This window comes from Musa acuminata, chromosome BXJ1-5, assembly GCF_036884655.1.
Source record: "Musa acuminata AAA Group cultivar baxijiao chromosome BXJ1-5, Cavendish_Baxijiao_AAA, whole genome shotgun sequence".
Taxonomy (NCBI): domain Eukaryota; kingdom Viridiplantae; phylum Streptophyta; class Magnoliopsida; order Zingiberales; family Musaceae; genus Musa; species Musa acuminata.
This window is the reverse complement of record NC_088331.1, coordinates 29,528,115-29,672,293: the sequence shown is the minus strand read 5'-3', so window position 1 is coordinate 29,672,293 and position 144,179 is coordinate 29,528,115. Positions and strand designations below refer to the sequence as shown.

Here is a 144,179-nt window from a genome sequence, read left to right as displayed (position 1 = left end):
CCATCGTCCGCATACAAGCCCATGCATGAGTATCGAATTCTTTGAGTTAGCAATTCCCCTCACCTCTGTGAGCTTTGCACAACTCTTTCGGTCGCTGAGCAACTTATTCCACCTTGTATGGTCTCATCCTTTACCAAGCGCCTCGCTTGCCTTGAGCACCATCAAGTATCGTTGTCAACGTTGAGCCGTAGCTCAAACTCAACCATCCCACCCTTTGTACGCTTCACATTATTCCAAGCTTTCCTGTTCTTATGGTGCCTCTTACGCAAAGGGTTGGCCATTCCTCTGAATACTAATCTCAGATGCCCACTCCTCCGAGCGACTCTTTTCCCTACATCTCTATGCCCGTTTTCCCCTAAACGATCGTGCGTGTGCTGACTGCCCTCAACGCAGCCTCGCTAGGTCCACCACGTTTGCATGCTAAGTGTTTCTATGAGAGCTTGTCCCGCTTTGATACCATCTATCACGGATTTAGCTAGTTTTGCCTAAGTCGTGCGGCACCCTTGCGTGTCCGTCCGTAAAGATCAGCCACCCCGAAGCCTCCCATGGTCCCTTAGGATCCACAAAAGAGAGAATGGGATAGAGAAAACGCCTCACTCGGGATCCACAAGCAAACATCTCCATAAACACTTCATAGATAATGCAAATTACAAACAGACTTTACAAGCTCTGAACAGTTGCACAAAAAAGGGTCAAAATGATCCATTACAGATCGAAAATCTCTCACATGTGTCCACATGATACAACCTTTATTTACAAGCCTAAAGTGACCACCAACCTAACTAAAATGAGACTATTAAGCCTTCCATCGTCCCTCTACATGCTATACAAAGCATGAACATACCAAAAGACACGAACATACATAAGCATTACATCAAACATCCTGTTTAAAAGTTTGTCTGTGATAGGAAGCTCGTTGGAAGAGCAATTGACGTATTGGAACAAGAAGTATTATGATTATATCTTAATTATCGTAGTTATATTATAAATTAAGTTAGGATTGTGATATAATCCCACTAACTTAATTATGGGCCAGTTGGGCCCTTAATAGGGCTGAATTTGGTCGAATTGAGCATCCCATTTAGCATCTGAATTCTTGGTTGGTGGCACCCCTTGGGAAACAGTGTCCCAGGATATCTGGGTGGTGGTACCACCGGAAGTGAATGCTGCCAGCGGTGGTACTGCCCCTGTCAGGCGATGGTACCACCCCGTGTCAAACCAATGGCGACAGAACCGCCCAGTAATGACGGTGGTACCGCTAGTACCCTGAAATCCGAGTATGTGACACCTTTTGGCTCCAATTTTGAAGCCATTGGGGCCTATAAAAACCCCACCATTTTTTACATAAAAGGGCACAAAAGTGTTAAACATATTCTTGAATCTTTGGGGTGTTAAGTATTGTAAAAGTTAGAAAGAATCCTCCCCTCCCTCTCTTAGCTTTGTAAACATCCAAGAAAGAGGAGTGAGGCTTGTAAGGGTTATCTCCTAAACTCGGGAAATAGAGAAAGCGCTGTAAAGAGGTGTTTGGTCTTCATCTATTGAAGGAATGCCTTTAGTGGATACCGGTGATCTTGTCAGAGGAGGAATTCGAAAGTGGATGTAGGTCACATTAATCGAACCACTTTAAATTATGGTTGCATTTCATTTGTGTAACTTACACTACTATAAATCTTCTTAATCTTCTCTTGCACTTTTACGAAAGCTTTCAAGTTCAATTTCTCTCCGAAATGTATTGAATCGAAACCATTTTCGTCGGAATCAGTTTTAATCGAAACAAAGACTTTTGAAATCGGGAAAGTTTTCCGTTGCACTAATTCACCCCCCATCTTAGTGCTGCTCTTGATCCTAACAATTGGTATCAAAGCAAGGTTCACTCTCATTTGGTTTTAAACCCAAGAGAGATGACATTTGCCGGCAACCAAGAGGGTCATTCAATTACACGTCCGCCTATATTCAATGGGACGGATTACACATATTGGAATACTAGAATGAGGATCTTCCTAATTTCAATGGATTTTGAATTATAGAATATTATAGAAAATATGTTTCAAAAGTCTTCTCTTCTAATGAACGATTGGAATGAATTGGAGAAGAAGACTTTCGCTTTAAATGCCAAGGCTGTGAATGTCTTATTTTGTGCTTTAGATAAAAACGAGTTTAATCATATATCTATTTATGAAATTAGTTTTAGCATTTGGCACACACTCGAAGTGACTCATGAAGGTACTAGTAGAGTGAATGAATCGAAAATTAATCTTTTAATGCACACTTATGAGTTGTTTCGGATGAAATCGAGTGAGACCATTGGAGACATGTACACCCGATTTACGAATGTTGTCAATGGTCTAAAATGACTTGGTAAAAGTTTTTCGGATTTTGAACTTGTTAATAAAATTTTAAGATCCCTTCCAAAGAGTTGGGACCCTAAATTCATAGCCATTCAAGAGGCCAAATATTTAAATAACTTTTCTCTCGAAGAACTAATCGGATCACTAATGACCTATGAGATGACTTATAATACTCATGAAGAGCTAGAGAATAACTTTCCAAAGAATAGAAAGGATATGACTCTAAGAACTTAAGAAGACCACTTGAAAGAAAATTCAAGTGATGAGGACTTTGATGAAGACTTGGCACTCTTAATTAAATGGTTCAAAAAATTTATAAAAAGAAATAAATTTAAAAATGATGCTAAAAATAAAATTGAACCTAAGAAAGAACAAGTGATATGCTATGAATGCAAGAAACTGGGATATTACAAGAGCAAATGTCCCCAAGCAAAGAAGAGACAACAAAATAAGAAGAAGGCTTTTAAAGCAACATGAGACGACTCAAGTTCATCCGAAGAAGAGGAGCCAACCAATACTGAGCAAGTTGCTCACTATGAACTAATGGCTATTGGAGATGAGGTAACAAGTTTATTAGACGCAAATTTATCTTTCGATGAGTTTTTAAGTGCATTTCATGAATTATTTGATAAATGTAGAGCCTTGAGTAAAAAGTATAACTCTTTAAAAAAGGAACATGCTTCTCTTATTAACGATTTTGATAGACTAAAAATTGAGCATGATGATAGTTTAGCTCCCTGTATAAAATGCCATGAAGTAGAAATACTTAGAAAGGAAAACTTGCTACTCAAAAAATCCTTTAAAAAAGTTTAAGATTGGTAGCAAGTCCTTGAATATGATCATTGTCAATAAGGGTCACGTTCATAGAAACGGTAGAATCAGATTTATGAGTAGCTCTTACCAAAATTTAATCACCTTTGTTAAAGGCCTTACTTTATATGTTTCACCCTAAAACAAATGTAATTTTTATTATAAATTTGGCCATATAGCTTAGCATTGTCTATTTAAAAAATATAGTCCACACAAATTGATTTGGGTCCCTAAAAGAACCTCAAATGACTCAATGCAATATAATAAGCTATGTAGATCGATTTTTGTGGCACCCAAGGTCAAATGGGTACATAAAAATCATCCTTTTTTGTAGAAATATTTACCATCACAAGCTAGGAGCAAGAGATGGTACCTTGATAGTGGATACTCAAGGCATATGACCGGAGATTCATCTCAATTCTTTAAGCTCACTAGCATAGATGAAGGATATATCACATTCGGAGACAACAACAAGGGTAAAATCATTGGCAAAGGAATCATAGGTAACAAATCCACCTTTTCTATTAAAGATATATTGTTAGTTGATGGCTTAAAGCATAACTTTTTGAGCATTAGTCAATTGTGTGATAAAGGATACATCATTAGATTTGAATCCAATGCTTACATTATTGACAAAACCATACAAAAATACATCTATGATTGCTTAAAATAAAATAATGTATACACTATTAACATTAATGATCTTTGTAATGAAATATGTTTTTCAGTTTTGAATGACGATGCTTAGCTTTGGTATAGGAGGTTAGGTCATGCAAGCATGAAACTAATCTATCAAATTTCATCTCAAGAACTTGTAAGAGGAATTCCTCACATTAAGTTCATTAAAGACAATGTGTGTGATGCATGTCAACTAGGAAAGCAAATAAAAAGTAGTTTCAAACCAAAGAACCAAATAAGAACTTCTAGGCCATTACAATTAATCCATATTGACTTATTCGAACCAATTGCTACATCAAGCCTAGGAGGAAGCAAATACACATTTGTTATCATGAATGATTATAGTAGATACACATAGACTTATTTTTTGGCACACAAAAGTGATTACTTTAGATATTTTTCTAAGTTTTGTAAACTTGTTCAAAATGAAAAAGGATTTTATGATTTCATTAATTCGGAGTGATCACGGTGGTGAATTTCAAAACCATGATTTTCAAGAATTTTGTGAATCTAATTGATATAACTATAATTTCTCTACTTTAAGAAATCCTCAACAAAAGGGAGTAGTAGAAAGAAAAAATAAAAACTTACAAGAAATGGCTGGAACCATGTTAAACGAACATAGCCTACCCAAATATTTTTGGGCTGAAGCCGTAAATATGACATGCTATATTATGAATAGAGTTCTAGTAAGACCATTACTCGCTAAAACTCCTTATGAGTTGTGGAATAACAAAAAACTCAATGTTTCATATTTTAAAGTTTTTATGTGTAAGTGTTTTATCTTGAATGAAAAAGATGCCTTAGGAAAATTTGATGTAAAATCAAATGAAGAATTTTTTCTTAGCTATTCTTCTATTTCTAAAACATTTCGTATCTTTAACAAAAGAACTTTAATTATAGAAGAGTCTATTTATGTTGTTTTCAATAAAGTTTTCGAAGTCAAGAAAAATGATTTTGATGATGATGTTAATTTTGATGCTTTGAATTTAAATAAAACCCCTTCTCCATCTATCAACTTAGATGCATCTTCTTCCGAAACATCCTTACCCAAGGAATGTAAGCATATAGATACTCATCCTAAGGAGCTAATAATAGGAGACACATCAAAAGGGGTTCAAACTCGTTCTTCTCTTAAGAATTTTTGTGCGAACATCGCTTTTCTCTCCCAAACCAAAATGTATTGATGAGGCCTTGAAAGATGATTCATGGGTTATCACAATGCAAGAAGAGTTGAATTAATTTGAGAGAAATGAGGTGTGGAAGCTTGTTCCTAGGCCAAATTACCATGTAGTTATTGGTACTAAATGAGTCTTTAGAAATAAGCAAGATGAATTTGATATTGTGGTTCAAAACAAGGCTAGATTAGTGGCTAAGGGTTTCAACCAAGAAGAAGGTATCAATTATGAAGAAACTTTCGCTCATATGACACGATTAGAAGCCATAAGGATACTCCTTGCCTGTACTAGTAGTAATAATTTTAAGTTATTTCAAATGGATGTTAAAAGTGCTTTTCTTAATGACTTTATTTTTGAAGAAGTTTATGTTGAACAACCTCCCGAATTTGAGAATGATAATCTCCCTAATCATGTGTTTAAATTGACTAAAGCTCTTTATGGATTGAAACAAGCCCCAAGGGCTTGGTATAAGAGATTTAGCTCATTTCTTATCAAAAATAATTTCTCTATAGGCAAGGTCGACACTATATTATTTATAAAAAAAATTAAAAATAATTTTCTTATTGTTTAAATTTATGTTGATGATATTATTTTTAGTTCTACGAATGAATCTCTTTGTGAATCATTTGCTAAAAGTATGAGTCTTGAATTTGAAATATGTTTGATAAGAGAATTAACTTTCTTTTTAGTTATTTTGTCGATGATAAAGGGGGAGAAGTGGACGAAATCCCTCTCTTTTATTATGCTTACTTTGATATTGTAATCTTATGTTGTTTACTCTGATGTTGTAATGATGCTTACTTTGATGATAAAACGTTGTGCTTACTTCGATGTTATAACTCTTACTTTGATGTTAAAACTCTAAAAATTTTATGATGTTGTGATCTCTTTATCGTACAAATGATGCATTATCAGATTCTTAATATTGTGAACTTTTGAATGCTACAATGAGAAATGGGTTTGATGTAATGCTCTTCTTGTTGAATCTCGGATTTTGATGATGAAGTCAATTGTCATTTGTTATCTAATCTATGTGTTGAGATAAGTGTGCAGGATTAACTACGATGAGAGTAAGACAAGCAGCAGGAGTTGCGCCGGAGTCAAGATCATGATCACGTTGGGAGTTCGAGAGTTCGACGGAAGTTCGGACGGTCGTCGGAGGTTCAGAGAGAACAGATCCGAGAAGTCCAGAAGCTTGCCAAGCGAAGCTCGTCGGAACTCGCCAAGTGGATCGTCGCAAAGTCCAGGAGTATGCCGGATGTCCGCAGAAGGATCACCGAGGGTTATCGGTTGATCGACGGAAGTTGGCAGGAAACTCGCCGGAAGAAGCGATTGACGCATCGGAGCAAGCTGCAGAAGTTGTCTTAGAGATAATCGTAGTTAGCACGATGATTAAGCATGAAAATGGGAGGTGATCCCATTAGCTTAATCTTGGGGCAATTGGGCCCCTGAAAAGATTCAAAGTGGGTCGAATGGAGTGAACCATTCGGACCCTGATTGCACCAGGAGGTGCAACCGCCCCAGCCAGGAGGTGCAACCGCCTGGGCTGTGGGGTTGAGAGGTGCAACCGCCCCAGCCAGGAGGTGCAACCGCCTGGGCTGTGGGGCTGGGAGGTGCAACCGCCCCAGCCAGGAGGTGCAACCGCCAGGGGTGCACGGCTGGGAGGTGCAACCGCCCCAGCCAAGAGGTTGCACCGCCAGAGCTCAAGTTCCGAGCTCTGCCAGGCGATGCAACCACCAAGCTCAGTCTTCGAGCTTTGGCAGAGAGGTGCATCAGCCTGAGCTCAGTCTCGAGCTCTGCCAGGTGATGCATTCACCAAGCTCAGTCTTCGAGCTCTGGCAGAGAGGTGGATCAGCCTGAGCTCAGCTTGGAGCTCTGCCAGGTGATGCAACCACCGAGCTCTGTTTCGAGCTCTGCCAGGTGATGCAATCACCAAGCTCAGTCTTCGAGCTCTGCCAGGTGATGCAACCATCGAGCTCAGTCTTCGAGCTCTGGCAGAGAGGAGCAATCGGCAGAGCTCAGTCTTCGAGCTCTGCCAGGCGGTGCCACCTCTCCAGTCGAGAGGTGCAACCGCCTGATCCCAGAATTCTGGGATTTGATCGATTTGATCGTTTTGAGCTCGAATTTTGAATTGGGTTGGGGCCTATAAATACCCCACCCATTCAGCACTGAAAAGACACAGACCCATACCGAAATTGTGATCTTTTCTGTGATTCTAAAGAGCTCAAAAGTGTTGTAAAGCCTTTAAGTCTCCTCCTTCTGTTCTTCAAGTTTTCAATTGTAAAGTGAGGAGAGAAAGGTCTGTAAAGGTTGTCTCCTAAGCCTGCCAAAAGGAGAGAAATTGTAAGAGGGAAGTTTGGCCTTCGCCCATTGAAGGAAGGCACCTAGTTGACGTCGGCAACCTCATCGGTGGAGGAAGCCAAAAGTGGAGTAGGTCAAGGCTGACCGAACCACTCTAAATCTCTGGTTTGCGTTTACTTTCGAGCACTTTATCATTACTGCAAACCTCCCTCATCACTACTGCTCTCTGCGCTTTCACGAACAAGTTCTAAGTGCTGTTCTTCCAAATCTGCATTCAGACGTAAACTCGTATTTTCATACATTACAGTTTACGTTTACGTTTGATTCTGCAGAACTGTTTTCCGTGCTTTTACGAACGAGCTTCCTTGCAGTTTACGCTTACATTTTAATCCTATTGATAACTGCAATCTGTCCTCTACGATTTTACGAACGAGTTTCAACATTTAGACGTAAAACTGCATTCAGACGTAAATCGGCTTTCTTCGCTCAATTATCAGATTTCAGTTCACGTTTACGTCTTGGTTTCAACTGCATACTGCCTTCTGCGAGTATACAAACTAGTTTCAAGGTTTAGACGTAAATCTGCGTCTAACTGCGTTTAGACGTAAATCTGCGTTTAGACGTAAAACTGCGTTTAGACGTAAAACTGCGTTTAGACGTAAAACTGCGTTTAGACGTAAAACTGCGTTTAGACGTAAATCTGCGTTTAGACGTAAAACTACATTTAGACGTAAAACTGCGTTTAGACGTAAATCTGCGTTTAGACGTAAATCTGCATTTAGACGTAAATCTGAGTTTAGACGCAAAACTGCGCTTAGACGCAAAACTGCGCTTAGACGCAATCTGCGCTTAGACGCAAAACTGCGCTTAGACGCAATCTGCGCTTAGACGCAAACTGCACTTAGATACAAACTGAGAATTTGCTTTTGCATCATAATAGTTCTTAAACAAACGCAGCTTTTGGTTTTAAATCGCTGAAAGATTTCCGCTGCACTAATTCACCCCCCCCCTCTTAGTGCTCTCGATCCTAACAATTGGTATCAGAGCAAGGTTAACTCTCTAAAGGATTAAAACCCAAGAGAGATGGCATACGCCGGAAACCAAGAGGGGCATTCGATTACACGTCCACCCATGTTCAGTGGAACGGACTACACTTACTGGAAGACCCGAATGAGGATCTTTCTTATTTCTATGGATTTTGAACTGTGGAACCTTGTTGAAAATGGATTTTCAAAATCTTCTCTTCCAATGATCGATTGGAACGATTTGGAGAAGAAGGCTTTCGCTCTTAATGCAAAGGCTATGAATGCCTTATTTTGCGCTCTTGATAAAAACGAGTTTAATCGTGTTTCAACTTGCGAAACTGCTTTTGATATTTGGCACACACTTGAAGTGACCCACGAGGGCACAAGTAGAGTGAAAGAGTCAAAAATCAATCTGTTGCTGCATTCTTTTGAACTTTTCCGAATGAAACCGAGTGAAACCATTGGCGACATGTTTACCCGTTTCACGGATGTCGTCAACGGTCTAAAAGGACTCGGAAAGAGCTTTTCGGATTTTGAGCTTGTTAATAAGATACTAAGATCCCTTCCTAAGAGTTGGGATCCTAAAGTCACCGCCATTCAAGAGGCAAAAGATCTACGAAATTTCCCTCTTGAAGAACTAATCGGGTCATTAATGACCTACGAAATGACTTGCAAAGCTCATGAAGAGCAAGAAGACATCCTTCCAAAGAACAGGAAGGATATGGCACTTAAAACTTCTGAATGCCACTTGAGAGAAAACTCAAGTGATGAGGACTGTGATGATGACTTGGCACTTTTGACAAGAAAGTTTAAAAAATTCTTCAAAAGAAACAAGTTTAAAAACGATGTGAAAAATAAACTTGAACCTAAGAAGGACCAAGTGATCTGCTATGAATGTAAAAAGCCGGGACATTACAAAAGTGATTGTCCCCAAGTCAAGAAAAGAACAACAAAGAAGAAGGCGCTCCAAGCAACATGGGATGATTCGAGCGCATCCGAGGAAGAAGAATCCAACACCGAGCAAGTTGCTCATTACGCCTTTATGGCCATCGAAGAAGAGGTAACGGATTTATTAGATGCTGATTTATCTTTCGATGAATTATTAAATGCCTTCCATGATTTATTTGATGAATGCAAAGTTATAAATAGAAAATACAAGTTGCTAAAAAGGGTACATGATAATCTTACTTGTGAGTTTGATAAGTTAAAAGTCGAACATCATGATAGTTTAAACTCATGTATCAAATGTCATGATTTAGAAACTATACAAAAAGAAAACTTGCTGCTTAAGGACACCTTGAAGAAATTCGAGGTTGGTAGCAAGTCATTAAACATGATCCTTACAAACAAGGGTCATGCTCCCAAAAGAAGTGGGATTGGATTTGTGAGGAGTCCTCACCGAAATCCAACTACCTTTGTAAAAGGCCCCATCTTACACGTTCAACACCAAACCAAGTGCAACTTTTGTTGCAAATCTGGACACAAGACACATTGTTGTCCATTCAAGAAAATAAGTCCAAACAAATTAATTTGGGTTCCTAAAGGAACCATGATAAACTCTATGCAACATGATAGAAAATATAGATCTATTTATGAGGCACCCAAAAGCAAATGGATTCCTAAAGATCATCCGTTCCTATAAAAACATTGAAAGTCTAGGCCGGAGCAAGAAATAATGTTCTGCTCCTTGACTCTCAATGATCATAAAATCAAAAAGGAACTCGCAACGCTTAAGTAACAAGTGGAAGCTATGAAATCACAAATACGATACAATTAGAAACATATGATATCCAAATTCACATACCCCTGATCTTCAAAACCTGTTCATCTACGAATTAATTCTTGTAGAAACTAAACATGTCATGATCTTAAAAAGGGACACCAAACAAACATTCGTATGCACGTTAAAAGATCTATCTTACAAAGAGCTTCTTCCTTAAATAAAAACTCATACGAAATCATGTAACAAACATCAATTGCTCTGAAACTCTCCTCAAGGCAAATTCTCCCAAATCAAATCATCCTAAGTACTCACCTGCTGCAGGCGGTGGCACCTCTCTAGCTGGCGGTTGCACCTCCAGCCATCACGGGTGGCCAGAGGTTGCACCGCTCCAGCCAGAGGTGCAACCGCCAGCAGCTCTGCCCCCTTAAAATCACGCTAGGGCCGGCTAAGGAACCGACCCCAACTCACCCCCATTTCCTCCTCTACTCTTCCAAGACTCCTCCATTCCCACTTCACTCCTCTAAGCCTTCCAAATACCTCCCATTTCGGAGCAAAACATCAAGAATCCTTCCTTCTCTTGAAGATTTCACAAAGGTATTCTCTAAGAAGCTCTTAAATTCTGTTTTGTTCTTCATTTACTTTAGCTCATCATCATCCCTTTAAAACAGCAGTAGTAATGGGATCTAGAAGATCCTCAAGGGACAAGGAAAAGAGGAGAGTAGTAGAAGAGTTTGATCTCACTCTTTTTTATTCCAAAAACCATGCTGAAAAATTTCTCTCCTTCGAACTAAGAAGCATCAATAAGGGAAAATACGTAGATCTGAATGAACTAAGAGATGTAGAGACTATCCATTGGTTTGCAAACCTTAATCTACTTCCCATTTTGCAGATCAACGAACCCATTTATCCTAGACTAGTTAGATTGTTTTATAACAACATGCAAAAAGATGATGAAGAAAGGATATCAACCTATCTCTTAGGACAACACATTTCAATCACTGATAGATTCATTTGTGATATGATAGGTATTCCCATGAAAAGCATAGGACTTTACTTCAAAGGATCATGGGATGAAAAAACTATTGAAACATCCTACGTTAAAGCCTTAGGAACAATCCTTGCCAATCCTAACGTAGAATCTATTCCTAAAAGTTGTGAACATCTAATGCCCTTTAACACTAAGATACTTCATCATATCATGACTAGTATAATTCTTCCTAAGCAATACCATCATGATGAAGTGAGTCAATTGGAATTAGGAATTATGTACCTAATTATGAAAGAACGTGACATTTGTCTTGGCTATCTGATCCAACAAAACATGTTGGAATTATCTACGAAAGATATGATGCTCCCATATGGTGGAATTATTACTAGAATAATGAAAGCTTACGACATTCAAATACCACTAGAAGAAGAAGTAATGAAATCAGATAGATACAGCATAATAAACAAAAATCTACTTCACCGACTGAGATGTCACTATAGAAACGGTAACTGGGTTAGAATGCCTAGAAGAACTGATCCCCCTCAGCTTGAACCTGAACCAGAGCCGGAAACCCCAGTCTTTAGGAGTACCCACTCTCCTCCGATCTGTCCCTTTGAGGAAACACATCCGGTTGAGCAAACTCACACATCATCCATCGAAGATATCGGGATTCGGATGGACCGATTTGAGCAACGACAAGAACGGCTTGAACTTCGACAAGATCAAATCCTAACCGAGCTACAACAAATCCATCGACAATTTGACTCTTTATTTAGGCACTTTAATCTTCCACCTCATGAATAAGCTTGTATAAACATCTGATGTTTTTGATATGACATGTTGTAAACTCCTTATGTTATTCATGAAGGACTTTGTCTTTATGATTACCTGATATGCTGTACATATGTTACCCTGATATGGTTATCTTTATCTATGTAAGCATATTTGCAAACATCTCTTGTTGTTTATCTCATCTTTTTTTCTGAAACTAAAAAGGTTTAAAAGCCTATGCCTTGAAAATATGAAGCAACATACCAATGTAAGTTGATAAGTCAGCAGTATGACATTGATATGGTTGCTATTGCTAATATGATTGCTATCATGCCATGTATCAAACAAAAATTTGCATCATACGAGCTGATATCTTACCATGTGATGCAATGCTACACTTGCTGAAATAAAAATCCTGCTATGCAATATGATATAATGCTGCACTTGAAATAATTGTGTTACTACATCAAAATTATTTTTCGGATGTTATTACTATTACATGCCTTGACAACGCTTGATCAAATAACATGTTGCAAATTATGTGACAAATATTTTTAACCAAATGCATGTAAGAAGTTCATTTTTCGGGTTGTATGCTAAAAATGGGATGTTCCCGTACACTCTTATGAAAACTCTTTGGAAAATGACTTTCCTCCGTCAAGCAAAAAAGAGATATATGTGTCATAACTTCCTTTATATGCTTGATAATGCTATCTTGCTTTTTGTTGATGACAAAGGGGGAGAAAAATATGAATTGATAAACACTATGTCATAGCTGAACTGCCATAATCATATCTATGTCATAGTTGCAAATACTTGAGTGATGCTATAAAATAAACAATGTTATGCCATCCTTGCATCACCAAGAGATATGTGAACATGTGCTATAGAAAAATATGAATTGATAAACACTATGTCATAGCTAAACTGCCATAATCATATCTATGTCATAGTTGCAAATACTTGAGTGATGCTATAAACAATGTTATGCCATCCTTGCATAGCCAAGAGATATGTGAACATGTACTATAGTTTGCATCATATCTTGATTTGATATTGTAAAGAAAATGCAAACTTACTAGAAAATCTCAAATGTGAGCATCATGTAAAAAGTCCTTCGTAGCTTTATATGATTACATGATGAATGGTTACAAACACAATCATACAAACTTGATGATGTATGTCATGCCTTGACATAATTCTTGAAGAGATACATCATGATAGGCATCATGATGGGAGCATTGATAAGTTTAACTGATCTAACTTATCAATACGTCACTTGAATTCTTAGGTCTTGAATTCAAGGTTGACTTATCTCAACTATGGCATATAGATAGGGGGAGTAAGGATAACTCCTTTATCAATTGATTGTCATCATCAAAAAGGGGGAGATTGTTGAATCTCGGATTTTGATGATGAAGTCAATTGTCATTTGTTATCTAATCTATGTGTTGAGATAAGTGTGCAGGATTAACTACGATGAGAGTAAGACAAGCAGCAGGAGTTGCGCCGGAGTCAAGATCATGATCACGTTGGGAGTTCGAGAGTTCGACGGAAGTTCGGACGGTCGTCGGAGGTTCAGAGAGAACAGATCCGAGAAGTCCAGAAGCTTGCCAAGCGAAGCTCGTCGGAACTCGCCAAGTGGATCGTCGCAAAGTCCAGGAGTATGCCGGATGTCCGCAGAAGGATCACCGAGGGTTATCGGTTGATCGACGGAAGTTGGCAGGAAACTCGCCGGAAGAAGCGATTGACGCATCGGAGCAAGCTGCAGAAGTTGTCTTAGAGATAATCGTAGTTAGCACGATGATTAAGCATGAAAATGGGAGGTGATCCCATTAGCTTAATCTTGGGGCAATTGGGCCCCTGAAAAGATTCAAAGTGGGTCGAATGGAGTGAACCATTCGGACCCTGATTGCACCAGGAGGTGCAACCGCCCCAGCCAGGAGGTGCAACCGCCTGGGCTGTGGGGTTGAGAGGTGCAACCGCCCCAGCCAGGAGGTGCAACCGCCTGGGCTGTGGGGCTGGGAGGTGCAACCGCCCCAGCCAGGAGGTGCAACCGCCAGGGGTGCACGGCTGGGAGGTGCAACCGCCCCAGCCAAGAGGTTGCACCGCCAGAGCTCAAGTTCCGAGCTCTGCCAGGCGATGCAACCACCAAGCTCAGTCTTCGAGCTTTGGCAGAGAGGTGCATCAGCCTGAGCTCAGTCTCGAGCTCTGCCAGGTGATGCATTCACCAAGCTCAGTCTTCGAGCTCTGGCAGAGAGGTGGATCAGCCTGAGCTCAGCTTGGAGCTCTGCCAGGTGATGCAACCACCGAGCTCTGTTTCGAGCTCTGCCAGGTGATGCAATCACCAAGCTCAGTCTTCGAGCTCTGCCAGGTGATGCAACCATCGAGCTCAGTCTTCGAGCTCTGGCAGAGAGGAGCAATCGGCAGAGCTCAGTCTTCGAGCTCTGCCAAGCGGTGCCACCTCTCCAGTCGAGAGGTGCAACCGCCTGATCCCAGAATTCTGGGATTTGATCGATTTGATCATTTTGAGCTCGAATTTTGAATTGGGTTGGGGCCTATAAATACCCCACCCATTCAGCACTGAAAAGACACAGACCCATACCGAAATTGTGATCTTTTCTGTGATTCTAAAGAGCTCAAAAGTGTTGTAAAGCCTTTAAGTCTCCTCCTTCTGTTCTTCAAGTTTTCAATTGTAAAGTGAGGAGAGAAAGGTCTGTAAAGGTTGTCTCCTAAGCCTGCCAAAAGGAGAGAAATTGTAAGAGGGAAGTTTGGCCTTCGCCCATTGAAGGAAGGCACCTAGTTGACGTCGGCAACCTCATCGGTGGAGGAAGCCAAAAGTGGAGTAGGTCAAGGCTGACCGAACCACTCTAAATCTCTGGTTTGCGTTTACTTTCGAGCACTTTATCATTACTGCAAACCTCCCTCATCACTACTGCTCTCTGCGCTTTCACGAACAAGTTCTAAGTGCTGTTCTTCCAAATCTGCATTCAGACGTAAACTCGTATTTTCATACATTACAGTTTACGTTTACGTTTGATTCTGCAGAACTGTTTTCCGTGCTTTTACGAACGAGCTTCCTTGCAGTTTACGCTTACATTTTAATCCTATTGATAACTGCAATCTGTCCTCTACGATTTTACGAACGAGTTTCAACATTTAGACGTAAAACTGCATTCAGACGTAAATCGGCTTTCTTCGCTCAATTATCAGATTTCAGTTCACGTTTACGTCTTGGTTTCAACTGCATACTGCCTTCTGCGAGTATACAAACTAGTTTCAAGGTTTAGACGTAAATCTGCGTCTAACTGCATTTAGACGTAAATCTGCGTTTAGACGTAAAACTGCGTTTAGACGTAAAACTGCGTTTAGACGTAAAACTGCGTTTAGACGTAAAACTGCGTTTAGACGTAAATCTGCGTTTAGACATAAAACTACGTTTAGACGTAAAACTGCGTTTAGACGTAAATCTGCGTTTAGACGTAAATCTGCATTTAGACGTAAATCTGAGTTTAGACGCAAAACTGCGCTTAGACGCAAAACTGCGCTTAGACGCAATCTGCGCTTAGACGCAAAACTGCGCTTAGACGCAATCTGCGCTTAGACGCAAACTGCACTTAGATACAAACTGAGAATTTGCTTTTGCATCATAATAGTTCTTAAACAAACGCAGCTTTTGGTTTTAAATCGCTGAAAGATTTCCGCTGCACTAATTCACCCCCCCCCCCTCTTAGTGCTCTCGATCCTAACACTTCTCACTATGAAGTTTTATTCGTGAATTTCTCCTTTATGTGATACTCATTTCCTATGAATTCTTCCTTATTCTTCTCATGAAAAGTGAATGAATTCCAATGGATATCTTCATTCTTGAAAGATGAATTTTCATGTGTGATAATTATTTGCAAGATTGGGGATTTGATTTCATATGGATATCTCAATCTTTTTCATGAATATCTTCTCTTTGTCAAAATAAAAACATGTTTTAATGAAAACTTATTTATCATTTTTTACTTGATTCAAATCATTTCATAAATTTAGTTCTTAATGGATTCCCTCAACTTCTTTCCTTTTCTTCATGCAAAATTATGATGACAAAGGGGGAGAAGTTGATGGAATCTATCGCTTTAATGTTGATAACATTTAATGATGAGAACTTTTGAGTGTGAAACTTGCTTAAATTTTTTTACCACACTTGCATTGTTGAATTTTTCTCCTTTTTATTGATGACAAAGGAGGATAAATAATATCAAAATGTGATAAATTGATGACAAATGTATGCAATGTATTTCATTATATATACTTGAAATGTTTGCTTGATAAATTTCTTTTATTATGATATGATATCTAGAGCTTAACTTGCTATTTTATAATTGATATCTTATCATATAATGATAAATTACTATCTTTGTCATCTTTCATATTTGAAATATCATACTTGAAAATGGATGTCATGCCTTGATATCATTTTGATAAATACTTGACATTGTATTTTGAGAATGTTAGATCATGATAGGAATCATGATGTGCAAGTTGATAAGTTTAGTGAACTTATCTTATTAGTTTGTTTCTTGAATTCAAAGGCCTTGAATTCAAGAATGTCTTTTCTCAAGTATGACATATAGATAGGGGGACTTAAGGTTAACTCCATTATCAATTGATTGTCATCATAAAAAAAGGGGAGATTGTTGAATCTCAAATTTTGATGATAAAGTCAATTGTAAATTATTTGATCTAATCTATATGTTGAGAAAAGTGTGCAGGATTAACTATGATAGCAGTAAGATATAAAGTAGGAGTTGTGCCAGAGTCAAGATTAAGATCTCGTTGGGAGTTTAAGAGTTCGTTGGAAGTCTGAACGTTCATGGAAAGTTCTACCGGAACCAACCGAGAAGTCTAGGAGCTTCCCAAAGAAGCTCGTCGGAACTCGCCAAGAAGATCGTCGTAAAGTCCTAGAGCTTGTCGGGAGTCCGTCGGAACATTACCGAGAGTTCATCGGATGTTCGTTGGAAGTTCACCGGAAGAGCAATTGACGCATCAGAATAAGAAGTGTTATGATTATATCTTAATTATCGTAGTTAGATCATAAATTAAGTTAGGATTAAGAGGTAATTTGTTAGGACTCTAGCTAGGAGAGTCCTAATTGAGAGGGACATTTATGTAAAACCTACCTAAGCCGACCCCTATTAAAGAGGTGAAGTGGCCAGCTAGGGTTAGGAGGTTATTTCTTAGAGAAGAATAAGGAGTTGTAAAGGAATAGGAGTCTTGAGTAGGAGTCCTATTAGGAGTTGGTTAGAAGTAAGAGTCTTAAGTAGGAGTCCTATTAGGAGTTGGTTAGAAGTAAGAGTCTTAAGTAAGAGTCCTATTATGAGTTAGGGTTTAGAAGCCCTATAAATAGTCATGTATTCCACATCTTTTGATAAGCAATAGATGAATCTTTTCTGCAGCCTTTGAGCAGCAACTTGGAGGGAGGAACCCCTATAGAGTTTCAAGGAGGCCGATCCCCTAAAGAGATCAAACCCAAGTTTAGAATCTATAAGGGTTCTAACACCTGGTATCAGAGCAGCATTCTTGGTGTCTCGCTGCCCTTCCATAGCCATCCATCAACCCTCCACAACTGCCCAAAGCAATTCCCACAATTGCTTAAGAGATCGTTGCCAAATTTCGCCGTCATCACCACCACCACGGATCATCCTTTGATCTCCCCGTGAATTGCAACAAGTTCTGGTTTTCTACCTTACTACTGCTGTAATTTAGTTATCCTTATTTAAAAATCCCAAAAAAATTATTCCTATATTGCTGCATAAACTTTTCATCATAAAGTTTTCATCTCTACGACGAAAGATACATTGCAGAATTCCAATCGTATAGAACCGTTTGTTTGATCTTGCTATTGTGTTTTTTCTATCCAAATCTCTACAAAAATTTTATGACATCTCTGAAATTTCCTAATAGCAGATTTCCTTTGGTTTTTTCAAAAAATTCTCAATATAAACCACTGATCTTTTACGTCTAATCTGCTATACTTAAAAATCTGTGCTGCAAAAAGTTTCAACCGCTTATTGTTGCCTTAACCCATCTATTTGCAATCTTTTTCGAATGAAATTTCTTATACAATTCATAGATTATCTTGGATTCCATCTAAGATTGATCTATTGAGAAATTCATCTCTAAAAATGATTTTGTGTTGCTGTAAATTTTCATCGTAAACCGCTAAAATTTTTCGATGACAATTCTGCTATCGCAACTTGCACCAATTTTCTTGCTGTTATACTGCTGAAATTCTCTTGATTAAATTAGACATCCTTGCTGTCATATAAATTGTGATTTTGCTATCAATTCTCTCCTCAATTCTCTCAAGTTTTTGGTAGAAATTATATCGATAAACCATTGTTTCTTCGATGATAATTCTACTCTTATAAGATAGCACATACTTGCTGCAACTTCCACTTATTTCTATCAAACCTTTGCTGCCATCTACCACAGATCCAAAACTTTCATCAACAGCCCAAAAACTCCACTAAATCACACCCTCAAACTGCACCCAAAACAACCACAAAACAAGCCTAAATCGTAGCCTACATCCACCGATCCACCAACCCTTTCGACCATCACTTCTCTCAACCTATACATGCCTTTAACCTAATAACAAAAGAGAGATCTTAACATCATAGATTTGGAGGCACATACTATAGCATCTAAGGAGGTAATCAATGCTAAATTCGAAGCCTTGGAGGCACGAATAGAGGATAAGATTCGGACGCTCTTTACCGAACTCAGATTGGGCCGACCACTAAGCCCGAAAAAGTCATATCAAGGAGAGAGCTTTGCCCAATTGCACTAGGCCCGAAGAGATGAGTTCCAAGGGAGGGGAGGCTTTATGACTGACCCCAACTATCCATGTATGAGGGTAAATTTTCCTAGATGGGAAGAAGGAGACCCAATTGGTTGGATCTCGCGCGTGGAGCGATATTTTCAGTACCACAAAACCGCAGATGTATCTATGGTGAAAATTGCAGCTATACATCTTGAAGGGGATACTATACAGTGGTTTGACTAGTTTGAACATACTTATGGAGTCCTTTCATGGTGACAATTCAAAGAAGGACTATTGATACGCTTCAGACCAACCGATTACGAGAATATTGATGGACAACTAGCAAAGATCCAACAAACCTCCACCATTCTGGAGTACCAAACTAGATTTGAAAGGTTATCTAATCAAACTCATGATTTGTCTCAAAAACAGCTATTGAGGACCTTCATTAAGGGCTTGAAGCCGAAGATCCGAGGAGAAGTTAAAGCGCGACAATCGTACACGCTTATGGCAACTATCTCTTTCGCACGACATCAAGAGGAGCAATTGAACCATGAAGCTCAGAGGACTAGGGTCACTCCTCAACCAGCAATATTAAAGCCCTTAGCCCCCCCTACTGTCGACCGAGTCCCTACACTAAAGAGGTTAACAAGAGAAGAGCTTCGGGAGCGATATACGAAGGGGTTATGTTGGCATTGCGACAAGCCGTGGAGCGGAGCCGTGAGCATCGCTGTAGTAAAGGGAGACTTCTTATGATTGAACTAATAGAAGAAGAGGTCATTGAACATCCATAAGAGAGCCTTGAATGTGAAGAAGAAGATGCAGAAGAAGAGCCACAACCGACCGAAGTTACGGTACATGCACTAGCCGGCTACTCAAACCCGCAAACGATGAAAGTTGGAGGCCTTCTCAAACAACAATCGATCACTGTTCTCATCGACACGAGCAGTACTAATAACTTTCTAAATAGTAAGGTTGCTGTCCAGATGACTTTACCTATCAGAATTGCAGCAGGTTTGACGTTAAGGTCGCTGATGGATGGATTTTGAAGTATGATCGTAGGTGCCCACAAGTGAAACTATTGCTGATCATGAGGCCTTACCAAGAGATAATTGCATATTTCTTCCTTCTCCCTCTTGATGATCATGAGGCCATACTCATAATTAAATAATTGACGACATTAAGTGATATTTCTTAGAATTTTATGCAACTAATTATGAAATTTTACAGTAAGGAGAAACAGGTGATGCTGAACGGGAAACGTGGGGGCGACGTAACGACGATTTGCACATAACAAATGGAGAAGGTTTTGCATAAAGCTTGCAGCAGATTTTTGGTACAACTTGAGTAGCAAACTAAGGGAGAGCTAATAGAATTTGAAGATCCAAACCTACTTCCTTTGCTTGCTAAATTTTCAGATATATTTGACGAACCGCACAACCTACCTCTTACCCGTCGGCATGATCATTATATAATGATTCTTTCAGGCAAACCTCCAGCAAATACTCGGCCATATCAATATCTACATCTCCAAAAGAATGAAATAGAAAGGATTGTAAAAGAAATGCTCAAAACAGGAGTTATTCGGCCAAGTTGCAACCTCTATTCTTCATCGGTGCTACTTGTACGCAAGAAGGACGGAACATGGCAAATATGCGTTGATTACCGAGCTCTCAATGGCATAACCATCAAGGATAAATACCTTATTCCAATAGCAGATGAATTGCTAGATGAAAGGGAGCACAAATCTTTACAAAGCTGGACCTTTAATCCGGGTATCATCAAATATGAGTGTGCGAAGAAGATATACCGAAAATTACCTTTTGAACACACAACAACCACTACAAATTTTTGCTTTCTTCAATAGAAGGTGGAATATCTTAGGCATATCATATCAGAGGAAGGTGTGACAGTGGACCCCTTCAAAATTGAAGCAATGCAAAACTAGCCTACCCCGAGGAACGTAAAATTGCTACATGGCTTTCTGAGTTTAACAGGATACTACTGCAAGTTCGTGAAAAACTATGGAGAGATCAGTGCACCACTTACTTCCTTACTGAAAAAAGATGTCTTCCAATGGTCGGACAGAGCCTCCGCTGCCTTCGACAAACTTAAGGCAACCATGACGACGACGCCGGTGCTAACACTACCAGATTTCAACCGACCCTTCATTATTGAGGCTGATGCATCTAAAGTCGGAATTGGAGTCATTCTCATGTAAGATGGTCGATCACTCACATACACTAGCAAGGCATTATCTCCCTCCCATCAAAATAAGTCAACATATGATAAGGAGATGCTCGCCATTGTGCGCGCAGCAACGAGGTGGAAACCCTACTTGATTGGCCGACGATTTCAAATTAAAACCGACCATAAAAGCCTCAAGTACTTTTTGGAGCGAAAGATATCATCCCCTGAGCAGCAAAAATGGGTAACAAAACTTCATGGATTTGATTATGATATAACTTACAAAAAGGGGAAACAGAATGTTCTTGTAGATGCGCTTTCGCAACTACCCGAGCAAGTTGAAGTTTCGGCCGTTTCACTTCCGACCAGCGACTTTCTTAAGGATATTAAGATGGAATGGCAGGAAGATTCAGAGACTAGTAAGATTATAAAATAAAAAATTGGAGGAAGCACCAAGCCCCATGGCTCATTACAATTGGGACTCAAAAGAATTACACTATAAGGGACGCATTGTGCTTATGATAAATTATACTTGCATCTTCATGAGCAGATTTTGGACAAAGTTATTCCATATGCAGGGTACTAAATTGAAAAGGAGCATGGCATATCACCCACAAACCGATGGCCAAACGGAAGTTGTAAATAGGTGCTTAGAGACAGCCCAAAGCTACCCACAAAATATGACTACCCAAGGAGAACTTTAGACTCAACTAAGTGCCATTATTGATCAACGGATCGTGACTCGACGACGACGATCCACTACTGAATTGCTAATACAGTGGGAAAACCTACTAACAGAAGATGCCACTTGGGAGAACTATGATGACTTGAAGATCAAATTCCCAAAATTCATGAATCGTCAGCCTCGAGGACAAGGCTGATTTGAAGAGAGTGGGTTTGTTAGGACTCTAGCTAGGAGAGTCCTAATTGAGAGGGACATTCATGTAAAACCTACCTAAGCCGACCCCTATTAAAGAGATGAAGTGGCCGGCTAGGGTTAGGAGGTTATTTCTTAGAGAAGAATAAGGAGTTGTAAAGGAATAGAAGTCTTGAGTAGGAGTCCTATTAGGAGTTAGTTAGAAGTAGGAGTCTTGAGTAGGAGTCCTATTAGGAGTTGGTTAGAAGTAGGAGTCTTAAGTAAGAGTCCTATTAGGAGTTAGGGTTTAGAAGCCCTATAAATAGTCATGTATTCCACCTCTTTTCATAAGTAATAGATGAATCTTTTCTGCAGCCTTTGAGCAGCAACTTGGAGGGAGGAACCCCTATAGAGTTTCAAGGAGGCCGATCCCCTAAAGAGATCAACCCCAAGTTTAGAATCTACAAGGGTTCTAACATAATCTCACTAACTTAATTAGGGGCCAACTGGGCCCTTAATAGTGCTGAATTGGGCCAAATTGAGCAGCCCATTCAGCACTTGAATTCTTGGCCAGTGGTGGCACCACTTAGGAAATAGTGTCCCAGGATATCTGGGCAGTAGTATTGCCGGCAGTGAATGCTGCCAGTGGTGGTACTGCCCTTGTCAGGTGGTGGTGCCGCCCGGTGTCAAACCAACGACGGTGGTACCACCTAATAACGACGATGGTACTGGCCAATAATGACGGTGGTATTGGCCAGTAATGATGGTGGTACCACTAGTACTCCGAAATCCGAGGATGTGACACTTTTTTACCCTAATTTTGAAGCTATTGGGGCCTATAAAAACCCCACCCTTTTTTGCATGAAAGGGCATGAAAGTGTTAAACATACTCTTGAATCTTTGGGGTATTAAGTATTGTAAAAGTTAGAAAGAGTCCTCCCCTCCTTCTCTTAGCTTTGTAAACATCCAAGAAAAAGGAGTGAGGCTTGTAAGGGTTATCTCTTAAACTTGGGAAAAGGAGAAAACACTGTAAAGAGGTATTTGGTCTTCACCTATTGAAGGAAGACCTTTAGTGGACGCCAGTGGCCTCGTCAGAGGAGGAATCCGAAAGTAGATGTAGGTTACATCGACCGAACCACTCTAAATTCTGGTTTGATTTTCATTTGTGCAACTTACATTACTGCAAATCTTCTTAATCTTCTCTTTCACTTTTACAAAAGCTTGCAAGTTCAATTTCTCTCTGAAACGGATTGAATCGAAACCATTTTTATTGGAATCGATTTTAATCGAAATAAAGACTTTTGAAATCGGGAAAGTTTTCTGCTGTACTAATTCACCCCCCCCCCCCCTCTTAGTGTCGCTTTTGATCCTAGCAATAAATGCCAAAATATAATAAGCAAAACGATTGCTTGTCAAGTCACACGTGCCATTACTCATGTGATTGGCTTGTTGGACACCTATGACTAGCATGAAGTACAACACTCGAGGAGGCGGGCGAAGTCAAGTAACCATTGCCTTCTCAACTCTTAAGAGAATGGGCGAAAACGAATACCCTAATTCTCTTGTCTATCCAGAGGATCTCTGCACAGGTTTAAAGACCCTTCGAAGATAATGGAAGATAATAGTTGTCAAATTCTCACCAATGGTGATTAGTACTACTGAGAGTAGATTATCTGTTTCATTCCCAACAGAATGCCAATCGAAAGTGAAAGTGATGCGAATCTACTTGAAAGTGACAACTAAGTGAAGGAAGAGTCAACGGACAAATTTTGTGGAGGAAGGATCCAAAACTTCAAAAAGTTTGTGATGTGATTGTTGTTAAAGCTCCAACAAGCATCCACCTAGTTTAAATAACCTGAGGTATTTGAGAGACTAGCGTATAGTGAGGATGGTCGTTTCCTTTATCTGAAGGATCCGTAGGAACCAATAGGGATCAACACAACTCAACCAATTCCACACTAGAGTTAGAGTCATTGGTGAGTTAAAGCAGCATGGTAGATCAAAAGTTCTACTACTCAACAATAGTAGTGGAGAACAGTTGGGAGCCAAGAGACGCATTGTAGCTGGAGAAGAAGATTGAAAACTCAACGAAGGCGAGGAGTTATAGTGTCGACAAAGGCTTTGACGAGGATGTCGAAGGAATAAGTGGGGGAGAATGTCACGAAAAAAATTCTAAACAAGATGTTTAATATAATACTTATATATGTCCATGTCTTTTGGTTTGTTCATGCTTTGTACAGCATGTAGAGGGACAATCAAAGGCTTAACAACCCTATTTTAGTTAGGTTTGGTGGCCGTTTTAGACTTGTAAATAAAGATTATGTCATATGGATACTTGTGAGAGATATTCGGTCTATAGCGGACCATTTTGACCCTTTGTTGTGTAACCGTTCAGAGCTTATAAAGTCTATTTGTAATTTGCATTAGCTATGAAGTGTTTTATGAAATGTTTGCTTGTGGATCTCGAGTAAGGTACTTTCTCTAACCCGTTTTCTCTTTTGTAGGTCCTAAGGGACCATGAGAGATTTTGGGGAGGCTGACCTTTGCGGACAAACACGCAAGGGTGTCGCACGACTTAGGCAAAACCAGCAAAGTCCTTGACACTACGTATGACCTGCCCGCTAGTGCGATTGCTGCCCATGCCCACGCGTGGTCATTGCCTACGCAGTTGCCGTCTCTTACGCACCGCTAGCCGCGGTTCTTGCCTGTGTATGGCCGCTGCTTGGGCACAACCTACCTGCGCACTACCGTCGCTTGTGCACGGCTCATGCCCACTCACGGCCGTCGCTTGGACGCGGGTTTTGCCCATGCGCGGTCGTCACATGTATGCGCTACCGTCCGTGCGGCTACCTACGCGATCAGCTTAGCGCTTGCCCTGTGCTCACGAGTGGTTATCGCCTATGTGATGGCTGCTACGATGCACACGTTGCTCGATGCAACCGCTACCGCTAGTAGATTCGTTGGCCATACGCAGCATGGTCGACGACGACCATTGTTGCTTCGTGATCATTGGAGATTACATTTATAATAAATCTAACATTGCCAGCAAATAGAATAGATAAGAATACAGATCAATGAAATATGGATCATTCAAACATCATAAATAAAAATAATAGATCTAATATATTTGATCTTAAGAACCTAGGCTTTGATACCAATTGTAAGCATAAAATCTATAATATGCTATATTAAATGCGGAAATAATCTTTTATGCCAAGATTGAAATCAAATAATATTAGATCTGATTTTATAATGCATATCTTTTGATGCCTTTTTCAAAAAGGGATCTCTATATGATATGAAAATGTACCATCTTTAGATCCAAGATCGCTATCAATATGCAAAGAGAATTAGATCCTTTTCTTTTCCTATCATTTCACAGGACCACTTAGATTGATGGTTAGGGACTGTAATCTCTCAACTGAGTCCTCTATGAGATGCATAACATGTCTGGTTTAGTCCCTAGATGTCCTGTCTATTTATAAGCGAGAGCAGAGGATCTAGGATAAATTATTATGAGAGTTCCTCCCATCAAAAACATCCTCTAAGGAATCATATCATATTTTAAATATTTTTATTGGTCAATATTTATCAACAGAATCCAGGAATCGAACAGCCAAAGGCTGATAAATCTGCACAGTGATCTTCGCTGATAAATATTTTGATTGGGTTATCCCGATTCCCAAACCGAAAGTATAACCTAAGTGAAGAACACAAGTATAACCTAAGTGAAGAACAAATACCGTACAAATGACGTGGTCCGATAAATATTTTGATTATCATAAATCTAGAAAAGTTAAATAATTTAGAGAGGGACCCAATATATTTATAAGCCTTAACATTTCGAGTGGCCGATGTCTTCGTAAGTATTACATTCAACTGACATGTATGACACAAACATCAGGATGTAATTGCCCTCCATTTAATGACTAACTCTTTACATGTTTTCTTTCTCCTCTCCAAACTTTTTTTTATTTTCTTGCATTCCTCTCCCTTGAAATCTTAGTTTTACATCAAACAACGAAGAGCCAAAGATTGTGACCGTGTAAAGTTGTCATTGATTCGTTGTTTACAAACGTAGAAAGTTTTACACAGGTGAGGACAAATAATTGGATGGATGGATGGATGTTTTTCCAATACTATCCCACTTAACTATGACCCAATCACTTTTGAGTTGGGAGAATAAGGTGGAATCTAACTAACTCAAGTGACAGTAGCTTTATTAATGCCATGTATAATTTCTTCATGACTTTGAGATTATGTTAGTTTATAAGATCAGATAATAGCCTGTGCTATTGGATTTTATTTTTCTAAAAAATATAATTTTTTTATTACATTAAATTAATTGCATGCATGGAATACGATCTGTGACGGATTCAAATCTGAGGCTAATAATGCACTGACCACCGAGATGTCTCGGCAGAGAGTTTAGGTGATTATTCTGTATTAATTCATTTCAAATTGAGCTACAGTTTCCAATTTTCTAATTCATTTCAACAAACCATTAACAATGGCGTTTCTACTCATCTGAGCAGCGCACAGAAGCATTATTGGCTACGGAGTCATGATAGAGAAATCCAGGATGAGTATTCCTTCATTTGCAGATTTAAACATGAAAAAAACAAAAAGAAAGAAAGAAAGAAAGCAAAAAAATTCATAATACTTACTTGATTGCAGCCTTTATCTGATCGTATGTAGCAGCTTTCTCAATCCTAACAGTGAGATGAGATCCACAACTGAGACATCCACAGTAGGAACACTGTGGAAATTATACATGCATTTGCACCACCAGATGAGGATCAAGGACCTTACAAAGGCAACTAGATCTTAAACCCGAAACTTGCTCTGCGTATTTGGGATATATGCGTGGAGGAGTACGTAAGAGACGAGAGAGATATAAGTGCAGAAAGGGGGTTCAATGATATGAACAATTATAATTATTAACTCCGACTAACTATATTAGAAGAAAGCCGACCAGAAAGTAAGCCACTCAGCAATAACATGATACACTCAACCTTCCGGACATTTGAATTGGAACACATGTTTCCAAGGAAGCATGATTAAACTAATTGGAGTATAGCACTCAGTCGGAGTAAATGCCACACAAGCTCAAAATTATAAAGCCCCATTAATGGGGCACGAGAAACAAACAAAGCTCTAATGCAAATAAAAAATAATAATAAAAAAGGATTAAAAGAAACACAACAGATACAATTTTGGGGAGCAAACCTTGGCAGCGCCGGTGCTGCTAGGAATAATGTTAAAGCTAGCAGCTCTATCACCCCTCCAATCCTTACTTAGGGCCCATCAACAGGTTTTTGGGTAGCCGAAAGGCAAAAAAGCAAAATTGTTGAAGCTCGATGAGTGACAGAATTCAACATTACCATAGTTGTTTTGTTGATGTTGATAGGAAGAGGGGATGGAGTTATCAAATAGAGGAAGAGTAGGACAAGCTTTTTATCTTCTTTATTTCTCTCAAGAAAAACACTTTTACAATTTCAGAAACTCTCTTACTCTCATGACCCAACATATGAGGTTTATATAGTCCCTAAAGATACATTATATTAATTGTATTCAAGATGAATCATTCTCTTTCAAGAATCAATAACCAATTTGACTTATTCTTCTATAGACTTCTAATCCATTTTTTCTTCTTGATGTAACGATTCTTCCACTTGATGCAATGAACCTTTTTATGCCTCTTGAACAAGTTTAATTCCAACATGTTTCATAAAACATTTACCGATAATTACATGTACTGTGGTCATCAAACCATACCAAATCGATGACCTGCCAAAATTCACGCGAGATAAGCTCCAGTTGCTTAGGCATCCTTGCTAGAAGCATCCTTGCTCATTTACGCCCACTAAAAACATAGGAGCATCCTCGCTAGGAGCAGAGATAATGACCTTCTTGGCACCACCCTGTGTGATCATGGGAAGCAACCTGATAAGAAAACTCATTTTTTCTATCCTGGGAACCATGAAGACAAAGGAGTACAAATTCCAAAAGAAAGTTGACCAGTGTTTCTCACATTGCTATTAATATGAAAACGCCAGACGAATGACTCCTACCACAAGTTCACATGAAGAAATTCCAGCAATTACGGTCTAATTCACGCAGGGTAAAAACGTGTTCGAGGGTACACATGTTGAATTCTGTTTGATAAGGCTACTACCACTTTAACGACCGTACAAATCATATATCATTTGATGACGAATCCATCCATCAGCCTCCGTTCGGTATCTCGATGGTAGCCCATCGTTCCTGCGGCACACATCTTTTTCTGTATCAAAGCAGGAAGAATACTAATACGACTAATAAGTACCAGTTGTTTATTGGGCAAAATGACGTAAGTCGGAGTAAAAATTCGTTAGATACACCAATCTTCCCTTCTTTTTATTCATTCTTTAGGAAGGAAGGATGACTGTCAATCAAACCTTTAGTGACATGCGTAGATCCTCACGTAACCCAATTTTATAATCATGTCAGATGCGATTAGATTCGTAGGATGCTTACTAATCGACCGATACACTTGAATGTTGATGTGAACAATTAATTGCAAGATCATAAAAGGCCGAAATCTTTCTGGAGACTAGCAGTTGCATTAATCTTCCTTCCATTTAACATTCAAGTCCGATAAGACTTATGATTCAAACTACGTTAAACGACATTTAGTACATACGAAAGATAACAAGAATAAAATAAATAAATTTAGGGGCACAAAGTCCATGGAAATTATAGTTATTCTAACTGTGAAAGTTAATGGACTTACATCGTTAGTAGAAATGCTCAGTATTACCTTTAAGTGGGCAGCAGCCTTTTATCCCTGTAAGTGAAAACTCCAGTCGACTCAACAACATAGTCGGTGCCAGTCTGACCGACCCCATGATATCCTCCTCAGGGTTGCTTAACAAAGCAATTCAATTTAGTTACCTAGAAAACAAAAGAAATAAAAAAACAAGCCTGAGAATTATATATATATATATATATATATATATATATATATATATATATATATATATATATATATATATATATATTTCGACCTACCAAAGAGAAGAAGGGTCTCGGAGTCCTTGATCAACATATAAGTCTGCAAAATAGTGGTTCTAGAAACAAAATAGTGAGTGTCCCACTAGTTACCTAAGTTCATGCAGCATACTAGGATAAATAATGGATGCAACCCTGATTTAGTCTTCCAAACTAATGAATCCTATGTTAGTTTGGCAAGTCTCATACATCGGAAAAATCAGGCTTGTTATCTCCTATTGAAATTATAAATAAGGGTTTAGGCTTTGAAGTCAGAGACACTACAAAGAAAAACCTAAGTGTTTGCTTTGGGTTTAAGTCCACACTCAATTAAATAGTTTGGGCTTATAGTTTGGATTTTTTCTTGTTTAGTATTTTCGGGTGTTTTATGGCCTAGGAACATCTCCCTAAGGCATTTGTAATAGTTTCTCTTTTATAGCAGTGATTTGCTCCTCTTTCGTCCGTGGATGTAGGTTAAGGTCAATTGACCGAACTACGTAAATATGGTGTTCTTGTCGCTTTTATTTTTTCGCTTTATTGTCTTTGTTGGGTTGCCAAAATTACCATTTGGTAAATTTTCTTGGGCTAGCTCTAACAAACTAGTATCAGAGCCTGGTTTCGGGATCTTTTGGCAACGATGACAATAACAAAGATTGTTGTCGAGAAATTCAACAGAAATGTCAACTTCGGCATATGGCAACTCAAGATGAAGGCCATTCTGGTTCAAGACGGAGTTGATTTGACACTATAGGGAGCTAAGAACATTCCAGATGGTACGTCAAAGGAAGATCTTGCGGGTATGGATAAGAAGGCCCGATCCAGCATTATTCTAAATCTCTCTAACGAGATTTTACGGGAGGTAGCTACGGAGACTACGACTAAGAGCATGTGGGACAAGCTTAAAGCCTTATATATGAAGAGAACAGTAGAGAATCGTCTCTACGTAAAGTAGAGTTTGTATATGCTTCGGATGACTGAAGGTACATCTATACTCTCACATCTTGATAAATTTGATTCATTGGTTATGGATTTGGAGAATATAGATGTAAAAATTAATGATGAGGATAAGGCCCTATAACTTTTGTGTTCTCTTCCCCAATCTTCTAAGCATTTTCGTGATACTATGATTTATGAAAAAGAAATAATTTCGTATGAGAAAATTAAATCTGCACTAAAATTTAAGGAGCAGATAGACAAGGATATCACTGGGGAAATTAGAGGGAATCAGGTTGAGGGTCTAGTTATCAGAGGTAAAATGGATAAAAGAGAATTTGACAATAGTAAATCTAAATCTAGACATAGAAATTTAGAATGCAGATATTGTCAAAAAATGGGGCACATTAAGGCTGATTGCTTTAAATTGAAAAATAAATTAAAGCAAAAGGAAAAAATTATTGAGAAAACTACTAAGTCTGCTAAAGCTAATGTAGTAGCTAATGAGAATGATGGAAATATTTTCTTTGCTACTGATGACAGGACGAGGTCTAAAAATGAATGGATTTTAGATTCGGATTGTTCTTATCACATGTGTCCTAATAGAGATTTGTTTTCCACATATGAATCTTGTAATGGTGGAATTGTTTTGATGGGCAATAATGTAGCATGCAATGTTGTTGGTAGAGGAACAATACGAATTAAAATGCATGATGATATTGTGAGGACGCTCACTAATGTTAGACTTGTTCTTGATTTAAAAAAGAATCTCATCTCTTTAGGCACCCTAGAGGCCCTTGGGTGTAAATACACAACTGAAGGTAGAGTTATGAAAGTTTCTAGAAGTACTCTTGTTGTTATGAAAGCTTATAGGTACGGTAGCTTATATATTTTGCAAGGAACTACTGTCACTGGCTCGGTTGTAGTCTCATCATCATCATTGTTTGATTCTGACATCACCAAATTATAACATATGCGTTTGGGTCATATGAGCAAAAAATGTTTGAGCATATTGAGCAAAAGGGGTCTATTTTGCGGACAGAGTACTGGGCCACTAGATTTTTATGAACATTACATTTTTGGAAAACAGAAAAGAGTCAGCTTCAATTCTCCAACAATTCACAAAACGAAAGGTACTCTTGACTATATTCATTCAGACTTTCATGGTCCAGCTCATGTTCAGTCTATGGGTAGTGCCAGGTATATATTGACTTTCATTGACGATTATTCTAGGAAAGTTTGAGTTTATTTCTGAAGCATAAAAATGATGTTTTTCTAACCTTTAAACAATAAAAGGCTTTGATTGAGAAGCAAACAGGTAAATAGATTAAGCGGCTTCGAACAAATAATGGCATGGAATTTTGTGAATGTGACTTTGATGAATTCTGCAAAAATGAAGGAATCGTTCGGCATCGCACTGTTAGAATGACGCATCAACAAAATGATGTGGCCGAACGTATGAACAGAACACTCTTGGAGAGAGCAAGGTGTATGATCTCAAATGCAGGGTTGACAAATGACTTTTGGGCAGAGACAATTAATATGGCCTGTTACGTTGTCAACCGTGCTCCTTCTACGACACTTAACTTTATAACTCCAGAGGAAGTTTGGCTAGGTACTCCTGCTGATTACTCTAATTTAAAATTTTTTGGGTGTCTAGCATACATGCATATAAATGAAGGAAAATTAGAGCCTCGAGCTAAAACATGTATTTTCCTTGGGTATGCTTCTGGGGTGAAAAGATACAGATGATGGTGTTTTGATCCCAAATCCCCAAAATTTATAATCAATAGAGATGTTACTTTTGATGAATTGTCTATGTTATCTTCTAAAGAAGAATCTACTAGTTGTATAAATGATAATGCGCAGAAGTAGGTGGAGCTTGAGATTGGTAGTTCAAATTCTTTTCAATCTGACTCTTTTACTCAAAGAATACCAGTAGATGGTCCTGAGTCTACTGACGAAGTTGATCCAAAGGGAGAACAATATTCCATAGCCAAGGATAGACCATGGAGAAATATTTGACCACCACAAAGATATGTAAATTTAGTTGCATATGCTTTGTTTGTTGCAGAAGAAACAAGTGAAGTTGGTAAGCCTACTTCCTACTTAGATGCAGTTTCTTATGATAATTCCACTAAGTGGTTAATTGTGATGAATGAAGAAATTGAATCTCTTTATCATAATAGAACTTGGGATCTTATGAAGTCGCCTTTTAGCAAGAAAATTGTTGGATGCAAATGAGATACTATTGTTGAGGGAAATGTCTTTGTTCAGAAAATTCATACGAAGAACAATCCAACTGATATGCTTATGAAGCCTCTTCCGGTTTATAAGTTCAAGCAGTGCTTGGACTTGGTTGGTGTTCATTGTTGATAATTGCTCGTTGGGGCTTTTTTGAAGAAGGTGGAGCAAGTTTTGTTGGGACGTGTAAAGGTGGAGATTTGTTAGTTTGGCAAGTCCCATAATCCTACATCGGGAAAATCAGGCTTGTTATCTCCTATTGAAACTATAAATAAGGATTTGGGCTTTGAAGTCAACGGCACCAAAAGAAAAACCTAAGTGTTTGCTTTAGGTTTAAGTCTACACTCAATTAAATAGTTTGAGTTTATAGTTTGGATTTTTTCTTGTTTAGTATTTTTGGGTGTTTTATGGCCTAGGAACATCTTCCTAAGGCATTTGTAATAGTCTCTCTTTTATAGTAGTGATTTGCTCATTTTTCGTCCGTGGATGTAGGTCAAGGTTAATTGACCGAACCACGTAAATTTGGTGTTCTTGTCGCTTTTATTTTTTCGCTTTATTGTCTTTGTTGGGTTGTGAAAATTACCCTTAGTAAATTTCCTGGGACTAGTTCTAACATCCCATATGTTTAATTAAGTTAAAAGAAATAATCCCATATGTTTAATTAAGTTAAAAGAAATAGCTTGATTGTACAGTATCTCCTTCGGATATATCATCAAATGAGCATGACATTTAACACATCATGTAGTCCGTAAGCCTTTTGATTTTGAATGTAAATCTCATAATTTCGTTCATTTATATTAAAATCCCCTGGATTCACAAGTTTAATATGTCAAAATAGTTTTGAAAAAAAAAAATCACTAATATTTAATTCTCTGCTTTTGCTCAACATCCGTTAACAGTTACACATAGCAGAAAGAAATCACACCCATCATCCATTACCGAGTTTATCTTGCATTGATCTGTGATTTTAACGAAAGATGGACAACAAACGGCTGAGGGCATCATACCATGTAATCGGTGGTGATGAAGGGATCGTAAACCGCGACGAGCTCCACGTCGCTGCTATGTAGAGCCACTCTCGCCACCAATCGCCCGACTCCTGACACATAGGATCACACATAATCCACGTCGCTAAACACGACATCGAAAATTCATCAAAATCCATCAAAAAAATGAAAAGAAAAAGATAAGCGCACCATTGATCCCGATCTTGATATTCCCTGAAAGATTCAAGACAAACAAGAAGAAGAGGAATCAGATTAGAAACCAAAGAACGAACGATTCGAGAATGCAAGAGAGGATGCTTTACCCATCGCGAGCGAAGTCGAAATGAGAGAGAGAGAGAGAGAGAGAGAGAGGGTTATAAGCTAACAAAGAACGTGAGGGGCTCTGAGCGCGCTTATATGATGAGGTAGGAAAAGATTTATGCCTTCCTAAAACGACAGCCGAGAATATTCACCGAGGCTCGTACCAAAGAGAAAATGCGGTGGGGCCCATCGACGGGTTCAGCGACGGATGGGTTTATTTTTTTCCCTCTTCATTTCTTGTCATCTCCTCGTTCCGATGTGCTCGAGGAGCGTCTCGAAGCAGGATGGTCCGCCCTCGTGGACGCTGTTCATTGGCCCATTCACCGCAACGGTGGCCGAGCGCCGTGAGTCACGTGAGCGTTGGAAATGCTTTGCCTCCGTTCTGTTTTGTATGCGGAAAAGAAGCCGTCATTAGAATCAGATGGAAGCGAGGAGGTAAAAGATACATAGCACACACAAGGAATCAATACATGATGAAAGGGAGGAAGGCAATGCAGGAGATAGCGCGCGCGCGAGAGAGAGAGAGAGAGAGAGAGAGAGAGAGTATTTACGGGTCTTTGTGTCAGCCATCTTTTTCTTCTCCGACCATAGCACCATACGGAGTGGTGAAGGTTTTCATTAGTGATAGTATGATTTTCTTAGAAAATCTATGTATTATGATGAGGGAAATCTTTCCTCTTAATCTGTATAAATAGGAGAGGGACATGTTAATGCATTCAAACTTCTTCGTTCAAACTTATTCAATAATCTTCTTAAATAATTTTTCTTATCTTATATTCTTTTCAACAATTAGTCTTCTGTTTTTTCCTAATGTTCCTTTGTACCTCCAATAGCTTCCTCGACCCCTAGAGCCCTCTGTCCTCTTTGGAGAGTTCTCTAGAACTGAAGAAATCAAGTGAAATCGAGCACCTAATAGAATCACAAGAAAGAAAATAAGGAGGATGGTAGAAGAATTTCTACATGGAAGAGAAGCTGTTCCATGATGCTGACTATCAATAGCCAAAGCCAAGAACTTGACAATGTATATTCCACATAAATATGTATTGAAATTCAAGTTAAGACATCTAATGTTGAATAAAATATGATTAATGATGCAAGTGTATGTGAAAGTCAGCACTTGAATGTATAACATTACTTTGCAGTCATCATTTGAAGTAAAATGAGATTAAATAGATTCTCGTAAATGGATAATATCTCGGTCTGCACGTTATCAATGAACTCAAATCAAGTTGGCGAACAAAATTCCTTCAAACAAGATCGTACCATGTCCTGATGGACCCTGTCATTATTTCTTCCTACAGTTCTAACTATTTTATCTGTTGAAAATTCTTCCTTACAATGTTCGATTGCCTTCTTCCCTGTATGTGTGTTTGGTAAGCTGGCCGTCACTAACAAGGATGTTACAGGTCCACTGATTTGGATAGAAAGTGATGCAAAAACTGGTGAAGTAGTTGCATTCATTTGATAACAAGGTAGGATGAGATCAATCAGCGTAGGTAAATATGATTTAGTCATGGCACTACTTATTTTTCTTCGATATGCACTACTTGTTATCAAATGTCAATTCATTTGATAACAAGGTAGGATGAGATCAATCAGCGTAGGTAAATATGATTTAGTCATGGCACTACTTATTTTTCTTCGATATGTCCAACATTTAACGTGGAACCAACGGAAGAAGAAGATTTTTATAAAATAATTGATTAGGTCAATTCTAAAAAATGAAGCTAATTAAACTTGATCAAAGGAGCCTACTTTGAAATTTTAAATCTTTCAAAATATATTGGTACTTGAGGAGTATAATATATGATTGCACATATCACATGACGATCTATAAGTACCAAGATCTAGTCAAAGACATCATGAGAAGACTATTTTCAAATAGCCTAAAGTTATCTAATTATTATTTTTTATTTTTTTTAATTATTTTACATTACTAATCAATTAATTTTCAAGGTCTAGAATTAGTATAAATAAAGATCCTCTCTAAATCTATGGGATTGTAAATAAAAATAATATATTTTAAGTATTGTAAGAAGCTTCTCTAATACAAGGACTTAATTCTTTCTTCCCTCTTTATAAGCTTAGTTTGCTAAAATCATTTCTCATAGTATTTTCTTGATTTTGTTTCCAGAGCCTTGCTCTTGGTATTAGCACAATAAATTTGTGGTAAGAAAATTAAGAAATATATTAACTTATAGTGGATCTTATATATCAAAACGTACAACTCTATAGCCCATCAAGGTGAAGTCTAATGAGAAGTGAAGCTTCTCTAACACAAGGACATGATTCTTTCTTCCCTCTTCGTAAGTTTAGTTTGCTAAAATCATTACTATGAGCTTTGCTCTTGGTATTAGGATAATAAGTTTGTGGTAAGGAAGTTAAGAAATATATTAACTTATAGTGGATCTTATATATCAAAAATTTAATTTACTACTAGGCTTCCCCACTGTTGATTTTCTACTGCTCTAATGAGTTGTGCTAAAGTTTCATCAGACATAATGAGCTCAAATTGGGATCTGAACATGCTATATGAATGCTAAATTATACAACCCAGAAAAGATTTGGTGTGTGAAGATGAATACTCTAGAATTAAATGTTAGATATATGCCTTTCAAAGTTAATGTATTTGGCAATGATCAACTAAATCATCATATGCATAAAAATCACATGTGGTCAGAAGAAAGATGAAAAGTTTGGATTCAATAAAGGAGGATAAATCTGGTTGGAAGAGAAGTGTATATAGTCTTAAAAATCTCATATAGGACTTCTTATCATAGATTTCATGAGAGGCAGAGACGAAAGGGTGAATATCACACACCATATCAGGTCTGTGAGACCAGTTTCTGTGGTGACACAGCATTTTCTATTGATGACTAACAAAGTGATCTCCACAATAACAAATAACCAAAAGAAGATCTAACCCTTCTTTAAATATTTTCTATTCCCTCATTCTGAATTCTGATAAAACTGCATATAATGATCTTGCTCAGATCCTACATTCACAGAAATTTCCTGTGATCGACCATCCTTTTATTTTTATAGAGTATGTACAGACACATCTACTTCCTTCGTAGCCATTCTGGCTTGACAAACTCCAACCTTGCTAACCTGTTGCTTACTGGATTGTGCAAAATCTTGATATCCACTATCAACAGCATGTCAACTCTTTCAAACATAGTCAGACAAATATATACAAACATATTGGATATATATGAACTTCCTCCATAAAGAGACAACATTTTTGACCTTTCACATAAACACTACAGTAGCCTAATTCTCTGAAACTTTCATTCGTGTGGGTTATCTACAGGCGTCATAGGGCAATGCCACCACAACTTAGGGGTGCATTAAACTGCTGGCTATAGAAGAAATTATCCAGTTAGGCTTGCACTGCTACCACACCATGATGTTCCTAATACTTGCTAACAATTCTCAGTTGGACTATGTTTGATATATCATAAAACCGTAGAAAAAAAAAAAAAAAGGCTCCCGTAGCTGGGTTTCTGTTACCAGATATTCATATATTGATTGATTGCTAATCACTGAGCAATTTCATGCCCTGGTACATAGCACCTGGACGAAGATCATCCAGTGTAACGACATTTTTAAAGCTGCTCAACTCCCTTAGGCCAGCCCAACCACGGTGGGAGAGGAAATCACGGAAGTCATCTTCGGTGTAGAGTGTCTTTTCTTCAGTATGAACTGCAATGCGGTCAGTGTCTTCATAGATGCAAACTTTGATACTTATCCCTGAGAAAATAAAATGAATCAATCTAAACCTTGAAAGATGTGTGTGCACTCTATTTGCAAATAGAAACAGCAGATCAATAATTAAAGAGTTCGAATGAGAAAACAGGAATGAAGAATTTTAACAAAGTGGAAGAAACTAAGAATTGAGGAAAAAAATCATAAATTGTAAGTAAACAATATTTTTCTACATTATTTAGAAAATGTTCTGTGCATTGACCTGTGCATGCACTCAACACTCATAGTCATGAACTCTGTAACATTGTACATATAGTGTATCGTATGGAAGTTATAATACATGTAGCCAGTAAGATAATTCATACTAATGAACACGAAAGATTATTTATTGGAAAATACCCTAATATAAATTTTGGTGAATAATTAGGTAGCACCAATCAGTCCCTTGTATTTTTGAAGTTTAGTGCATTACTATCATATGACCTTTCACAAATCTCATATTCATATGGTCAACCCTATATAGTTGGGATATTACAGCTTTGTTATTATTTTATTAGCATTATTATCAACACAAACAAGCACAATGGTAGTTGGAAAAGAAAACTTTTTCGATGCTGTATTAGAAATAGTACTCAATCAGAGTGTTCTGTATTTCACTCTCTTGGGCCTTGAACCATGACCTATCACAAGTTGACAACGTTGACTTCTTAAGCAGTAAGCATTAACCATTTCCACCCATAATTCAATAAAAGCCTTGAGTTTACACTATGAAGAAGTAATCATCCGTGATTTTCATTATTCATGATGAGAAGAACATCATGGTCATTAATGCAAATAAATACTGGGCTAGGTTATTTCAAAAGGTAGATGAAGAGTTTGACAGTTCTGATTTCAGATAAATAAGGTCCTGATGGTGCTAAAAGTGACAATGAAAGGATGATAAGATGATGGAAGGCAAGGGGATTACTGTTGCACTTGAGATGCAGGAGAGAGAGGATCTTATCATAAGTTAAGATACTTGTAGGCCTGCTCATCAAGGAACTTTGTACATGTAGACATGGTTTATACCATTTATAATACTAAAGAAGAAAAATGGTTTGAGGCTTGGGTTCCACCATCTCAATATATATAGCCATAAGATATAAAAAGAAGGAAAATCTCTACCATATCTTATCAGCTTCCTATATCAATGGAACACGTGCAAATCATGTCTGCTAAACCACATTCCAGAACCTTTCAACAGTTCTCAGAATACTCTGACATTCAAGACACGCACTGAACATTAGGAAGTATAGAGTGAATCATCAATTACACTACCTTATAGTGGAGTTTGAGTATGATATTTGTCTATGCAAATTTTATAGTAGGTCACAAACTAATAATCAACTTTTTCATGACTATGGGTTAGATGGCTAGGCTCTCCTGTGCAACAAGTCTAACACTCACTGCACTTTGCAATCTTGCCACATGGTCCTGACACGGTCAAAACTGGCCCTTCTGGACCATTTTTGCATTCGCCGCGCGGAAGGAGGATCTTGCGCTCTACTCGCACTCTCGGACAAGAGGTGTGTTTCAAGCACAAACTTTTGTTTATTTTTCAAAACAGGAGTAAGCTTGCGTTGTCATGCATGCTTGCAACCTGAATACAAGGCTTCCTTATATAGAGGGCTGTGGAGCTCTCAATGCATCGTTAGGTGCATCCACCAATAATGCAAGGGGCAGCATCACATGCCTCTGGCCTACCATCTTTGCGTGAGAATCCCGCAAAGGAACTAAAGTCATCGTGCGTGACGCAGCATCGCACCTAGACAAAGACATAAAGTAAAGAGACAGCACGCAGGCCGCTCCTTTACATAAAGTGAGTGGTATCCAGCTCACTTGGCATCTCATCACCCTGTCACACTAGTTAGTGCCATCTAGTGGTATGGGTCCATCACTTCCGCTTCCTGACGTCATTGCTTACGACCTTCTCCATTGATCGTCATTGCTTACGTCTAGCAGATCCAGTGCATCGTCGATTGTGTCGCCTAGTCCTGTGGTTGCTTCTTCAGGACCTTCATCACTCCTTGATTCTTCGAGGCTTCTTTCCCATAGGAGTTTTTCCTGCACAAATTCATCAATTTGGTCTTTCCAGACCCAAGTAAAACATGATTTATTTTCACAGGTGTAGAACTCTCTATTAGGATTTCTGATAGTTCTTGAAGTTCTGATTTTGGCCGGTTTTCTGCATCCACATCTGAACTCGGGTTCTTTTATGTGTGTTAACACATTGATATTGTGGTGTTGTTTATAGCCTCTGTTCATCCATGCTTCATATCTTGAGACTAGGTCATGGACCTTCTGTCTTGCGTTAGCATCTCCTCTCTTCAGGACTTCTTCTACTGCATTTACCAACACAGCTTCTGACTGGTGTTTCTCTTGATGGAATATGATTTTAACTAATCTAGACAAAGTGTCAGCCAGAACATTGTCTTTTCCATCAATATGTTCAAACTTGACTTCCAATCCTGTGCCAGTAATATAATCAGTGAATGCTAGCCATCTTACCCTTGAAGGTTTATGGTCACTGCTTTTCTTGTAGAAGCTGACTATGGCTTGGCTGTCTGTTCTAATTATCAATTCCCTTTTATCAAGATAGTATATCTTGAATTTATCCAGGCTGTTGAGTACAGCTTGTATCTCTGCATCAATTGTGCTTTTTATCGGTGAGAATTTCCCACTTGCATATGCACAAATTTTTTCTGACCATCTTGGCTGTGAACTATGGTCTTTCCATTTGCATACTCCTCCCCAACCTTCCATGCATCCATCCGTTTCTAGTATTATGATTGCCTTTTCTGGGGGAAGTTCTAGTTCTGGCAGATTATTCACAATCTCTTTGACTTGATTCACTATCTTCCAGTCTTGTGTGTTCATTCTTCTTTCACCATTGGGGCTCGTTTTTGAGTATAGTGGGCCGAGTATTTTTCCCAATTTGGGAATATAGCTTCTGGCATAGTTAAGAATTCCCAACCATTTTCTCAGACCTCTGACTTCCTTTAGCTCCTCATCTTTCATTTCTACTATCTTCTTGATGATATGAGGTTGCAACCTGATTTTTGAATCTCCAATCGTTGCACCAAGGAAATCTACTTGTCTTGTCCCAATTTTCATTTTTGTTGGGCTTAGTACTAATCCATTCCTTTCACATATAGCCATAAATTTCTTCAAATGCTCTTTGTGTTTTTGGACTGTTTCTGAAAATATCAATATATCATCAATATATACCGCTATGAATTCTTCTGTTCCTCTGAAGCAATTGTCCATTTTTCTCTGAAATATTGCTGGAGCATTTTTCAACCCAAATGGCATCACTAACCATTCATAAAGTCCATCTATTGCCCAAAATGCTGTCCATGGGATAGACTCTTGATCCATGGCTACCTGGTGGAAACCACTCTTTAGATCAAATTTGCTATAGATCTTAGCATTTCCAATTCTTTTGATTATTGTGTTGATCCCTGGTAAACTATACTGATCCTTTTCAGTATTGTCATTTAACCTCTTGTAGTTGAATACCAGTCTTTCTTTGCCTCTTTTCTCCTTTCCAGTGATTGGATCAACTTCTGTGCCTGATTCTACAATCATTGCAGTAGTTCTGTGTTTTGATTCCGATGGCCTGATTACTTTCAGTTCTAGTAGCCTCCTGATATGTTTTGCCATTGTTTCCTTCATTGCTGGTGTCACATGCTTTAATGGCCTGTCTTCTATGATCATGTCAGGATTTTTGACTTCAATTCTGCATTTTACCTGATTTTTCTCCCAGTGCTTTAGGGGTTCTTCTCCAATATATCCAAGTTTCTTCATTTTTCCTATTATCTCTTGAGATATAAATTCCTCTGCTATTTCCCCTTTTGATTCTCTTGCTGCACATATACTGTAATATTCATGCAGATCTAGCTCTAATTCTTCAATATAATTCAGATCATGAACTATAGGTGGAGCTTGTACTGTTGTGATCATCTTGTATATTGTCACTTCTCCATTTTCAATCCTCAGGCCAACTGTTCTTATGAAGTTCATCCCGATGATCATGTGAACTCCATCAGCTAGTGAGGGCATAATGAATGCCTGTGGGAGATAAAACCACTGCTTTCCAACCCAAAGTTTTCCAGCTGATATTACTTCGCTGACTTCGGTTACTCCATTAACTCCTCTGATGATAATTCTGTTTTTGGCTTGCTCTCTCATACTTGAAGGTATCATTTTTGAATCTGCTACACAGACTGTTGCTCCTGTGTCCAGTATTGCATTGAGTGTTACCTTCTTTTCCTTGACCTCTATTTCACATCTTATGTTAAGATGATTGTTCCTTGGTCTGAGGGCATTTACGGCTTCTTCCTCTAATACATTGACCTGCTCTTCATCTCTATTTCTTTGTTGCTGCTCAAGCTCTCTTATTTTCTCTTCTAATTCCATAATCTTGTTGAGGTATTGTACCTCTTCTCTTTCCTTCTGTTTTACTAGGATATTCAAGAGTTCATTTTCCTTCTCCGTATCTTCAAGTTTTTGTATTAACTCAGCTGTTTCTTCTGAGTCTTCCTCAAAGATAATTGGCTCTCTTCCTTCTAATTCCTTATTTTTTTCCTTCAATCTTTCAACTTCATCCGCCAATTGTTTTTCATTTGCAATACTTGTTTTGAGAACCTCATGTTGTCTAAGAGCAATCTCCTTCCAATCAATTACTCTTTCGATCCTTACCCTTGTCTTCTTGATCTCTTCTGTATTGATGTCTTTATAATACCAGGGCTGGCACATCAGACATACTGTCATTTCGCATTTTAAGCAGTCCACTCTGTGCTTTGGTGCTGCCTGAGATCCACAAGCTCTGCAAATTGTCATATGGGTCTCTTCAAATTTCCACTCATGTTTGCAGAAGTATTGTCTTCTAGAGACCCTCATTTTGGATCTCCATTCTGATGGTTCTCCAACTAGATATTCTTTTGGTTCATCTAGTTCTTCTGCACTCATCATATAGACTTCATAATTTTTGAAGTCATCCATATCTTCATTTGTGAATTTGTAGTTGTCGGCTTCTTCATCAAAAGAATAGATGTCTGAAACATCGTCCTCATCGAATCCCGCTGAGACCACATCTAACCCATCTTCTAAGTCCAATGAATCCAGGACTTTGACTCTGTCCACTATTTTTCTCGGGTTAGTGCATTCACTTGCAAAATGTCCTTCTTCACCACATGCATAGCACTTGCAGTTTCTTTTTCTCAAAGATAGGTGCTTCTTTTTACCTATCCTCACATGTGTCTTGTGTGGCTTTCCTTTGTACGATGTGCTCTTTCGAGCGCCATACTTCCTGTAGGATCTTTCTCTTCCATAGAGACCATGAACTGGTGTATTTCTGCAGAAATCCATTTTGCTGATGCTCTTCTGTAGAGCTGCCTTTTCACACCATTCCTTCAAGTATCTCTTTGTGAATGTGATCCTTGCTGTAACACCTACTGTGTTACTCGGATACTTTTCTTTGAAGGCTTTTTCTATTTCATCTCCTAATCCTCTTGGTAACTTGGTGAAGAATTCTTTAGATAGTTCTTCAGATGCCCAAGCTCTTCCAGTTTTTGCAGAAAGATGAAAGTAATCATTCATGTACCTGTAGATGGCGGTGTCCGTCATTTCTGTGCATACTAGACTCTTCAGTGTTTTGTATGCCGCATCTTGAGATGTTGTGGTGCCAACTTGGGGATTTTCCAGAAAGAATATCAACCTGATCTGGTTGATTATGTTCTGAGTCCCTTGGTCACCTAGTGCTTGCACTTTCATCGTTTCATATTCCGCAGTATACTTCATTCTCCACTCAATGAAGTGTTTCTTCTCATCTTCACCTAGAAGATTCTCCATGTATCTCATCTTGTCCTCAGCGTTGTCAAAAATCTTTTCAGTCATGTGTAGAAGTGTGATACTTTCCCATCTCTCAAAGACTTTGATGTCAAAATCAATGGGCATGATGAACATAGCCCCTTGTCGACTTTGTGCTGGGGGAAGTGTATAGAACTCATTGTTCGAGTCCCATCTTCTAGATCTTCCAGCTGTGAATGGGAACTGTTGGGTTCCTGCATATCCTGTTGCACTTGTAGCTGGAGCATATGCTGGTGCTACTCCACTCATTTCAGTGTCTGGTGGTCTGTATGAGCTTATGGCTGATTCAGATGTTGATAATATTCTTTCAATTTCCCTAAGCTGAGGGAACTCTTCTTCTTCCAGATTGAGGACATGTTGTGACCTCCTATCTTCATCTTCTTCTTTGCTTTTCTATGAACTTTGGTTGTTCAGAGATTCGCACAACTAATTCCTCAACTAATGTAAAGGTCTTCAGGACCTTCATCACTCCTTGATTCTTCGAGGCTTCTTTCCCATAGGAGTTTTTCCTGCACAAATTCATCAATTTGGTCTTTCCAGACCCAAGTAAAACATGATTTATTTTCACAGGTGTAGAACTCTCTATTAGGATTTCTGATAGTTCTTGAAGTTCTGATTTTGGCCGGTTTTCTGCATCCACATCTGAACTCGGGTTCTTTTATGTGTGTTAATTAGAGATTTCTATCAACATGTCCAGATCAGTATCCTTACCAAAGGATATCAAGGGTTCCAAGGAGAAGCAAACCTTCTTATCACAAGAAGTTGCAGATGTAGGCTAACCAACGTGCCAAATGTTGGATTTGCCTATAACATCCAGAAGGTCGTTGAGTATCTGAACTCAAAAGGAGTAAAAGCTATACAAGCCCAGAAGGTTTGTATCTTCGATTGTGTCGTTGAGTAGCTTGGTATCAGAGCAAGGTTAGCTTTTAATGGCTTTCATGGGGTAATTCCTTTAGGTAGGAGCCGATGGGCTCTGCTTTTCTTATTTTGGGTTAATAGCTGTACAAGTTTATGGATTGATAAGTCGAATGGAGCTATTTAGATTTATGCAAGAAAAATGATTATGTCTTGAATATAGTTGGTTATGACTGTAAGGAAAAATGATTATGCTTTGAAGCTAGCTGAGTTCCGAAAGTTGCATGCCTTCCCAGTATAAGTACCCATAGGCAGGTGGCCGTTTTGGGGAAATTGGTTCTTCGCATGCATGAGGAAGAAATATCCTAGATAGAAGCATGAACTTCGTGAAGTACTTACAATAGTCATGATAAAATCCTATATAGAGACACGAACACCGTGAAGTACTGTATGAATACTAAACTATGCTCCAGTAAGACGTAAGATCCAGAAAACCTCTGTGACTGGCTAGGTACGCCAATAAAGTTAAGTATCCCTGAGGACTACTCCTACCTTGTTTATCATAAGAAAGTCATCTACACCTTGCATACTGTTTATGGTCGAGATAACTTGGGATAAGAAATTTCAAGAATTCTTAGAATCATCTGAACTTACTCAAGCCCAACTTGAGTACCTTGACCTAGCTACTGAAGCAAAGGTCACAAACAAAGACTTAGCACATAATCTGCGGATTAACACATACCGACAAAGCCTCACGGGAAAAGTCCTTTGGGCTTCCCAAAGGAAGAATCGGGATTTGCTTTTACAGGTAGTTAAAGAGCAGGAGGCTCAAAAACAAGAACTGCTTGAACTACAAAACCTCAGTAAGATTATACGCAGCCAGCGTAGTGATCTGAAGCGGGCTCACGAGAAGCTGGACGTCTTATCCGAAGAGCTCAAAGCTCCAAGGAGTGACTATCTGAAGAGACGACCGTTAAGCAAAGAAGACGTTGAGGAATTAGTTGTGCGAATCTCTGAACAACCAAAGTTCATAGAAAAGCAAACTGAAGCCTTGACCGAAGAGCTCACTAAAGAAGTACAAAATCTGAGAAGAATTATTCATGACTTTGAGCGAAAGCTCATGGGATGAGTAATCCGGTGACAAGTTCGTCAGGATATCAGCAGGCTATCGCTGGTACAACTGGAGATTGGGAATCCCCTGGAATAGGGATATCTGATAAGGGATCTGTAAGCAACACCCAGCTCACAAGACAATTAAACACCGTCATTTTCTTGTGCATTAAGGTGCAACAAGAAGTCTTAGCCTTAAAGAACACGGTAGCAGACATACAAAACCGTGTGAAAACTATTGAAGGCAAATCGGGGACAACCTCAACCGACACCCCACAGCTTAAAAGTGAGATAGACTCTATCAACGACAAGCTTGCAAGAATTCAGCAAGTACAGAAGAGTCAACCAAAGAAGGATAGTGGTACAGCAGCCACTAGCAAAGTATTCCAAGACCCCTACAAACTACTCAGAAATCTGAAGTAATGGCGTCAAGACCAAGAGTCACAGGGACTGGTTCTAGGACTGCTACAATTGCAGAACCAGGCACACCCCTAATCGACGATCAAATTAGAGAATACAGGAATACAAGAAGAGCGGCCTATGAAGCTCAAAGGATGGCCAGGCAAGCTGGCAATATTATTGGAAGAATAGTTGGAAGGCAACCAAGGGAGCATACACTATCTATGGTTGTGAACCCTAACTCAGAGCTAAGCAGAAGTCTTGCACACAGAGCAAGAACAGTACCAGGAGAAGTACTGTATATGACTCAAAGAGACAGTCCTATAAACAGAGTATACAGAAATAGGACGGAAGAAAGGATGCTGATAACCAATGGACAACAGGATAGGTCTTTTATATATCCTGAATCTTTCGAAGAATTGGTAACAGCAGGATTTGAGTACATCCATCTAGGAGTATTACAAGTAAGACTACAAATAATGCATAGAACATATGCGGGCACGATGGCCCTGATAGTCTTCAGAGATACAAGGTGGACCCAAGAAGGAGAAGAAGATAGATCTATTATTGCAGCAATGGAGGCTGATCTATCTCAAGGACATCAGCTGATATATGTCATTCCTGACATAATGATGACAATTAGAGATTTCTATCAACATGTCCAGATCAGTATCCTTACCAAAGGATATCAAGGGTTCCAAGGAGAAGCAAACCTTCTTATCACAAGAAGTTGCAGATGTAGGCTAACCAACGTGCCAAATGTTGGATTTGCCTATAACATCCAGAAGGTCGTTGAGTATCTGAACTCAAAAGGAGTAAAAGCTATACAAGCCCAGAAGATCAGTACCAAGAGGTTCCATGGCACTGAATGGAACATAAAACCATCCAAAGTGGTTGTACCTATGCAACCAACAAGCATGATCACCAGAATAAATTATGACAGCTCAAGAAGCATTAGATTTGGTGATTATCAAGCAAGTACATCATCAGCACCACCGAAATACAATGAAGATGGAGATTCGGATGACGAGATCCAAGCACAAGTGGAGCATGTCAACATGCTCTATATTCAGGATTCATCAGAAGATGATTATCCGTCACTAGCAGCTGAAGAGGAAATATTTCCTCTTGAAAACATGGTGGGAGAAGAGGAAGACATTATTTCCAAATTTTTGGAAAATCTTTACATTAGCGATGATGAAGATGAAGATAGGAGGTCACAACATGTCCTCAATCTGGAAGAAGAAGAGTTCCCTCAGCTTAGGGAAATTGAAAGAATATTATCAACATCTGAATCAGCCATAAGCTCATACAGACCACCAGACACTGAAATGAGTGGAGTAGCACCAGCATATGCTCCAGCTACAAGTGCAACAGGATATGCAGGAACCCAACAGTTCCCATTCACAGCTGGAAGATCTAGAAGATGGGACTCGAACAATGAGTTCTATACACTTCCCCCAGCACAAAGTCGACAAGGGGCTATGTTCATCATGCCCATTGATTTTGACATCAAAGTCTTTGAGAGATGGGAAAGTATCACACTTCTACACATGACTGAAAAGATTTTTGACAACGCTGAGGACAAGATGAGATACATGGAGAATCTTCTAGGTGAAGATGAGAAGAAACACTTCATTGAGTGGAGAATGAAGTATACTGCGGAATATGAAACGATGAAAGTGCAAGCACTAGGTGACCAAGGGACTCAGAACATAATCAACCAGATCAGGTTGATATTCTTTCTGGAAAATCCCCAAGTTGGCACCACAACATCTCAAGATGCGGCATACAAAACACTGAAGAGTCTAGTATGCACAGAAATGACGGACACCGCCATCTACAGGTACATGAATGATTACTTTCATCTTTCTGCAAAAACTGGAAGAGCTTGGGCATCTGAAGAACTATCTAAAGAATTCTTCACCAAGTTACCAAGAGGATTAGGAGATGAAATAGAAAAAGCCTTCAAAGAAAAGTATCCGAGTAACACAGTAGGTGTTACAGCAAGGATCACATTCACAAAGAGATACTTGAAGGAATGGTGTGAAAAGGCAGCTCTACAGAAGAGCATCAGCAAAATGGATTTCTGCAGAAATACACCAGTTCATGGTCTCTATGGAAGAGAAAGATCCTACAGGAAGTATGGCGCTCGAAAGAGCACATCGTACAAAGGAAAGCCACACAAGACACATGTGAGGATAGGTAAAAAGAAGCACCTATCTTTGAGAAAAAGAAACTGCAAGTGCTATGCATGTGGTGAAGAAGGACATTTTGCAAGTGAATGCACTAACCCGAGAAAAATAGTGGACAGAGTCAAAGTCCTGGATTCATTGGACTTAGAAGATGGGTTAGATGTGGTCTCAGTGGGATTCGATGAGGACGATGTTTCAGACATCTATTCTATTGATGAAGAAGCCGACAACTACAAATTCACAAATGAAGATATGGATGACTTCAAAAATTATGAAGTCTATATGATGAGTGCAGAAGAACTAGATGAACCAAAAGAATATCTAGTTGGAGAACCATCAGAATGGAGATCCAAAATGAGGGTCTCTAGAAGACAATACTTCTGCAAACATGAGTGGAAATTTGAAGAGACCCATATGACAATTTGCAGAGCTTGTGGATCTCAGGCAGCACCAAAGCACAGAGTGGACTGCTTAAAATGCGAAATGACAGTATGTCTGATGTGCCAGCCCTGGTATTATAAAGACATCAATACAGAAGAGATCAAGAAGACAAGGGTAAGGATCGAAAGAGTAATTGATTGGAAGGAGATTGCTCTTAGACAACATGAGGTTCTCAAAACAAGTATTGCAAATGAAAAACAATTGGCGGATGAAGTTGAAAGATTGAAGGAAAAAAATAAGGAATTAGAAGGAAGAGAGCCAATTATCTTTGAGGAAGACTCAGAAGAAACAGCTGAGTTAATACAAAAACTTGAAGATACGGAGAAGGAAAATGAACTCTTGAATATCCTAGTAAAACAGAAGGAAAGAGAAGAGGTACAATACCTCAACAAGATTATGGAATTAGAAGAGAAAATAAGAGAGCTTGAGCAGCAACAAAGAAATAGAGATGAAGAGCAGGTCAATGTATTAGAGGAAGAAGCCGTAAATGCCCTCAGACCAAGGAACAATCATCTTAACATAAGATGTGAAATAGAGGTCAAGGAAAAGAAGGTAACACTCAATGCAATACTGGACACAGGAGCAACAGTCTGTGTAGCAGATTCAAAAATGATACCTTCAAGTATGAGAGAGCAAGCCAAAAACAGAATTATCATCAGAGGAGTTAATGGAGTAACCGAAGTCAGCGAAGTAATATCAGCTGGAAAACTTTGGGTTGGAAAGCAGTGGTTTTATCTCCCACAGGCATTCATTATGCCCTCACTAGCTGATGGAGTTCACATGATCATCGGGATGAACTTCATAAGAACAGTTGGCCTGAGGATTGAAAATGGAGAAGTGACAATATACAAGATGATCACAACAGTACAAGCTCCACCTATAGTTCATGATCTGAATTATATTGAAGAATTAGAGCTAGATCTGCATGAATATTACAGTATATGTGCAGCAAGAGAATCAAAAGGGGAAATAGCAGAGGAATTTATATCTCAAGAGATAATAGGAAAAATGAAGAAACTTGGATATATTGGAGAAGAACCCCTAAAGCACTGGGAGAAAAATCAGGTAAAATGCAGAATTGAAGTCAAAAATCCTGACATGATCATAGAAGACAGGCCATTAAAGCATGTGACACCAGCAATGAAGGAAACAATGGCAAAACATATCAGGAGGCTACTAGAACTGAAAGTAATCAGGCCATCGGAATCAAAACACAGAACTACTGCAATGATTGTAGAATCAGGCACAGAAGTTGATCCAATCACTGGAAAGGAGAAAAGAGGCAAAGAAAGACTGGTATTCAACTACAAGAGGTTAAATGACAATACTGAAAAGGATCAGTATAGTTTACCAGGGATCAACACAATAATCAAAAGAATTGGAAATGCTAAGATCTATAGCAAATTTGATCTAAAGAGTGGTTTCCACCAGGTAGCCATGGATCAAGAGTCTATCCCATGGACAGCATTTTGGGCAATAGATGGACTTTATGAATGGTTAGTGATGCCATTTGGGTTGAAAAATGCTCCAGCAATATTTCAGAGAAAAATGGACAATTGCTTCAGAGGAACAGAAGAATTCATAGCGGTATATATTGATGATATATTGATATTTTCAGAAACAGTCCAAAAACACAAAGAGCATTTGAAGAAATTTATGGCTATATGTGAAAGGAATGGATTAGTACTAAGCCCAACAAAAATGAAAATTGGGACAAGACAAGTAGATTTCCTTGGTGCAACGATTGGAGATTCAAAAATCAGGTTGCAACCTCATATCATCAAGAAGATAGTAGAAATGAAAGATGAGGAGCTAAAGGAAGTCAGAGGTCTGAGAAAATGGTTGGGAATTCTTAACTATGCCAGAAGCTATATTCCCAAATTGGGAAAAATACTCGGCCCACTATACTCAAAAACGAGCCCCAATGGTGAAAGAAGAATGAACACACAAGACTGGAAGATAGTGAATCAAGTCAAAGAGATTGTGAATAATCTGCCAGAACTAGAACTTCCCCCAGAAAAGGCAATCATGATACTAGAAACGGATGGATGCATGGAAGGTTGGGGAGGAGTATGCAAATGGAAAGACCATAGTTCACAGCCAAGATGGTCAGAAAAAATTTGTGCATATGCAAGTGGGAAATTCTCACCGATAAAAAGCACAATTGATGCAGAGATACAAGCTGTACTCAACAGCCTGGATAAATTCAAGATATACTATCTTGATAAAAGGGAATTGATAATTAGAACAGACAGCCAAGCCATAGTCAGCTTCTACAAGAAAAGCAGTGACCATAAACCTTCAAGGGTAAGATGGCTAGCATTCACTGATTATATTACTGGCACAGGATTGGAAGTCAAGTTTGAACATATTGATGGAAAAGACAATGTTCTGGCTGACACTTTGTCTAGATTAGTTAAAATCATATTCCATCAAGAGAAACACCAGTCAGAAGCTGTGTTGGTAAATGCAGTAGAAGAAGTCCTGAAGAGAGGAGATGCTAACGCAAGACAGAAGGTCCATGACCTAGTCTCAAGATATGAAGCATGGATGAACAGAGGCTATAAACAACACCACAATATCAATGTGTTAACACACATAAAAGAACCCGAGTTCAGATGTGGATGCAGAAAACCGGCCAAAATCAGAACTTCAAGAACTATCAGAAATCCTAATAGAGAGTTCTACACCTGTGAAAATAAATCATGTTTTACTTGGGTCTGGAAAGACCAAATTGATGAATTTGTGCAGGAAAAACTCCTATGGGAAAGAAGCCTCGAAGAATCAAGGAGTGATGAAGGTCCTGAAGAAGCAACCACAGGACTAGGCGACACAATCGACGATGCACTGGATCTGCTAGACGTAAGCAATGACGATCAATGGAGAAGGTCGTAAGCAATGACGTCAGGAAGCGGAAGTGATGGACCCATACCACTAGATGGCACTAACTAGTGTGACAGGGTGATGAGATGCCAAGTGAGCTGGATACCACTCACTTTATGTAAAGGAGCGGCCTGCGTGCTATCTCTTTACTTTATGTCTTTGTCTAGGTGCGATGCTGCGTCACGCACGATGACTTTAGTTCCTTTGCGGGATTCTCACGCAAAGATGGTAGGCCAGAGGCATGTGATGCTGCCCCTTGCATTATTGGTGGATGCACCTAACGATGCATTGAGAGCTCCACAGCCCTCTATATAAGGAAGCCTTGTATTCAGGTTGCAAGCATGCATGACAACGCAAGCTTACTCCTGTTTTGAAAAATAAACAAAAGGTTGTGCTTGAAACACACCTCTTGTCCGAGAGTGCGAGTAGAGCGCAAGATCCTCCTTCCGCGCGGCGAATCTGCGTTACCTTGGTATCAGAGCAGATTCGCCGCGCGGAAGGAGGATCTTGCGCTCTACTCGCACTCTCGGACAAGAGGTGTGTTTCAAGCACAAACTTTTGTTTATTTTTCAAAACAGGAGTAAGCTTGCGTTGTCATGCATGCTTGCAACCTGAATACAAGGCTTCCTTATATAGAGGGCTGTGGAGCTCTCAATGCATCGTTAGGTGCATCCACCAATAATGCAAGGGGCAGCATCACATGCCTCTGGCCTACCATCTTTGCGTGAGAATCCCGCAAAGGAACTAAAGTCATCGTGCGTGACGCAGCATCGCACCTAGACAAAGACATAAAGTAAAGAGACAGCACGCAGGCCGCTCCTTTACATAAAGTGAGTGGTATCCAGCTCACTTGGCATCTCATCACCCTGTCACACTAGTTAGTGCCATCTAGTGGTATGGGTCCATCACTTCCGCTTCCTGACGTCATTGCTTACGACCTTCTCCATTGATCGTCATTGCTTACGTCTAGCAGATCCAGTGCATCGTCGATTGTGTCGCCTAGTCCTGTGGTTGCTTCTTCAGGACCTTCATCACTCCTTGATTCTTCGAGGCTTCTTTCCCATAGGAGTTTTTCCTGCACAAATTCATCAATTTGGTCTTTCCAGACCCAAGTAAAACATGATTTATTTTCACAGGTGTAGAACTCTCTATTAGGATTTCTGATAGTTCTTGAAGTTCTGATTTTGGCCGGTTTTCTGCATCCACATCTGAACTCGGGTTCTTTTATGTGTGTTAACACATTGATATTGTGGTGTTGTTTATAGCCTCTGTTCATCCATGCTTCATATCTTGAGACTAGGTCATGGACCTTCTGTCTTGCGTTAGCATCTCCTCTCTTCAGGACTTCTTCTACTGCATTTACCAACACAGCTTCTGACTGGTGTTTCTCTTGATGGAATATGATTTTAACTAATCTAGACAAAGTGTCAGCCAGAACATTGTCTTTTCCATCAATATGTTCAAACTTGACTTCCAATCCTGTGCCAGTAATATAATCAGTGAATGCTAGCCATCTTACCCTTGAAGGTTTATGGTCACTGCTTTTCTTGTAGAAGCTGACTATGGCTTGGCTGTCTGTTCTAATTATCAATTCCCTTTTATCAAGATAGTATATCTTGAATTTATCCAGGCTGTTGAGTACAGCTTGTATCTCTGCATCAATTGTGCTTTTTATCGGTGAGAATTTCCCACTTGCATATGCACAAATTTTTTCTGACCATCTTGGCTGTGAACTATGGTCTTTCCATTTGCATACTCCTCCCCAACCTTCCATGCATCCATCCGTTTCTAGTATTATGATTGCCTTTTCTGGGGGAAGTTCTAGTTCTGGCAGATTATTCACAATCTCTTTGACTTGATTCACTATCTTCCAGTCTTGTGTGTTCATTCTTCTTTCACCATTGGGGCTCGTTTTTGAGTATAGTGGGCCGAGTATTTTTCCCAATTTGGGAATATAGCTTCTGGCATAGTTAAGAATTCCCAACCATTTTCTCAGACCTCTGACTTCCTTTAGCTCCTCATCTTTCATTTCTACTATCTTCTTGATGATATGAGGTTGCAACCTGATTTTTGAATCTCCAATCGTTGCACCAAGGAAATCTACTTGTCTTGTCCCAATTTTCATTTTTGTTGGGCTTAGTACTAATCCATTCCTTTCACATATAGCCATAAATTTCTTCAAATGCTCTTTGTGTTTTTGGACTGTTTCTGAAAATATCAATATATCATCAATATATACCGCTATGAATTCTTCTGTTCCTCTGAAGCAATTGTCCATTTTTCTCTGAAATATTGCTGGAGCATTTTTCAACCCAAATGGCATCACTAACCATTCATAAAGTCCATCTATTGCCCAAAATGCTGTCCATGGGATAGACTCTTGATCCATGGCTACCTGGTGGAAACCACTCTTTAGATCAAATTTGCTATAGATCTTAGCATTTCCAATTCTTTTGATTATTGTGTTGATCCCTGGTAAACTATACTGATCCTTTTCAGTATTGTCATTTAACCTCTTGTAGTTGAATACCAGTCTTTCTTTGCCTCTTTTCTCCTTTCCAGTGATTGGATCAACTTCTGTGCCTGATTCTACAATCATTGCAGTAGTTCTGTGTTTTGATTCCGATGGCCTGATTACTTTCAGTTCTAGTAGCCTCCTGATATGTTTTGCCATTGTTTCCTTCATTGCTGGTGTCACATGCTTTAATGGCCTGTCTTCTATGATCATGTCAGGATTTTTGACTTCAATTCTGCATTTTACCTGATTTTTCTCCCAGTGCTTTAGGGGTTCTTCTCCAATATATCCAAGTTTCTTCATTTTTCCTATTATCTCTTGAGATATAAATTCCTCTGCTATTTCCCCTTTTGATTCTCTTGCTGCACATATACTGTAATATTCATGCAGATCTAGCTCTAATTCTTCAATATAATTCAGATCATGAACTATAGGTGGAGCTTGTACTGTTGTGATCATCTTGTATATTGTCACTTCTCCATTTTCAATCCTCAGGCCAACTGTTCTTATGAAGTTCATCCCGATGATCATGTGAACTCCATCAGCTAGTGAGGGCATAATGAATGCCTGTGGGAGATAAAACCACTGCTTTCCAACCCAAAGTTTTCCAGCTGATATTACTTCGCTGACTTCGGTTACTCCATTAACTCCTCTGATGATAATTCTGTTTTTGGCTTGCTCTCTCATACTTGAAGGTATCATTTTTGAATCTGCTACACAGACTGTTGCTCCTGTGTCCAGTATTGCATTGAGTGTTACCTTCTTTTCCTTGACCTCTATTTCACATCTTATGTTAAGATGATTGTTCCTTGGTCTGAGGGCATTTACGGCTTCTTCCTCTAATACATTGACCTGCTCTTCATCTCTATTTCTTTGTTGCTGCTCAAGCTCTCTTATTTTCTCTTCTAATTCCATAATCTTGTTGAGGTATTGTACCTCTTCTCTTTCCTTCTGTTTTACTAGGATATTCAAGAGTTCATTTTCCTTCTCCGTATCTTCAAGTTTTTGTATTAACTCAGCTGTTTCTTCTGAGTCTTCCTCAAAGATAATTGGCTCTCTTCCTTCTAATTCCTTATTTTTTTCCTTCAATCTTTCAACTTCATCCGCCAATTGTTTTTCATTTGCAATACTTGTTTTGAGAACCTCATGTTGTCTAAGAGCAATCTCCTTCCAATCAATTACTCTTTCGATCCTTACCCTTGTCTTCTTGATCTCTTCTGTATTGATGTCTTTATAATACCAGGGCTGGCACATCAGACATACTGTCATTTCGCATTTTAAGCAGTCCACTCTGTGCTTTGGTGCTGCCTGAGATCCACAAGCTCTGCAAATTGTCATATGGGTCTCTTCAAATTTCCACTCATGTTTGCAGAAGTATTGTCTTCTAGAGACCCTCATTTTGGATCTCCATTCTGATGGTTCTCCAACTAGATATTCTTTTGGTTCATCTAGTTCTTCTGCACTCATCATATAGACTTCATAATTTTTGAAGTCATCCATATCTTCATTTGTGAATTTGTAGTTGTCGGCTTCTTCATCAATAGAATAGATGTCTGAAACATCGTCCTCATCGAATCCCACTGAGACCACATCTAACCCATCTTCTAAGTCCAATGAATCCAGGACTTTGACTCTGTCCACTATTTTTCTCGGGTTAGTGCATTCACTTGCAAAATGTCCTTCTTCACCACATGCATAGCACTTGCAGTTTCTTTTTCTCAAAGATAGGTGCTTCTTTTTACCTATCCTCACATGTGTCTTGTGTGGCTTTCCTTTGTACGATGTGCTCTTTCGAGCGCCATACTTCCTGTAGGATCTTTCTCTTCCATAGAGACCATGAACTGGTGTATTTCTGCAGAAATCCATTTTGCTGATGCTCTTCTGTAGAGCTGCCTTTTCACACCATTCCTTCAAGTATCTCTTTGTGAATGTGATCCTTGCTGTAACACCTACTGTGTTACTCGGATACTTTTCTTTGAAGGCTTTTTCTATTTCATCTCCTAATCCTCTTGGTAACTTGGTGAAGAATTCTTTAGATAGTTCTTCAGATGCCCAAGCTCTTCCAGTTTTTGCAGAAAGATGAAAGTAATCATTCATGTACCTGTAGATGGCGGTGTCCGTCATTTCTGTGCATACTAGACTCTTCAGTGTTTTGTATGCCGCATCTTGAGATGTTGTGGTGCCAACTTGGGGATTTTCCAGAAAGAATATCAACCTGATCTGGTTGATTATGTTCTGAGTCCCTTGGTCACCTAGTGCTTGCACTTTCATCGTTTCATATTCCGCAGTATACTTCATTCTCCACTCAATGAAGTGTTTCTTCTCATCTTCACCTAGAAGATTCTCCATGTATCTCATCTTGTCCTCAGCGTTGTCAAAAATCTTTTCAGTCATGTGTAGAAGTGTGATACTTTCCCATCTCTCAAAGACTTTGATGTCAAAATCAATGGGCATGATGAACATAGCCCCTTGTCGACTTTGTGCTGGGGGAAGTGTATAGAACTCATTGTTCGAGTCCCATCTTCTAGATCTTCCAGCTGTGAATGGGAACTGTTGGGTTCCTGCATATCCTGTTGCACTTGTAGCTGGAGCATATGCTGGTGCTACTCCACTCATTTCAGTGTCTGGTGGTCTGTATGAGCTTATGGCTGATTCAGATGTTGATAATATTCTTTCAATTTCCCTAAGCTGAGGGAACTCTTCTTCTTCCAGATTGAGGACATGTTGTGACCTCCTATCTTCATCTTCATCATCGCTAATGTAAAGATTTTCCAAAAATTTGGAAATAATGTCTTCCTCTTCTCCCACCATGTTTTCAAGAGGAAATATTTCCTCTTCAGCTGCTAGTGACGGATAATCATCTTCTGATGAATCCTGAATATAGAGCATGTTGACATGCTCCACTTGTGCTTGGATCTCGTCATCCGAATCTCCATCTTCATTGTATTTCGGTGGTGCTGATGATGTACTTGCTTGATAATCACCAAATCTAATGCTTCTTGAGCTGTCATAATTTATTCTGGTGATCATGCTTGTTGGTTGCATAGGTACAACCACTTTGGATGGTTTTATGTTCCATTCAGTGCCATGGAACCTCTTGGTACTGATCTTCTGGGCTTGTATAGCTTTTACTCCTTTTGAGTTCAGATACTCAACGACCTTCTGGATGTTATAGGCAAATCCAACATTTGGCACGTTGGTTAGCCTACATCTGCAACTTCTTGTGATAAGAAGGTTTGCTTCTCCTTGGAACCCTTGATATCCTTTGGTAAGGATACTGATCTGGACATGTTGATAGAAATCTCTAATTGTCATCATTATGTCAGGAATGACATATATCAGCTGATGTCCTTGAGATAGATCAGCCTCCATTGCTGCAATAATAGATCTATCTTCTTCTCCTTCTTGGGTCCACCTTGTATCTCTGAAGACTATCAGGGCCATCGTGCCCGCATATGTTCTATGCATTATTTGTAGTCTTACTTGTAATACTCCTAGATGGATGTACTCAAATCCTGCTGTTACCAATTCTTCGAAAGATTCAGGATATATAAAAGACCTATCCTGTTGTCCATTGGTTATCAGCATCCTTTCTTCCGTCCTATTTCTGTATACTCTGTTTATAGGACTGTCTCTTTGAGTCATATACAGTACTTCTCCTGGTACTGTTCTTGCTCTGTGTGCAAGACTTCTGCTTAGCTCTGAGTTAGGGTTCACAACCATAGATAGTGTATGCTCCCTTGGTTGCCTTCCAACTATTCTTCCAATAATATTGCCAGCTTGCCTGGCCATCCTCTGAGCTTCATAGGCCGCTCTTCTTGTATTCCTGTATTCTCTAATTTGATCGTCGATTAGGGGTGTGCCTGGTTCTGCAATTGTAGCAGTCCTAGAACCAGTCCCTGTGACTCTTGGTCTTGACGCCATTACTTCAGATTTCTGAGTAGTTTGTAGGGGTCTTGGAATACTTTGCTAGTGGCTGCTGTACCACTATCCTTCTTTGGTTGACTCTTCTGTACTTGCTGAATTCTTGCAAGCTTGTCGTTGATAGAGTCTATCTCACTTTTAAGCTGTGGGGTGTCGGTTGAGGTTGTCCCCGATTTGCCTTCAATAGTTTTCACACGGTTTTGTATGTCTGCTACCGTGTTCTTTAAGGCTAAGACTTCTTGTTGCACCTTAATGCACAAGAAAATGACGGCGTTTAATTGTCTTGTGAGCTGGGTGTTGCTTACAGATCCCTTATCAGATATCCCTATTCCAGGGGATTCCCAATCTCCAGTTGTACCAGCGATAGCCTGCTGATATCCTGACGAACTTGTCACCGGATTACTCATCCCATGAGCTTTCGCTCAAAGTCATGAATAATTCTTCTCAGATTTTGTACTTCTTTAGTGAGCTCTTCGGTCAAGGCTTCAGTTTGCTTTTCTATGAACTTTGGTTGTTCAGAGATTCGCACAACTAATTCCTCAACGTCTTCTTTGCTTAACGGTCGTCTCTTCAGATAGTCCCTCCTTAGAGCTTTGAGCTCTTCGGATAAGACGTCCAGCTTCTCGTGAGCCCGCTTCAGATTACTACGCTGGCTGCGTATAATCTTACTGAGGTTTTGTAGTTCAAGCAGTTCTTGTTTTTGAGCCTCCTGCTCTTTAACTACCTGTAAAAGCAAATACCGATTCTTCCTTTGGGAAGCCCAAAGGACTTTTCCCGTGAGGCTTTGTCGGTATGTGTTAATCCGCAGATTATGTGCTAAGTCTTTGTTTGTTACCTTGGTATCAGAGCAAGGTTAGCTTTTAATGGCTTTCATGGGGTAATTCCTTTAGGTAGGAGCCGATGGGCTCTGCTTTTCTTATTTTGGGTTAATAGCTGTACAAGTTTATGGATTGATAAGTCGAATGGAGCTATTTAGATTTATGCAAGAAAAATGATTATGTCTTGAATATAGTTGGTTATGACTGTAAGGAAAAATGATTATGCTTTGAAGCTAGCTGAGTTCCGAAAGTTGCATGCCTTCCCAGTATAAGTACCCATAGGCAGGTGGCCGTTTTGGGGAAATTGGTTCTTCGCATGCATGAGGAAGAAATATCCTAGATAGAAGCATGAACTTCGTGAAGTACTTACAATAGTCATGATAAAATCCTATATAGAGACACGAACACCGTGAAGTACTGTATGAATACTAAACTATGCTCCAGTAAGACGTAAGATCCAGAAAACCTCTGTGACTGGCTAGGTACGCCAATAAAGTTAAGTATCCCTGAGGACTACTCCTACCTTGTTTATCATAAGAAAGTCATCTACACCTTGCATACTGTTTATGGTCGAGATAACTTGGGATAAGAAATTTCAAGAATTCTTAGAATCATCTGAACTTAAATTTCAAGAATTCTTAGAATCATCTGAACTTGACCTTTGCCTCACGGGAAAAGTCCTGACTTCTTGTTGCTCTGATACCAAGTAACGCAGATTTGCCTTCAATAGTTTTCACACGGTTTTGTATGTCTGCTACCGTGTTCTTTAAGGCTAAGACTTCAAGTTCGTCAGGATATAACTTTGTTTGTATCAGATACAAATCTTCTTTGCTCAAAGTCATGAAAATTTGGAAATTTTCCAAAAATTTGGAAATAAATCTAAGAGACGACCGTTAAGCAAAGAAGACGTTGAGGAATTAGTTGTGCGAATCTCTGAACAACCAAAGTTCATAGAAAAGCAAACTGAAGCCTTGACCGAAGAGCTCACTAAAGAAGTACAAAATCTGAGAAGAATTATTCATGACTTTGAGCGAAAGCTCATGGGATGAGTAATCCGGTGACAAGTTCGTCAGGATATCAGCAGGCTATCGCTGGTACAACTGGAGATTGGGAATCCCCTGGAATAGGGATATCTGATAAGGGATCTGTAAGCAACACCCAGCTCACAAGACAATTAAACACCGTCATTTTCTTGTGCATTAAGGTGCAACAAGAAGTCTTAGCCTTAAAGAACACGGTAGCAGACATACAAAACCGTGTGAAAACTATTGAAGGCAAATCGGGGACAACCTCAACCGACACCCCACAGCTTAAAAGTGAGATAGACTCTATCAACGACAAGCTTGCAAGAATTCAGCAAGTACAGAAGAGTCAACCAAAGAAGGATAGTGGTACAGCAGCCACTAGCAAAGTATTCCAAGACCCCTACAAACTACTCAGAAATCTGAAGTAATGGCGTCAAGACCAAGAGTCACAGGGACTGGTTCTAGGACTGCTACAATTGCAGAACCAGGCACACCCCTAATCGACGATCAAATTAGAGAATACAGGAATACAAGAAGAGCGGCCTATGAAGCTCAGAGGATGGCCAGGCAAGCTGGCAATATTATTGGAAGAATAGTTGGAAGGCAACCAAGGGAGCATACACTATCTATGGTTGTGAACCCTAACTCAGAGCTAAGCAGAAGTCTTGCACACAGAGCAAGAACAGTACCAGGAGAAGTACTGTATATGACTCAAAGAGACAGTCCTATAAACAGAGTATACAGAAATAGGACGGAAGAAAGGATGCTGATAACCAATGGACAACAGGATAGGTCTTTTATATATCCTGAATCTTTCGAAGAATTGGTAACAGCAGGATTTGAGTACATCCATCTAGGAGTATTACAAGTAAGACTACAAATAATGCATAGAACATATGCGGGCACGATGGCCCTGATAGTCTTCAGAGATACAAGGTGGACCCAAGAAGGAGAAGAAGATAGATCTATTATTGCAGCAATGGAGGCTGATCTATCTCAAGGACATCAGCTGATATATGTCATTCCTGACATAATGATGACAATTAGAGATTTCTATCAACATGTCCAGATCAGTATCCTTACCAAAGGATATCAAGGGTTCCAAGGAGAAGCAAACCTTCTTATCACAAGAAGTTGCAGATGTAGGCTAACCAACGTGCCAAATGTTGGATTTGCCTATAACATCCAGAAGGTCGTTGAGTATCTGAACTCAAAAGGAGTAAAAGCTATACAAGCCCAGAAGATCAGTACCAAGAGGTTCCATGGCACTGAATGGAACATAAAACCATCCAAAGTGGTTGTACCTATGCAACCAACAAGCATGATCACCAGAATAAATTATGACAGCTCAAGAAGCATTAGATTTGGTGATTATCAAGCAAGTACATCATCAGCACCACCGAAATACAATGAAGATGGAGATTCGGATGACGAGATCCAAGCACAAGTGGAGCATGTCAACATGCTCTATATTCAGGATTCATCAGAAGATGATTATCCGTCACTAGCAGCTGAAGAGGAAATATTTCCTCTTGAAAACATGGTGGGAGAAGAGGAAGACATTATTTCCAAATTTTTGGAAAATCTTTACATTAGCGATGATGAAGATGAAGATAGGAGGTCACAACATGTCCTCAATCTGGAAGAAGAAGAGTTCCCTCAGCTTAGGGAAATTGAAAGAATATTATCAACATCTGAATCAGCCATAAGCTCATACAGACCACCAGACACTGAAATGAGTGGAGTAGCACCAGCATATGCTCCAGCTACAAGTGCAACAGGATATGCAGGAACCCAACAGTTCCCATTCACAGCTGGAAGATCTAGAAGATGGGACTCGAACAATGAGTTCTATACACTTCCCCCAGCACAAAGTCGACAAGGGGCTATGTTCATCATGCCCATTGATTTTGACATCAAAGTCTTTGAGAGATGGGAAAGTATCACACTTCTACACATGACTGAAAAGATTTTTGACAACGCTGAGGACAAGATGAGATACATGGAGAATCTTCTAGGTGAAGATGAGAAGAAACACTTCATTGAGTGGAGAATGAAGTATATTGCGGAATATGAAACGATGAAAGTGCAAGCACTAGGTGACCAAGGGACTCAGAACATAATCAACCAGATCAGGTTGATATTCTTTCTGGAAAATCCCCAAGTTGGCACCACAACATCTCAAGATGCGGCATACAAAACACTGAAGAGTCTAGTATGCACAGAAATGACGGACACCGCCATCTACAGGTACATGAATGATTACTTTCATCTTTCTGCAAAAACTGGAAGAGCTTGGGCATCTGAAGAACTATCTAAAGAATTCTTCACCAAGTTACCAAGAGGATTAGGAGATGAAATAGAAAAAGCCTTCAAAGAAAAGTATCCGAGTAACACAGTAGGTGTTACAGCAAGGATCACATTCACAAAGAGATACTTGAAGGAATGGTGTGAAAAGGCAGCTCTACAGAAGAGCATCAGCAAAATGGATTTCTGCAGAAATACACCAGTTCATGGTCTCTATGGAAGAGAAAGATCCTACAGGAAGTATGGCGCTCGAAAGAGCACATCGTACAAAGGAAAGCCACACAAGACACATGTGAGGATAGGTAAAAAGAAGCACCTATCTTTGAGAAAAAGAAACTGCAAGTGCTATGCATGTGGTGAAGAAGGACATTTTGCAAGTGAATGCACTAACCCGAGAAAAATAGTGGACAGAGTCAAAGTCCTGGATTCATTGGACTTAGAAGATGGGTTAGATGTGGTCTCAGTGGGATTCGATGAGGACGATGTTTCAGACATCTATTCTATTGATGAAGAAGCCGACAACTACAAATTCACAAATGAAGATATGGATGACTTCAAAAATTATGAAGTCTATATGATGAGTGCAGAAGAACTAGATGAACCAAAAGAATATCTAGTTGGAGAACCATCAGAATGGAGATCCAAAATGAGGGTCTCTAGAAGACAATACTTCTGCAAACATGAGTGGAAATTTGAAGAGACCCATATGACAATTTGCAGAGCTTGTGGATCAAAGGCAGCACCAAAGCACAGAGTGGACTGCTTAAAATGCGAAATGACAGTATGTCTGATGTGCCAGCCCTGGTATTATAAAGACATCAATACAGAAGAGATCAAGAAGACAAGGGTAAGGATCGAAAGAGTAATTGATTGGAAGGAGATTGCTCTTAGACAACATGAGGTTCTCAAAACAAGTATTGCAAATGAAAAACAATTGGCGGATGAAGTTGAAAGATTGAAGGAAAAAAATAAGGAATTAGAAGGAAGAGAGCCAATTATCTTTGAGGAAGACTCAGAAGAAACAGCTGAGTTAATACAAAAACTTGAAGATACGGAGAAGGAAAATGAACTCTTGAATATCCTAGTAAAACAGAAGGAAAGAGAAGAGGTACAATACCTCAACAAGATTATGGAATTAGAAGAGAAAATAAGAGAGCTTGAGCAGCAACAAAGAAATAGAGATGAAGAGCAGGTCAATGTATTAGAGGAAGAAGCCGTAAATGCCCTCAGACCAAGGAACAATCATCTTAACATAGGATGTGAAATAGAGGTCAAGGAAAAGAAGGTAACACTCAATGCAATACTGGACACAGGAGCAACAGTCTGTGTAGCAGATTCAAAAATGATACCTTCAAGTATGAGAGAGCAAGCCAAAAACAGAATTATCATCAGAGGAGTTAATGGAGTAACCGAAGTCAGCGAAGTAATATCAGCTGGAAAACTTTGGGTTGGAAAGCAGTGGTTTTATCTCCCACAGGCATTCATTATGCCCTCACTAGCTGATGGAGTTCACATGATCATCGGGATGAACTTCATAAGAACAGTTGGCCTGAGGATTGAAAATGGAGAAGTGACAATATACAAGATGATCACAACAGTACAAGCTCCACCTATAGTTCATGATCTGAATTATATTGAAGAATTAGAGCTAGATCTGCATGAATATTACAGTATATGTGCAGCAAGAGAATCAAAAGGGGAAATAGCAGAGGAATTTATATCTCCAGAGATAATAGGAAAAATGAAGAAACTTGGATATATTGGAGAAGAACCCCTAAAGCACTGGGAGAAAAATCAGGTAAAATGCAGAATTGAAGTCAAAAATCCTGACATGATCATAGAAGACAGGCCATTAAAGCATGTGACACCAGCAATGAAGGAAACAATGGCAAAACATATCAGGAAGCTACTAGAACTGAAAGTAATCAGGCCATCGGAATCAAAACACAGAACTACTGCAATGATTGTAGAATCAGGCACAGAAGTTGATCCAATCACTGGAAAGGAGAAAAGAGGCAAAGAAAGACTGGTATTCAACTACAAGAGGTTAAATGACAATACTGAAAAGGATCAGTATAGTTTACCAGGGATCAACACAATAATCAAAAGAATTGGAAATGCTAAGATCTATAGCAAATTTGATCTAAAGAGTGGTTTCCACCAGGTAGCCATGGATCAAGAGTCTATCCCATGGACAGCATTTTGGGCAATAGATGGACTTTATGAATGGTTAGTGATGCCATTTGGGTTGAAAAATGCTCCAGCAATATTTCAGAGAAAAATGGACAATTGCTTCAGAGGAACAGAAGAATTCATAGCGGTATATATTGATGATATATTGATATTTTCAGAAACAGTCCAAAAACACAAAGAGCATTTGAAGAAATTTATGGCTATATGTGAAAGGAATGGATTAGTACTAAGCCCAACAAAAATGAAAATTGGGACAAGACAAGTAGATTTCCTTGGTGCAACGATTGGAGATTCAAAAATCAGGTTGCAACCTCATATCATCAAGAAGATAGTAGAAATGAAAGATGAGGAGCTAAAGGAAGTCAGAGGTCTGAGAAAATGGTTGGGAATTCTTAACTATGCCAGAAGCTATATTCCCAAATTGGGAAAAATACTCGGCCCACTATACTCAAAAACGAGCCCCAATGGTGAAAGAAGAATGAACACACAAGACTGGAAGATAGTGAATCAAGTCAAAGAGATTGTGAATAATCTGCCAGAACTAGAACTTCCCCCAGAAAAGGCAATCATGATACTAGAAACGGATGGATGCATGGAAGGTTGGGGAGGAGTATGCAAATGGAAAGACCATAGTTCACAGCCAAGATGGTCAGAAAAAATTTGTGCATATGCAAGTGGGAAATTCTCACCGATAAAAAGCACAATTGATGCAGAGATACAAGCTGTACTCAACAGCCTGGATAAATTCAAGATATACTATCTTGATAAAAGGGAATTGATAATTAGAACAGACAGCCAAGCCATAGTCAGCTTCTACAAGAAAAGCAGTGACCATAAACCTTCAAGGGTAAGATGGCTAGCATTCACTGATTATATTACTGGCACAGGATTGGAAGTCAAGTTTGAACATATTGATGGAAAAGACAATGTTCTGGCTGACACTTTGTCTAGATTAGTTAAAATCATATTCCATCAAGAGAAACACCAGTCAGAAGCTGTGTTGGTAAATGCAGTAGAAGAAGTCCTGAAGAGAGGAGATGCTAACGCAAGACAGAAGGTCCATGACCTAGTCTCAAGATATGAAGCATGGATGAACAGAGGCTATAAACAACACCACAATATCAATGTGTTAACACACATAAAAGAACCCGAGTTCAGATGTGGATGCAGAAAACCGGCCAAAATCAGAACTTCAAGAACTATCAGAAATCCTAATAGAGAGTTCTACACCTGTGAAAATAAATCATGTTTTACTTGGGTCTGGAAAGACCAAATTGATGAATTTGTGCAGGAAAAACTCCTATGGGAAAGAAGCCTCGAAGAATCAAGGAGTGATGAAGGTCCTGAAGAAGCAACCACAGGACTAGGCGACACAATCGACGATGCACTGGATCTGCTAGACGTAAGCAATGACGATCAATGGAGAAGGTCGTAAGCAATGACGTCAGGAAGCGGAAGTGATGGACCCATACCACTAGATGGCACTAACTAGTGTGACAGGGTGATGAGATGCCAAGTGAGCTGGATACCACTCACTTTATGTAAAGGAGCGGCCTGCGTGCTGTCTCTTTACTTTATGTCTTTGTCTAGGTGCGATGCTGCGTCACGCACGATGACTTTAGTTCCTTTGCGGGATTCTCACGCAAAGATGGTAGGCCAGAGACATGTGATGCTGCCCCTTGCATTATTGGTGGATGCACCTAACGATGCATTGAGAGCTCCACAGCCCTCTATATAAGGAAGCCTTGTATTCAGGTTGCAAGCATGCATGACAACGCAAGCTTACTCCTGTTTTGAAAAATAAACAAAAGTTTGTGCTTGAAACACACCTCTTGTCCGAGAGTGCGAGTAGAGCGCAAGATCCTCCTTCCGCGCGGCGAATCTGCGTTACCTTGGTATCAGAGCACTCTCGGGCAAGACATACAAAGCCGATCTTGCTGGCTGCGTATAATCTTACTGGATATAACAAAGTTATATCCGATCTTGCGTCTCTTAGATTTATATCCTGACGAACTTGTCACCGGATTACTCATCCCATGAGCTTTCGCTCAAAGTCATGAAAATTTCCAAATTTTCATGTCTGCTACCTAAAGGAATTACCCCATGAAGGTTTGTATATGATTCGCCGCGCGGAAGGAGGATCTTGCGCTCTACTCGCACTCTCGGACAAGAGGTGTGTTTCAAGCACAAACTTTTGTTTATTTTTCAAAACAGGAGTAAGCTTGCGTTGTCATGCATGCTTGCAACCTGAATACAAGGCTTCCTTATATAGAGGGCTGTGGAGCTCTCAATGCATCGTTAGGTGCATCCACCAATAATGCAAGGGGCAGCATCACATGCCTCTGGCCTACCATCTTTGCGTGAGAATCCCGCAAAGGAACTAAAGTCATCGTGCGTGACGCAGCATCGCACCTAGACAAAGACATAAAGTAAAGAGACAGCACGCAGGCCGCTCCTTTACATAAAGTGAGTGGTATCCAGCTCACTTGGCATCTCATCACCCTGTCACACTAGTGCTTCTCGTGAGCCCGCTTCAGATCACTACGCTGGCTGCGTATAATCTTACTGAGGTTTTGTAGTTCAAGCAGTTCTTGTTTTTGAGCCTCCTGCTCTTTAACTACCTGTAAAAGCAAATCCCGATTCTTCCTTTGGGAAGCCCAAAGGACTTTTCCCGTGAGGCTTTGTCGGTATGTGTTAATCCGCAGATTATGTGCTAAGTCTTTGTTTGTGACCTTTGCTTCAGTAGCTAGGTCAAGGTACTCAAGTTGGGCTTGAGTAAGTTCAGATGATTCTAAGAATTCTTGAAATTTCTTATCCCAAGTTATCTCGACCATAAACAGTATGCAAGGTGTAGATGACTTTCTTATGATAAACAAGGTAGGAGTAGTCCTCAGGGATACTTAACTTTATTGGCGTACCTAGCCAGTCACAGAGGTTTTCTGGATCTTACGTCTTACTGGAGCATAGTTTAGTATTCATACAGTACTTCACGGTGTTCGTGTCTCTATATAGGATTTTATCATGACTATTGTAAGTACTTCACGAAGTTCATGCTTCTATCTAGGATATTTCTTCCTCATGCATGCGAAGAACCAATTTCCCCAAAACGGCCACCTGCCTATGGGTACTTATACTGGGAAGGCATGCAACTTTCGGAACTCAGCTAGCTTCAAAGCATAATCATTTTTCCTTACAGTCATAACCAACTATATTCAAGACATAATCATTTTTCTTGCATAAATCTAAATAGCTCCATTCGACTTATCAATCCATAAACTTGTACAGCTATTAACCCAAAATAAGAAAAGCAGAGCCCATCGACTCCTACCTAAAGGAATTACCCCATGAAAGCCATTAAAAGCTAACCTTGCTCTGATACCAAGGTAACGCAGATTCGCCGCGCGGAAGGAGGATCTTGCGCTCTACTCGCACTCTCGGACAAGAGGTGTGTTTCAAGCACAAACTTTTGTTTATTTTTCAAAACAGGAGTAAGCTTGCGTTGTCATGCATGCTTGCAACCTGAATACAAGGCTTCCTTATATAGAGGGCTGTGGAGCTCTCAATGCATCGTTAGGTGCATCCACCAATAATGCAAGGGGCAGCATCACATGCCTCTGGCCTACCATCTTTGCGTGAGAATCCCGCAAAGGAACTAAAGTCATCGTGCGTGACGCAGCATCGCACCTAGACAAAGACATAAAGTAAAGAGACAGCACGCAGGCCGCTCCTTTACATAAAGTGAGTGGTATCCAGCTCACTTGGCATCTCATCACCCTGTCACACTAGTTAGTGCCATCTAGTGGTATGGGTCCATCACTTCCGCTTCCTGACGTCATTGCTTACGACCTTCTCCATTGATCGTCATTGCTTACGTCTAGCAGATCCAGTGCATCGTCGATTGTGTCGCCTAGTCCTGTGGTTGCTTCTTCAGGACCTTCATCACTCCTTGATTCTTCGAGGCTTCTTTCCCATAGGAGTTTTTCCTGCACAAATTCATCAATTTGGTCTTTCCAGACCCAAGTAAAACATGATTTATTTTCACAGGTGTAGAACTCTCTATTAGGATTTCTGATAGTTCTTGAAGTTCTGATTTTGGCCGGTTTTCTGCATCCACATCTGAACTCGGGTTCTTTTATGTGTGTTAACACATTGATATTGTGGTGTTGTTTATAGCCTCTGTTCATCCATGCTTCATATCTTGAGACTAGGTCATGGACCTTCTGTCTTGCGTTAGCATCTCCTCTCTTCAGGACTTCTTCTACTGCATTTACCAACACAGCTTCTGACTGGTGTTTCTCTTGATGGAATATGATTTTAACTAATCTAGACAAAGTGTCAGCCAGAACATTGTCTTTTCCATCAATATGTTCAAACTTGACTTCCAATCCTGTGCCAGTAATATAATCAGTGAATGCTAGCCATCTTACCCTTGAAGGTTTATGGTCACTGCTTTTCTTGTAGAAGCTGACTATGGCTTGGCTGTCTGTTCTAATTATCAATTCCCTTTTATCAAGATAGTATATCTTGAATTTATCCAGGCTGTTGAGTACAGCTTGTATCTCTGCATCAATTGTGCTTTTTATCGGTGAGAATTTCCCACTTGCATATGCACAAATTTTTTCTGACCATCTTGGCTGTGAACTATGGTCTTTCCATTTGCATACTCCTCCCCAACCTTCCATGCATCCATCCGTTTCTAGTATCATGATTGCCTTTTCTGGGGGAAGTTCTAGTTCTGGCAGATTATTCACAATCTCTTTGACTTGATTCACTATCTTCCAGTCTTGTGTGTTCATTCTTCTTTCACCATTGGGGCTCGTTTTTGAGTATAGTGGGCCGAGTATTTTTCCCAATTTGGGAATATAGCTTCTGGCATAGTTAAGAATTCCCAACCATTTTCTCAGACCTCTGACTTCCTTTAGCTCCTCATCTTTCATTTCTACTATCTTCTTGATGATATGAGGTTGCAACCTGATTTTTGAATCTCCAATCGTTGCACCAAGGAAATCTACTTGTCTTGTCCCAATTTTCATTTTTGTTGGGCTTAGTACTAATCCATTCCTTTCACATATAGCCATAAATTTCTTCAAATGCTCTTTGTGTTTTTGGACTGTTTCTGAAAATATCAATATATCATCAATATATACCGCTATGAATTCTTCTGTTCCTCTGAAGCAATTGTCCATTTTTCTCTGAAATATTGCTGGAGCATTTTTCAACCCAAATGGCATCACTAACCATTCATAAAGTCCATCTATTGCCCAAAATGCTGTCCATGGGATAGACTCTTGATCCATGGCTACCTGGTGGAAACCACTCTTTAGATCAAATTTGCTATAGATCTTAGCATTTCCAATTCTTTTGATTATTGTGTTGATCCCTGGTAAACTATACTGATCCTTTTCAGTATTGTCATTTAACCTCTTGTAGTTGAATACCAGTCTTTCTTTGCCTCTTTTCTCCTTTCCAGTGATTGGATCAACTTCTGTGCCTGATTCTACAATCATTGCAGTAGTTCTGTGTTTTGATTCCGATGGCCTGATTACTTTCAGTTCTAGTAGCTTCCTGATATGTTTTGCCATTGTTTCCTTCATTGCTGGTGTCACATGCTTTAATGGCCTGTCTTCTATGATCATGTCAGGATTTTTGACTTCAATTCTGCATTTTACCTGATTTTTCTCCCAGTGCTTTAGGGGTTCTTCTCCAATATATGTCATTCCTGACATAATGATGACAATTAGATCAGCCTGACATAATGATGACAATTAGAGATTTCTATCAATATATATGTCATCCCACAGCTGATATATGTCATTCCTGACATAATGATGACAATTAGAGATTTCTATCAACATGTCCAGATCAGTATCCTTACCAAAGGATATCAAGGGTTCCAAGGAGAAGCAAACCTTCTTATCACAAGAAGTTGCAGATGTAGGCTAACTAACGTGCCAAATGTTGGATTTGCCTATAACATCCAGAAGGTCGTTGAGTATCTGAACTCAAAAGGAGTAAAAGCTATACAAGCCCAGAAGATACAAACCTTGGTATCCTTTGGTAAGGATACCATAGCTCTATGCTATGGAAACTATGAATAAGGGGACCAATCCTCAGCACCTTCGAACCCTTCGGATTGCATAGAGCTAGATAAGCCTCCATGTAGCAAATTGATTACTAGAGCCATCTGCATAACCGCAACATGGGCAAACTTGCTGGTCATGGACTGTTTTCGAACATTGTGGTGGCTATGGTATTTCAAGTGAAACATCAGCCATCTCAACATCCATGAGATCCTCGGGTTGTCACGGACAGCCATCATGCGCCAGCAACACCTTCGTCCATGGACTGTTCGTCACTTTTGTTTGCTTACACATTTGTTTGGCAATATATATTGTCTTATTTTTGTATGTTTTTACTTAAAAACTGTAAGCAGGAATAGTTTACAGAGCTACAGAGTGAACGCTCACCAAAATGGGCAAAACTGACCCAAAATGTCCCAATTTTTGCATGTCATGGCCTGCTTTCTACAGACTACAGTGCGGTGCGAAACGTCAACCATCTCAGTATCTTGGAACCACCCGAGTGGCACAGGGCTTGATGGGGGTGTGGAGAAATGTTGTCAATTGATTGGATTCACAAGTTCGCTTGTAACACCTACGAGGACTTGCGAATACACCTGACACTCGATGCATAGTCATTAGTGGACTTGCGACTGTTCGTTTGCCTTGTAAAGTCATTGTTTTCCCTTCCTCTCTATTTTCTCTTGCACACCAAGTGTTTACTGAATTGCTTGTAAAGCTGTCATCTTTGCAAAACGTCGGAACTTGTCCACCACTCATTTTCTGAACTATTCTACTTGCTCTTTTATAGGTCCTTTGGGACCTAAGCAAGATTGCATCTAGGCTGGCCTTTTACGGATGGATAATATAAAGGTGCATCATAGCTTAGGCAATACAAGTTAAGTCCATGACATTTGATATCAAAGCGAGCAAGTGATTCAAGCAATAGTGAAAGTTTACAATCTCGCCATGACAAAGCTCTAGTAAATCGAGCAAGACGGGGCAAGCTGGGCCATTGCCCCAAGCAACCGCAAGTGGATTGCAACTACAAACTTGCACTCAAGTTGTTGGAGTCGCTTAAGAGGAGCACAACAATGAGAATGGTGAGCGAGAAATTGGCTATTCTCCATGAGTGAAGGAAACACAATCTGGAGCGCCAACTGGAAAACATAAGTCACAAGGAGAGGCTTATTGCTGTAGAAACCCGATTCGATGTTCTTTAAGCAAGATTAGAGGAACTCTACCTAGAACAACGAAGGCTTCTTGGGATAGAAAACTCGTAAGAGGAGATAGAATCTCGGATCGATAAGGTTGAGTCCCGAGTCAATCGATTGATAGAAAACACCAATGAGTCCATGCAGCACCTACAAGATGTCGTGGCAGACCTCACGACAAAGATTACATTGCTCACAAGGGCTTTTCATACAGGGGAAAACAACACCTGCATTGCTCCGTTGCAAAACTTGAAGGCACCCGAGCCGTAGTGTTACGGTGGGGCCAGGGACGTGAAAGAACTCAAGAACTTTCTATTTGACATGAAGCAATAATTCCAAGCAACGAAGCCCAACTCGGAAGAAAAGAGTTTCGATAGCAACCATATATTTGAATGGGAACGCAAAACTCTTGTGGTGGACGTGATGAAGAAATCCAACAAGGCGATGTCGAGTGGACACATGGGAGGACTTGAAGGGGAGTTGAGAACTCAATTCCTACCTGAGAACACTAAGTTCGTGGCATGAAGGAAACTGAGACAACTCTGTAATAACACTTCCATCCGAGATTATGTAAATCAGTTTTCAACATTAATTCTAAACATACACGACACGTTTAAGAAAGACAAGTTGCTCAACTTTCTTTATTGCCTGAAGCCATGGGAGCAACAGGAATTGCATCAACAGAATGTTACTAATTTAGTCGAAGGAATCGTCACTACTAAGAGGCTCACGGACTTTGTTTCCTTGAAGGATTCGGGGAAGAAGAAATAATCTTCGGAAAATCACCCACCTAAATATTCTCGAGGGAACGAGTCTACATTCGACCCGAGCAAAAGAAAAAGAGTTCTCATAAGGGGCCGAATTCAAAAGGCAAAGTCCCAAAGGTCGATAAATGCTATTTGTGTGGAGGACCGCACATAGTGAGGGAGTGCCCACAAAAACAAGCACTCAATACATTGACAACATCAATCGATCCCCCAAGATTGAACACCAATGATGAAGAGTCAAAAGAACCTCGGATGGGAGCAATGTGTTTCGCGGGAGCCAACAAAAGCAAAGCAACATAAGGCAAGGAGCAATGAGCTGATGTGACATGAGAGTACCTAATTTGCTACAATCAACTTTTGTGGATCTTGTTGATCCTATGGTATTCTCTACAACCACAGTGTTGGCTTATAGCCTTAACCTAGCCCACTCAAATATGATAGCTCATGGGCATATTCCTTAGACAAAGTTAAAATTGTTTCAATATGCTTTTCTTCATAACTAAGTTATGCACTAAAAGGATTAATTACTAACTGTAAAATACTTAATTTCGTAATTCTCTATGCATGAAGGGTTGTTTCATGCACAAGCACTTATTTTAGTATTTTGGGTTAGAAAGGAGTTTAGGAACTAATGATATTGGCAGAAGCTCTGTTGGAGTTCTCTCTTAAACTCTGTATCTCTTGGATGTTTCCTTGAGTGGTGAATCTTTTGTTTTTAGTTCTGTATCCTTGTTTATTATCCTTGGGTGGTGAACTTTCTGTATCCCTTTGTGATTTTAAACTTTGTGGTAAGTTATTTTTCGAATTTATTAAAGTATTATTGTGAGTTCGTTGTTTTTCTATCCGAAAAACTTATTCTAGCAAATACAACTGTACTATCGGCTTTCTTTCAAAATCTATTCTGCATTACCCTGATATTAATTTGGTACCAGAGCTAAAGGTTAGAGATCATGGGAAGGCAGAATGGCAAAGATGTAATTGGTGAAGGTAGCGGCCATGAAGATGATGTTGAGCCCTTGAGACTGTAGCTACGAAGATTGCTACATAGTCTATAAGAAAAAAATAAAATCATTGAAGAACTTTGAAAAGTAGAAATAACCAACATGAAGATAATGCTTAAAAGTATACTTCTGATGATGATACACCTCACTCAAGGGAGTCGAGAAGATTTCGGGCAAGGCATAGAGTCCAAGATGAGTGACAAAACAAATACAACCCAAGATTAGATATTCCGGAGTTTGAAGGTAAAATCAATGTCGGTGACTTTATTGATTAGCTTAATACAGTGGAAAGAATATTCGATTTTCATAAACCACTATAACAAAAGAAGGTAAAGCTTGTAACACTCAAACTCAAACGGAATGCAACTTTTTGATGAGAAAATCTGAAGAAGCAAAGAGAACGTGAGGGGAAGAGTAAAATCACGACATAGGAGAAAATAAAAGGGAAGTTAAAGAGCAAATACTTATTTGACAACTATAAGCAAGAGATTTTTCTCAAAATCCATGATTTCAAGCAAAAAGATCTTAGTGTGAAATATGAGATTGCTAAAGTGGTTTAACTCCAACCATAGTGGTCTTTAAATGATGTGAACAAGTTGGTTTTAAAAGTTGAAAAGCAATAGAAGTTTGAAAAGAATTCTCGGTATGGGCCAAAAGAAGAGTATACGAAAGGAGGAACTTTCAAACCTACTCCCCAGAGCAAGATGGTATCAAAGGTGCAAGACAAGGGTGAAGGATCTACTGGCAACAAACAAACACATAATTCTTCTATCCCAAGTAACCAAAAATGCTTCAAATGTCATGGTTTTGGGTATATTGCTTCAGATTGTCCAAATAGGAAGATTGTTACTTTAGTTGAAGATCATAATGATGAAAAAGGAGATGATACGAACGACGAACCAAAATATGACGATGATGAGGAAGAGGTAACTTATGCTGATCATGGATTGTCTATCGTATTGCATCATAGCTTAAATGTGTCCTATGTGGCTAAGGATGAAAGTTGGGTAAGAAAGAACGTGTTTCACACCAAATGCACTTCTTATGGTAAGGTATGCTTGGTGATTATTGATAGTACCAGCTTTGAGAATGTAGTATCTTTGGAGATGGTGCAGAAGCTAAAGTTGGACACAATCCCTCGTCCACATCCTTGCTATATAATCCTTACCAATTATGCTGGCTGCAAAAAGGAAATAACATCAAAGTAACTAAAAGATGTTTAGTTTCGTTTTTTATTGGCAAGTATTATAAAGATGAAGTCTGATGTTGCTCCTATGGATACTTGTCATTTGCTGTTGGGTACACCTTGACATTATGATAGGAGGGTGTTATATGATGGCTACCAATAAACTTATTCTTTTAAGGTAAATGAAAAGAATATTATTTTAGCTCCATTACTTTTGAAATCAATGCATCAAAGAAGGACGTTAGTGCTTTTATGTCCTATGGTGAATACAAGGGTGAATTAGAAAGGGGTAGTCATGTTTTGGCTCTAGTAGTAGTAGAGAAGAATGAACACAAGGAGACATCAACAATCATGAAATCAATCATGGAGGAGCTTCAAGATGTTGTACCGAAAGAGATTCCACATGGCCTTCCACCCGTGAGAGACATTCAGCATCACATTGATCTTATTCTGGGAGCTATCCTACCTAACAAGACAGCCTACAGAACGAGACCCAAGAAGCATAAGAACTTCAAAGGAAAGTAGATGAGTTCGTGGAAAAGGAATTGATTCCGGAGGGCATGAGTCCTTGAGCGGTTCCAGCCTTGTTGGTGCCGAAGAAGGATGGTTCTTGGAGAATGTGTATGAATAACTACGCCATCAACAAAATTACAATTGACTATCGTTTTCTTATTCCAAGGTTAAATGATTTACTTAATCAATTGTGTGGTGCTTATATTTTCTCTAAAATTGATTTGAAGAGTGGCTATCACCAAATAAGAATGAGGCTTGGAGAAAGTGGAAAACAACATTTAAAACTACAGAAAACTTATATGAATGATTAGTTATACCATTTTGGTTATCTAATGCTCCTAGCACTTTCATGAGATTTATGAATCACATACTTAAGCCATGTATTGGGACTTTTGTTATAGTTTATTTTGATGACATAGTGGTGTACAACAAGAGTGAACAAGAGCATATAAATCATTTTAAGGAGATCTTTTTTATTTTGAGACAACAAAAGCTTTATACTAATCTGAAGAAGTGTGATTTTTTTACATATAGTGTGGTGTTTTGGGGATATGTTGTTTCGAAAAATGAAATCATGATAGATTAAAGTAAGGTAGAAGCTATTCTTAATTGGTCAACACCTGCTTTATTGCATGATGTGAGGAGTTTCCATGGCTTAACTTCCTTTTACAAAAGATTCATCAAGGGTTTCAGCTCTATTGTTGCTCCAATCACTGAATGCCTGAAAGATGATAAATTCAAATGAACTAGTGAGGCTAATGATGCTTTTGAGTAATTAAAAAGAAAGATGACCGAAGCTCCTATCTTAGTACTACCTAATTTTGACAAGGTGTTTGAGGTTAAATGTGATGCCTCTGATATAGGAATTAGTATTGTTTTGAGTCAAGATGAAAAGCTCATTGCTTTTTTTAGTGAGAAGTTGAATGAAACAAGGAGATATTCTACCTATGATAAGGAGTTCTATACCATTTATTGAGCTTTATCTCATTGGAGTTAGTATCTTCTTGCCAAGCCATTTGTCCTATATTCTGATCATGAGATATTGAAGTTAATTAATTACCAACACAAGCTAAATGAGAGGCATGCAATTTGGGTGGAGTTCTTGCAATCTTATAACTTTACAATTAAGCATAAATCTGTTGTTCAAAACAAAATTGCTAATACATTGAGTAGAAAGCATTCTTTATTATTAGCAATGGAAGTCAAAGTGGTTGGATTTGAAACATTCAAAGATCTCTATGAAAATGATGTGGATTTCAACTCAATATAGCAAAATTGCAAATCAAGTTCTTTTCAATAATTTTTTATTTTTGATGGTTTTTTTTTCCAGCTAATGCCTTGTGTGTTCTATCTTATTCTTTGAGACAAGAAATTCTAGCTGAAGCACATGGTGGTGTTTTGGGAGGATATTTCAGTAGGGACAAGACTCTAGCTCGTGTTTAATCAAATTTTTATTAGCCTAAGATGTTCAAAGATGTGAAGAGACTTGTAAAGCAATGTCAAGTGTGTCATTTGGCAAAAACAAAAAGTCAAAATTCTGGTTTGTATACTTCATTGTCAGTGCCTAATGCTCCATAGGAGGAAGTGAGTCTTGATTTCGTTTTGGGACTGCCAAGAACTCAACGGAACAAGGATTCTATCATAGTTATTGTTGATAGATTTTCAAAGATGTCTCACTTCCGCTTTCGATTGGCATTCTTGTTGGGAAATGAAACAAATAATCTACTCTTAGTAGCACTGATCACCATTGATGAGGATTTGACAACTATTGTCTTACATTATCTTCGAAGGGTCTTTGAAACTATGCAGAGCTCCTTTGCTAGATAGATAAGAGAATTGGGGTACTCGGTTTCGCCCATTCTCTTAAGAGTTGAGAAGGCAAAGATTACTTGACTTCGCCCACCTCCTCGAGGGTCGTACTCCATGCATCGAGCTAGTTACTAGCCTTCGTCTGCTCTTTGCTTACACTTCTGAAGCACTCGAAGTGTTTGCACTCCTTACGTTGAGTTAGTTACTATGATTCACCTTCTCAATACCATCGAACTTCTGGAATGCAAAAATTTTTCACCCTAACTTGGAGCAAGTCTCTTGTAGATTTGGTCGCCTTTAGGATTGTACCGTCTTCTCCATCAACTCTATCGCCTACTCCACTGAGTAGCAAAGGTACAACACCGTGTAATGCCTGCTTCGTTCCTTGGTTGTGCACACTCTTGCACGACCCGAAGTCCTTCACTTTCGGCTATCTTGATGAGAAGCTCGTTGACACCAGTCTTATGAAGTTCCTTGGCCTCTGCCCTTCAACCTTGTCTTAGTACTTGGAGTTTGCCTCTGCATGCTCCACCTCCTCGGCTCCTTTCATGACCAAGTGCTCTCCCTCCATGAGAGCAAGGGATCGATAATTTCACGGAAGTCCCGCCTCTGCGGTACTATGGCGTTGCCATGCCCATGGCCCTACTATCCGTCACCTCGTATCTGCATCCCTTTTCTTCATTATCGGTAGATCTGCCTCTGTGGAACTTCTTCAAGTCCACCTCCATTCTAATCGATACTTTGTTTTGGGTAGCTAAGTCCCTCTGGATTCGTCGTCGCTTCCTCGCCTCTTTCGACCCCCTGCTTCAACACCTCTGTGTTCTCCAAGCAATTCCCCTTGGTCGATGGAAAGACAAACTGCAACTCCCATGCATGGCCTCTGCCATCATGTTGTAAGGTTTGCACCGATTCTGTTCTCCTTAGCTTCCTTGGTAGCAACGTTCGCTTACTCGACCTTGTTCTCTGCCTTGCCGGGCTCCCTTAAGCGAATATAGGCTCTGTAGCAATCCAACTCTCCAGATGTTTCGATCATTCCTCTGCATGATCAAGTCCTCCCATGGGACTCACTAGTACTTGCATTCGAACTTTTCCCTCGGTGGTACATAGCCCCCATATGTTGATAACCAAGGCTTTCATCCGATGCAAAATTCGATGCACGCACGGAAGACCCGCCTCTGCGGTACCATGGCCTTCACTCCTTGAATCCATAGCCCTTCTTGTCATCGTGTTGTTCACCGAAGTAGAGCACCCAATAGCTCTCGATCATTCCTCCATATGATATAGTCTTGCCATCGTGTTGTTCACTGAAGTGGAGCACCCAGTAGCTCTCGATCATACCTCCGTATGATATAGTCCCTCACGGGGCTATATTCGTGTGTATCGCATTGCCACAAACTGTTCCACCATGATCCGTTGCCCTATGTCGCCTCCTGGTGACATCTCCGTTGTATTCTGATCCTTGTGGGATAAACTCAAATTGTGATCCTTTATGTGCGGCCTCTGCCAATACATCGCAAGGTCTCTTCCACCTTCGATTTTGTTCGCTCCTTTTGACAATCGACATTCGTCCATCCACTCTCGGGTCACACTCAGGCAAAACACAACTCTAGGACAGTCCGTTACCTAATAGCTCTCGAAGTCCACCGACTTCGCTGAAATCCTAGGCCTCTGCCCTCACCAGCACAATCTCCGCTGCGCACTGCTTCCTTCATGGCAATTTGAATGGCAGCACTGTGGCATATTCTTCAAGAGTATCCACCTCCGCATCCTCTTGCCCCGTGTTAAGGCCTTCTGAACCGAACTTTGCCTCCGCAAGTTGAGTCTCCTTAGTTCCTCCATCAAATGCTTCTCTGAGATAAGGTGCATATGCCCAGAAGCTCCCTTCGTCTTTGGCACAATGCAAGATGAGTCTGCTCCATTAGAATAAAAGACCCATGGAACAACATGATCCAGCTCTTGTCTCTACAAAAGTTCATGTCCTTGACCTCTATCTAAGGAAAGCTCTATGCCTCCACTCCATGTTCCATCTTCTATGCCAGCTCCCTTCATGCGGCTTGGGTACTTCGCCAAGTTACACCCAAGTTGCTCCACTCCTCGTTTTACATTGAGTTGATGGTGGCCCTCGCGCCCACGGGTCAGCCCTCCCTTAAGTCCGATCTCCATATCAACTCCAAGTGTGTCTTCATTTATGTTGCTTTAGGTCGCTCCCCCACTTGATCTTGCAATGCATCCACCAATGCACTCTCTCAAGCAAGATGATGCGACGACTCCTCACCGCTCGTTCGATCCATTGAGCTTCGTAGAGTTGTTGTTTTTGAGGTACTCCTCCTCAACATGTGCAATCCGTTACACATGATTCTCCCTCTAGAGTGTCTGGACTTATCTCTCCTAGATATATATCTCATTGGAGCAACATCTCTCTTCGTTTCCTTCCCTATAAAAGTTTCGGAGACCACCATCCCCTTGGACTACTCTGACTTGCTGAACTATGCATTGTTTTGCCTCCCGCAAATGCACTTGCTAGATTGCGACTCTACGTCAATACAGTCCCCGCTGCACCACTCAAGGCCTAACAACATGCTGAACTCACTGCACACTTCAGCCTCCCACGGATGTATCCTTTTCATGCCGAGGAGAAAGTTTCAATGCTCCATGGCGTCGAGTTTCAGTCGCATAGTTCTTACATGTGTACCGAATTCTTCGAGTTAGCAATTCCCCTCACCTCTGTGAGCTTTGCACAATTCTTTCGGTTGCTGAGCAACCCATTCCACCTTGCATTGTCTCCTCCTTTACCAAGCGCCTCGCTTGCCTTAAGCACCATCAAGTACGGTTATCAACATCGAGCCGTAGCTCGAACTTAGCCATCCCAACTTTTGTGCGCTATGCATTCTTCCTAGCTTGCTTGTCCTTGTGGTGCTTCTTGTGTGAAGGGTTGGCCATTCCTCCAAATGCCAATCTCAGATGCCCGCTCCTTTGAGCGACTCCTTTTCCTTACATCCCCATGCCCATTTTCCCCAAAACGGTCGCGCATGCTGGCTGCCCTCAACGCAGCCCCGTTAGGTCCCCCACGTTTGCATGCCAAGTGTTTCTATGAGTGCTTGTCTCGCTCTGATACCATCTATCATAGACTTAGCTGGTTTTACCTAAGTCGTGCGGCACCCTTGAGTATTCGTCCGCAAAGGTCAGCCTCCCCGAAACCTCCCATGGTCCCTTAGGACCTACAAAAGATAAAACATGTTAGAGAAAGCGCCTCACTCGGGATCTACAAGTAAACATTTCAAAAAACACTTCATAGCCAATGCAAATTACAAACAGACTTTACAAGCTCTGAACGATTGCACAATAAAGGGTCAAAATGGTCCACTACAAACCGAATATCTCTCACAAGTGCCCACATGACACAACCTTTATTTACAAGCCTAAAACGGCCACCAAACCCAACTAAAATGGGGTTGTTAAGCCTTTGAACGTCCCTCTACATGCTGTGCAAAGCATGAACTAAAAGACACGGACATACATAAGTATGACATCAAACATCCTGTTTAGAATTATGTCCGTCACACTATGCATGAAGGGTTGTTTTATGCACTAGTACTTATTTTGATGTTTTAGGATTAGAAAGGAATTTAGGAACTGATGATATTGGCAAAAGCTCTCTTAGAGTTTTCTCTTCAACTCTGTATCTCTTGAATGCTTTCTTGAGTGGTGAGTCTTTTGTTTTCAGTTCTGTATCCTTGTTTATTATCCTTGGGGTGATGAACTTTCTGTATCCCTTTGTGATTTTAAACTTGGTAGTGAGCTATTTTTTTATTTTATTAAAGTATTATCGTGAGTTTATTCCTTTTATATTTGAGAAACTTATTCCAGCAAATACAACTGTACTATCAGCTTTCTTTTAAAATCTATTCCGCATTACCCCGATATCATGATGTATGCGAACATCAAGCTCAATGGCCAAACAACTCATGTAATAGTGGACATGGGTGCTACCCATAATTTCATCGCTGACCGTGAAGCAAGATGACTAGGACTGAATCTAGAGAAAAGCTCAAGTCAAATGAAGGCGATAAACTCAAAGGCTAAGTAGATCTTTGGGTTGGCGAAAGGGGTCTCTATCTAAATTAGGATGTGGAGCAAAAGCACCAACATGATAGCATTGCTGTTGGACAACTTCTAAGTGATCGTCGGAATAGAGTTCATGCACATAGTCAAGATGGTGCCAATGTCACTTCTAAACTCCCTATGTCTGATGGGAGGTGACGACCTCTGCATGGTTCCAGTTTCTCGAGGAACCAAGGACCTATAACAACTATCAGCATTACAATTGAAGAAGGGGTGTGGAAAGGTAAATTAACTTTTGTAGATACAAACTTGATATAGAGCCTGCTCGAGAACCTATTATAGTGGCAAATGTTTTGAAGTTCGCAGATGCTATGCTACTTGAGTTGCCGAAAACTTTACCTCTACATAGAGGCATGGATCATTGCTTCGAGCTAGAGCCAGGACTGAAGCCTCAAAGCAATTAAATAAATGGTTAAGCAATGGTCTCATATGCAGTTCCAAAGCACCATTTGAAGCTCCAGTTCTCTTCCAGAACAAACAAGATGGAAAACGACATTCTCAAGAAGAATACCTTATTCGTGAAAAGAGAAAGTGCTACTTCACTCAGACGGAGATTTTATTCTTGGGGCACCAAGACGATGGGGATCAATTCAGGTGGATAAATCGCAAGTGCTGGCTATGACAAAGTAGAGAATACCAAAGATGGTACTAGAGCTGAGATCCTTCCTTAGTTTCATCAACCATTATCAATACATATATGGATACTTGAAGCACACATCTTCACTAACAGAGTTGCTAAAGGAGCAGCCTTGGCAATTGTCAAACAAATGTGAAATGACATGCCAAGACCTAAAGGCTGTTGTGTTAGAAGAACCAGTGTTCAAATTGTCGAACTATGGGAAGTCTTTCGAAGTCCACACAAATACTTTGAACTTTGCTATTGGAGAAGTACTAATGCAAGCGGGTCACCTAGTGCCCTACGAGAATCGTAAGCTCAATAAGACCGAGCGACGATATCTAGTGCACGAGAAGAAGATAACAGTGGTGGTCCATTGTCTACAAGTGTGGCGGAAGCCAGTGGGCCTTTTGGAGCCATTACCTGTACTAGAAAGGCTATTGGAGAGCATTTCGTTAAACTTCATATTAAGCTTGTTGATAGTAAGGGGACTTGGATCGAGATACTTATGGTGGTCAATCAGTTCTCAAAGTATGCAACATTTATCGTTGCACCCTACACTACTAAACGGAGGAGGCGGCCAAGTTGATGATAAAGAATGTGGTGAAGAATACGACCAAGTTATTGCACTCCTACATTGCTCAATGACCAAGAAGCATGGTTCTTGGGGCGGTTCTTACGATATGAAGAAGCAGTCATCAAAGCCTACCAGCAAGCGTCGACGAGGGCGTCGACAGTTTAAGTTGGGGAGAAAATCACAAATAGCCATCGTACACTCATAACACCTTCATCAACAGACCGTTTGTCGCTTTTGCTTGCTTATAAACTTGTTAGCAGTGTGTTTTGCCTTGTTTTTGTGTGTTTTTGCTTGAAAACTATAAGCAGGAATAATTTGCAGAGCTGTAGAGCGACTGCTTACCAGAATGGGCAAAACTATCCCAAAATGGTCGATTTTTCACATGCCATGACTTGTTTTGTGCAAGCTACTGTGCAGTGTGAAACCAGAACGCTAGAACTACCCGGGTGGCACAAGATTAGATGAGAGTTTGAGGTAGTGTTAGGTGTTGATTGGATTCAGAAGTTCGCACATAAAACCTATAAGAACTTGACAATGGGCCTGATACCCGATGAGCAATCGTTTGTGGACTTGCGACTATTTATTTACCTTTTAAAGTATATATTTTCCCTTTCTCTCTTGCACACTAAGTGTTTGCTGAATTGCTTATAAAGTTATCCTCTTTGCAAGATGTTGCACTTGTTCGTCACTTATTTTTTGAAATAATCAATTTGCTCTTTTATAAGTCCTTTGGATCCTGAGCGAGGTTACATCTAAGCTAATCCTTTGCTGATCCTGAGCAAGGAAGTGGGTTTGTCCTTTGTGACACTGAAAATTTGTTGGTCACAACATTGATAACACTGGCCCATTTTGGATCAAATTCACATGCCACATAGACTGCAATGTGCAGCAAAAACCCAAAAACTATCAGCACCCTAGAACCTTGAGTGGCATAGGACTGGATGTGCCTCCAATAAGCAGGTTGGTCCCTCACCATGCTCCATAAACTCGTCGTGCAGCTGTGACATGGGCATAACTTGCTTCTTTTGAACTGTGACACTATAATGGAACTTTTCAGTGCTGATACATGGGTTTGCGCTAGGGCTCCTTAGAACCAGGTAGGTTGCAATGGATGTTAGAAGCACAAATTTCTATAATATGCTTTACTTGCCATAACAAACTTGCATAAAATTCCTTACGAGGACCGGTGGTGAAGAGGTAGGGACCTCTGAAATTTTAACTAGTAAATAATAAAAGATACTTGCATGATATGCCCTACATGGATCTCAATTGCAAGAAAATATCTAAGTATGTATCCTAACTCCAAGTAATTCTTCTGAGATATTATTGCTTCCTTTTGTTGTATTCTCTGCAAAAGTGCACTGATGGTAAGTTCTGTCGTGTGTTGCAAGAGATTTAATAGCAGCTACCTCTAGATATCCCATTTACCAGATCGTAAAAAAACGAAGACTGTGCCCTCATATGTTTTCTTTTGCAACCTTCAGTTTCTTCAACATGTTCTCCCATGTCTTGATCTTGTATAACTTTGAATTTCTCTGGTTTACCATGTCACGACCCGGGACTGATGAGTTAACTGGCCAATAACTCCATTTTGGTCTTCAACGGCGGACCAAAATGCTTAAGCGGGAGGTTACGTAGTACACTCATCAAGCCCTTATAAGCTAATCATACACATTCCCCACTTCCGATGTGGGACTAATGGGATATTACATTATCCCCAACCCAATTAGCTTGACGTCCTCATTAAGGCCCGACATATCCCAGATCGAACCCTAGCATAGTGCATGTGAGGTTTAACTCAGTAGTGGCTCCACGCCGTGATGAGTTCTCTGACTCCATCCACGGGTAGCCCTTTCCTACTCGAGCCCTCTCACCCTGCCCTAATGCTAGGTCGGCTCTGATACCAAATGTCACGACCCGGGTCTGATGAGTTAACTGGCCAATAACTTCATTTTGGTCCTCAACGAATGTCACGACCCGGGACTAATGAGTTAACTGGCCAATAACTCCATTTTGGTCCTCAACGGCGGACCAAAATGCTTAAGCGGGAGGTTACGTAATACACTCATCAGGCCCTTATAAGCTAATCATACACATTCCCCACTTCCGATGTGGGACTAATGGGATATTACACTATCCCCAACTCAATTAGCTTGACGTCCTCGTCAAGGCCCGACATAACCCAGATCGAACCCTAGCATAGTGCATGTGAGGTTTAACTCAGTGGTGGCTCCACGCCGTGATGAGTTTTCTGACTCCATCCACGGGTAGCCCTTTCCTACTCGAGCCCTCTCACCCTGCCCTAATGCTAGGTCGGCTCTGATACCAAATGTCACGACCCGGGACTAATGAGTTAACTGGCCAATAACTCCATTTTGGTCCTCAACGAATGTCACGACCCGGGACTAATGAGTTAACTGGCCAATAACTCCATTTTGGTCTTCAACGGCGGACCAAAATGCTTAAGCGGGAGGTTACGTAGTACACTCATCAAGCCCTTATAAGCTAATCATACACATTCCCCACTTCCGATGTGGGACTAATGGGATATTACATTATCCCCAACCCAATTAGCTTGACGTCCTCATTAAGGCCCGACATATCCCAGATCGAACCCTAGCATAGTGCATGTGAGGTTTAACTCAGTAGTGGCTCCACGCCGTGATGAGTTCTCTGACTCCATCCACGGGTAGCCCTTTCCTACTCGAGCCCTCTCACCCTGCCCTAATGCTAGGTCGGCTCTGATACCAAATGTCACGACCCGGGTCTGATGAGTTAACTGGCCAATAACTTCATTTTGGTCCTCAACGAATGTCACGACCCGGGACTAATGAGTTAACTGGCCAATAACTCCATTTTGGTCCTCAACGAATGTCACGACCCGGGACTAATGAGTTAACTGGCCAATAACTCCATTTTGGTCTTCAACGGCTGTAATATCCCTCGCTTTTAAAAATTATTAATAAAGATTTATATGTAAATTGGAGGACCTATATGTAAATATAGAAATTACAAGGACTAAACTGCTAAGTTGCAAAAAAAGAAAAAAAAAGGGAAAACCGAAAATTCGGTATTATCCCACCGCCTCCCACGCACTCTGTTTCTTCCAGAAACAGAGAGAGCGGTGGGGCGTGAGGAGAAGAAGGAGAGTGGTAGAAGAAGAGAGGAAGAAGAGGGAGAAGAGAAGAAGAAGAAGAAGAAGAAGAAGAAGAAGAGGGAAAAGAAGAGAGGAGGAAGAAGAGGGAGTAGAGAAGAAGAAGAAGGAGAAGAAGAAGAAGAGGAGGTGGCTGCAGCGAGGGCTGCAGCGAGAAGCTGTGGGGCGTGGGGAGAAGAAGAGAAGAAGAAGAGGGAGAAGAGAAGAAGAAGAAGAAGAAGAAGAGAAGAGGATAGCTGCGGCAAGGCTGCAGCGAGGAGGTGTGGGGTTGGGGAGGAAAAGGGAAGAGGAGAAGAAGAGGGAAAAGAGAGCGAAGAGGGAGAGGAGCGAGAGGTGGCAGCAGCTAGGGCTGCAGCACCTCTGTTTCCTGCAGGTGGAAACAGAGGAGAGGTGTGGGGCGTTCGAAGAGGAGAAGAAGAAGAAGAGGAAGAGAAGAGGAAGAGGAAGCAGGGGAAGAGGTTGTGATACCTCTGTTTCCTGCAGAGGAAACAGAGGAGAGGGTGTGGGTGACGTCGGGGAGAAGAAGGGGAGGAAGGAGAAGAAGAGAAGAAGAAGAAAGGAAGGAAAAGGAAGAGGAGAAGGGAAGAAAGTAGCTGCGGCTGCGGTTGTGGCAGCTGCAGCTGTGGCAGGGAAAGAAGAAGAGAAAGGAAGAAGGGGAGGAGAGGAAGAAGAGTAGGGGCTGCGGCTGCGGCGATGGCAGCTGCAGTTGGAAGAGAAGAAGGAGAGGAAGATGAGCAGGGGAGGAAGAAAAGGCTGTGGCCGTGGCTGAGGCTGCGACTGCAGCATGCAGCTGGGAAAGAAGAGAAGGAAAGGAAGAAGAAGAGAAAGGAAGAAGGGAAGGAGAGGAAGAAGAGAAGGGGCTGCGGCTGCGGCGATGGCAGCTGCAGTTGGAAGAGAAGAAGGAGAGGAAGATGAGCAGGGGAGGAAGAAAAGGCTGTGGCCGTGGCTGAGGCTGCGACTGCAGCACGCAGCTGGGAAAGAAGAGAAGGAAAGGAAGAAGAAGAGAAAGGAAGAAGGGAAGGAGAGGAAGAAGAGAAGGGGCTACGGCTGCGGCGATAGCAGCTGCAGTTGGAAAAGAAGAAGGAGAGGAAGATGAGCAGGGGAGGAAGAAGAGGTTGCGAGTGTGGTGGCTGCGGCCGTGGCTGCGACTCCGGCTGCGGCTGCAACGTTGGCTGCGGTAGCTGCGGCAGCGGTGGTGGCTGCAGTAGCTGCAGCAGCTGCGTTTGGGAAAGAAAAAAAGAAGGAACGAGAGTAAGAGAGAGCAGGTGACTGTGCTTCGATGTTCGACACGTGGGTGTAGTTGCGAAGAAAGGAAGAAAACGGGAGCACAAAACGAAACAGAGAGAGGACACGGAGAAAAAGTAGAAGGATTTGGGCTGGCACCTTCTTTGGATCTTCGGATCGAAATCATTGAAAGGCAAGTTTTCTGATTCTTCCTATTGCAAGTTTCCCATTTGTTTCGATCCTTTCTATTGCAAGTTCCCTGATCGTTTCTCCTATAATTGCTTTGATATTTCTTATTGCAAGTTTCCCACTTGTTTCGATCCTTTCTATTGCAAGTTCCCTGATCGTTTCTCCTATAATTGCTCTGATATGTCTTATTGCAAGTATCCTGATCTTCCTCACTGCCATTTTTATCTCTACATTTGCTTTGATTATGAGGAACTTTGAATTGTACTAGCCTTGCATTTGTTATATCTCCTGTTTACATGTAACGATTCGAATCTGTGCAACTTTTGAGATTCTGATCTTTTGATACCGAACTGCCTATAAGACTTTGTGGAAACTCTGATTTGTTCAAAACTGATTTCATTGGAAACTAGACTCGTAGACCTTTCTTTGATATATGGATTGAAAGATTTGGAATCCAAACACCTGCCCAGTTATCTGTTGAATCTGACATTATGAATTCTGCCAACAGAGATTTTGTTCTATGACTCTTGCTTACCAAATTATTTGTAACTCTCTCTGTTGGACAGTTCAATTCATATGAAGCCTGTCTTATCTGAAAATATTATCCAATGATTATTTCTGAGTAAATTGGAGCACGATTGATAGTTTGAATCATTTGTTCAATGTGCCTTCTGTATTCTGCCAGAAATCGAGCTTTGGTCGATTTCTCATATTCTGGTTTCATTCCTTTGGAAATTGATATCCTTTAGCCTTCTTATTCAATTGAGCTTTATATTACTACTTTGAATTCTTGTATGCTCTTGTCCTTAAAATTATTGCATTCTTGAAAATTGTTGTGTAACGTTTATGCTATATCGTATTGACTCATATAGGCACATGTATATCCTATTGTTCCGCATTTGCTTTCGATTTGTGCCTATTCCAGTTTCATTCCTTTGGATATTGAATTCATCAAATCTTCTTATTGAATTGAGTTATTTGTGATTGCTTGGATTCCATATGTGCCCTTGCTTTCAATTCCCTTCAAATCTGAATATACTTGTGAAAGATTATTGCTTACTTCGGATTGACTCGTAAAGGCACATGTACGTTTGTTGTTCCGCGTGTGCTTCCGATATATGCTACTTATTGTTGAAACTGTCCTTTTGTACTCTGGTGTGTGGGATCGTCTGGACCTTTGCCAGAAATGGTAAAAGGTATGCGCTGATTTGCCCGCTTTGTGGGGTCCCGCTTTGTGGGATATTCTGGTATGCGCGATTTGCCCGCTTTGTGGGGTCCCGCTTTGTGGGATATTCTGGTATGCGCTTATTTGCCCGCTTTGTGGGGTCCCGCTTTGTGGGATATTCTGGTATGCGCTATTTGCCCGCTTTGTGGGGTCCCGCTTTGTGGGATATTCTGGTATGCGCTTATTTGCCCGCTTTGTGGGGTCCCGTTATGTGGGATATTGTAGACTTTTGTCAGGTGGTCATTCAGAAATGGATGAATCACATTCTGACTGAGATCCCACTACACCTTCTGTATGTTTGATATGATATCCAGAGCTTTGGTTATGTGTTTCTGTACATGCTTTGGATAAGATTGATATGTTTGCAACGTCAAAGACGACGTTTGAGCTTCTGTACGATATTTGTTTTCGATATGCTCTGAAATGCTTCATTCACTGATGATATGCTTCGAAATGTTCCATATGCCGTTGATATGCTCCGGAACATTTCATATGCCATTGATATGTTCCAATTACTCTGTGCTCCATTTGCTATGAACAGATATGTTCTGAAATGTCCTATCTGCCATTGATATGTTCCAATTACTCTGTGCTCCATTTGCTATGAACTGATATGTTCTGAAATGTCCTATCTGCCATTGATATGTTCCAATTGCTCTGTGCTCCATTTGCTATGAACTGATATGTTCTGAAATATCCTATCTGCCATTGATATGTTCCAATTACTCTGTGCTCCATTTGCTATGAACTGATATGTTCTGAAATGTCCTATCTGCCATTGATATGTTCCAATTGCTCTGTGCTCCATTTGCTATGAACTGATATGTTCTGAAATATCCTATCTGCCATTGATATGTTCCAATTACTCTGTGCTCCATTTGCTATGAACTGATATGTTCTGAAATGTCCTATCTGCCATTGATATGTTCCAATTACTCTATGCCCCATTCGTTATGGATCAAATATGTTTTTGAATGACATGATACGTATGATTTGGTATCTATTGAGATGGTATCCTTGAGAATTCTTGTATTCTGCCTTGCATTATGATACCTTACTCGTTTGAAACCGTTCCTTTTGTTCTGAATATGCTTTGTCACTTGCTGAGCCGTTTTTGGCTCACTCCGTTGTTATATAAATCTTTCAGGTCAGCTTGTCACTCTTCGAGATGTTTGATTTGGGCTGAGGCAATGGATAGCTATTCAGAATAATGGGCAAGTCTGGTTGGTTATTACGATATTGTTGTATAAGTATGTCTTGTATATAATGAAATGTTGTCGATGAACCGAAATAGATATACTGTGTCCAAGTGTTAGGAGATCTCTCTTATTTGGAATTTCAGAATGTTAAGTCTAATTTATGGTGATATGAACTTGTGGTGAATAGTTGGAGTTCTGATTGTATAATTTATTTAGCTTGTGGATTTATAAATGTTGTTCATGTTTGTCAAGTTGGCTTGGGTTGCCATAAATGTGAATTATCGAGTGATGTGATATATGATTATAACTGCACAGGTTTTATAGATGTGAATATGAATAGAATGTTTTCAGTGTCCTCAAACGTTAGTTTGGATCCTGGATTGGTCTGTGACGAAAATTTTAAAAATCATGGATATTTTGAGGGGCGTGACAGAGGTGGTATCAGAGCATTGTTTGAGGATTACTGAAATATTTGATATGTTGACGTGCAAAATATATTGAGGTCTAATGAACTATAGTGATTGGTGGAAATTTTCTTTGATGTATTTTAGGAATCTGGGATGATGAGGACATTTAGTCCTCCTATTTCATTGTTTCTGATTAATTAAGGGGAATGAAAGGATTGATTGGGGATATTGAATCAGAGTGGCGTAGCGGAAGCATGGTGGACCTAATTTCATTGGTGGTAGAAAAATGAATGATGCAAACAGAGAAGATATTTGATGTACAAAATTATTTTGATGATTAAAAGATTTCTTTTGCCACCTTATATTGGAAGTAGAGGCTGATTATTATTGGCAACAATGAAAAGAATTTTTGGAAATCAGTGACAAGAATGATAAGGACAAGTTTACCAACAAGAATATGATTGGAAATGAATCAGAAAGTAATGACAAGAGGGTCAAGACATTTGGATTTGAAAAGGAAAGTCACCACCAAAGACTTAATCATGTGTGAATTACAAGTTAAATTATGAAACAAGTCTGTGTTTTCGGGTGATTGGAGTCTATTTTGCTTGTAGAAAGTTGGATCATAAAATAAAAGTTTGCCCTTTGAACAAGAAGAAAGAGTCACTGCCTCCTAAATCATCAGCCCATGTAAGAGTGTATGCTATCACTGAATATGATTCTGAAACTTCTGAATTAGTGGTCAAAGGTATTATGCATGTTTATGAAAGAATGCAAATATTTCTTCGACCATGGGTCCAATCTACGATTTGATTCGTAATATTTTGCTTATCACTTGGGTATTCAACCTAGACCACTACATTATGTGCTATAAGTAAATACGATCATTGGAGATTCTTTGATAACGAAGTTGAATCTGGTCCTCTTGTCTGATTCTTATTGGAGAACTTGAATTTATGCTGATTTAGTTCTCCTAGAGATTTGGAGTTTTGATATTATACTTGGTATGGATTGGCTATCTTCCTAACATACCAGTATGGATTGGTATATAACAAATGATCACTTTTTGCATATTTGATCAGCCGATCTTTTATTTTGAGAGTATTGGACATTATTTATCTCCTTGCCTAATGTATCCCAGGATGACTTGTTTGGATTACCTCCAAATGTGATTTTGCTTTTGATTTGGTCCTTGGGACAATCCTAAAATCTAAGCCTCTCTACAGAAAGATATCATTTGAGTAAGTGGAATTAGAAAAGCAACTACAAGGATTATTAAATGAGGATTTTATTTGGCTTAATATTTCATCATGGGGTGCTCCGGTGTTAGTTAAAAGATGGATGGAACATTGAGGCTTTGTATTGATTATAGATAGTTGATTTAGGTGACCATCAAAAAACGAGTATTTTCTAAAGTGACCACTTGTTTGATTAACTGCAGGGTGCACAAGTATTTTAAAAGATTGTTTGAAGGTCGGGTTACCGTCTATTGAGGATCAAGGAGGAGAATATTTCGGTCACTCGTGGATAATTATGTAATTGTATTGTATTGATGAAACTATTTAAGAGTAGGAGGAGGAAATAAAGATATCATAATCCTCATCTTTTCATCGATTGAGCTATGATCAATTTAGAGGACTAAATTTTCTTTCAAGGGAGGGAGAGTGTAATATCCCTCGCTTTTAAAAATTATTAATAAAGATTTATATGTAAATTGGAGGACCTATATGTAAATATAGAAATTACAAGGACTAAACTGCTAAGTTGCAAAAAAAGAAAAAAAAAGGGAAAACCGAAAATTCGGTATTATCCCACCGCCTCCCACGCACTCTGTTTCTTCCAGAAACAGAGAGAGCGGTGGGGCGTGAGGAGAAGAAGGAGAGTGGTAGAAGAAGAGAGGAAGAAGAGGGAGAAGAGAAGAAGAAGAAGAAGAAGAAGAAGAAGAAGAGGGAAAAGAAGAGAGGAGGAAGAAGAGGGAGTAGAGAAGAAGAAGAAGGAGAAGAAGAAGAAGAGGAGGTGGCTGCAGCGAGGGCTGCAGCGAGAAGCTGTGGGGCGTGGGGAGAAGAAGAGAAGAAGAAGAGGGAGAAGAGAAGAAGAAGAAGAAGAAGAAGAGAAGAGGATAGCTGCGGCAAGGCTGCAGCGAGGAGGTGTGGGGTTGGGGAGGAAAAGGGAAGAGGAGAAGAAGAGGGAAAAGAGAGCGAAGAGGGAGAGGAGCGAGAGGTGGCAGCAGCTAGGGCTGCAGCACCTCTGTTTCCTGCAGGTGGAAACAGAGGAGAGGTGTGGGGCGTTCGAAGAGGAGAAGAAGAAGAAGAGGAAGAGAAGAGGAAGAGGAAGCAGGGGAAGAGGTTGTGATACCTCTGTTTCCTGCAGAGGAAACAGAGGAGAGGGTGTGGGTGACGTCGGGGAGAAGAAGGGGAGGAAGGAGAAGAAGAGAAGAAGAAGAAAGGAAGGAAAAGGAAGAGGAGAAGGGAAGAAAGTAGCTGCGGCTGCGGTTGTGGCAGCTGCAGCTGTGGCAGGGAAAGAAGAAGAGAAAGGAAGAAGGGGAGGAGAGGAAGAAGAGTAGGGGCTGCGGCTGCGGCGATGGCAGCTGCAGTTGGAAGAGAAGAAGGAGAGGAAGATGAGCAGGGGAGGAAGAAAAGGCTGTGGCCGTGGCTGAGGCTGCGACTGCAGCATGCAGCTGGGAAAGAAGAGAAGGAAAGGAAGAAGAAGAGAAAGGAAGAAGGGAAGGAGAGGAAGAAGAGAAGGGGCTGCGGCTGCGGCGATGGCAGCTGCAGTTGGAAGAGAAGAAGGAGAGGAAGATGAGCAGGGGAGGAAGAAAAGGCTGTGGCCGTGGCTGAGGCTGCGACTGCAGCACGCAGCTGGGAAAGAAGAGAAGGAAAGGAAGAAGAAGAGAAAGGAAGAAGGGAAGGAGAGGAAGAAGAGAAGGGGCTACGGCTGCGGCGATAGCAGCTGCAGTTGGAAAAGAAGAAGGAGAGGAAGATGAGCAGGGGAGGAAGAAGAGGTTGCGAGTGTGGTGGCTGCGGCCGTGGCTGCGACTCCGGCTGCGGCTGCAACGTTGGCTGCGGTAGCTGCGGCAGCGGTGGTGGCTGCAGTAGCTGCAGCAGCTGCGTTTGGGAAAGAAAAAAAGAAGGAACGAGAGTAAGAGAGAGCAGGTGACTGTGCTTCGATGTTCGACACGTGGGTGTAGTTGCGAAGAAAGGAAGAAAACGGGAGCACAAAACGAAACAGAGAGAGGACACGGAGAAAAAGTAGAAGGATTTGGGCTGGCACCTTCTTTGGATCTTCGGATCGAAATCATTGAAAGGCAAGTTTTCTGATTCTTCCTATTGCAAGTTTCCCATTTGTTTCGATCCTTTCTATTGCAAGTTCCCTGATCGTTTCTCCTATAATTGCTTTGATATTTCTTATTGCAAGTTTCCCACTTGTTTCGATCCTTTCTATTGCAAGTTCCCTGATCGTTTCTCCTATAATTGCTCTGATATGTCTTATTGCAAGTATCCTGATCTTCCTCACTGCCATTTTTATCTCTACATTTGCTTTGATTATGAGGAACTTTGAATTGTACTAGCCTTGCATTTGTTATATCTCCTGTTTACATGTAACGATTCGAATCTGTGCAACTTTTGAGATTCTGATCTTTTGATACCGAACTGCCTATAAGACTTTGTGGAAACTCTGATTTGTTCAAAACTGATTTCATTGGAAACTAGACTCGTAGACCTTTCTTTGATATATGGATTGAAAGATTTGGAATCCAAACACCTGCCCAGTTATCTGTTGAATCTGACATTATGAATTCTGCCAACAGAGATTTTGTTCTATGACTCTTGCTTACCAAATTATTTGTAACTCTCTCTGTTGGACAGTTCAATTCATATGAAGCCTGTCTTATCTGAAAATATTATCCAATGATTATTTCTGAGTAAATTGGAGCACGATTGATAGTTTGAATCATTTGTTCAATGTGCCTTCTGTATTCTGCCAGAAATCGAGCTTTGGTCGATTTCTCATATTCTGGTTTCATTCCTTTGGAAATTGATATCCTTTAGCCTTCTTATTCAATTGAGCTTTATATTACTACTTTGAATTCTTGTATGCTCTTGTCCTTAAAATTATTGCATTCTTGAAAATTGTTGTGTAACGTTTATGCTATATCGTATTGACTCATATAGGCACATGTATATCCTATTGTTCCGCATTTGCTTTCGATTTGTGCCTATTCCAGTTTCATTCCTTTGGATATTGAATTCATCAAATCTTCTTATTGAATTGAGTTATTTGTGATTGCTTGGATTCCATATGTGCCCTTGCTTTCAATTCCCTTCAAATCTGAATATACTTGTGAAAGATTATTGCTTACTTCGGATTGACTCGTAAAGGCACATGTACGTTTGTTGTTCCGCGTGTGCTTCCGATATATGCTACTTATTGTTGAAACTGTCCTTTTGTACTCTGGTGTGTGGGATCGTCTGGACCTTTGCCAGAAATGGTAAAAGGTATGCGCTGATTTGCCCGCTTTGTGGGGTCCCGCTTTGTGGGATATTCTGGTATGCGCGATTTGCCCGCTTTGTGGGGTCCCGCTTTGTGGGATATTCTGGTATGCGCTTATTTGCCCGCTTTGTGGGGTCCCGCTTTGTGGGATATTCTGGTATGCGCTATTTGCCCGCTTTGTGGGGTCCCGCTTTGTGGGATATTCTGGTATGCGCTTATTTGCCCGCTTTGTGGGGTCCCGTTATGTGGGATATTGTAGACTTTTGTCAGGTGGTCATTCAGAAATGGATGAATCACATTCTGACTGAGATCCCACTACACCTTCTGTATGTTTGATATGATATCCAGAGCTTTGGTTATGTGTTTCTGTACATGCTTTGGATAAGATTGATATGTTTGCAACGTCAAAGACGACGTTTGAGCTTCTGTACGATATTTGTTTTCGATATGCTCTGAAATGCTTCATTCACTGATGATATGCTTCGAAATGTTCCATATGCCGTTGATATGCTCCGGAACATTTCATATGCCATTGATATGTTCCAATTACTCTGTGCTCCATTTGCTATGAACAGATATGTTCTGAAATGTCCTATCTGCCATTGATATGTTCCAATTACTCTGTGCTCCATTTGCTATGAACTGATATGTTCTGAAATGTCCTATCTGCCATTGATATGTTCCAATTGCTCTGTGCTCCATTTGCTATGAACTGATATGTTCTGAAATATCCTATCTGCCATTGATATGTTCCAATTACTCTGTGCTCCATTTGCTATGAACTGATATGTTCTGAAATGTCCTATCTGCCATTGATATGTTCCAATTGCTCTGTGCTCCATTTGCTATGAACTGATATGTTCTGAAATATCCTATCTGCCATTGATATGTTCCAATTACTCTGTGCTCCATTTGCTATGAACTGATATGTTCTGAAATGTCCTATCTGCCATTGATATGTTCCAATTACTCTATGCCCCATTCGTTATGGATCAAATATGTTTTTGAATGACATGATACGTATGATTTGGTATCTATTGAGATGGTATCCTTGAGAATTCTTGTATTCTGCCTTGCATTATGATACCTTACTCGTTTGAAACCGTTCCTTTTGTTCTGAATATGCTTTGTCACTTGCTGAGCCGTTTTTGGCTCACTCCGTTGTTATATAAATCTTTCAGGTCAGCTTGTCACTCTTCGAGATGTTTGATTTGGGCTGAGGCAATGGATAGCTATTCAGAATAATGGGCAAGTCTGGTTGGTTATTACGATATTGTTGTATAAGTATGTCTTGTATATAATGAAATGTTGTCGATGAACCGAAATAGATATACTGTGTCCAAGTGTTAGGAGATCTCTCTTATTTGGAATTTCAGAATGTTAAGTCTAATTTATGGTGATATGAACTTGTGGTGAATAGTTGGAGTTCTGATTGTATAATTTATTTAGCTTGTGGATTTATAAATGTTGTTCATGTTTGTCAAGTTGGCTTGGGTTGCCATAAATGTGAATTATCGAGTGATGTGATATATGATTATAACTGCACAGGTTTTATAGATGTGAATATGAATAGAATGTTTTCAGTGTCCTCAAACGTTAGTTTGGATCCTGGATTGGTCTGTGACGAAAATTTTAAAAATCATGGATATTTTGAGGGGCGTGACAACGGCGGACCAAAATGCTTAAGCGGGAGGTTACGTAGTACACTCATCAAGCCCTTATAAGCTAATCATACACATTCCCCACTTCCGATGTGGGACTAATGGGATATTACATTATCCCCAACCCAATTAGCTTGACGTCCTCATTAAGGCCCGACATATCCCAGATCGAACCCTAGCATAGTGCATGTGAGGTTTAACTCAGTAGTGGCTCCACGCCGTGATGAGTTCTCTGACTCCATCCACGGGTAGCCCTTTCCTACTCGAGCCCTCTCACCCTGCCCTAATGCTAGGTCGGCTCTGATACCAAATGTCACGACCCGGGTCTGATGAGTTAACTGGCCAATAACTTCATTTTGGTCCTCAACGAATGTCACGACCCGGGACTAATGAGTTAACTGGCCAATAACTCCATTTTGGTCCTCAACGGCAGACCAAAATGCTTAAGCGGGAGGTTACGTAATACACTCATCAGGCCCTTATAAGCTAATCATACACATTCCCCACTTCCGATGTGGGACTAATGGGATATTACACTATCCCCAACTCAATTAGCTTGACGTCCTCGTCAAGGCCCGACATATCCCAGATCGAACCCTAGCATAGTGTATGTGAGGTTTAACTCAGTGGTGGCTCCACGCCGTGATGAGTTTTCTGACTCCATCCACGGGTAGCCCTTTCCTACTCGAGCCCTCTCACCCTGCCCTAATGCTAGGTCGGCTCTGATACCAAATGTCACGACCCGGGACTAATGAGTTAACTGGCCAATAACTCCATTTTGGTCCTCAACGAATGTCACGACCCGGGACTAATGAGTTAACTGGCCAATAACTCCATTTTGGTCCTCAACGGCGGACCAAAATGCTTAAGCGAGAGGTTACGTAATACACTCATCAGGCCCTTATAAGCTAATAATACACATTCCCCACTTCCGATGTGGGACTAATGGGATATTACACTATCCCCAACTCAATTAGCTTGACGTCCTCGTCAAGGCCCGACATATCCCAGATCGAACCCTAGCATAGTGTATGTGAGGTTTAACTCAGTGGTGGCTCCACGCCGTGATGAGTTTTCTGACTCCATCCACGGGTAGCCCTTTCCTACTCGAGCCCTCTCACCCTGCCCTAATGCTAGGTCGGCTCTGATACCAAATGTCACGACCCGGGACTAATGAGTTAACTGGCCAATAACTCCATTTTGGTCCTCAACGAATGTCACGACCCGGGACTAATGAGTTAACTGGCCAATAACTCCATTTTGGTCCTCAACGGCGGACCAAAATGCTTAAGCGAGAGGTTACGTAATACACTCATCAGGCCCTTATAAGCTAATCATACACATTCCCCACTTCCGATGTGGGACTAATGGGATATTACACTATCCCCAACTCAATTAGCTTGACGTCCTCGTCAAGGCCCGACATATCCCAGATCGAACCATAGCATAGTGCATGTGAGGTTTAACTCAGTGGTGGCTCCACGCCGTGATGAGTTTTCTGACTCCATCCACGGGTAGCCCTTTCCTACTCGAGCCCTCTCACCCTGCCCTAATGCTAGGTCGGCTCTGATACCAAATGTCACGACCCGGGACTAATGAGTTAACTGGCCAATAACTCCATTTTGGTCCTCAACGGCGGACCAAAATGCTTAAGCGGGAGGTTACGTAGTACACTCATCAGGCCCTTATAAGCTAATCACACACATTCCCCACTTCCGATGTGGGACTAATGGGATATTACATACCAACTGCTGAATCATTAAGTTGTAGATAATTAGTACCATTTGCATCTAAGGTTTTAAATTTCAACTGATATCAGGTTATCAAGTTTTAAACCATATCAACCAAAACACTGATCACTGGCAACCAGCTCTCCCTTTCTTGGCAACCCTCATCCTACTGCTCCGGACAGCCAGAAGCACCTCTTCGCTTGTTTTTATGACAAATTTTTACATCTACTCTCCAATAATTAGATTCAACTTTCTCCATCAAGCACCAATCACCCTCACACTCATTGAAAACCTGTTTAAGTCATGTTATTTCCATGTCCTTCCTTATTTTTCTTGTATTCTTGCAATTAAGAATCAAATATTTTTGTCTTATCTGCCTTCTGTGGCCACTTTGTTCACCCAGTTGTGCCATCAGCACTCAGCATGTTGGTCATACTGAGTGTTGTTAAGGAACAACACCATTATTACACCAAATGGGGGGCAAGGACCAGTACCAATATGACCCTTGACTGTATCTTGCAAGGCACAGGGCAAATTTCTGGATTCATTTTTTCTATACCATATTAAACCATGACCACACTTTGTTTCAATTTCACTATATTCCTACATATTCAGCATTTGATGCTGTCACAGATGGATAAAATATGCTTGCTCAATCGAGTGGTGGAAATACATAGTGAACAAAGAAGAGAAGAATTAAAGAGAAACCAAAACAAGAAGAGAGAAGATTGAGACTTGCAACTAGTGATTCAAAAAACGCTAGACGTCAAAAGGTGCCAAGGTCTCAACATGCCCGAGGTGCTAGGCGCTTGTCCGAATGAAACGAGATGCTCTGAAATATTAAAATATAAAAATATATATAATGCAATTGATAAATATGATTATATGAATAAAAATACGATATTAACTACTGTTAACAGTAGATTATCTACTGTTAACAATAGTTAGAGGGAGAGAAAAGAGTCATCGATAGTGGAAAGTAGGGAAGGAAAGGGCAACAGTGACTGAGGAACTTTTGGACGACAAGAGACAGATATACTAGTATGTTAAATCCTTAAAAGATGGGATAATGTACAGCACAGATATCTATTAAATAATAATCTAAATAGACAATAATATACATGACAATGCTTGACATTCACTTAAAAGGACTAAGTTTTAACTAGCTTACCTATCATATTCATCACCAAAGAATTTATTTTTAGTACATAGTACTTCAAGAATGCAGAAAAGATAACAATAATATATGATAAGGGAAGGTAAAAGCATTATGTTCATTTTGCTGATCATGCTTTGGTACTTGATATTAACCACATAATACAGTATATTTAAAATCTTAGAGTCACCTCATCCATAATAAAAGATCAACATATATGGGTAAAGAAAAGTTCTCTTAAATAACACAAAGTATCAATAACAATCTTAAACATGACTAGAAACATCTGTAATTATTTAAAAGTCAGATACCTTGAGGAAGTATAGGACATGCATCAAGGATGAGGCAAGAAATTTGAAGTATTTGTGCTTTATGGAAGACTAGCCAAACAATTAGATCTGTGTTAGATTTATCCTGATCTCATATTCATATAGAGCAGATCACTCGAGTTGTAAAAGACATGTATATTTACCTTTATTTATGAAGAACATGCAATTACTTCCAAAGACAAAAAATATGCAATGACAATGTCATACTTAGAAGGAAACAAAACAATCGATTGCTTACTAAATATGCAATTACTTAGAACGAAACAAAACAACTTGTATATTTACCTTTATTTATGAAGAACATGAAATTACTTCCAAAGATAAAAAATATGCAATGACAATGTCATACTTAGAAGGAAACAAAACAACAGAGTCCTTACTAAAACATTTTCTGGTGAAGAGGATATTTCAATATCAAAGTTCAATATAAATAACAGTTAACTGGAAAATGTCAAGCTCGCTAAATCTGTACAGTTCATATTGGAGTTTGATATGGATATCTAATCATTGTCATTACCTTCATCAAGATGGAGAGTGTAGGAACCTAGAGGCATATCTCTATCAAGGCTGCGAATCACATTTTCGTCATCCTCTAGCCAAAATGCCCTTTTGGTTCTTAAACCAAATGCAGACTTGATGGCCTCCTTAATTGCCTCGGCAGTGCCATCGATACCAATCCTTCTTGAGTAATCACCCCATTTGACCAAAATAACCCTTCCATCATAGGAGGCATTATTATCTGCTTAGACAGTAGAAATGAACAATCTAGTCAAAACCAGGGATACTAGCAGTACGTCATGCTACATCTGTTGTGTTTACACTGATATATTTGCATATATCACTAGTAATGCATCAAGAAGTTGCATGAATGTTCTGAAGCAGTCAAACCAAAATGTTTCTGTTTTCAAGATGATGTCCAAGAAGAAACAAATAAAAAAGTTGTATATTTCTATTAGAAGACATACAAGGACCTTACCATTCACAGAAGGATCTCGCCAACTCCAAGGATTTACACCACTAGCTGCAACCGCTTCAGCGGCTGTTATGGCAAGTGGATGTCTATCATGCTCCAGAGGTCTGTCCATGTTGAGTGGTGATCTACCGTTTGCTAGAGAATCATGGATATAGCTATTGTTATACACTGAAAAAAGGATATATATATATATATATATATATATATATATATATATATATATAGGCACAAATATTACTCACGGTACAAAAGCTCTTGTAAGTAGCAATACAACTAAGATTACCACCAATAACAGATGATAAGAAAATGAAGAGGATATTTTTACCAGAGGAACCTCTAACAAGAAAATATCTAATAGCAGCTTTATTCTTGACAAAAAGAATTGAAGTCATAGTGGAAGAAATCAGCAAAATAAAGGCTACGGATAGAGAGGCAATGGAACTTGCTACTAGGGAACAACAAGTTCGATGCTTCAGAGAGACAAATTTTACTAAAATTGTTACAAAGTAAGCATATTTCTAAGTTCTAACCCATCAGTCATCAAGTCTTATCTTTTCTCATCATCCAATGTGGGATTAACTAGGGTGTAATAAGCACTACTCGACTTAAATATTTGAGCTCCATATGATCTCCAGACATATAACTCATGTCAGTCACTATAACTCATGTCGGTCAATACAAAGGACTCAGATTGATTCAATGTCATTTATCATAACTTAGTAGCCTACCGGCATGCCTACTTGCAAAAATGGGCCTTCAAAATGAGACCAAACATAAGGGTTCCATTTTTTGTCTCAACCATATGGACCATGTCCAAGCAGGCAAAAACCAGGATAAAGAATATCTCTTTGCCCAAAATCCATATCCAAGCAAAAACTAATATATGGTATTATAACGAAATGAGGTTCAGGTTTTATGCAGTCAAAAAAGTGGGTCTGAATTACCAAGTAAACATCAGATCAGTCTAAGTGGGCTGAGTCCAGGTTATATGTAGTTCTTTATTATTTATCAAAATGAAAATGTGAACTAGCTGTTATACTTAAAGTTTGATGAAAATTTCAGGTCAACCCTATCAAGTTTGAGTAGATTGAAAAAAATAATGACCAACAAAGTACATAGATTAGCCTTCATATCACAACAGTGAAATATCATTAGGTTTAAGTTGTCCAAATGTCAAAATTTTGAGTTATTGAAGGGTTCAGATTTTGATTCTTACAGTACGTCCTAAAGCTATTCAATCAAAATCTGATCCAGACTTGTTGACCTTATGTCACGGACTACCACCGTGTGCCTGCAGGCTGCAACACCTTCGTCAACGGGCCATCGCCACTTATGTTTGCTTGTACAATTGTTTGACACAGTGTTTTGCCTAGTTTTTGTGTTTTTTCCTTGGGTTTTGTAAGCCTAGGCAGTTTGCAAGGCTGCACAGCAACTATTCGCTGAACAGGGCAAACTGAGCCAAGTTTGCCTCGTTTTCACATGTTGCGGCCTGATTTCTCAAGCCTGCTATCACGGATAAAATTGTAAATGGGGTGTTTATTGTAATGCTCATGTATGTTCGTATCTTTCATTTTGTTCATGCTTTGCACAGCATGTAATAGTAGGTTTAGCAGCCCCATTTTGGTTGGTTTTGATAACCGTCTTAGGCGTGCAAACAAAAATTGTCATGTGGGCACTTGTGGGAATTTCGGTCTATAGTGGACCATTTTCGACCCTTTGTTGTGCGACCGTTCAAAACTTGTAAAGTCTGTTTATAATTTACATTGGCTATGAAGTGTTTGTTGAAATGATTGTTTGTGAATCCCGAGTGAAGAACTTTCTCTAACCCGTTTTCTCTTTTGTTGGTCATAAAGGACTATAGGAGTTTCGGGAAGGCTAACCTTTGTGGATGGACATGCAAGGGTGCCGCACGACTTAGGCAAAACCAATTAAGTGCATGACATATAGTATCAGAGCGAGACAAGTACACTTAGAAATACTTGGCATGCAAATGTGGGAGACCTAGCCCCGCTGCGTTGAGGGCAGCTAGCACGTGCGACCGTTTGGGGGAAACAAGCATAGAGATATAGGGAAATGAGTCACTTAGATAAGTGGGCATCTGAGATTGACATTCAGAGGAATGGCTAACCCTTCGCGCGAGAGGCACCATAAGGACAAGTAAGCTGAGAAGAATACGTAGCACACAAAGGTTGGGATGGCTGAGTTTGAGCTATGGCTCGACATTGACAACCATACTTGACGGTGCTCAAGGTAAGCGGGGTGCTTAGTAAAGGATGCGACCATGCAAAGTGGAATGTGTTGCTTGGCAATCGAAAAAGTTGTGTAAAGCTCACAAAGGTGAGAGAAATTGCTAACTCAAAGACCATCCTTAGTATGCATCAGTATCTCAAATGCCTCATGCCACTTGACCACCGTCGTCGTTACCTCCTCCTCGACCACTGCCATCGTTACTCCCCGACCAACAACCTTCCCTCCTTACATCCTTACGCTGCCCTACCTCAACCCCAGCAGTGCACGCACCATCAATTCCTTGTCTCAACCCCGGCCGTTTCAACGTTGCCTCCCTCCTCGCGGCGACGGAAACATGGCAGCAACTCTTCCTCGTAGTGACCGCAGCACTGCCCTCGGCATCCGCTTCCTCGGCAGCTTCGCGTCGATAGTGCTAATGCCCTTGGCCAGACATCAGAAACAAGAACTAAGGATTACAGATTTGCAATCTTACGTAATGGCTACCGATAACTCAGTGAAAGCACAAATGGAAGCATTGGAAATCAGAATTGAGAACTGGCTACAAGAAACACTTAATAATTTCAAAAAGAGCCTATCGGAGAGCCTTATCAAATTTCAATAAGATGGGAGCTCAAGTTCTGCGTTGAACAAATTTAGAGATACGGGAAAAGGGCAACAAAATTGTGACACAAACTACCCACGCATTAAGATAGAATTTCCGAGATAGGAAGATAGGGATCCGACCAGTTGGATCTCTAGGGCAGAAAATTTTTTTCGTTTTCATAGGACCCCAGAAGAATCCAAGGTAGAAATAGCCTCAATCCAGCTAGACGGAAATGCAATCCAGTGGTATGATTGGTATGAAACTTATCACAGAGTTTCTTCGTGAGAACAGTTCAAGAGAGGGCTTCTTGTTTGCTTTGGTCCATCTGAATACGAGAATATTGATGGACAACTCGCCAAAATTCGTCAGACTTCTACAGTGTCGGAATATCAGAGCAGGTTTGAAAGATTGTCAAATCAAGCTAGAGATTGGTCTGAACGACAGCTCGTGGGTATATTTATCGAATGACTTAATCTAGATATCCGATGTGAAGTTAAAGCTCGTCAACCCCGTACTATGATCGCTACGATATTATTTGCACGTTTACATAAGGAAAAAATTAGTAGGGAAAATCGTCGAAACAGAAGTGACAACAAACAGATGATCAGCAAGCCAAACGAAACAGAAGCTCAAACGTCGCATTAGACAACAAACACTTGACCACCGCCGTCGTTACCTCCTCCTCGAGCATATCAAAGAAAAAATACGAAACAGAAGCTCAAACGTCGCATTGGACGTTGCACACATTTCATTCTTATCCAAAGCACATATAGAAGCACATAACCAAAGCTCTGGATACCATATCAAATAGATAGAGAGTGATGTGGGATCATAAACATAATATAGCCTATCCATTTCTGAATAACCACCAAACATAATCTAGAGCATCGTGGGCTCTAAGCATATACCCTTTACCATTTTTTATAAAGGTCCAAATAATCCCTTTATCATTTCTAGCAAAGGTCCAAATAATCCCTTTACTATTTTTAGTAAAGGTCCAAATAATCCCACAAACACCAAAGTACAAAAGGGTATTGTGAATAATAAATTAGGACATATCGAAAACACATACGGAACAACGGAATGCATGTGCCTACACGGAACATTGCGATACAAACATGAACTTTACATAATAGATTCAAGTATGCAACAAAAGTATACAGGATTTTAGAGCAATAATGTAAAGCTCAACTGAAGTAAGGATTTTAACTGAAATCAATTTCCTAAGAGATGAAATAAGAATAGGTGAAATCGACCAAAGCTCGATTCTGACAAAATTTGCGAGGCACATTTCTTGAATTGTTTGGATAACCAATTATGCTCAAATTTGCACAAAATAGGTATCATTCGAAAGATATATCAATCTAAATCTAGATAAATCAAGTTTTGTATAAATTGGAGAGTCCATCGTTGAGTTATCAACAGTTTAGTAACCAAAGGTCAGAGAATATTATCTTTGTTTTGCAGAATTCATATGTTGATTTGAATAGATGAATCAATAGTAATTTATGCTCCAAATCATTCAAATCAGATATGCACAGAAAGATCTATGAGTCTAGTTTTTGACAAATCATGTTTTGCATAAATCAGAGTTTTCAACAGAGAGTTATAAGCAAGCCGACAGTCTCTGTTTTATAGATTTCATAGGGTTAGTTGAAATAACAGTTTGGATAGGCAAATAGACTCCAATTTTATCAATCATGATATCAAAAGAAAGATCTGTGAGTTTATCTTCGGATGAATTTGATTTCGCCTGAATCCAAAATCGTTGCAGAAAGTTATGGCTAGAACAATACAGAAAGGTCAATTCGTCGAAAAATTCCATATTCACATTCGCTCTTTGAATCCATAGTCTTTCTTACCGTCATGTTGTTCACCGAAGTGGAGCTCCCAGTAGCTCCCGACCATACCTTCGTATGATCTAATCCCTCACGAGACTAGTTTCGTGTGTATCCAATTACCACGAACTGTTCCACCACGATCCGCTGCACCATGTTGTTGAATCTCGGATTTTGATGATGAAACCAATCAATATGTGTTTATGTTTTAATCTACGTTTTGAGTGACGCAGGATGCTTCGATCAGGATGAGACAATTAAAGCAGGAAAATCATGTTGGGCCAGAGGAATATGTCCGAAGATTGGACGTCGAGCCGGTGGATCGATCGACGTATCGACAGAAGGCTTTGAGCCATAGATTCGGGCATCGGGCCAAGAAGAGCGGACATTGCGCTAAGGATATCAGAGTTGTGGAGTCAACTGGCCGATTGGGCAATAGGCCGCAGGAGAGGACGATGCGCCGAAGAATCGGATGAAGCGTCGAGGGACCAATAACATACCGGACAACTTGATTAGATGCCTAGGATTAATTGTCTAGATCGAAGTGTGTTTTACATGTGCAGGATTAACTACGATAACTTGAAGACATAAAGCAAGTTTACCGGAGTCAAGTTCGATGAGTGTTCGAGAGTCCGCCGAGAGTCCGAAGATTCGTCGGAAGTGTTGTTGAAACCAACCGAGAAGAAATCGAGGACTTGCCGAAGTTTTCGGAAGTCCGCCGGAGAGATCGTCGGAGGTTCGCGGAGATCACCGAGAAGGTTCGGCTACTTGCCAAAGACTCGCTGAACTCGCCACAAGACCGGGAGCCTGCTGGGGGTCCGCCGGAAGAAATCCGAGGGTGTATCGGAAGTCCGCCGGAAGTTTGCCGAAAAGCTCGCCCGAAGGAAACTCGACGTTGCCGGTTAAAAACTTGCTTAGGACTATGTCTTAATTTCGTAGTTTGCATATAATTAGGGTTAGGATTAAGAGTTAATCCTATAACCCGGTTAGGGGCCAATTGGGCCCAAGTTCGGACTGGTTTGGGCCAAGTTTGGAGCTCAACCAGTGAGCTAAAGTAGTCTAGGCGGTGGCACCGCCAGTACACTGTCAGTGTCAGACACTGACAGGCGGTGGCACCACCAGCATCGGGAAACCCAAAAGCAATTCAAATTTGGAGCCCAAATTTGAATCCTCTTGGGGCCTATAAATACCCCTCAATTCTCAGCAGAGAACACAACCTTTGAGAAGTTAGAGATTGAGAAAAAGCCTTAGCAAAGTATTTAACAAGTTTTGTTTTCAATAGCTTGAGTGTTCACCTTCCTCTTTCTCTTTGAAAATTTGTAAGAGTGTGAACCACTTGTAAAAGGTTGTAAGAGGGGTATTTGTCCTTCCCCTTCAAAGTGATTTGCTAGTAGAAGTTGGGAGCCTCATTAAAGAAGGCTTCGCAAGTGGATGTAGATTATTTTGACCGAACTACTTTAAATTGGTGTGTTCCTTGAATGTGTGAGTATTTACTTTTCTGAAACCGTTATTTACATAGTAGCAACAAGCTTTCGGTTTTCACCTTCTCACTTTACTCGAGCTGCTTTTTCCAAGTCATTGACGAATTGAAATTTCTGCGCATTTACGAAATCGTTTTCAAATTTACAAGTTTTAATCCGCTGCATTAATTCACCCCCCCACCCCCCCTCCTCTTAGTGCCGCTCCGATCCTAACACATGTCGTCTCTTGATGACATCTCCATTGCATTCTGATCATTACGGGATAAACTCGGATTACGATCCCTCCATGTGTGTCCTCTGCCAACACATCGCAGGGTCTCTTCCAACTTCCATTGTGTTCGCTCCATTGGTAATCGACCTTCGTCCATGATTACATTCGTCCACCCTATCACGTCCCTCAAAAATATCCATGATATTAAAATTTTCATCACAAACTAATCCAGGATCCAAACTAACATTTGAGGTCACTAAGAAAACATTCAAGTCAAAATTTCACCTCTATAATCCTCAAATTCATAAACCCTGTGCAGTTTATAAACATACAATACATCGCTCGATAATTCATAAAATCTGAACTCATCATCAAAATAATAACCACAACATAAATTCACAAGTGGGGAAATCTACGCAGTCACAAAACCATCGTTTACCATAAGTTCATATCATTACATGAATTAAACTTAACATTCCAGAATTCTAAACATGAGAGATCCTTTAAACTTATACAAAATCCACAAGTTTAGATTCATCGTCAACATTTCATTAGATGCAGCGTGTGCTTATACAACAAAAACATATTTACTAATAAAGATCTGTCCAAAATCTTTTAGCTTTCCACTGCCTCAGCCCAATCTTAACATTTAAGCAAGCGACAAGCTATCCTGAAAAATTTATACAACAACGGGGTGAGCATATAAAGCTCAGCAAGTGACTAACATATCCATGTCAAAAGAGGATAATTTTCAAAGAGATAAAGTTTTAAAATGCAAGGCAGAATATAAGAATTCATAGACGTAATATCATTAGGTGCAGAATCACGATTGTCATTTCAATCATACATATTGGTTCATAACAAATGGGAGTAATTGGAGCATATCAGCAACGAATGAAACGTTTTGGAGCATATCAATAATAAATGAAACATTTCGGAGCTTATCAATGGCATATGAAATGTTCCGAAGCATATCAACGGTGTATGGAACATTTCGAAGCATATCAACAATGAATGAAACATTTCGGAGCATATAAATAACAAATGAAATGTTTCGGAGCCTATCAGTGGCGTATGAAATGTTCCGGAGCATATCAACGGTGTATGGAACATTTCGGAGCATATCAATAACAAATACCAAACAGAAGCTCAAACGTCGTCTTTGACGTTGCATTCATATCATTCTTATCCAAAGCATGTACAGAAACACATAACCAAAGCTCTGGATATCATATCAAACATACTGAAGGTGTAGTGGGACCACAGACAGAATGTGATTCATCCATTTCTGAATGACCACCAGACAGAAGTCTCCCACGTCTGGGAGCTCCATCCACCCACGTCTAGGTGAAGTCAGAGGGGGCCGGCAAAGCATCGCAGGCTCTATGCATAACTCCCTTTACCATTTCTGGCAAAGGTTCACATTATCCCACAACACCAGAGTACAAAAGGGCAGTATGAACAATAAATAGCATATATCGGAAGCACACGCGGAACAACAAAACGTACATGTGCCTTTACGAGTCAATACGATGCAAGCAACAATCTCTCACAAATGTATTCAGATTTGGAATGAAATGAAAGCAAGAGTATACAAGGATTCCAAGCAATCATATGTAGCTCAATTCAAATAAGAATGTTAGATGAATTCAATATCCAAAGGAATGAAACTAGAATAGGCACATATCGAAAGCAAATGCGGAACAATGGGATATACATGTGCCTATATGTGTCAATGCGATATAGCATAAACGTTACACAAAAATGTTTTAAGAATGTAAATAATTTATAGGCAAGAGCAAACCAGAATTCAAGCACTAACATAAGCCTCAATTGAGCGAAGGGGACTGAATGGAATCTATTTCCAAACGAATGAAACAGAATACACGAAATCGACCAAAGCTCGATTTTTGACAGGATTCAAGAGGCACATTGAACAAATACTTCAGATTATCAATTATGCTCCAATACTCTTAAGAAAGCTACTGTCGAAAGATATATCAATCTATTTTCTAATGAAATAAGTTTCATATGAATCAAGGTTTCCAATAAGGAGTTACCATTGATTTAGTGACCAAAGGTCAAAAACAAAATCACTGTTTTGCAGAATCCATAGGGCGGAATCAATAGATAGCAGAATAGGCATTTGAATTCCAAAATTTTCAATCTATATATCAAAAGAAAGGTTTACAAGTCTAGTTTCAAATGAAATCAGTTTGGTACAAATCAGAATTTCCAACAGGGACTTATAGGCATTTTAGTATCGAAAGGTCAGAATTTTGATCCCTATTTTGCAGCATCCATAGGCTCAATTGAAACAGACGTTTGGGAAAGTATTCGGAGTCCAAAATTTTCAAAATCAGTGTCAAAAGGAAGGTATAAGAGTCTACTTTCAAATAAACAAGGTCCTGCCTAAATCCATGTTTGGTGCTAAAAATTATGACTGAAACAATGTATAGGGGTCAGTTTACCAAAAATTTTCAGATCCATGATTTTTGTATCTAACAAGAGAAATATCAGGTTCTAGGCTGAAATCTTTCGAATAATTCAGAATAAATATGAGATCAAAGACTAATAATTCTGTAGGATGGGATTATAACACTTGCCTTTGAGAATTATGATCCTAAATGAGAAGATTTGAGCAAGAAACCTTAAAGCCCCAAAATTTTTTCTTCTTCTTCTTCCCTCTTTTTTCTTCCTCTTCTTCTTTCTTTCTTTCTCTGTTCATCCACGTAGCTGCCTTCTCTGGTTCCTTAAGAACGAAGGCAAAGAGGCTTAAACGGTGGGATTTGTAATTTTATGCATTTTGCAATTTAATCCTTGTATTATTATATTTACGATTAGGTCCTCAGGGTTTACATATAGGTCCTCAGATTTTTTTTTTGAACAAATCCTCTAAATCTTATGAATAAGTTCTCAGATTCATATTTTGGCTCTTTTATCAAATTTAAAATAGATACTTACATTACAATTAGAAACTTATACAAAAATTCAGAAATGAGGGATGTTACACCTGCCCTCGAGTCACACCCAGACAAAGCATAGCTCTAGGACAGTCCATCACCTAGTAGCTCCCGAAGTCTACCGACTTCGCTAAAAATGGTGCACCATTGTTTGGAACCTGGGCCTCTGCCCCCACCAACACAATCTCCGCTACACACTGTTTCCTTCATGACAACTTGAATGGCAGCACTGTGGCGTATTCTTCAAGAGTACCCGCCTTTGCGACCTCTTGCCTTGTGCCAAGGCCTTCTGAACCCAACTTCGCCTCCGCAAAATGAGTCGCCTTGGTTCCTCCGTCAAATGCTTCTCCGAGATAAGGTGCATATGCCTCGAAGCTCCCTTCGTCTTTGGCACCATGCAAGATGAGTCCGCTCCATCAGAATAAGGGACCTATGGAACGACATGATCCTACTCTTACCTCTACAAAAGTTCATGTCCTTGACCTTTGTCCAATGAAAGCTTTATGCCTCCGTTCCATGTTCCATCTCCTATGCCAACTCCCTTCATGCGGCTTGGGTACTTCACCAAGTTACACCCAAGTTGCTCTGCTCCTCGATTTACATTGAGTTGATGGTGGCCCTCGCACCCACCATTCCATGGGTCAGCCTTATATTGAGTTTGATCTTCATATCGACTCCAAGTGTGCCTTCATTTTATGTTGCCTTGCGTCGCTCCTTCACTTGATATTGTATGGATGCATTACCTCATTCGAGATCATGCAATAACCCCTCGCCACTCACTCGATCCGTTGAGCTTTGTGGGATTGTTGTCTTGAGGTACTCCTCAACATGTGCGGTCCATTACACATGTTTCTCCCTTTGGAGAACCGAGACTTATCCCTTCAAGGTATTTATCTCATTGGAGTAACTTCTCTCTTCGAATCCTTCCTTCTGGAAGTTTCGGAGACCACCATCCCCTTGGACTACTCTGCTTTGCTGAACAAACTATGCATTGTTCTACCCCTGCAAATGCACTTGCTAGATTACGACTCCACGTCAATACAACCCCCGCTGCACCCCTCAAGGCCTAGCAACATGCTAAACTTGCTGCACACTTCAACCTCCTACGGACATATCCTTCTCATGCTGAAGAAAAAATTTCAATGCTCCATGGCACCGAGTTTCGGTCGCCTTGGGATGGCCACGAGCATTCCATCGTCCGGATACAAGCCCTTGCATGAGTATCGAATTCTTCGAGTTAGCAATTCCCCTCATCTCTATGAGCTTTGCACAACTCTTTCAATCGCTGAACAACTCATTCCACCTTGCATGGTCTTATCTTTTACCAAGCGTCTCGCTTGCCTTGAGCACTATCAAGTATGGTTGCCAACGTCGAGCTGTAGCTCGAACTCAGCCATCTCAATCTTTGTGCACTACACATTCTTCCAAGCTTGCTTTTCCTCGTGGTGCCTCTTGTGCAAAGGGTTGGTTATTCCTCTGAATGTCAATCTCAGATGCCCGCTCCTCTGAGCACTCTTTTTCCCTACATCTCCATGCATGTTTCCCCCGAACAGTCGTGCGTGCTGGTTGCCCTCAACGTAGCCCTGCTAGGTCCCCCACGTTTGCATGTCAAGTGTTTCTGTGAGTGCTTGTCCCGTTCTGATACCATATGTCACGTACTTAGCTAGTTTTGCCTAAGTCGTGCAGCACCCTTGCGTATCCTTCCGCAAATGTCAGCCTTCCCGAAACCTCCTATGGTCCTTTAGGACCTGCAAAAGAAAAAACGGGTTAGAAAAAACGTTTCACTCGGGATCCACAAGCAATCATGTCAACAAACACCATATAGCCAATGCAAATTACAAACAGGTTTCATAAGCTCTGAACGGTCGCACAACAAATGGTCCAAAATAATCTACTACAGACCGAAATCTCCCACAAGTGTCCACATGACACAACCTTTATTTACAAGCCTCAAACGACCACCAAACCTAACTAAAATGGGGCTATTATGCCTTCGACCGTCCATCTACATGTTGTGCAAAGCATGAACAAACTAAAAGACACGGACATACATAAGCATTACATCGAACACCTCGTCTACAATTTTGTCCGTGACAGAACGTGAGCTGATATGTGGACCATCCCCATTTCTGCAAGGCCAATCAAAATTATAAAAAATCAAAAAAAGTAGTGGGGCCCATCCAACTTGGCATTAAAAAAAGAAGAAAAACCAAATAAGGGCTCATGAACATAAGCCCTCTTCTTGTGTATGATGTTGCTGTCATTGCTGCTATCGTTCGTGACATCATTGCCAATGTTGTTGGCACCACGTTCCTTCTTCTAAGTAAGGTTAGCCATACCGAGGTGTAATACTCGGTACGGGCAATCAGTACTAGTCCAACAAGGGATCGGCATGCGGACCGCCCTATACCAGGTGGTTGCATTACATAACCCTGTATCGAGTGATATGGGGTCTGTACCGGTTGGTAACAGTCAAAATCCGATCATTACCAACCTGTATTGATCGATAATGGTTGGATTTTGACCGTTACCGATTAAGGGTTGAGATTGCTCTGCTTCAAATGGTCAAATTGGCTATTTGAACCCTAAAACCCTTTCCTCTCCCCTCTTTTAACTCATTTCACTCTCTCAATCAAGTCAGACTACTAAAGGAACCAAAGACACCCAACCATCATAGTCATCCGCCCAGCGTGTAAAGGCAAAGGCAAAGAAGAAGGCAATACCATCAACCGCACCATTGGAAAGAATTAATTCGGACGACGAGACACCTCAATCGCATTCAACAACCTGCTCGGTCCAGAGACATGGCAACGACGTGGACAACAATGCCTCGATCGATAATGGCAACAATACCGAGGAGTCAATGGTCTCATCTACACAATTTAAGGGTGGTGCATGGATCGAAAAGCAATATTTTACACATACCACCCAAGATTTAGATCATAGAGCTCGACGAGATGCTAGCCAAGTTCATACACAGAAGGGGAAAGCAATACATCATTTTGAGTAGATGCGATAAAGCTTACACGACATAGACACGAAGCAAAGCTCATCGTATTCACAGTCGTCATATTATGGAGAATCTTATGGCCAACAGCAGTACAATGATCGATCGTATGATATGAAGCAATAGATCAATGGCGAAAGTAGAAGTTCTGACATTCTCCATGCTCCGCACTAATACATGCCATAATCATCATTGCCTTAGGAGCTGCCTTGGACACTTGTGGTTCACGACGATCAGACTATGATCATCACCACATTAATGCATCAATGACATACGATGTATCAGTATACTATATCGTGGGATCAATTTCATAATTAGGTCCAACAAACATATCAAATTGATATATAAATACATAAACTCGAAGACCTCGATCCAGTGCCCATAGTGTCCTATCATTAATTTTGATGGCAAAACCAGGTATATCCATCGATTAATTACTTGATTCATTTGAATCTTAAAGTTTAAGTTGTTTAAAGAATAGTCTAACAATTCAAATCATTTCTTTGTAGATAATTTAATAGTAACGGAAGGATGGTTTGGAATATACCACAAAGCTACTCCTCAAAGCTCGAAAAAGATGTGTCATTATTCTTTCCTAATTAGATTATGTTTGCTAAAATTATACTAAATTTATATTTATTTTTAACTTAAAACCCTAATTTAATTTTTTTATTTTTCAAAAAATTTTGGAGTTATTTTCGACTATTTTTCGTGTCGTCGATACTCCTCATCAAATCGACACAGGATACGTTAGTATGCCTCAGTATGTACCATACTGACGGTTGGTCAATACACTGATAGGGACCGATAAGGTGAACCTTGCTTCTGGGTATACTCTCGTCTCTTCTCCTCTTCTTCCTTCTTCTTCCTGCACCGTTTCCACTAGTACATACCAATGTACCATGTGTCGGTATGTTGGTACATACCAATCCGATAGATCACTGAAATGGGTTCGGTACCCGAAACGACGATCCTTGGTGTTAGGAACTACACCCCCTAGCCTCCGTAAGACTGGCTTGAAAGAAAGATAACTATTTTGCTACTGGTATAATAAAGTAAAATAACAAAGAAATAGACTAGAGAGTCTTGCAAAGCTTATTTGCAAGCTTTCTGTCAATCTGATTATAAGTAGCTTAAGGAGAAAGGCCTAGAAAATACTATTGTTTCCTCTCTACTCAGCCAGCCAAACTTCCTTTATTGATTGTTTGTTTATTGATGTGTCTGTTGGAGACCTCAACGCCCACTTCGATTAGGATGATCAGGCTCTAGAGCCTTCTAGTCCTGGATGGGAACTGGCAAATCAAGACTTCTCATTCTGTTATTTGTCAGGCTTGAGTCCTAGTCTGCTGAGACAGAAAAATTTCTCAACCCAGTTTGCAGGGTTAAATGGACCTGCTGCTGTTGGAGGCTTCCAGATGGGTCCGAGCTGAGCTGCTGCTTTTGTTGCTGGACACCTTTGGCCAGACAAGACTGTTGCAGCAGCTGACCTTATCCATGGCTTATTGGAGCTGTTGACTGATTAAGATCATCATAATTGATAAAAAGATAGGGGAATAACATTATTGATAAAAGCCCATGACCAAGAAAACTCCATTCGTTGATGATAAGAATTCAAATGAAGATGCTAGAAGAAAAATAAAGAAAATATGAATCAAACTCAAAAGCTTTTAACAAACTTAAACAAACCTGAATTTAACTAAGACCTGGCTACTTGTCCTATTATTACCTCCCTTTGATAGGATAAAGTTTATCTCAAGATTTATATACCACTAATCAAATTCTTGTTATTTATTATATCTTTGATCAGTAATATGCATCTTAACCATACCAAGTTGATGTTGTTGTCAGTATCACCACGATGCTAATTGCTAGCCATAAAACTTCAAATCCCTCCATGCAAAGACAATAGATGATAACAAAACTCAAGATGTCAGTAATTTATAGATACCAAGATCTAGTGTTCTATACAAGAACCACAACTGGTCTCCCCAACATGGATCTGCAATAACCCTCTTTTTGGATGCTTCTATCCAAGGTTTGAAATTTCGTACCGTACCGGAGTTTCGACGATCTCTCGGTACGGTACGGAATGGTATACCGCTCGGTATACCGAGCGATATATGTATATATATATATATATATATATATATATATATATATATATTTTTTTTTTTTTTTTTTTTTTTTTTTTTTTTTTTTTTTTTTTATTGGCCGACGTCGCATCGCCTCGGCGACGTCGCCTTTTCCTTCCCCACACGGGGCGACGTCGCCGAGGCGACGTTTATTTAAATTATATATATATATATATATATATATATATAGCGACGTCGCCGAGAAAGGCGCTGCGTCGCCTCGGCGACGTCGTGTCGCCTCGGTGACATCGCCGAGGCGACGCGACGTCGCCTCGATTTTATTTAAATTATTAATATATATTAATATATATATATATTTATTATTATTATTATTCGTTCCGCCCGGTAACGGGCGGTCCGCGTACCGATATATCATCGGACCGGTACGTACCGCTCGTACCGGGCGGTACGGATCGGTATGGCAATCCTTGCTTCTATCTCTAATGAACTCTGAGATGTTTTACTTGCTCCAAATTGTATAATTGAAGAAAGTTTCTTGTTCTATCAGGATGTAAAAAAAATGTCAATCCATACTCAATGTGTTAGCCCCATATCACAAAGCACAGCTATATGTGAAGACATTCTACGAACCTTAATAAGCTGAATATTTTATGCGATCCTCTGTTACACAACATAAACTCTTGAATACACTTCCTAAGTTTTATATCATTGTTATTGTTCCTTACTATTTGGAACTCTTTAATGCATGAAGAAGGTTTTTAGCATCAATAAAGCTCTCATCACACTTTCTAAAAATCTCGAGGATAATTTTGATCATTGTCGTCAAAGCAAACAACCAATTTGTCAATCATGTACCTTAATTTCTACAGCATGTTCTCACAGAAATTAAGTTAAAAATACATAGAAAACAACTACTCAAACAAATGTGTGAACTACAGAGGTGGTACCAAAATGAGGTTGTTAAAAGAAAGATAACTTGCACAAAAGCATTTCAAAGGTCAATAGATGCAAAGATGAACAGGAAAAGGGAATATATTAAAAAAAGATTACCATACAAAAGAAAATAGCACAGGAGTATAACTTCTTAATACCTTCCACGGGCCCCAATGGAATATTTGCATCTTCAAGACCTACAAGAACATGTCAAATGATAAATGACAAGAATACAAAACAATAAGGTAAAGAAGTATGTTTATTCATGTTGCTTATTCATAAGTACAGAAAAAGCATAATGTAATTTCAAGACTAGTTAATGTGCTAGTCATGGAAATCGAAAAAATATCAATTTTCAGAAAAGAAAATGTGTTTGAATAAGAGCAAAAAGGAGAAAACTTTGCAGCATAAATAGAGAATAGACCTCAATTTAGTCGAGGAAACAGTTACCTTGGCATTTTGAGGAAATATACCATAACCAAAGGTAAGTGATTCCAAATAATTAGATGTTGCATTCTGTCTTATTTAAGCAATATACAATCATCTGGCCATCTGTACAATATTACTAGTTAAAATCCATAGTTTAAATGCCTCATGTTAATTTCTTGATAAAGTAACCATGATAGACAGGAGACATCTCTTCAATGATTACTTCACGAAGAAGAAGAATTCTGAAGATGTGTAAAAGCCAACACACAGAACCAATATATTATTGAACTAGCCACATAGTCCATTGAGATGATAAAAGAATCTAATAAACAAATACCATACCAATGTCAAGAACTATCCAATTACAGCTGATAGATATCTTTGAGCTTCATTCCAGCCACAATGGCTTGGGACAAATTTTAGCAGGCATAGGAAGTCTCACCAATCAATGATGCGAATTAGGTAGCTCGTCCAACCCTCTTGCCAAGATTTTCTAAGTCAATGAAAGCTGCTTACCTTGAAAAAAAGGCAAATTCTATTCTATTTTCAATAGAATCACTCAGGAATCAGACATGACACAATATGTCAAGAATATAATTCAATATATCTCTTCTCGTCTATTGGGTTAAGCTTTTACATGGAATGATGATGATCAACAATTAGCCATTGTATCAGAGTGGAAACCTTGTATTTGAATCATCCCACCCCAGGTCAGACTTAGAAAAAAAAAGTCATCCCTGACCAATTCAAGTTCCATGTAGTGAATTTGGGTCAAGCTTCAGACGGAATGACAGTGATAAAAATTTAACATGTCGTATGAGTTTTTACAATTTGTAGTTGTGAAAATGGTTGGCATTACAACAAGCGCTGTTCATGTCTGGAGAGCTAATGGGGTGACTGATGAGTCGTAGAAACATGTGGAGCAAAGTGAGCAAGCCTTAAAAACAAAAGGCAGCCCCTTACATAAGTGAAGAAGCTATGCTCAGACACCTTGCAAAGACACTGAGCTAGGAAGATGAAGAGAAGACAAATTTCAAAGATCAAAATTCCATGTTCATCTAATAAATCTGTCAATGCACCTCGAGAATTGAACAAAAAAGAATCGACTCCAGTACCACCATTCCAAATTGTGATCTCGCAAACAATTAAGAACATATTAAGTCCAGCACTGGAATCTGAAAGGGGCAAGAAAATGGCACCTTTATCAGGAAAGTGCAGGTAGGCATCAACCTTGGACGCCGCAGAGCTCTTGAATCCGGCCTTCTTGCTCCTCTCCTTGAGTAACTCATCGAGTTCCTTGTAGTACGACATCTTCACCGACCCACTCCCTTTGATCTGGTGCTTCGCCTTCTTGAACTCCTTCAGCAAGTTCCTCCACTTATCGGTGCACATGGTGGGCGACCGGTCGAACCCTTTCTCCCGCATCTTCGTCGAGATCTGCTCCCACAGATGCCTGTTCGACTTGGAGGTGTTGAAGAGCCCATCTATCTCCCGCCGGAGCGCGATGAGGCTCTTCGTTTCCTCTTGGATCCACGTCTCCGCGCGCTTCTTGGGCGCCCTGACCTCATGGTCCTCGCCGCTGCTCTCCGCCAGAATCATCTGCGGCTGCTGTTGCGGCGGCGGCGGCGGCGGCGGCGGCAGTCCGCCGTTGTAGAAATCAACGCCGCAGGGCTTCTCGGCTGAGTACATTCTCCTTGCCGTCGCGACCGCAGCGTCTTCGCCGATGACGTTTGCTCGGCTGTGCAAGGATCGGGAGAGGAATTGGTCTAGGGTGAGGAGAGACATCGCCGAGGAGGTCCAAAACCCATGTCTCAGAGGTAAGAAAAGGTGGGATTTTTATGGTTGCTGTCTTTGTCTCAGAGAGGGGAATGGGGGAAAAGAGAGTGGCAGAGCAGCATGGGGACGGGGAGGATAAGATTTGGGGAAAGAATCTCGGAGATCACCATTGATAATAAAAATAAAAAAAAGAGGGAAGGAAGTGAAGCAGTGGGGGAAGTGTGTTGGGTGGGGTCATGGGAGCACCAAAAACCAGTGAGTGAGAGACTTTTAATGTTGGTCTCAATGTCTGTTGGCCGGTCCTGTTCAAACAGACCCTCAACTCCGTGGCCTTATCTCACCGATTAAACTTTACTTGCATTGCCTTGGTCTCACCGTGCAGCGTTATTCTAAAAGCTGGGCTTAAACATTGTTTATGAAGCCAATTACGTTTAATCCTTGATTTTGGATCAGCACCGTAATATCTCAATTTAATCTCGTATCGGATAAATAGATTTTTAACAACTCCATGAATGGTACGATGCTATTCTTAATTTGAGCTTAATTATTTTAAATTAATAAAGTTATTTGGCCTCTAATCTCATCTGACTGGAACGTGAAAAATCCAGTTGGAAATTATACATGGCTTGTCTCCATCTTCTCCATCTAGTCGAAGGACCAAGGTTTTGTGGTCTGAGCAATGAGCATTGCTTGAACAAGGCAATCATTTGTTTGTTCTGATCCGATTTAGGAGAAATTGGAGAGGAAAAAATCAATCTTTTGGGACCATAACAAAGAACTTGGCATTTCATCTTTTCTAAATGTCCATAAATAGTGGTTCTTCATGAGATTTCCAAGGGAAGGATTAGAAATCACATCCATCTATCTTGAAAGACATAAAAACAATTTCTGATTTACAGTAAGAAGACGAAGACGAAGACCATGGCCATGACATGTTGTTGTTGGAGATTATCAAATGTTTCAGCTCATCTAACGTCACTTTTCTATTCTTAAATTGTGAAAACAGGAGGATGGTTTTTGAATGATATCTTATCTTAACTGCAGCTAAAAGTGCTCAAATCAAACATTCTTCTGCCACAAGCTCTGATCACGACTGCATTATATATCAGCTATACCACTGAAGTTAATAATAGTTTTTGTCAACGATAGGTTAAAGTGCAGGGATTGTGTCAGAATATGCGAGATTGATCTGTTTACGGAAGGAACTACATAAACAAATCCAGAGCTGAAGATGAAATCAACCAGAGCTGAAGATTACATCAGTTTCAATCGATTCAATTAAATCCAGTTATCTGAAACCAAGTGGTATCATCCTGACAAATTTCCACCAAAATTGATGTGTTTTCAGATCCACCAAGACCTTGGTATCTTCCAAATCAAAGTAAATAGAGATTCCAAAATCAACTATTTCTTCCTTTTCCTTAAGATTTAGGCAGTGATACCATTTGTTATAAAAAGGTATGCGCTTCGCCTAAAGAAATTCTTAAAATGTTCACTGAAAACTTCAATATTTGAAATTTCAAACATGATGGCTTGTACTTGTTATTGGTGTAATTATATGTTCTACAATTTATAAAGCATGAGAATATTGTTTCTCTTTTAATTGTGAATTATTCCGATATCGTCGTATCATCGAAAGAAAGCTGTCTATTAGGCCAAAACAAGGATCAAAACTGATGTCACAATTATGAGAAGTAGTGAACTCCCATGGCCTCTGCCACCACCAGAAATTGTAGGCCATACTTGTGAACTCCCAAATCAGTATGAGAAGTTGGGAAAATTGTTTCGCTGCATAAAGTTTTAATATTTTTGAAACTAACATCCTTTTTGTTTTCTGGTGTCGAACTTCTTGTGGCATCTGAATCACTTTCCTAGAGCCAATTGATTTTGAGTTATCAAATAACTTCTTAGTTAGCTTAGCTGGTAAAAATTTTGATGGTTCATCGTAGAGTCTTAGACTCGAATCTCATCTTCGTCACTTATTCTTTATTAAAAAAAAGAAAAAAGAAAAAAAGAGAGGGGACTTCTTTGTGTTAAAACAGTATAAAGCAATGCCACAACCTATCACCATGAATTAGAACCCAAAAAGCTTCGAGTCTACTTAAATATAGAGGAAGATAAAAGAAATGATGTCATTCATCACAACTGGGAGTCTGGAATGGTAGATCAAGAACGGGATGTTAGCATCAGAACGACACTGTGTACACGTCTCCAGGAGGACAATGACCATCGGAGATTTTAAGACTTTGCATGTAGTCACAGATTCACTGAACTGATCTACCTGTAACTTGAACTTGCAAAGAGGAAAAAAAGCTACAAAAAGGACAGAAAAAAAAACTTAGTATAAAAAAGAAAGGCTAAGAAACTACTAGGACAGATTCACTGAACAAAATACATGGCGAAGAAGGGTTACATCTCTAAAAGAAGCCTAATCTCAAGGTGAGAATGGCAGCTACATAGATGAAGGAACACAAACAATACAAGCTAAGAGGAGAATGGCAGAGGCCGTAGCATCTTCTTCCTCGCTGAAGCTACTCCTCTTGAACTTGCAGACCTTTTGCAGCCTCATCACCTCTTGCTTTGGGTCCTTCACCTTCACCTCAATGTCCTGCTTACTTCTCTTCATGGATTCCTGCCTGCTGAACCTGGATTCTTCTACCTTAGACACCATCTTTTGCCAACCCAAATTATAGAGAGCAAAGCTATTTGCTTATGCATGGATAACAAGTCTACATGGTGGCATTTATAGAGGACTAAATTGAGATGCCGCTGGATTCTCCTCATTCATGAAACTGCCCTTTATCTCTGATGATATTACAACTCTGCAACACCCACAGATAATAAACCTTGGCTATTTGGACGATTCACTCTCACCATCTTGATTGAAATGGTTGGTTCTACTTGCAGGTCCTGACACAAGCCAGGTTGTTGAACTATGTAGCTGAATTTAGAAGATTCAGAAGATGTTTAATCTGAACTATTGTAGTAATTCTACCTCTCACAAGCTTGAATCCAGAACGTTGCAGTCAACAAATCATTTTGTTTTTGCTCAATGAAAGAGATCATATCGTTAGCAAGCAAACAAAAAAGAAATGGCAAGAGCACATGAGTGCCATGTTATGCTGTTGAAAGAGGAGCAAGGTCATATGACTCTTGTGATCTGCATCAGAAAGTGGTAGGGAAACAATGGAAAATGAAGGCAAAATATGTAGCTTCTAATGGATTCCTAAATGCTTTGCCCCTTTCTATCTCAATCACCAGTTCATCTGTTTGTGGCTACTTTAGCCTCAAGGAGAACTAACTACCTTCATGTGCATTGCCATGTGAGCATGTTGTCTTGTGACCCTACCTAATTGTTGTTCCCTAATAATTACCAACCTTTTATGCTGTAGTCTTTTTCAGATCATAGCTCACCAATAAAACAGATAAAGAAATGATATCCAGGCCTCATTTCTCAAAACCATTTCTTGCATTTCTCAAGCATAAATTGTTGCTGCTCTTATGATTCATGTGGCAGGTCTGCAACTAAGTTTGATTATTACAGTCAACAAAGGACCACATCTTAATTATAGAGTTTTAGTCAACAGAAATTTCATACTATCTCAGAAACATCCATTACCTGCACATGCATAGGATCTAACATCAAGAGTGTCTCATGTCTCTGTAGCGCATGAAAGGAGCCCATAGTTGAGTGAGTGGTATGATGCCATAATCCACAACACTGAGAGAATGAATGAATGAATGAATGAATGGGGTGTAGACCACTGAGAGAACAAGGACACAGTGGTGGGTTCCAAAGCTTTTGGCTTCATGTCCCACTCACATGTCATGCATATGAGCTCTCACGTCTTTTGTGGAGGTCCACGGCCAAAGCCACATGGAAGCTGAAGGTATGGGAATATGGACTGTGGTCTCCACCTAGCAGTCACACACCCCCTGGAGTATGTTTCGCTGCATCCTCAATGCTGTATGGTATCAGTCTGACGAGAGAAAGAATTCCTAGTATATTTGTTGACTGTTATACCTAGTGCAATAGCATGAACTGGCACCAGAATAATTGAAGTTGCCAGTTGGAGATTCAAAGAGTATCTTTCATCTGCAGGAAGACAAGCAATGATGGTGTTGTTTTGTTATCTGAATTTATCAGCCTATTGGTGTCCAACTCCAATTATTGTCAGTCATTCATACAGAAATCACAACGAGAATTCACTGACATTGGGCTTCTTTTACAGTTCATTTCCTGACGCAGCTGCCTCATCGACCTGAGATCCTTGTAAAGAAAACAATGTATGTCAAAGCTTCGATGTTGTGTTCATTATGTAGGAGGAAATATATACATGGTAGGTAGAAGAATGATGAACGATGCATCAAAAGATAGCTTCAGAATCTTTTACCAACAACACAGGCACTCAAAAAAAAACTGTGATTTATGAATGCATTCCATTAAAACATGAACAACCATTGGATGCGTGATTTAATTGGTACTCTGATGTTAGGGAATGAGGTGGGTGGAAGAGTCGGAGTAGTTAACTAATCCCCTCCCCACTAGGTCTTGCATCATGACTTACTTTGGATTCACTTAATGTGCTTCTAATCTATATTAATATATATTAATATTGGATGAGATTTTCGATATGGTCTCTCTGATAATTGTATCCTTTAATCATTTTCGGTGAAGAGGAATATTATGTGTAATAAAAAATATTCTCCATTCCACTTTTGCTAACGTGGTAGGGTTGGCGATCGAGGATTTTTTTTTTTTTTTTTTTTTTTGTCTTTCTTTTGCTTACTATAGGATACCATGGATCGAGCTATGATTGGAGGCGAATATTAATCATATTATCTTTAATAGTAAGATATTTAAATTATATGTATTTAATCTTATACATGATACTAAAAGTCAAAATATATATTTGTTTTTTTCAAAAAACAAGTGGTGAAAACACTGGATTTGAACATATGACCTTATAATAAACCGTCAAGTCAAAGTCTTTACCTTATAATATGAAACTTGTTGATATACATCCATTAAAATGTAAATATGCAATAAATCATGATATTTGAAGTTCATTTGTCCATCCAATCACTCATCGAAGAATGTGTTTAATCTTCGCATCACTTGTTAAATCTGTAAATGAACTTAAAAGTGTCATAATTTTATTATGATTATTTTTGTAGGGAGTCAAATTACATCAATAAATTGGACCATTAACTTTCTAATCGATGCTGGGATTTTAGCCTTTTACCCGCAAACAATTACTTTGAAATTTCGCATAGACTTACCTGAAAGTTTACGGTATTGTGGGGTGTAGAAGAGTATTCCTTCCTCCCATCGTTGAGATTACTGCGACAACCTAACATTTTTATCTCTTTGATGAGCCAATAAGAGAAGTCTACCTCTTCTTGCTAATCTTCAATGCTCTATATAGAGAACTCGATCTTTTAATTGCCAGCCTACCATTGAATTAAATTCTTACAAGTTTAAATTTTTAGAAGCTTTATTAATCTGAAATTCTAAATGTTTAAAGGCGATTAGGTTTGCTTTGATAGTGCAAAGGTTATAAATAAACTGGCTTTGTGTAAACAGAGATCAATTTAAGAACATGGTGAATCATACTTTGGGATGATCTTCGCATCAGATCTGTATGATAAGAACACAAAAATTGATCCACTACGGAACAAATTTGTATAAAAAGAGCAAATCGGTATGATAAAGATAAGAAAGATACAACCCCCCTCATGACCATAAGTACAAGAAAGAATCACGATAACCCGGACAATGATAAGTACAAGAGACGAGAGCTAATAGAATAATAATACAGAGGAAGACAAGGAAACATCAGATACAAGAAGCAGCAGAACGGCAGAAGACACAAGTGAAGCTATCTTCTCACTAGTAGGCAAGGGAGAGGATGGATACGAACGAGACGAAGAAGGCGAAAGCAACGGAAGGAAGCTGACGAACCGAGAAGCTCTCGCCGCCGCCGCCGCCGGTAGTCGGTGGCGGCGAAGGGCCGTCAGCGGCCAAGGCTGCCGTACTCATGAGCACCATAAAGAGGGCCAAGGAACTGATCATGGCAAGAAATGTTCTGCTTGCTGCCATCACTAGCTAGCCAGGTAGAAGCAAGATTACAAGAGAGAGATGTGAGAGGAACACTACACCCCTTCATCATCTCTTATAGCATGTTACATGGGAATGAAGCAAGTCGAGGTCATCTCGGAGAGCTAACAGGTGCAGGATTGGAAGTCAGGAAAGTAAGATCAATCATTTGGCATTGCTGGCAACATTTTCCAATTATCTTGCTGAGAGGATACGTAATGGAGAACAATTCAAGAGTTGTCCCCGAAGATTCATTGAAGGAAGGAAGGGGAGGAGCAAACGATAGTAGGTTTGACCTAAAGAGAAGCTTCTTACGTGATGGCAAAGCATGCATGGATTGCATGCACAAGTCAGAAAAGGAGGCTTCCAATGCCAATAAAAAAAAAAACTTTTTTGTCTTTTTATGCCACCAATGTCAACAACTTCTCCAGAATTTGGCACGTCAACAAAAGCTGCATTTGGTGTGACATCTGCTACTAAGGCATATTAAGACATCGTATAGTATATTTTACTTTTCGCGCAAAGAAAATTATGGGACAAGTTTACATGGTTGATGGCTGGACTCCGTGCTGAGTGATTGTTAGTTAGGTGGGTTTGGCGAGGACTCACAGCTGCATGCTGCTATCGTCATGGAATAGCTAAAGCAAATTAATTAATTACTATCAGTTCCAGTGCAAGGATTAGGTCAATTAGATAGCGCGTTCTTTGTATCTGGAACAACCAAGACGATGATTATCATAACCGTAGTTTATTTTTCAGAATGATTATAACTGCAACAAAGATGCACCTATGAAAAAAATGACTCTTTCCCAAAGGATGTGGCCTCAGAATTAAGAGATCTCACCGCTATCAAGAAGACTAATTATGCTAAATGTTTCATTCTTTCATTCTCGACCGAGATTGATATACTCTTTTTGGGTTTTGGCGTTTCCATTCAAAGTTTCCTAGATCTTCCTTCTTATTTTCGTAAATCCATTCAAAAATTGGTTTCTCAAGTATTAAAAATGGAGGATTCGGGAAAGCCATTCCAATGGTTCATCCACTGGAGAAAGCTTATCACCTTTCACACCTGCGGCAATCCCATCACAGGCTTCTTGGACTACTCGAGGGAAAATACAAGTAGGGAACAATAAACATAATGCGTACAGACCAAGTAGTTGATAAGGTGACAAAAAAATCTCTGCTATTGATCAAGACATGACAATTACAAGGATAAATTGACACAAGTTAACAAGATTTAACATCAGAACATGAAAAATGGTGGGGGCATCATTCTATTTTCTTGGAGTTGACCAAACTGTTGTTAGTCTAACAAACTAGAACAAACCGTCTGTTTTCCTTCACCAAAGGAAAATTTGCAAACATCTAGCTTTTAAGGAGCACTAAACTCTTGACTAAGATCGACTTACATCTGTTTTCGTTTTAATCAAAACAATGACAGAAATTCTAAGCAACATTAAACATTAAACATTAAACGTCTTACTAAAGTTTTCATATCAAAGGCCAAAGAACCCAAGCTCGCTGGCCCTCTCCTTCTCAAATGTCTCGAAGTATTGATATATGATTGTCACGGCAAGAAGGATTCCAGTTCCAGAACCAATTGCACCCATAAAATCTGCTACAACTGTCAATGCACCAATGCACATGCCACCAAAAGCTGCTGCAGTAGGAATGTACCTGTTCAATTCCTTCTGTAAATTTGACTCCCGATGACCCGGCATAACCATTTGTTGATCCTGTGAAACACCACATTCAGGAACCAATATTAGAACTCAAATATACAGACAGACTAGCAAATTAGAATATACAAGTCTAGGCAGCACCCTCTAATTTTAATATGTAATTTATGCAGTCCTTAGCCATAACATGACTGTAGCATCCAAATCATAAGCCTACTTGGGTATTAGAGCTCTATTCCACCAATGAAGATAATGATCTATGTCCTATAGATTTTGGTAATTAAAATTTGCCTTTCACAGTACAAAAATTGTGCCTTAATTATGCAAGTTACCTGAAATATCTTTTGGCTGTGAGAAAGAGCACAATCAATGTTTTCAAAAGATACTGTGGGATGTGGGTGGTGAAGACACATGTATGTGGGTTTAAATGTGGTTCAATTAAAAAGATGGAAAAATGTGCCACTAATTATAGTTTCATAAGTACAAATAGATAAACGTGTGTCATGCTCAAATCATGAACATTTGAAACCATTTTTATGAACATTAAGTCATGTAAATGATAAGTTATAAGAAATATAAAAATCATTAATCATGTTTATATTATTAAAATAAACTAGTAATAGAACTAAAAGCAATACACATTTCGGGAAGAGAGAAAGTTTAATCGGGAACAGTTAGCAAGCTCCGAGGTATCAAAGGCCAATGAGACGGTGATTGGTTGAGCCTATGGGCTCCAACACAGAATAAGCATAAAACTGACAAAGAGAACACCATGATAAGCAGGTGACCACCTCAAGAGGTTCTTGAGCTATGAACAATTTCCAGCATTGCATATGATATATAACTTTGATCATATGTGAATTGTTCCTTGTGTTTAAACATGAACCTCAAGGAGCTAGTTAAAACACAGAGTTCTGTTTTGTGCCATTAAATGGAAATAGATTATAGACAAATTATTATTGTCAAATATCCAGTAGTGCAAAGAAAGAAATAGAACACGCTGCAGCTTGTTCTTGGAGCCACTATATGCTATAAACCATGAAATATAATCATATTGCGTCTCAATCAAGGTTCGTCATACCGTACCGTACCGGCATTTCGACTTGGGCTCGATACGGTACGGTACCGGTGTACTAGGCGATACATCAGGAAGTACCGAACAGTACACCTTGGTGTACCGAATAATTTTATATTTTTTTCATACTGTAGCACTGTAGCGGTACGGGGTGGTCCACGTACCAGTAACCTGTCGGACCGGTACGTACCGCCCGATACGGGCGGTACGCTTCGGTATGACAGACCTTGGTCTCAATATTATTATCCTACAGGCAACCAAGAGTTCTTAAGATATATTTTATGTTTTGACACTGTTCTAATTTCATGTGCAATGACATACTATTAGTCAAGGATTGAAATATTGTATCGTACCAGAGTTTCGAGATTCGCTCGGTATGATATGGTACTATATACCGAACAATATATTTTGATATACCACTTGGTATATAAATATATATATATATATATATATATATATATATATATATATATATATATATATATATATATATATATATAAAGTATAAAAAAAATATTTTTCGATTATATATATATATATATATAATATAAAGGCGACATCGCCCTGCATCGGGCGAAGAGAGGCGGTGTCGCTGATATATTTTTTTACTTTTATATATAAATGTATATAAAAAGTAAAAATATATATATATCTGCGACGTCGCTTCTCTTCTCCCCACGTGGGGCGACGTCGCCTTTATATATATATCGGTCTGCTAGCGGACCGGTATGTACCGCCCGGTATGATCAGTATTATTCGAAATTGAAGACCTTGCTATTAGTATTTTTAGGAACAATATCAATCTCTTCCGGGATTGATTCAATGAACAAAATCTATTAGTTCATTTTTGTCTGATGTAGATCACATGTTTGCTTCATCTATTTCTAATTTAATTCATGAAGAGTAAATCTAAAAGAAGGTCTGTTTTCCAAATATGATTTAATGAATCAGATCTCTATGATTATATTTCAAAGATGCACAACAAATACTAGCTAATTTTAATCAGATAAGACATAACCCAAGACTAGTGGGGAGTAAATCTCATGAGATCACATAGGCTCTGTCAAATGGCCTCTTTTGACACCATCACTGCCAAGGGAAGACTTTGGAAACTTATAGGTCGGTCTACTACCAAATGTCCACAATATAGTTAACCTTCTAACCTCAACTCCCTTTTCATCAGGTTCACCAGAAGATGGCTTCCAAACTCTTCGTTGTCACTATTGGCCTCGTTCTCTTCTCTCTCTTGTGGAGCTTGTGAAATCTACCAATACATATCAAAATTATAAAAGATCTACATCAGTTTTGTGTCACCTCATCCTATGAACTAGGTCTAAGTACTAATGATGATTATTTAGCTTCATATTGCTGCATGAATGTTGTGTTTTCTTGCAGAGAATTCAGTAAAAGACTTGAAAGTATACTGTTGTTAAACTGGGGACTGCCAAAAAGTTGCTGATGGTTATGTGACATGCATTTATGCCGATCTATATTATGGGCAGTGTATCCCTGATCCCTCCAGCAGTGATAAGAACATGTGTTGCTGCAATATATGATAACTTCACATAGAGATTATGAGTGCCTTTGACTTAATCAAATAATAACTCAGATATCATGAAACATGGACAATGGCATCCTTTCATGTTAATTTCAGGACATGTTTTACTATTCTTTGGAGCACATCTTTATGTATGTGAAGGTGATAGCTTTCTACTTCCAAGAGATTCAGAAACAAGAAACTAAAAAGATGTTGACACCATTATCATTGGAGAATCAAACTATATCTCTGATAAATTTGACCAAAATAACTTGTTTACTAAAAAAAATCATTCCAACCAAGTGTTTATGACTCATTATCTTAAGACTTGCTCTATACTATCCACAATATGGATATATAGTTATTTATATGACATTTTATTTAACTGAAATGGTATAAGTTCAATTACATGATCAAGATTTTGAATTCAATTTACACAATATATAAACAAAAAAAATCCTACAAGCTACATTTTCAATCCATTTTAACATCTCAAATAGTTTACCAAATCTAGAACTTAATTTGTTATGTATTCCAAATCCCACAATACTTCTGTTTAGTGACTCTTATGATCTTCATCCTGAAATGCCAAACCAAGCATTTATATCATTTTAACAATAATGATTTAAAAGAAAAGGCTCCTACAATCAAGTTTGACCAATGCCAAATATGAGATCAAACTTAAGAGGACAAGACATTCAAAATTTTGCAAGAAACCAGTAAGAATCACATTCAAGCATCAACGAATCGGGTATCCTTCAAATATTAGCATGCCAATTTGTATCAACTTACATAACAAAGGTACATCTGGACAGCAACATGATATCAGAAATTCTTGAAAATACTTGTTTGTAATAGCTATCAATAGGACTCTAACATTCTAAAGGTAGTCATAACCTTGGTTACATAAATAAAAGTTGGATTTTACCAATAAAAAAATTAGCAATCCTTACTAGCTGGAGTCGGCTTTTATTCTCTTTTCTCTCGATGAAAGAATTCTAAGAGGTGCATAAAAATTTAACACACTGTTTTGCATTAAACTAAAGCCTATGTTTCAAATTTTATATTGGTACATGTTTAAACTATGATTTAGGCTTTAAGTTGTAAGATAGTCTTTTTACCATAATTTTAAACTTTTAAATGTTCAGATCAATAAACATATCACAATTTCATTATCTAATCAATATTATTATTTTAAATGTTAATATTACTCAAATACCATATCATTCAGTTTGATTTACAAAGTAAAGGTACTATTGTCTTTTGAATTTGTTGAAAATAGGCATATTCATGCTTAAGCAATAGTTCTTGTGCTTCAGCATAGAGTAAGTCCAATGATTCCCATCCTATTTTCTAACACACCCATTCTTCTAATAAAACCAAACTAGCCTCCAAGCTAGTTGATTTTTTTCAATTGAACCAGTTGGTTCAATCCAGGTATGATTATTTTTCTTCTAATCCAGCTCACCTTATTCAGCCAGCCTTGATCCCAATTTTAATTGTCTAGGACAACAGACAACAGATCAAAACTGGATCCTAATTTTCTATAACTTGTGCTAAACTTGTGAAGATCTCAATTTGATGCTCACCACTATAGAGCATGTCAAAGGTCTTGATGAAGAATGTTTAAAGAATGCGAGATACGTGCTATCTTGATAATGCCAAAATTATTTATCAGAAAGGTTTCAAAGACAAAAACATGAAAACAAAAAGGAAATTTATATTTTGGACAGGCAGAAAAAAATGTGACCAAATGCATGAGATTCATATCAATGTAGGTTTAGGAAGGATTAATATACACAGTCTTGCCATGGCTTAAGCCTTGTTGCCCAAGTTGAAGAGAAGCAATCGTACCATTATACTATTGCATACCCTTTATATTTTAATTAAATTACATGAAATTTTTTCATGATAGGAAACACAAAAAATAGATAAATATTATAGGCACTTTCATTTATCACTTATACATGCCACCGGTGATGTTAGCCAAAAAGGTGCATCATTTGTTTCTTCAAAAACTATATTGCACAACGACACTTTCCCACAAACAATTAAGGTGTATAACTTATAATACACTAGTATATGTGTTTCATTCATTCAAGGTACTATCTTGAACTGCCATTATAATTTCCTAGAAAGGTTTAAAAGAAAAAAAAGGCAGAAAAGAAAAATATATATATTTACATTATAGATAGACAGAAACCAAGAGAGCCCACTGCACAAGCCTATCAGTGAAGGGTTTAGAAAGGATAAAAAAATAGTATTGTCCTAATAAGTAAGAGAATATTTTTCATGAAGACGAAAATGTATCATTATACTATGGCTTGCCCTTTATATTTTAAATAGATCAATGAATAATTTTCATAATAGAAAACACAAAAAGAATATAAACAATAAATATGTTTGCATTTATCACTTATAGATCTTATCTTTTGTTTCTTAAGAAACTATCGCACAATGACAAATTCCCACCAAACTATTAAGGTATACGCCTCATCATGCAATCTATTATGTTTTTTAACATCTAATTCTTGGAAATTTAGCATTTTCTGATATCATAATAAATATGTATCATGTATTTCATTCATCATGACTCTGGCAGAAAGTTGTCATCAGTAATAAGCATATATATATTTCCAAAATTCTCCATTACCTAGCTTGTAGAGGATATCAAGAAGTAAAACTAGCTAGAAGGAAATATTGTTACAGTTATACCTTAAGCTGCTTGGCCACATCTCTCGCAGATGATCCAGAGACTTCTATCCAAGTTTTGGAGAAAAGTGCACAAGCTGAGAGCATAAATACTATATAGAAAAGTGCGTGGAATGGATTTGCTGCCATATCTGCCAAGCTGCAAAATAAGGTCCCAAAATAAAGATGATAAGCAATACAAGTAAATGAAAAGGCAAAAAAGGCAGATATAAAGAAAAGGGCAGAAATGTAGAGTGAGAGAAAGAGAGACCTTGATGGTGCTGTAATATAGTAAGCTATACCACCTACAGGGATGGATTGACCAGAATACTCAGACTCTTTCCATTTACCAAGCAGATTTACAAGGAAGTTTCCACTGTACCTCCTGTATAACAACTACAGTAATGTGGAAAACAGTTAACATTGAATAATATGAAAAGGTCTATATAGTTCTACAGCTATATCTCTGAAAATGTATACCTGGGAGATAAAATACAGATTAGAGACAAGAGCTGACTGTAAAATGATGGGCATATTAGAGGTGTAGAATAACTTGATAGGGTAGGAACCTTGCTGCCCACGAGCATTCTTTGACCTCACAGGCAACACAACACGAAAACCTTGGAAGTAGATAACTATGAGAAAGACCAGAACTGTAGCAAGCAAGTTGGTCACATTTGGAAGATTCTGACGGTAGAAAGCCTCACGAAGAGCACGGACTTTATCAGTCCGAGTAATCAGTAGATGGAATAAGGCAATAACAGCACCTTCAAATTCAGCACCACGACCACTGTTGATGGTTGTTGGGCTAAATGCCTTCCAAATGATATTTTCACTGCAAAGTGAGTACAATTAGGATTCTTACCACCCATAAATGGACAAGAGAAAAGAAAAATGTTCACAAACATACCAGATATTGGTAGCAATGAACAAAGAAATACCAGATCCCAGACCATATCCTTTCTGCAGGAGTTCATCCAAACAGATGACAATGATACCCGCAAAGAAAAGCTGAAGTATAATGAGAATGGCATTTCCAGTTCCAAGTTGGCTGACACTACCATACATCCCAGATAGAACATATGCAACTGCCTCACCAATAGCAATTAGAATACCAAGTAACTTTTGTGCACCATTTCTGAAAAAAAAAAAAAAGACAATCTTTGTTGTAATTATAGAACATACCCTTGGCCTTAAACCAAGCATTGATATATAGAATTTGTTTAAGGTCATCAATTGCCCAGAAAAGCAAAATAGACATGACATACAGAAAGGAAACAAGGAAAAAACAAAGGTTATAATACACAGGTAATTTGTTTACAACATGGGACACCATGGATATTATTGGAGCCTAAGAATAGTTCCCTCACACATATGATGCTCTTAATCACCATCAAACAAGTAGCAGCAAAGAAATATATTACAACAGATGATGCTATCATCAATCAAAACTCAGTAATTGGTATACAACTTAAGATGCCTTAAAACATTACAAATGCCTAAGATTTGTTCCATCATACATGTCATGTTTTAAATCAATACAAAACAACTAGCAGCAAAGAAACACATCAAGACAGAAGGTGCTATCATAAATCAAAACTACGCATATAAGGCAATATTTTCTTACTAACAATGTTGCCCAAACAAGCTTACCTCTAGAAAATGATCCTGCAATTCAACTACGCCACAAGTAATTCCTCCTAATGTTTAATGGTACTCCAACTCATGTAGCCAACAAAATAGTTGGGAAATTACAGATTGTCATTGTTGTTATTGTTGTTGTTGTATCTAATGGTATTCAGATTCCATTATTGTGTAAGAGGTAGTGTGAACTCATAATGAACTCAGTCATCAGATATTGATGGAGATTAAACCAGGTTGAGGACCCAAAAATAATCTGGAGGATCACCTGTTCAATTAAGTGTTAAGACTCCATACAATGACTACAACCCAAATGCTAGTTTCCTAGAGACTGACAAGACATGACTCGTGCGGATTAAACTTCACTCACTGTCACGACCTTAGCTGGAATTGCCTAAGGCGTGAGGCACCCTTGCAGCAAAGACACGAACTTAGCTTACGTTGCCTAAGTCGCGAGGCACCCTTGCGGCAAAGACGCGAACTTAGCTTGCGTTGCCTAAGTCGCGCTTCGCCATTGCGATTTGTGTCCGCAAAGATCAGCCCACTTGCAACCTCTCGCAGGTCCCGAAGGACCTATAAAAAGAGAGTTGATTAGTTCAAAGAACGAGCGACGGACAAGTCCCGACGTCCCGCGAAAAGGGGAAGCTTTACAAGCAATTCAGCGAGCACCTTGCGTGCACAAGAGAAAAGAGGGAAAGGGGGAAAACAAGGACTTTAGAAGGTTGAATGAACAGCTGCAAGTCCACAAACAGTTGCTCACTGGGTGCTGAGCGCGACAACAAGTTCCCGTCAAGGTAACGTGCGAACTTGCGAAAGATTGTTTAACGCCCGACACTATACTGAAGCCCCATCCAGCCTTGTGCCACCCGGGTGGTTCCAAGGGGCTGAGATGGCTGACGTTTTGTGAGCGGAAGTGGACTACAGAAAACAGCCCGTGGCACACGAAAACGGAGCTGTTTTGGGCTGTTTTGGGGATGTTTTGCTCGGTTCGGTGAGCGGTCGCTTTGTAGCGCTGCAACTTGTTCTAACTTACATTTTTACAAGCAAAATAACTCAAAACCAAGACAAAACATGCTGCCAAGTAGCTGTACATGTAGATGAGAGCGACGAATGGTTTGTTGAACGGAGTTGTTATGGGTGCGCGGCGACCGTTCGTGACATTCTCTCCCATTTAAATAGTCGACGCCCTCGTCGACGCTTGTTGGTAGTTGTTGATAATTGTTTCTTCATGTCGTAGGGCGTCTTCGGGCTCCCAACTAGCTTCAGTTCGGGGAAGCTTTCGCCACTTCACCAAGTACTCGGTCTGCTCAGCTCCATTGGGTAGCTTTATCTTGCGATCAGCTAAAATGGTTTCAACTCGCTTCTCGTAGGAGACTCTGGTGGGGGGTAGCCGAGTTGGAACACTTCAGGAAGCATCTTGCGGATCCGAGTGGTAGGCTTTTAGGTTGCTGGCGTGAAGAACGTTGTGAATTTTTGAATCACGCCGGCAGTTGCAACTTGTAGGAGACGTTGCCTACCCTGCTGATAATTGAGAAGGGCCCTTCATACTTGCGCACCAATCCTTTGTGGACTTTGTTCCTAAAGAATTGGAGTGATGCTGGTTGGAGCTTTACCAACACCAAATCGTCGACCTTGAACTCTTGCGGTCGCCTTCCCAAGTCTGCCCACTTCTTCATCCTTTTTGTCGCCTTCTCCAAGTAAGCCCGCGCAATATCTGCATTTCGATGCCACTCCTTTGTGAAGTGATAGGTTGACGGACTACTCCCAGTATACCCGATTGTCATGGTGTGAGGAGTTGACGATTGTTGTCTTGTAATGATCTCGAAGGGGCTCTTATTGGACGCAGAGCTCCGCTGCAAGTTGTAGGAGAATTGGGTAATGTCCAACAACTTCACCCAATCTCGTTGGTTGGCACTCACGTAGTGCCGAAGATATTGCTCCAGGAGCGAGTTTATCCTCTCGGTTTGGCCATCCGTCTGGGGGTGGAGGCTTGTGGAGAAGTATAACTTGGATCCCAACAATTTAAATAGCTCGGTCCAGAATCATCCCAGGAACCGAGCATCTCGATCACTGATGATATTATGCAGGACTCCCCAATACTTCACCACATCCTTCATCATCAGGTTGGCCGCCTCCTCTGTTGAACAGTGTAGGGGAGCAGCAATGAAAGTTGCATACTTTGAAAATCGATCGACTACCACGAATATCGATCCGAGTCTCCCTACTAGTGGCAAGCTTGATATAAAGTCCAAGGAAATGCTCTCCCACAGCCTTTCTGGTACAGGCAACAGCTCCAAAAGTCCCACCGGCTTCCGCTACTCCGCCTTGTCTTATTGGCAAGTGAGGCACGTTCGAACATATTCTTCCACATCAGTCCCCATCTTCGGCCGATAGAAGGCCCTCTCCACGAGAGCCAACGTTCGGTGAATACCTGGGTGTCCAGCCCAAAGGGAATCGTGACACTCTCTTAAGAGTTCACGCCTCAAATTGTCCACTCGAGGAACATAAACCCTATTCCCTTTTGTGTACACGAGTCCGTCCTGGACCCAAAATCGTCGTGTCTTGCCTTCTTTGATGAGCTGCATCAAGATAACTGCCTGGGGGTCACTATACAGTCCATCCCTGATCCTGGAAAGGAAGTTGGAGTGCAACTGACTTGCTTGGCCTCTGCCCTCCACTTGTACGACATTCACGCGCTCCACTTTCCGACTCAATGCATCGGCCACGACATTTGCCTTTCCAGGCTTGTACTCCATTGCCATATCAAATTCCGTTAGGAAGTCCTGCCATCGTGCTCGCTTTAGGGAAAGTTTCTTCTGCGTTTGGAAATAGCTCAGAGCGATGTTGTCTGTTCTCAGCATAAATCACGATCCGAGAAGGTAGTGTCACCAAACTCATAGACAATGGATCACCGCTATAATCTCCTTCTCGTGCACTGGATACCGTCGCTCGGTCTCGTTGAGCTTGCGGCTCTCGTAGGCCACTGGATGACCCTCCTGTATGAGTACTCCCCCAATAATGAAGTCTGAAGCATTTATATGGACTTTAAAAAGCTCTCCATAGTTCGGTAATTTGAGCACCGGTTCTTCTAGAACAATAGCCTTCAGATCTTGGAATGCTATTTCACATTTGTTAGACCACTTCCAAGGCTGCTCCTTCTTCAGCAACTCCGTCAGTGGAGTTGCACGCTTCGAATACCCCGCTATGAAGCATCGATAGTAGTTGACGAAACCAAGGAAGGATCTCAACTCTGGCACCTTCTTTGGAGTTCGTCATTCCGCAACCACTTGCACTTTTGATTTGTCCATCCGAATGGAACCATCACCGATTCAATGCCCCAAGAATAAGATCTCCGTTTGGGCAAAGTAGCATTTCTCCCTTTCACGAACAAAGTATTCTCCCTGAGAATCTTAAAAATTGTCCGAAGGTGCTTGACATGCTCCTCGAGCATTTGACTGTAGACGACGATATCGTCTAAGTAGACGACCACGAACTTATCCAAATACTTCTTGAATAGCTGATTCATGAGAGTGCAGAACGTGGCCGGAGCGTTGGTTAAGCCGAAAGGCATCACCAAGAACTCAAACGCTCCATACTTGGTCACACGGGTAGTCTTCGCTTTATCGCCTTCAGCAATGCGCACCTGCCACTACCCCGACCTAAGGTCAAGTTTTGAGAAATACTTGGCTTTGCCCAACTGGTTGAACAAGTCCGCGATGAGCGGGATGGGATACTTGTTCTTCACTGTCACTTTGTTGAGGGCTCGGTAATTGACGCATAGTCGGAGGCTCCCATCTTGTTTCTTCTGGAAGAGAATTGGAGCTCCGAATGGTGCTTTAGAGCTACGGATGAGACCACTGCTTAGCAATTCACCTAACTGCTTCCTGAGTTCTGCCAACTCTGGCGGGGGCATGCATTAGGGTGGTTTCGCTGGAGGCTTCACTCCTGGCTCCAGCTCGATGTTGTGATCCACGCCTTTGCATGGTGGAAGAGTCTTCGGTAACTCGGGTGGCATAACGTCATTGAACTCTTTCAGGACGTTCGCCACCACAGCAGGTTCTTGAATGGCCTTCTCGTCGAGTGGCTCTAGCTTCACAGCAGCCACGAATGTTTTCGCACCCCTTTCTTCATTTGCAATGCTGATATATGTTGGGGTTCCTTGGTTCCTCTCAGAGAGACGGGAACCACGCAGGGGTCGTCACCTCCCATCATACACAGGGAGTTTAGGAACGACATTGACACCAACTTCGCCGCATGCATGAACTTCATTCCAAGAATCACTTGGAAGTCGTCCAGTGGCACCGCCATCATGTTGGTGTTCCCGCTCCATGTTCCGATCTTGATTGAGAACTCCCTTCACCAACCCGGAGATTCGTCTGGCCTCCGAATTCACCGCCTTCATTCGACTTGGGCTCTTCTCCAAGATCAACCCAAGTCGCTTTGCTTCTCGATCAGCAATGAAGTTGTGGGTAGCACCCGTGTCCACCATTGCATGGGTTCTTTGGCCATTTAGCTTGATGTCTACATACATCAGCTTACCACTTCCTGCTTTTTGTAGCTTTGTCTTCGTGTTCTCCCCCACTTGACCCCGCATGGCGTTCAACAAACGCATTGCTCCCATCCGGGGTCTTTGTGACTCCTCGTCGTCGCTGTTGGATTCAGAACTGCTCGAACTAAGAGCGACAGCTTTGCCCTTGTCTGATCGGGGTGGGGGGGCGAGGGGGGGGGGATGGAAGCTGTTAAAGCATTGAGTGCTTGTTTTTATGGGCACTCCCTCACCATGTGCGGCCCTCCGCACAAGAAGCATCCTCCAAGTTTCGGGGCCTTGCCTTTCGGGCTTGGCCCTTTGTGGGAATTCTTCCTTTGTTCACCCCCGAGCTCCTTCCTTCGAGAATATTTTAGAGGGTGATTGCCTGAAGATTGTTTCCTTTTTCCTGGGTCTTCGAAGGAAACGAAGTCGGTGAGCCTTTCTGCGGCAGCAATTGCCCCGATCAAATTGGTGACATTCCTTCGATGTAGTTATTGTTGCGCCTATGGCTTCAAACCATCAAGGAAGATGAACAACTTATCCTTCTCGGACATGTCTTGGATGTCCAGCATTAGCGTAGAAAATTGCTTCACGTAGTCTCGGATGAAAGTATTTTGGCGGAGTTGTCTCAGCTTCCTTCTTGCGACGAACTCGGTGTTCTCCGATAGGAACTAAGTTCTCAACTCCCGCTTCAAGTCCTCCCATGTGTCAACTCGACACCGACCTTGTTAGATCTCCTCCCAGCAGGTTCTCCACCAAAGTTTTGCATCTCCGTTCAGATACATGGTTCCTATGGAAACTTTGCTTTCTTCGGAATCTGGTCTCGTAGCTCGAAAGTATTGTTCCATGTCGAATAGAAAATTCTCGAGCTCTTTGGCATCATTGGCCCCTCCATAACTATGAGGCTTGGGTGCCCTCAAGTTTTATGGCGGCGCAACGCGGGTTTTGCTTCCTCCTGCATTTAGTGCTCTTGTAAGCATGGTCACCCTCGAAGTGAGTTCCGCCACAACTTCTTGCAAGTGTTGTACGGAGTCTTTGGTGTCATCTGACAATCGGTCGACTAGGGCCTCAACCTTGTCGATCCTAGACTCCGCTTCTTCTTGCGAGCTCTCTACCCCAACAAGCCTTTGTTGGCCATGGTAGAGTTCCTTCAAGCTCGCTTCAAGAACATCCAAACGGGTTTCCGCCGTTGGGAGTCTTTCCTTGTGACTCTTTTTCTCGGTTGGCGCTCCAGATTGCGCCTCCTCCGCTCGTGGAGAGTAGCCAACTTCTCAGTTATCATGTTCGCTGCCGTGCTCCTCTTGAGCTGCTCCAACAGCATGAGAGCGAGTGTGCATATGCAGCCCACCTGCAGCTGCTTGGGGCAAGGGTCCAGCTTGCCCCGTCTTGCTTGATTCACCACGATGCTTTGTCATGGCGAAGTTGTGAAGTTCCTTCGCTGCTCACTCGAAGTGCTTGCCCGCTCTGATACTATAATGTCACGGCCTTAGCTGGAAGCCTGGAATTGCCTAAGGCGTGAGGCACCATTGCGGTAAAGACACGAACTTAGCTTACGTTGCCTAAGTCGCAAGGCACCCTTGCGGCAAAGGCGCGAACTTAGCTTACGTTGCCTAAATCGCGCTTCGCCCTTGTGATTTGCGCCCGGAAAGATCAGCCCACTTGCAACCTCTCGCAGGTCCTGAAGGACCTGTAAAAAGAGAAAGTTGATTAGTTCGAAGAACGAGCGACGGACAAGTCCTAACGTCTCAAGAAAAGGGGAAGCTTTACAAGTAATTCAACGAGCACCTTGCACGCATAAAAGAAAAGAGAGAGAGGGGGAAAACAAGGACTTTAGAAGGTTGAACGAATAACTGCAAGTCCACAAACAGCTGCTCACCAGGTGTCGGGCGTAACAACAAGTTCTCGTCAAGGTAACGTGCGAACTTGCGAAAGATCGTTTAACGCCCGACATTATACCGAAGCCCCATCCAGTCTTATGCCACCTGAGTGATTCCAAGGGGCTGAGATGCCTGACGTTTTGTAAGCGGAAACGGACTGCAGGAAACAGCCCATGGCACATGAAAACGGAGCTGTTTTGGGCTGTTTTGGGGTTGTTTTGCTCAGTTCGGTGAGTGATCGCTTTATAGCGTTGCAACTTGTTCAAACTTACATTTTTACAAGCAAAATGACTCAAAACCAAGACAAAACGTGCTGCCAAGTAGCTGTACATGTAGATGAGAGCGACGAACGGTTCGTTGAACGGAGTTGTTGCGGGTGCACGACGACCATTCATGACATCACGGTAGAAAGGAAACAACAACTGCAACCAACATTTTTTGGTGAAATGTACTGATTATAATCACATGTATTTTTCAAGTACAAGAAAATGGTCGAAGAGTGTCCCGAAGATGCCAGATTAATACATAACATCTAACATTTCATGAACATTAAAAACTTTCACCAGCTTCAACATTCTCATTTGTTGGCATATGGATTTTCTCGAAGAGATCACCAATTGAAAAGCCTAAAACTATATTTCTTTTCTACTGTTATAGGATTTTGTTTCTTATTCACAGGTCAATGTTATATAAATACCACAAGAGGAAAAGCAATTGGGTTAAGATAATATGATTTTGGCCTTTTTTATTTATACCAGAAAGAAAGAACAACTGAACAAGCATGTCACAAACTGGCTGACAATAGTTCTTGTATAACTAAAGAGATAAAACAGAGGCATATCCCTAAATAGCTGCAACATATCAACCATAGGCTACAGTATAGACTAACAGACTAACATGTACCTAACAACTACACTTAGATTCATCAAAACTCAACCATATTGGATTGACAAAAGGACAGGCTCCATATCGGTTAGTGATTCACTTATATGCATAAAACTAGGAACATAATGTTTTCCTTGTGTATTAGGTAAATAGAGAGATCTGGAAGATGGGAATCACTTGAGCAAAACAACTCTTAGTGATGGTTAGATGTCTCACATGTTTGCTAAAGCTAATTGTGACTTTATGACTTTTGTGATTTGAATACAGTAACCAGCTTCAATTGCACCCTCTTATAATATAGTAATACACAACAAAGCATATGTTAGCTAACTATGTTTGCTCTACATTTATATGGGATATGGCAATGGCAGACCCTCAAGTATCTCAAGTGTGTATCTAGAAGTAGCAAAATACCATTCTGAATGTTTTGCCACTGATCTATGCATATCTCAGAGATGAAAGGTTCCTGTAATAGCAGCAAATATTTTCATGAGCAACACTTACAAAAGAGCACGATCCTCTCGTACACTGTTGTCAACTTCAATAATCTTGGAACCAACCAAGAGTTGCATCACCAGTCCAGAAGTCACAATTGGTGTAATTCCAAGCTCCATAACAGTTCCACGATTAGATGCAAGAATAACACGCATCCAGTAAAATGGATCGGCTCCAGTAGTTGAATGGATGCCATAAAGTGGAAGCTGACTGCAAACCAGAAAGATAAAGAGAGAAATAACAGTGTAGATGACCTTTTCCCTGAATGGAATTTTTCGATCAGCACTCTGAACTTCAGGCAAGAAAGCCAGAAATGGTCTAACAAGATGAAGCATTCTAAATCCTCCCGCCATTGTCCTGCAGCATGATAATAGCAAACGATCATTTCATGAAAGAATGAACAAAAGTGACCAATATAAAATAGCAAAAGCAATTCTATTCCTTGATCAACTACAATATCAAGAGTTGATGGATAAAGATAAAAATGCAGCTGCATGGAAGATGGAGAGGGACATACTCAAGATATATCCTTGGAAAAGAAAAAAATTGTGACCAAATAAACCAAGACAAAATTCACATTTGCAGACAATTAATGAAGGTGAGTAGAAATATGGGTTTACCAGATTCATCTCAGAAAAACAACAAAATCAAATTACTAATGGTCCTGCTAAATGTTTCTCATTGAATCTATTTCCAGCTGCAATTATTTGTCCATTCTCTTTCAGAACAAATGAGATTTATGACAAGAACATTTAGGAAAATTATTCAAATGTACCAAACTCCCTTGCAGCACCATTTTGTTAAGCTATAAGCAAAAGGACTTTCAGCGATTTCAGTTCCCATGTTCCAACCAATTGTTAATGCTAATTAACATAGCGTTAATCTAGGATTGAATCAGTAAATGTGGCCCTTAAATCATATTGAAAATTGAAGCGTCTTTGAGCACGCAACTGCCTGCATCCGCAATCCTTTCTGTCCATACAGAAGGACATCAGCAAGGGTTGCATCATGAATAAACATGAGATGTGGGTACCCAGGCAAGCAACAGGAGTAATTGTACTCTGCATAGGTCTCGAAAACAAGAGGAAGGTGGTCCACAATCAACAAAAAGATGAGATTCTTATTTTATATACTTCCCATTTTAATTATTTAGATTTCAAGGATTTCCTAATCATATTTTTCAAACTCATTTATATTTTTATTTTAAAACTATTTTTCTCCAGCCCAACCAACAACTTTGAATGCCATTCCCAAAATCCCAAACCCATGTAGAAATAACTATTCAACAAATCATGATGGAGCGAAATGGAAAGGAACAAAAATACAGTAATGCATAAGAACAGGAAAATAACCCAAAGAAAACAGATGTACCCAAAGAAAATTATTCAAATGCCAGCTCACATTTGGCTAGTTACAAAACTAATCAAACAAGTAATACACCAGGAGCAAAAAAGCCATACTCAGTCTAACCAATGCAGCAATCTAATTGGCAGATAAGTGAAAATATGTAACCTAACAGAAAGCCTCTTGTTAAACAAAGAATAATCCAGAAAGATCAAAACCCAGCCAAAACAGGCATCAAAGATGTAATAACGAATCCACCCACAATGCAACAGTAAATGGCAATATATAAAATTGCATTCACTGTCATCAAAACACAGCAGATATTCAAGAGTCAAAAGGGCAGAATAACACATTTGTTATCCTGAGCCATAAGAACAGATGGATTTTTTAGAAACATTAAACAAAAGCGTAGAATGCCCTCTGGTCTAATGAAGAAGAGCACATCTGCTACCTGTCACTTAAGTTGTAAATTAGATGCGTCAAATTAGACGTATTAATTGATGAGAAAAAGAAGACAACAGCTTTAAATCAATATGTCCCTGAGAAATCTGACGCTGAAAGGTAAACTTCCAAAAATGGTCTGACACCACGATGCGGTATCTCCAAGACACCCAGAACTTGGAAGATGATGGGCTTACCTTGAAAGACACGAAAGATCGTTCCTCAAGACAGGACAATGCATTCAATAATGATGATTTCTGACGGAATTCCACATGGATCCACGAGATCGAGTACCAATATTCGTATGAACCGATCCGATATAGCAAAATCGTGAAAATTTAGGATGTGACACAGATCAATTCAAACAGATAAAAAGGGAATCACAGCATAAAAATAATCCATAACAAAAAAGGAAGAACTTTTGGTTAAAAAAAGGAAGTACATCCATGACCCAAGAAATCGAGAACATTCTAACACGAATCAAACAGAAAATAGGCAGAAATTATAAATCAAAGGCAAGCAGCCATAAGCAAACGAGATCAAGAACCAGCAAATGAAACCGCACATGAACAAACAAATCTATACAAATCTGTCCCGATCCAGATCTGCGCAAACAATACACGAGGGTTGCTTCATTACCTCCCAAACCCGATTCACGGTTGCCTCGGTCGGATGGTCACAGACACACACACACACAGACTCTCTCTCTCTCTCTCGGTGTTAACAGGGCACCAGACCCCGAGACATCTCCCCAGATTTATCAGGGTAAAGGATTGTCGGGGGATCGAGGAAGAGGCGACTTGGTCGACGTCCTTCGAAAGAAAAACCGGATACGGGTTGACCTTTGAAACCCGACCCGCAATCCAACCGGTTACAGGTACATATACAATTAAAATGAAAATTTGCCATTGATGTCTTTTAATTAACCTCTCTTAATTTTGAAAAATTAATTAATTAAAGGTCTTGCTTGGTTATTTTTAAAATAGATATAAATTTATATTTATTTGTATCATGAAGATTGAATATCAGCACAACAAAATCTAAACTCATTAAATTATAAGTTAGACTATAATATTAATATATATATATATATATATATATATATATATATATATATATATTAGTCTAACTTAAGTTGAATTGAAGTTGGTTGGTTTTGGATGTTGAATTCAATCGATCTTGGTTTAATCAAATTAAGTTGAATCATTTCTGATTATAACTCTCTCATTTCCGTGATTGATCTCTGAATCTAGAATTGAAGATGAAAATATTCTTTTTAATTATTTTTTTTTATGAATCGTCTTGTTATAGTCGATTTTTGCCCTTTACATCCCATATGAAAACTGTTTTAACATCTCATTTTATGTGAGTACTTTTTTATTTTTTCTTGTGATGATGATGTCTTCATCCAATGGTTTTTCCTAATCAGACACTTGGTCATCTATTGTGGATAGCGTCTCGCTTAGCTTGTAGTCTAACATTTACAGCTCAAATACCTTTAAGGTATTTGTGTAGATAATTATATTGATTAGATTGATTTGAAGATTGGTTTAGTAAATTTGATTAGTTGATTTCAAATAAATTAGAGTTTTACAATTGATTAATATATAAGATAATAAATTTGACAAGTTGATTTCAAATAAATTAAAGTTTTATTATTGATTAAGATATATAATATAAATCGAGCATATGGATGACTAGTATGGATTGTGTGACTCAGAGTTACCAAGGTATCAAAGGAGATGCAATCAAACTTGAAGGTTTTCTATAATATCTATCTTTTGTAAAATTTAATTTAGAGAAGATGTTGGAATATTAAATTACCACAACGATGAAGGTTGTTATAATGGGCAAAACGCAACATCGAAGGATGCTGCAATGAGCGAAGTGATCACCTTATATTCCTATCTAAAAACACATTTCTTTGATAGTCAACAACATCGAATTATATCATTAAGGGAATAAAATCAGGGTGAGGCCACAAAACTTATAAGATATTTTCTAGAACAACCTGAATAATATTTACTTGTGTTGTCCAAGTAATTTAAATCCTAATGCTAAACATACTTATCAATTCTAAATACAATCTAAGGGAATCTTCTAAATATAGGTATCACTCCTCTATGATTAAATTAGAAAAGTGAAAATTTATTCACCTTTAAAAGAAAGGATTAAAGGTATCGCTACTAGAAAACATCCTATTAGTCATAAAAATATTAGCATAAATATTTAAAATTATCACTAAAAAGTAATTTAGTGATGAGGTCACTACACAAAATTTTTATGATAAACCATAATTTATCACTAAAAATTTATCATTAAATCCTTAAAGTTTGAATATTAATGATGATATTATTACCATCATTGTCACAAAACTTCTTATTTTAGGATAAACATTTTATGTTGTGACAAATAATATTTTAGTCGATAATAATTTTTATTATATTGAAGGTACCAACTAGTTGAGTAGGTAGACACTACTGAATCTCGTATTTTGATGATGAAACCAATTGATAATTATTTATAATTTAATCTACGTTTTGAGTGACGTAAGATGCTTCGATCAGGATGAGACAGTTAAAGCAAGAAGAATCATGTTGTGTCGGGGAAAAACATGTTAGAAGATTGGATATCCAACCGGAGGATCGATCGACGTATCGATAGAAGGCTTCGGGCCATGGATTCGGGCATCGGGACAAGAAAAGTGGATATTGCGTCAAGGATATCGGAGTTGCGAAGTCAACTGGCCGATTGGGCAATAGGCCGCAAGAGAGGATGATGCGTTGAAAAATCGGACGAAGCGTCGAGGGACTAATGACATGTCAAACAATATGATTAATGCTTAGTATTAATTGTCTAGATAAAGTGTGTTTTACATGTGCAGGATTAACTACGATAGCAAGGCATGAAGCAAAATGAAGTCCCGGAGTCAAGGACGTGATTTCATTGGGAGTTTGAGAGTTCGTCGGAAGTCCGGACGTTCGTTGGAAGTGCTGGCGGAACCAGCCGAGAAGTCTCAGAGCTTGCCAGAGAAGCTCATCGGGAACTCGCCAAGAAGATCCTAGTGAAGTCCAGGAGCTTGCCGGTAGTCCGCCGGAACATTGCTGAGAGATCGTCGGAAGTTTGCCGGAAGAATAGACTTACGGACTTGTTTAGCTCAGATTATGTCTTAGATTTCATAGTTAGCACGTCATTGGGTTTGGATTTGGGCCAACCCAATTAGGAGCCAGTTAGGCCCATGT

The 144,179-nt window shown here is 39.8% G+C and overlaps 2 protein-coding genes across 4 annotated transcripts; both read right to left on the bottom strand.

Annotated features, from left to right (window-relative positions):
• Positions 1-36,387: 36,387 nt before the first annotated feature.
• LOC103985236 (trihelix transcription factor GT-4) lies at positions 36,388-116,805 on the bottom strand. Of its 3 annotated transcripts, none has more exons than XM_065183560.1 (6): positions 116,068-116,805; positions 114,598-114,636; positions 99,084-99,248; positions 98,625-98,846; positions 98,090-98,158; positions 36,388-36,948 (listed from the first exon to the last, which is right to left on the bottom strand). In XM_065183560.1, exons 1-6 carry the CDS (start codon positions 116,651-116,653, stop codon positions 36,734-36,736), a joined length of 1,296 nt encoding a protein of 431 aa, XP_065039632.1. In that variant the 5' UTR covers positions 116,654-116,805; the 3' UTR covers positions 36,388-36,733. The 3 variants fall into 3 exon arrangements, with proteins under 3 accessions (XP_065039632.1, XP_065039633.1, XP_009401153.2); XM_065183561.1 differs by having other exon boundaries at positions 99,084-99,215; positions 116,068-116,802; XM_009402878.3 differs by lacking the exon at positions 98,090-98,158 and having other exon boundaries at positions 116,068-116,798.
• A 7,190-nt stretch (positions 116,806-123,995) lies between these two features.
• LOC135674099 (uncharacterized) lies at positions 123,996-141,735 on the bottom strand. The gene is made up of 7 exons (XM_065183559.1): positions 141,577-141,735; positions 139,162-139,509; positions 130,637-130,864; positions 130,207-130,561; positions 129,998-130,122; positions 129,751-129,886; positions 123,996-124,480 (listed from the first exon to the last, which is right to left on the bottom strand). Exons 2-7 carry the CDS (start codon positions 139,503-139,505, stop codon positions 124,241-124,243), a joined length of 1,428 nt encoding a protein of 475 aa, XP_065039631.1. The 5' UTR covers positions 139,506-139,509; positions 141,577-141,735; the 3' UTR covers positions 123,996-124,240.
• Positions 141,736-144,179: the final 2,444 nt, after the last annotated feature.

Bases quoted from the DNA above. Each gene is read 5' to 3' on its own strand.
- LOC103985236 (XM_065183560.1), bottom strand. From the start codon at position 116,653: ATGTCTCTCCTCACCCTAGACCAATTCCTCTCCCGATCCTTGCACAGC. The intron at 114,637-116,067 runs GTGCCATTTTCT...ATGTTCTTGTAG, and splicing joins CCTGCACTTTCCTGATAAAG to GTCTTGAAGATGCAAATATT. The intron at 36,949-98,089 runs GTATCTGACTTT...TTATTTTCTCAG, and splicing joins ATGTCCTATACTTCCTCAAG to GGATAAGTATCAAAGTTTGC.
- LOC135674099 (XM_065183559.1), bottom strand. From the start codon at position 139,505: ATGGCGGGAGGATTTAGAATGCTTCATCTTGTTAGACCATTTCTGGCT. The intron at 130,865-139,161 runs GTAAGTGTTGCT...TTTTTTTTTCAG, and splicing joins CGAGAGGATCGTGCTCTTTT to AAATGGTGCACAAAAGTTAC. The intron at 129,887-129,997 runs GTCTCTCTTTCT...CTTATTTTGCAG, and splicing joins TATATTACAGCACCATCAAG to CTTGGCAGATATGGCAGCAA.